The sequence below is a fragment of the Rhinolophus ferrumequinum genome, chromosome 6 (genome assembly GCF_004115265.2).
Source record: "Rhinolophus ferrumequinum isolate MPI-CBG mRhiFer1 chromosome 6, mRhiFer1_v1.p, whole genome shotgun sequence".
Classification (NCBI taxonomy): Eukaryota; Metazoa; Chordata; class Mammalia; order Chiroptera; family Rhinolophidae; genus Rhinolophus; species Rhinolophus ferrumequinum.
Genome location: NC_046289.1, coordinates 58,247,178 through 58,391,356, shown reverse-complemented (window position 1 = coordinate 58,391,356; position 144,179 = coordinate 58,247,178). Strand labels below are relative to the sequence as shown.

At 37.2% G+C, this 144,179-nt stretch overlaps 1 protein-coding gene and 1 pseudogene across 4 annotated transcripts; one reads left to right on the top strand and one right to left on the bottom strand.

Moving 5' to 3' along the window:
* Positions 1 to 61,099: 61,099 nt before the first annotated feature.
* Positions 61,100 to 143,602, bottom strand: CEP152 (centrosomal protein 152). Of its 4 annotated transcripts, none has more exons than XM_033106906.1 (27): positions 143,481 to 143,602; positions 138,280 to 138,373; positions 125,134 to 125,237; positions 124,830 to 124,902; positions 124,470 to 124,748; positions 123,224 to 123,389; positions 119,820 to 119,960; positions 118,627 to 118,766; positions 114,475 to 114,675; positions 108,283 to 108,430; positions 106,320 to 106,411; positions 105,389 to 105,552; positions 95,749 to 95,941; positions 92,817 to 92,945; positions 92,034 to 92,143; positions 91,154 to 91,282; positions 90,887 to 91,019; positions 86,454 to 86,735; positions 84,001 to 84,132; positions 79,315 to 79,965; positions 76,140 to 76,269; positions 72,124 to 72,291; positions 68,808 to 68,904; positions 67,178 to 67,281; positions 65,184 to 65,340; positions 64,832 to 64,935; positions 61,100 to 62,420 (listed from the first exon to the last, which is right to left on the bottom strand). In XM_033106906.1, exons 2-27 carry the CDS (start codon positions 138,364 to 138,366, stop codon positions 61,390 to 61,392), a joined length of 5,145 nt encoding a protein of 1,714 aa, XP_032962797.1. In that variant the 5' UTR covers positions 138,367 to 138,373; positions 143,481 to 143,602; the 3' UTR covers positions 61,100 to 61,389. The 4 variants fall into 4 exon arrangements, with proteins under 4 accessions (XP_032962797.1, XP_032962798.1, XP_032962800.1 ...); XM_033106907.1 differs by lacking the exon at positions 143,481 to 143,602 and adding an exon at positions 143,039 to 143,182; XM_033106909.1 differs by lacking the exon at positions 72,124 to 72,291.
* On the top strand, positions 112,359 to 112,877 carry LOC117022783 (60S ribosomal protein L21-like; annotated as a pseudogene).
* Positions 143,603 to 144,179: the final 577 nt, after the last annotated feature.

The following is a 144,179-nucleotide window of genomic DNA, read 5'->3' as shown; positions in this document are numbered from 1 at the left end:
ATTGACAAAATAAAACTTTATTTATGGACATTGGATTTGAATTTCCTGTAATTTCCATATGTAACAAACATTATTCTTCTTTTGAGTTTTTCCAACAATTTAAAAATGTTATAACCAATCTTAGACTGCAGGCTGTATAAAAACAGGCAATGGGGTCAAATTTGCCCCAGGGATTGTAGTTTGCCAATCCCTGATGAATAAGACAAAGGCAAGCACAGAAAATGGCTGAAGATTAGTCTCCAAAATGGGTGGCACCGAGACAGGAGTCCAGAGAGGAGAGAGGTGGGATGGGTGGTCCAGTTAGGAAGACTTAATGAAAGAAATGGAATTTCAGCAGAACCTTGAAGGGAGGGTAGGATTTGGCTGCATAAAACAGTCTGGGGAGAACATTCCAGGCGGAAGCGATGAGCATGAGGCAAAGGCACAGAGGGAGGAAGTGTCGTGGGCCAATGGACACAGATGAGCTATTTCACCATCCTTCACTATGAGATACTTCTAGCTCTCCGAGGTTTCTGGGACACGCCCTGGCCTGGGTGTTTATGAAGGGCAGGGGTATTATAGGCCTGTGGGAATAGGCCTTTAAATGACTAGGATTAATCATATTATATGAATACTTGTAACACATCACCCGCAACTTGTTGGAAACACTGAGATCCATCAGATATGTACTTTAAAACTGATGGAGGACGAACTAAGACTTTTTATTTTTCTTCATGAGAAGACTTCCCAGGTTTTAATGAGTCACCTATTTTAAGGAATTTTTGTGGAGAATGAACTTTTTCTCAGAATCTTAATAATATTCAAATCATACCGGAAGATACCACATGCCCTAACCCAAATTTTCATGGCCAATCTGAAAGTCTTAATCAGGTTAGGTGTGATAAGTAGTTTTGGTTAATGATATCTTTTCCTACATGTTTTTGTTTTCACTTTCAATCTGAATTTTCCCTAAGTAATTAATGGATACTAGTAATTAGTGGATACCGTAAACACTGTTCTTTCTGGCTAATAATCTCCTGCTTATAAAATGCTACTAACTCCCAGATTTGTATCTCTAGCTCACATATCTCCCCAGAGCTTCAAATGCAGATGTCCAAGTTCCTGCTGGCTGTCTCCTCCACCTAGTCCTGTCACAGTTGGCAGCCTCCAAGATGGCCCCCAATGATCAATGTCCCTACTTCTTAGTACTCACACCCTGGGGCAATCCCCTCCCCTTGCATATGGGCTGGACCTAATGACTCACTTCTAGCAGGTAGGGTCTGGCATTGGTGGTGGGATACCACTTCCGATGTCACATTACAAAAACTACATTTCCTTTTGCTTGCCCTTTCTTCTTCTCCTGCTTGCTCACACTGTTGGAAGCCAGCTGCCATGTTCTGAGCTGCCCTATGGAAAGGACCTGTGGCAATGAACTGAGAGAGGCCTCAGGCCGACAACCAGTGAGGTCCCAACAGCCTTGCGTGAACTAAATTCCACTAACAACCACGTGGGTAATCTTGGACGTCTTCAGCTGGGACTGCTGAAGCCAATACCTTGACGGTGTCTGTGAGAGATGCTGAGCCCAAGGCACCTCCCTGAACAATGCCCCATTGGTGACCCACCAACACTGTGAGGTATTAAATGTGTGAGATTTGAAGCCACTCAATTTTGAGGGCATTTGTTCCACAAAAATACGTGATTAATATATCAGCAAATTCCCTAAACCTGTTCCTTCCCCTCCATTCTCTATTTTGATTAGGACCACCATGCATCCACTCCCTATGCCAACAACAGGTTAGAGGTCCTGCATTTGCGTTTCTTACATCTACAAAAGCTCACGTGCTTTTATATCTTTCAATCACAATCGACATGACTTAGTAAGCTTACAATTTGCCCCCTGTGAGTTCCATCTGGAAATCAAGCCATTTGTGTAACATCACATGCTGCAGCTTGAACTTTCTCAATTGCTGCATGATTCGGCTAGCAACAATATTAATGACATCACCCTGGATATCTTTCCACAGATAATAAACCCCTGGGAAGTGTCCAAAGTGATAGAATGGGAGAAGGGAGAGTCTGGGAAACTAGAAAACTATGCCCGTAGCTTAAACATCAACCACATTTTACATGGGATGGAACAAACACGGGGTTAGAAGACAGAAGGTGTGGGTCCAGGTCTAGGCTTTGCTAATTGGCTGTGTCGCTGGAAAGTCATTTCACTTCTTCAAGAGTCACTTTCCTCTTCGAGAAACCAAAGGGTTTAGATCTCAATGTGCAGCAGAGCCATGGGTGTGTTACTTCAGGATGAACTAAGTAGCTTGTTAAACTTCAGATTCCTTTCTCTGACACGTACCCCATGCTGATTCAGTAGGTCTGAGATGGGACCTAGAAATCTGTATTTCTAAAGTGACTGGCTCCTTGAAGTTTTTCCAGGTATGGAAATACTGAACTAGATCCTCTCAAAGGATATTTAAATTCTAATACTGCAATTGCCAAGCAATTTCTATTACATGCCAATTCTACTTTGCATGTGTATTATAAAACATACAAAAATATAAAATGTTGAAGGGTGAATTTGTGTGTGTGTATGCATATAATTGTGCGGGGGTTTTTGATTTTGTGTTTCATTTTATTCTCTTCCCCAATCCTAATGGATTTCCTTGCATAGTCTCTGGGACACTAGCACCTCACTGGGAGACCCACTGGAGGTCATGACAGGTCTATTGGAATTGGGGGAAGAGGGACACAAATGTCCAGGAATACCAAAGACAAGCAGGTTAGGAGCAGAGCTTCTCATATTCACAGCACTGCTTGGCATTGCATGGGACACTGAGAAGGAAAAGATATTGTTCCAACGGAATTTACAGACTAGTGTGTGTGTGTGTGTATGTGTGTGTGTGTGTGTGTGTGTGTGTGTGTACAGCATTAGCCCTTCTTGTCCCCACCTGAAAACCTATCACAACACAGTGTCACATTGTATTAATCTGCTCATGCTGCCACAACAAAATGCCACTGACTGGGTGGCTTAAACAACAGACATTTATTTCTCACAGTTCTGGAGGCTGGGAAGAGTCCAAGATAAAGTGCTGGCTGATTCAGTTCCTGGCAAGGGACATCTTCCTGGTTTGCAGACAGAGGTCTCCTCTGTTTCCTTACAAAGCAGAGAGCCAGTGATCTCGCGCTCTTCCTCTTTTTGTAAAGCCGCAAATCACATCATGGGCACCCCACCCTCATGAACTCATCTAACTCTAATTACTTCCCAAGGACTACATCTCCAAATACCATCACATTGGGGGGGTTAGGGCTTTAACAGATGAAGTTAGGGGGTGGGGGGCGCAAACATTCAGTCCATAGCACACACAAAAAAAGAAACAGAATCTGACTTAATGTGAAGACATCTGACACAAGCCTCAGTGAAAACAAAATAAGTCTTTACTGAAGGCCTCTTGAGGAGGTGTAAAGGGAATTTGTGCCACATTGCACACCGCAAGACTTTCTCTATTGTAGAAACTCTCTCTTAAGCCCTATTTTTTCTCTCTCCAAATCTCACATCAACCACTTCACCTGCCCTCACTCTGGTTCTCTTTCTCTCCTCCCCTACGCTCTCTCCTAGGATTCTTCAGCCTACCCTCCCAACCCACAAGCCCTTTGTTAGGCAGAGTTATTACCCCTTCTCTCAGCTCTCCCATGTGTTCCACAAAAGAAAAGAATCAGCCTGGGATGCACTTTCTGTTGAAGGCTCATAGTTATGTCTAAAATAATAGTTTTAACCCTGCACTCGAAGAAAAGGGAACTAGCAATATAAGGCAATACATACTTAAATACTAAGTAGACAGAGAATTGGATTTCTAGATGATTGGAGGGAAGAAAGAGATCTCTATGCCAGAGAGGTCATAGAGAAAAGAGGAGATAAGGCAAGGGTTGAAAGCTTGGGAAAACCTTTTACACGTGAGCGGTAGAGCCCTCCTCTCCTATTGGACAAGAAAGTCTTGTACAAGGGAAGACCAAAAACAGGGAAGTATATAACCTGTTTAGAAGGTAGACAAAACCAGTGGGCTGTATAGAAGGAAAGAAGAGTAAGAGACAAGGTTAGAAAGTGGGTTGGGGCCAGAATATTGACGACTATAGGAAAATAAGCCTCATTAAAGAATTTAGAGCATGGCAATGACATGATTTCTAATTTTTTAGAAAGTTAATTTTCTAAAAAGTTTATTTCATGCTGGAGGGAATAAAGAACAGAAATCCTTCAAGAAAAGAGATCAGGGGTGGCCGGATGGCTCAGTTGGTTAGAGTGTGAGCTCTGAACAACAGGGTTGCCGGTTCGATTACGACGTGGGCCATTGAGCTGCACGCTTCACAAATAGATTGAAGACATCGAGCTGCTGCTGAGCTGCCAGAAGAGTGACCGGATGGCTCAGTTGGTTAAGAGTGCAAGCTCTTAACAACAAGGTTACCAGTTTAATTCCCACTGGGATGGTGGGCTGTGCCCCCTGCAACTAAAGTTGAAAATGGTGTCTGGACTTGGAGCGGAGCTGCGCCCTCCACAACTAGATTGAAGGACAATGACTTGGAGCTGATGGGCCCTGGAGAAACACATTGTTCCCCAATATTCCCCAATAAAATTTAAGAAAAAAAAAAAACATGAAGCATGTGCAGCCTCTGAGTCTTGGTGATGATGGTATGCTCCAGGGATGTAGCAGCACAGAAAAATTCCTGCGTGAGTTCATGGTAGAACAATCATGGCTGGGTAAATGGTTGGATATGAAAAGCTATAGAGAGGGGGAAGCCAAAAATGACACAGAGATTTGAAACTAGTTGGATGGGGTCTGAACAGAAATGAGAACAAAGGAGGAGAGAAGTTGGGAATGTGGAAGCGAAAAGATGTCATGTTTCCTGCTGCTTGTTATATGTGGCACTTCTGAAGGCAGCTCTGACAAGATGCAGTAAGAATAGGCTAAGAAGACGTGTGGGGGCTGCCTTGGAGAGACATGAGGTTTAGATTTGTGAGCATCTATAAGAAATTATATTCACCAGCTAATTAAAATTGCATTTCCTATAGTATAGAGTTTTGATTCCTAATAAACCTTCAAATTAACCTGGAAGGGATGGATAACCCTCTTGTTAACCTGCATTTATTCTTTGAGTTTTAGATATATATTTGGGGAAAGAGTCTGAAGGCAAGCAGCATAGAAATTTTGAGTAATTAAAGAGAAAAGGTGGGGCACCTTCTAATTACCAGAAATGGACTCTCCTTCTGACAAACACCGGGGGAAAAAACCCTACACATCTCCAGTGGGAATGGTGGTCAGACTTCTGGGGGATGATTAAGAAATGACATTCATTTATTGCATTCACTTTTGGATGATTTGTGAATGATAAATACAATTGCATGTGAATAATGAACTAAAGAAAGTTTTGAAAACTGTTTTTATTCTTTTGAGAGGAGAATACTTTGTTAAAAAACCTGTCCACAATACACATTAACAAATTTACATTTCCAGAGTTAAATGTGCAGCTCTGGACTTAAGATTTGAGAATACATTAGAATTACTCTCTTGGTCAAGAACCTAGAGGTATATTCCTATTGCTGATTTTAAACCAAAATGCTTTCACCTGAGGCTCCAGGCCAGTAACCTCCAACTTTTTACCACCAAAGTCTCCCTTTATTAATTTTTCACCAGAGACTCATGCTTTAATAGATTCTATTCTGTATTTATTGAGTAAAAGAATATCTACTTCAATTAGTCTAGGTGCTCATCAGCAGGAAATAACCAACATTAGAAAGTAAAGTTGATATAGTTAGTTGGGCAGACTTATCACTGTTTCTAGGATTGACATTATTGCTTTTTTACGCCCCTAGAAATCCAGGGAACCGAAGATAGTGGGCATTGTTTGGGGCCCTTCCCACATTTTCTTTTCTGCTCCTTGACCCTCACCAAGCCAAGTTCTATAATGTCTCTGCAAATGTCTTGCTATTTAACACCTTGCTTTTGCTCAAACTTTATCTCATACTCTTTTTTTCCACCTTTTAGAGACTTCCTATGCTCATGGCAGTGTTACATCCAGGATTTTCAGTTGTAAGGGCAAAGAGCTGGGAGGAATGGGGCTATACAATCTTTGATGAACCAGAAATTCTCCAAATAACTTTGAAACAGAAGTCTCAAAGTTAGAGGACATACACTATAATTAATCAAGACAGTAATCAAGACAGTGTAGTGCTGGTGAAAGGATATTCCATAGATCAATGGAATAAACAAGAGAGTCCAGAAGTAGACCCACATGTATACGAGCCACTGATTTGTTTATACAAGTGCCAACATAAGTCAATGAAGAAAGGATAGTCTTGTCAATAAATGATGCTGGACAATGATAGCTACGTGGATAAAAATAAGCCTTGACCTTTATCTCACACCACACAAAAAATTTAAATCAAAAAGGACCTATGTAGGGGCTGGCCCGGTGGCTCAGGCAGTTGGAGCTCCATGCTCGTAACTCCTAAGGCTGCCAGTTCGATTCCCACATGGGCCAGTGGGCTCTCAACCACAAGGTTGCCAGTTCAATTCCTCGAGTCCCACAAGGGATGGTGGGCAGTGCCCCCTGCAACTAAGATTGAACACGGCACCTTGAGCTGAGCTGCCGCTGAGCTCCCGGATAGCTCAGTTGGTTGGAACGCATCCTCTCAACCACAAGGTTGCCAGTTCGACTCCCACAAGGGATGGTGGGCTGCGCCCCCTGCAACTAGCAACAGCAACTGGACCTGGAAGCTGAGCTGTGCCCTCCACAACTAAGACTGAAAGGACAATAACTTGAAGCTGAATGGCACCCTCCACAACTAAGATTGAAAGGACAACAACTTGACTTGGAAAAAAGTCCTGGAAGTACACACTGTTCCCCAATAAAGTCCTGTTCCCCTTCCCCAATAAAAAAAAAAAAAAAATCTTAAAAAAAAAAGGACCTATGTAAAACAATAAAAATTTTAAACTTTTAGATAAAAATATAGGGGAATATCTTTGTGACCTTTGGGTAGGCAAGATTTTTTTAGACAGGGAAAACAAAAAACACTCATCATAAAAGGGAAAAAAAAATGATAAATTGAACTTCATCAAAATATAAAACTTTTGCCTATTAAAGATACTGTTAAGAAAATGCAAAGGCAAAAGGAGAAAAAATATATACACATAGGGTTTCCGGGCAGGAATTCCCGCCAGTTCTTGGGAATTTTTTTCGCTTTTCTGTTCCTGAATCCCATGAAAAGTTGCTCAGGAAATCGGGAAAATCGGCTCCTTGAACTCTGGTGGTCGTCACTTTGTGGAAACGATTCATTGTGGAGAACAGAAAACAGTTTATATCTCGGTATTTGGGAACGAGAAAGCAAGAAAAAATTCCTCAGAACGGGTAGGAATTCCTATCTGGAAACCCTACACACACACACACACACACACACACCTGACATAGAACTTATCAGAATATGTAATGAACTCCTACATCTCAATAATAAGAAAACTATCCATTTTTAACGTACAAAATATTTAAATTTTGCAAAAGAAGATATATAAAAAGCACATGAAAAGATGTTCAACATCATAAGTTATCAGGGAAATGCAAATTAAAACTACAATGAGATCACTACATACTGGAGGAACCAATTCATTTTATTAATAAAGTAGCCCCATGAGACAGGGCTGGTCCTGCAGCCAATACGGTACAGAGACTTAGATCTGGAATCTGAAGCTTCCAAGAGCAGCAAGGTCCTGAATTTCCAAGGATGCACCTCAGTCCCAGAGACCACATACTCCATTCTTAGGTCCCTCTCTATAAATTGTTAGCGATGAGATGTATGAAATCCAGCAGCTGAAAACAGACAAGAAATAAACTGTGCATTTTAGGATCTCCATATCCCATAGATACCAGAACGTAATGTTCTTTTCACATAACCTCAGCTCTGTTTGCTACGTCTGAGAAACAAGGAAGTAACTATACATGAAAAAGAAACTATTTCTCATGTATAGAAGTGTGAACCTCAAGAAAATAAAAAGACAAGTCATAGACTGGAAGAAAATATTTGCAAGAGACATATTTGATAAAGGATTGTTATCCAAAATATGCAAAGAACTCTTAAAATTCTACAGTAAGAAAAGGTACACCAGATTTAAATGGGCAAAAGTCTGGAATAGACATCTCGCCAAAGAAGCTATACAGATGGCTGATAAGCATATGAAAAGATGTTCCACATCATGTGACATTAGGGAATTGTAAGGTAGAACAACATACCTATTAGAATGGCCGAAATCTAAAATACTGACAGCGTCAAATGCTGTCAAAAATATGGAGCAACAGGAACTCTCACTCATTTCTCATGGGAATGCAAAATGGTACAGCCACTTTGGAAGACAGTTTGGCAGTTTCTTACAAAACTAAACATGTTCTTACCATACAATCCAACAATTACATTCTACTGGAAAAGTTATTCCACACAAAAACTGCATGGATGTTTATAGCAGCTTTATTCCCAATTGCCAAAACTTGGAAGCAACTAAATGTCCTTCAGTCGGTGAATGAATAAACTGTGGTACATCCAGCCAGTGGAGTATTATTCATCACTAAAAAGAAATGAGCTATCAAGCCATGAAAAAACATGGAGGTACCTTAAATGTTATAACCAAGAGAGAGTAGCCAACCTGAAAAGGCTACATACTACATGACTCCAACTATATGAAATTCTGGAAAAAACAAAACTATGGAGACAGTTTAAAGATCAGTGGTTGCCAGGGATTGAGAGAAGGGAGGGATAAACAGGAGGAACACAGAGAATGTGTAGGACAGTGAAACTATTCTGTGTGATATTATAATGGTGGGTACATGTCATTATACATTTGTACAAATGCATTGAATGTATAACACCAAGAGTGAACCCTAATATAAACTAGGGTTCAGATGTTTATGATGTGTCAGTGCAGGTTCATCAATTGCAACAAATGTCCCAATCTTGTTCAGGATGTTGATAGTGGAGGAGGCTGTGTGTGGGGATAATTAGGGGATATATGGAAACTCTCAATACTTTTCCTTCATTTTTGCTGTGAACCTAAAATTGCTCTTAAAAAATAGTCTATTTAAAAAAAATATATGTAAGCCTGAGCAAGTAGAATAACTATTCCTCATGTACTCTGCCTGGTGTACCCTGCTAGTCACTGCAAGGCATATTCCAACAACAGGAGAAGTAAGTGGAACTTATTTCTGCTCCAAGAGCCAAGAAAAGAAATTTTTCCACACTTCTTTCTCCATTCTTGTCCTCAATTCCCCAACCATCTACTGGGTAGTCCCAGCTTTTGGATCCCCAAATTCCACAATTAGAAATTCATTTATGTGTAATTTTTAGTGAGACATAATACCTTAAACATTAATAAATACTTGTCTGGTATGAGGGTATAGATTCAGCTCCTTTGCTGAGACCGAGTTTTGATAAGGAATCCTTGGTTGAAATATCACAGATATGCAGAGATGGAAAAAAAGAGAGAAGGAGAAAAAGACCACCAAAACAGAAGACTGGACATAGTGAAAAATTCTGAGGACTTCGTCAATAGTCAGTCCCAATTTAAATTTAAAAAACTTTCAAATATACCTGATTTCAAAACAGGGTAATTGTTAAAAATGAATAATTTCTGCATATAGGAGAATGTTATAAAGTTCTCTGCCATTCCCCCAGATTTCTGATCTTGGATAAATGCTTAAATTCTCTATGAACCAGTTTTTTTCCCAGCTGTGAAATAAAGACACTGCCAAGGCTATTTCTGGGAGAGGGTGCAACGTGGAGTAAATCATCATAGTGTGGTCCCACCCTAAATTCTGACGAATGAAGCCTAATTCAAATGAATATCAAGTGTACCCTTTGAATGAGGCAAGGAAACACAGAAAGGCAACCTGCAGCCTTAAGGGAACTCATCAGTTCATGGAATAGTCGGCTGGCAACTCTCATGGTGAAATCTCATGGGAAACGTAGGTTAGTCATAGTAAAGTTGTGCTTCTTATTAGACCAAGCTAGTAGTACCCCCTTCCCTCTCTGTACACTGTCCTCAAGTCATTGCCACTTGATTCTGCATTGGTTTGCCCCTCTCCTGAATTGTCCAGGGTTCTAGGCTTTTACCATAACCTCTATGTCTCAAAAATAGGCTCATCAAACAAACAAGGGGCAATGTAAAACTTACTTAGAAATATCTAAAGGTGTTTGATAAAAGGTATCTTTATCAATTATAAAAGCCAGTATCATTTGGAGCTGGTAATGAAAATAACTTAGTTGAAAACTGAATCAGAAATGTGAAAAACCAACTCAGAAACTAAAGGAATTTTTTTAAAAAAAAGAGAGAGAGATGAGAGAGAAGATAACAGGCTGGGAGAGCAGCAAACAGACATACATGCCAAAAACTTGTAAGCATTCTCAAGGGAGAAATGAGAAAACCTGGTACAGAAGCAACAGCCAAAAACACCACTGAGAAAAATTATCCTGAGCTGAGAAAAGAAGGTAGTGAGCAAATCGAAAAGATTTGCCTTATCCTAGGCTAAATAATAAATAAATAAAAAGAGGCTTGCATGTAACATAAAGAAAGAGCTAATGAACAAATAAATACCGGAGAACATGAAGAAAATATGTCTTCGCCAAGGTTTCCCAGAAAGCAGTGTGAGACAAAATCTTATATGTGGTCACTTTATTTATGATCCCAAGGAACAGAAGTAAGAGATTGGGGTGAAGTAGGGTGTAGGATGCATTTGTTATCTATTGCTGTGTTATAAATTCTGTATTATACCCCAGAATTTAGCTGTTTAAAATAACACATTTAATACCTCACAGTTTCTGTGTGTCAGGAATGCCTCTCTCAGGGTCCCTCACAAGGCTGCAGTCATCTCAAGGCTGGAGTGGGGGAGGAGCTGCTCTAGAGCTCACTCACACGGATGTCCATGTTCTCACTGGCTATTAGTGGATGACACCTGTTCTTGGCCACATGTGCCTCTCCACAGGGCTGCTCACAACATGACAGGTGGCTTTTACCAGAACCGGGGATCCAAGAAGGAGAGTTGAGAGCAAGAGAGGGCAAACAAGATGGAAGTCAGAGTCTTTTTATCTTTTTATCAGAAATGACATTCTACCACTGTTGCCATATTGTTTTTAGAGGAGTCACTAGATCTAGCCCACACTCAAGGAGAGGGGATTACCCAAGTGTGTGAATACCATGAGGCAGGACATCGAGGCCACTTAGAGGCTGCCTGTCACAGGAGGGGTGAGGGGTCTCAACATAGGGAAAGAGGGAGAGTTGGTACGAGATGTGTTAGCAAGTTGACGAAGAGCACTACAGAATGCTTCTCAGAACGGTATCCAGGAAAAGAAAGAAAGGAGCATTTATCCATGTTGGGAAAATTTCCCAAGGTGTATTGAAACCGACCTCCAAAGGAAGACGGGACCAAGAGATTGAAGAGAGAGGCTGACGACTCTAGAATTAAACAGTTTATTAAGGGAACGTACAGACTGAAGCAGAGTCTTTGGTGGAAGCAAGCAGGTAGATCTCCGCACCCAAAAGTGGACGGGGGATTGACATGCACCTATATGCTGGGGGAGCCAAAAAATATATACACATTTTAAGAGATATTTTCTATGCCCAAGCAGTAGTTCGCCGTAATCAGAAGTGTCTGGACGCTGATGGTAACCACTTTGAGCATCTCTTGTAATTGCAGAAGTCAAACGTGACTCGTATTCATCTTTTGTTATCTGTATACATTGAGTATTACAATTTTAATACAGTTTTCCTTTCTTAAAATGTGCATACATTTTTGGCACCCTGTGTGTGTGTGTGTGTGTGTGTGTCTCCAAAAGAAAATATGGGTGATCTTTCATTTTCTCATTTGCACTATATATAATTTACTACAAAGAATATGCTTTAGAAAGAAGTAAACATTATTTTAAAGGGCAGGAAAAGAACTATTTGTTGAAATTCATCTCTCCTAAGTATGATAGTTAAAGCCACAATTGAATTTCCTTCATTCTGGAACAATTTATTGACTACTTATTATTTGCAAAGTGCTGTTCCATAGTTATTCTCTGTGTCATTTACCAGGAAAAATAATTCACATTTCAGACTAGTAAAAAAGAAAGGATAAAAAAGTTGGAGAGAACAAAAAGAAAGAAATTTGGTGTTTAGGGAGATCAGAGTAACTTTCTAGAAAGGTAATGTGTTCAGTTTGGGAGAATTCAAGTTCAATAGCGTTAATAACAACTCTCCACCCATTTACTTTATTGCTGCTGCCTCAATATGATCTCAAACCCACAGGAAAAATACTTCACATGTCCCAATTCAATGAATTCTAACTTCATGTTGAAAACTAGGAGAAAAGTATTCCTCAATGACAGCTGCTACAAAAATGTGCCGGCATCACTTGCAAAACACTGCGAGTCAGAGATATACCCTTTTCTGGGAAAAACTGGGAAAATGAATAAACATTACAAGAATTTGTCATAAAAGCACTGAAATCACAATCCAAGCTGGCAAGATTTCTTAAGACTTTTCCTAGCCTTTGCGGTCTTTTGGGAAGGCTCACGGCTTCCTCCACCCTGAGATTGGGCATCTCTCTAGTAGGCCTGACCAGGACAAATATGGAGACAGCCGGCCACCTTTGTGCAAGATGGTTGGTGAACCCTGATACACAGCCACTAATTGCTGGATGGCAACACACATCTGAGTGAACATCTGGACTTCGGACTACTTAAATCCACAAGTTTTAACCGTTGTCCCGAGGATTTTGTTGCAAGAAGCACAAGGTCCTGCTTTTTAAAACAGGGAAGGGTGAGGGTCTCTAAGAAGTTAGTACTGCTTCTTGCTCTTCTTTTTGTATGAATGCAGCAAATTTTCTTCAGAGGAAGATTTTTCATTTCTTGCAAGGCAGGAAAGGGACACATAATCATTATTGACACAGGGTCTCCCCAACATGCGCGGCCCAGGCTACTCCGATGTTGTTCCAGACCCTGATACATATTTGGAAAGTAGAGGGTACAGAATGCATGTGTCAGAAGAGGAGGATGGATGTGGGGTAGAGGAATGTGTTTATAAGGCTTGTGCCCTGGGTGAGGAGAGGACATGCACATGGTCGTGGGCCACAGCTCATATTCTCTTTGGTCTCAGCTCTGTGGAAACAATCACCCTGCACTGAAAAGACAATGCAGGCCAAACCACGCCATGCACTTTCCTCTGTGTCCTCCAAGTTCTGGGTATTATCTTCCTCTGTGGTAGTGCAGATCCCAAATGGCTAGAAACCTCAATATGTCCATGAGACTTGTGAAGAAAATCAGCTCTCTTCTCTTCTACAGATTTTTCTATCACCTATGGACTCTCCTGAATTAAAAGGAAGACAACTTTTGCTCTGCAGTGAAGCAAGATAGAGCCTTTAGCTTTGGGAAAACCTACAGTGCGTTAAAATAGTGACAGACCCACACGCAATAATTCATAGTTCATGAGCCTAATCAATATGAAAATGAGTTTATGTTTGTGTCATGTTTTTAAATTGCTCCAAAGAGATGTGAAAAAAAAAAAGAAAGAAATCCACTTGAAAGAACCCCAGATTAAATGTACAGTTAACCAAAGAATAGCAAACTAAGATATTATGATTTACTACAATAGGGTATTCAAACATTTAGACTGACTTCTGATTTCTGATGTTTGTATGTTCTGAGACAAGAACTAGAAACAGTCTGTAAAATAAGTTAATTAGACTTGGATGGCTTTGATATCTAGTGGGACGTTCATGATGTATTTTATGTATCTTGCATGTGACACATGATGATTACAGCATATGAGGTAATGTTATACAATACATGGTGTGCATGAATTAAGAGAGAAATATTCAGCAACATAATCATTTGGTACACAGACTCTTGACAGTCAATTTATATTCTGAAAGGAACAGACTTTTAGCTTATTGAGTTTGAAGTTCCATATATTGCCAAAAATAAACAACCATATTCCTGTTTCTTCCTGGCAAATTAGTTTTCATGTTGACAGGTATAAAGTGACTTTTTCTTCTATGTAAATGATTGTAAAATCTTAGATCCTTAACAAAAAACACCTATCTCGAAGATGAGTAAACCTAATAGTCTTTTCAAGTTTTTTTTTTCCTTTGAGATCAGATGACTAGGGGATTAAAAAAAAAGAGTGAGGTGTTTAATTAATTAACTAATTTAATCAATGTTTCCCAATGAATACAAAATATGCAGCAAAGAACACCATAATAAACCCTTTGCTTGAAAATTTATAATGCGTCTGTGTGCATAAACAAGAATTCTCAAAGATAGGATAAACATGGCTGGTTATGTATAATAAAAATCAACTGCTATTTATGAGAGGACAATGATATACAATAGCATCCTATTTCCTGGGGAAAAGTTGGGTGGGGCTTATGCTCAAAAACTTAGGTACAAAATTGTATAGTATATACTGGAGTGTAATGTAGCATGATATAGTATAGTGCAATAGAGTATATATTTTACATTATAGTCTATAGTTCCCAGCCAATGAATTTTGATTCATTCGGGGAGATGTGATTAATATTGAAACAATGGACAAGCCATTAAAGATTAATGTAAATGATAGGCAAACTGTAGAACCTATGAAAGCTCACAGGAAGGAGATTCTTAGTTGGTCAACGATGGCTCCATGGAGGATATGACACTTGAGTTATACTCCAAAGGACAGGTGTGTGATCTATTTAGGCTAAAGGAAGAAAAGAAGACTGTCCAGACTGAGGAGAAAAAGCATGAACATAAATGGAATGAGCATTGCGCATTTGAGGGACATTAAGAGACCCACCTTACTATGAGCAGAGAGTACGTGTAGAGGAAAACGGACACAACTGTTGGATCCGTAGAGGGGAGTCAAACCATGAAGGTCCTCAGAAACCTGGCAAGGGATTTACGTTTGATAATAGGGAGTGGTGAGATGCAAGCAATGTTTAAGGAACATTTGTCTGGTGTCCATGTGCAAAATAGATTAGAGCAGTGGAGGCTGAAGTTAGGGAGTTTCCCTAGATGGCTGATGTACTGATCCAAGAATGAGCTGGAGAGGAGTGGAGGGGAGGCTGTGACGACAAGGACACAGAAACAGACACAAGGAACAAGATGAAAGAAGTCAGTAGATTAGCTGACTGAATATCAGAGATAGCTGCAGTAACTGAAGACGAAGTTTCAAGCCTAGAGAATTAGAGGGGGAAGAAAAAAGCTGGTGTTGATAACAGAGATAGCAAAACCATGATGGATAGCTGGTTGTAGAGAGACCGACCAGTTCACTTATAGACATCTTGAGTTTCCACATGGACATCCAAGAAGTATCTTTAAACTCTAGATATAAATCACGGGGTTAAAAAGCCTATCTTTGGCATTCAGAAATCTAGGGTGGGAGTTGAGGCTATGATAGTTAAACCTTGAGGCTCCCTAATGATTTTAGGATTGGAGGAAGAGTCGTAGAATCTTGGAAATCATATTTTTGCTTCTCACCGTCATTGTGTGTGTGAGGAGAAACATGAGTGAAGAAAAAGTGTGTTAGACTCTTAGTATCCCTTAAAATGCCATCAAAGAAACTGTCAGGTAGCTAAGAAGATAGTCATAGAACTTTAGAGCTTTTTAGGATCCATACAGAATAGCCACCTATTCTATAGATATAATGTAAGCATTATGTGCACAAGAATTTTCTTTCTTGATTTGCTCATTCATGTATCCTAAGCATTAGAATGATGTCCAGTACACAGTAGACACTCAATAAATATTTGTTGAATAAATGAGTACATGAATGAAGAGATCAGGAAGATGAGATAGGATGGAATTGATGTTTTGTCGCTCAAGCCATACGGGTCCTTTGGCAGAGCAAACCTTGCAGCAATTTGCATTTCTACTGCAGAAACACAGGAGGTAAATCCTGCCTGGATTGGAGGCCAGTGTTCTGTGGGCAGGGGTACAGCAGGGCTGGAGAAGGAACTTCACTCTGTGGGGCCAGGGAAACACTCCCTGGGATATTTAAAATCATTGCTTTTTCTGAGTCCCCTGTTATAGATAACAGGCTGTGTGAAGAAAGCCCAGCGCAGCCGGGGTGATCTCATACTTAGTAAAATTCCCTGAAGCATGCATAGTCATTGTTTCATTCGAGGCCAATATCTGCAGCCAACATCGCTCCTCCCAGCACTAAGCTTCAGATTGGATCCACGGGGATGCTGCCATCCCAAAAAACTCACAGTTCCAACCTCACATACTTCCTGCATGTGTGATGCAGGGGTCTCCCTGAAAGGGTGGAGTTTCAGCGACAAGGGGCCCTACATTCCTAAGCATATAGGGGTTAGCCCTGTTGATCTTGCTGGGTGGTTGTCTACAAGTTAAATTTAATAAGCTGAGGCTGCCTTTAGTCAGACTTTGGCCTCTCTGGTTTGAGATGACTAAACTTTTGTAACTTCTCACTCCTCTCTGATTTGATGGGTGGTATGTCTGCCAGAAAGGGACAAAGTCAGTCCAAAGGATTCTCTTTTCCCATCAGAAATCCTGTCTGCTGTCTAAAAATGTGAGAAGAGAAAACTAGGGGTGAGATACGTTCAAGGTTAGAAGGGTCTTAGAGATCCTCTGTTTCAAGGTCCTAAACTCACGCAAACAAGGGCCAAGGAGATGACAGAGAAGAAGGGGAGTGACAGGGTCTGTGTCAAACTGGAGACTTGATGACCCACCCCTCGGACTCACCCTGAAGGACTTTACAACCCCACGCTGGCCAGACAAAGCATATCTGTGTACTGCTTAGGCCCCTGAGCTGACTTAATCCCTTCATTTTATAAGTTATCGAAGGCCCAAAGAAGAACATTTTGTGATAGAACACTGTACTGGAAATCATGAAACCTGAGGCTCTAGACCTGACTGCAGACACCCAATGACCTAGAATTGAGATTGACCTCTTGGAATCTCATTTCCTTATTTGTAAAATGAAGAAATTCCCTAAGACCTTTTAGTGCTCTAAAATTCTAGAACTTCCCAAGTTCACCTGACTAGTTAGTGACAAATCTATACCTGGAGCTCAGGTCTCCTGGTGGAATGTTCTTTTTATTAAAGTGAACTGCCTGACAAGACAAGGCAGAAGGAGGAAACAGCAAAAATACCCGGAAGCAGATATTTGCATCTTATGACATTTGCTTATGTCTAGGGCAGGCTGTGAAAACCAAGAGGGAGGGAGACCCAAAAGCCCTTTGAGCCACATGTGTGTAGGACTTTCTTGTTCCTACTCAAGCATCTGCTGAGAGGCCACATGTCTAGGTGCAGGCTTTCTGAAGATGGGGTCTCAGAAGATCTGAGTGTGTCTACTCCCTCCCATTGAGGATGGTTCACCAACAGCAAAAAGATGGATCCACCTGGGAAGAGATGTGGCTCTTCTTTTTTTGTTTCCGTCTTTGGTTTTGTTTTGTTTTAGAGACTCTCCCTCCCTCTCCCCACCCAACCCTGGTCCCCTCTCCTCCCCATTGGAAGGTGGAGAAGCAAAGAACTACTCATGAGCCTCTGCTACATACAGCCCAAAACAAATCCTGATCTATGGGTCTCACTTCCACTGTCCTTGTTTCTTTCATTTTATTTGTGTGTGTGGGTAGTGGTCCTTATTAGGAGAAATTATCTTGTTTATCTATCTCCTTTTTATTGTCTGAATCATTCCCTTTAAATGTGAGTTGGATGAGAGCAGAGACCGTGTATGCCTTGTTCACCATCATATTCCCAGTGCACCTAGCAGTGCCTGGTCCATAGTGAGGGAGAACAGATATTTGACATGACTGCTCAAGGTTCCACAGCTAATTAGGGGAGAAGTTGGGTTTTGTGCCAAGGTTATTCAACTTTCAGTTTTTATCCCTAAACTATTAGGCCTCAGAGCAGTAACTTTGTCAGTGAATTGTCTGAGGAAGAGGGTGCTAGGTCTAGGTATCAGGATAGCCTGAGTTAGAAGAAATTGCCAGTTTATCCAAATTCTAGTCCAAGCTCTGCCAATCACTGGCATGAGAATTTGGCTAAATTATATAACACAATGTTAATTTTAGACAAGATCTTAGAAATCACATGATCCAAAGACTTTGAACGTGTTTATAGAATCAGAACTCTTTTATCAAATACAACCTTACACAGAACCCCAATATAGACATCATAGAAAACAGTGCCACTCTGGTAAAAGCAGAGGAGGGCCCGAGCCTGGCCTGTAGGCCTCTACTTCACCCCATTCAGGTCTTCTCTGAAGCAACTCTGTAAAACACAGTCTGAAAACCACTGTTAGTCCAATTGTCTGCCTTGTTCAAGAATCCTTAGAATCAGCGTACTCGCTCCATCAGGGCAGCCCATTCTATTGTTGCAACAATTATAAGGAAGCTCAGTCTCTTCCTGGCCCAAAATATCCATTTGACCAAAACATAAGATACCCTTCTCCAGTTCTACGCCAGCTGTCGAAAGACAATAAGATGTGGTCCTTGTGTTGAATGAGACACACCTGAGTTTGAAGACCAGCTATAAACAACTTATCTTCTCCAGCCTTAAATACGTCTTTTGTAGGATAGGGGTATGATAGCTCTTATCCCATAGAAAAGACTGCGGTAAACATTAAGGACAGTAATATGAAGGACTTTGTACAACGTCTGACACAAGGTAAGCACGCAGTAAATTTTAGCTATTGTTGTCAGGATCGCCATCTTTGTCATTACTTATTACCACCTCAGCCCCTTACTACCACCACCACACACACCACTATTACCTCTGCTCAAGAAACCTACAGGCTCTTCGAGGAAGCAGCTCGGGACTCGGTAAGATACAATTCATCGTGTTAAGTTCTATTATGGAGGTCTACACTAAATATTTGTTTAACTAACTTAGCAAATATATGATACCCATTTATTTCTTCACTATGCCTTGCAAGGTTCTGATTTTCCCTGAACACACCAGTTGGAATCATGCACGTCCTATAAGATCTCATCACACATAGCAGTATCAGTATCACCTGGAAACTTATCAGAAATGCAAAGTTTCATGTTCCAGTCTAGACCTACTGTAGCAGAATCTGCCTTTTAGCAGAAGCTCCAGTTGCTTCAGATGTGCGTTAAAATTTGAGAGGTATCACAGCTTCTTCATCTGCAAGAGGGACAGACAACTATTTGCTGTGCCTGCCTCACTAGGGTGCAAGAAAGAACTAAATGGGATGCATGAAATCACCTTAGAACAAATCAACTGTGAATTCCTCAGTGCCTACCAGATTCCTTTACACATAGAACTTGTCGAACACTGGTTGGCTTATGGAAGGACTACCCCAGCAGGCCATCAGATTTGACCTCTATATCAATTATTAAATATCTGGACCTGCATACTATCTTTTATCTTATAAACAACATATGTTCTCTGGGAATCTCAGAAAATTCCATTAAAATGATTTGTGCCTCAGAATATAGTCATGTTCTTGAGCCTTCCTGGTCCCTGTGTGGTCATCTTTCAGAATTCAATTTGACCTACAGTTATTACTCCCACTCTATTTTATGGAACACTTTCAGCCAACTACGTGATTTAATGGGTTTAGACACATCATTATTGCCATTATTTCATAGCTCATATGCCTAAAATAATACATGACACATTTTTAAATGCATCTGAAGACTTATTTAAAATTTTTATTATCTAGGAATTAATAAAAATCTACTTATTAAATCTTGCCACCCAGGATATCTAAGTCTTGGTTCTAGCTGGCAGTGGGGTGGTCAAAAGAACTTCAAGGGGGATATACTCTGAGGTATCATAAGAAGTTTGGAGCCAGACCCCACAGGGGAAAGTGAAAACTAAGATATCAGTATCGCCAAAGCCCTCTTAGGTGGCCCAAAATAAGACCAAACGGTTCAACAGTGCAAAGCCTCCAAATGAATTTAGAGGTCACCAATGCAGGCACTTAGTATAAAATGTTCCTCAAACTCTCTAGAGGGCCAGTTATGAGTCAGGTATTATTAGGGAAATGTGAGGAAGTGGGAAGAATCGAAGGCAAGGACTCACAAAGTCAGAAGAGGTCATCCTTGCAACCGCTTAGACTGGTACTCACCACCTCATTCAGGCTTCTCTTCATGATAAAGTGTTACAGAAAGAAAAGCAGTTAACATAAATACCAGAAAACCATGGAGGAAAGTCCCATATTAGGGACACCGCCATGGCCATCTTTCCATTGTCATGGGATCCTCTGTTCCATTACAACATTCCTCCATTGCTTCTGTTCACATCCTAGTGCGGCTCATTCCACATGTAGTTTCCCAGGTAGCCTTGTCCTACAGGTTCTTGACCACCCTATTTAAGTAATGTTGGGGGTGAAATTAGCAGCAACTTATCACTGTGGAGACACAGCAAATATTCTTGCTCTATTATGACAGGAAGTGGTGCCTAGCTCTTTGCGGCCTGGTACTCATGAGAGGGAAACCAAGACATGGACTGGGGTCCTGCTGGCCCAAAGCCTCCTCTCCTTGAGCGGTTCCATTTGTTATCTTATGGTCCCTGTAGCTGGATGGGATATAGAGTTTATTTATTTTAAACTCTCATTCGATAGATGTTACTCTTTGGGGTTCACAAAGGCACCAAGTCTATGATCTTGAGTCTCTGAACTCTACCTGCTTCGTACCTTCACAGAAAGCTCAGAATTCTCCTCATCATGAGCCATTATGCAGATTCTAAACAATCAAAGCAATCCTACCTTTACATAAAAGTTTCCTTTGCCTCTGGGTTTGCTGCTAACCCTATTTTAATTAGAACTTTTAACATTATTTTTAATATTATGGTTTATCAAGAAAACAATGATGTGATAAGAGTATAACACAAATTATCCAGTTAGATAGAGGATATGACAATGCTTTTGATGCAAATTTTAAATCCCATCCCTGCAGAAACCATAATAAAGGCTCTTCCCAACAGCTCGTCCCTTTCCCTCTGCCGTTTAAATGACCCTGGTGCTTCCCCACGTGTCCCCCCACCCACCCCTGCCATGGCTTGCCCCGTCCTCGTGGGAACTGTGAGTAATAAACTATCTTGTTAACGGCAATCACTTCCTGATATGTTGGTCCTTTTATATCCCCCAACTTTTCTATTAGTACACTATATTTTAAAGCATTGGTCAAATTTGAGCCCAAGTTTGATTGCCAATCAATGGACTTGCCTAAGAAAAGGACGTAGTTAGTCCTGCCTAAAGCTCTCCTGGCAGGGTGCTGAGAAAGGTGCAGACATGGAGAAGGTCCATATTGCCCACAGGCCACCTGCTGCTGTGCAGCCACGTCACTCCCTGCCTTGTGCCCACCCAGGCTCCAGGATCAGGGCTGCTGAAACATATGTTCCCTTCTGGACCCTGGCTGATTCATGCTCAAAAGTGAAACTCTGTGGCCACTCAGAGTGTAAGAAACTGAGCTATGTTTGGGTGGAAACCACCAAAGCCAGGAACCATTCCTAAAAGGAAAGAATGGCAGGAATGAGGGAGACTAGGAGGAAAAGTGAACACTGGGACTATGGTCCAGGCCACCCTCCTCCCCAAACTCTCTCTCTCTCTCTTCTCTCTCTCTCTCTCTCTCTCTCTCTCTCCTCTCTCTCTCTCTCTCTCTCTGTCTCTCCCCCCCCCACACACACACACACACACCCACAATTTTTCTCTTCCCTGTAAGAAAACTTCACTAGGGTTTGAAGTTGGATGGCAGATTCCCATTTGGCTTTCTCAGACATTTTAGTCAGTTATTACCTTCACAGAGTCAGAGTCTGGAAGCCTAGAGTATGTCCCCAAACTTGTTTGAAAACCAGAGATACAGTATGTCATTTTAGGCAAGTCATTTTTCTTTCTAGATTACTGATTCCGTCTCTACATATAACATAGTGCATCAGCTGAGTCAGAGCTAACAAAATCAAGTCAGGCAGTACTACCTCTTAGAGGTCTTCTGTGTGCAAACCAACAACCTCCCAACCAGCATGAGACATTTGGGGAGATTCTTATATGGAATTTGGAGCATCTGTTTTTATTTTTAACTTTTTATTTGGAAATACTTTTAAATGTTAAAAAAAAAAGTAAGAATAATACAAAGAACACCCATATACATTAGATTCACCAATTGTTAACATTTTGGCCTATTTACTTTATCATTCTCTTTCTCTTTCTATTTCTCTCTCACTCTTGCTCTACACACACACACACACACACACACACACACACACCAATATAAAGAGATCTATCAAAACAGAGTCTGCAGCAAAACCCAGAAGCAAAGGAAACTTTTATGTAAAGGTAGGATTGCTTTGATTGCTTAGAATCTGCATAATAGCTCATGATGAGGAGAATTCTGAGCTTTCTGTGAAGGTACAAAGCGGGGGTAGAGTTCAGAAGACTTAAGATCACAGACTTGATGCATTTGTGAACCCCAAAGAGTAAGATCTATATGAATGGGAGCTTGAACTAAATGAACTCTCTACCCCGTCCAGCTCCAGGGACCGTAAGAGAACAGATGGAACTGTGCAAGGAGAGGAGGCTTTGGGCCAGCAGGACCCCAGTCCATGTCTTGGTTTCCCTCTCATGAGTACTAGGACTCAAAGAGCTAGGTACCACTTCCGGTCATAACAGAGCCAGAATATTTGCTGTTGTCTCCACAACACGCATAGCCTCCCCCACTATTAACACCCTTCCCCAAGCAGTACATTTGTTACAATCGATTCACCTGCATTTGACACATCACAATTGTCCAAAGTCCATATTTACGTTAGAGTTCACTCTTGGGTTCTATGGTTTGGGAAATGTATAATGACATGTGACTATTGTTTGGTATCCCATAGAGTATTTTCACTGCCCTAAAAATTCTGTGTGCTCCACTTATTCATCCTCCGCCCCCAACCCTTGTCAACCATTGATATTTTAACTGTCTCCATAGTTTTCCCTTTTTCAGAATGTTATGGCAGGCTTTGTTTTTTTTAAACATATTGTTTCTTAGTCTCTAAAGTTTCTTACTTGAAATAACTTGTGGGCTTCTTGTTTTAATTTTAGTGAAAGCCGATTTAAAGATGTCTGGAGCTTTTTAAAAATACATTTATATATGAGGCTTCTATGTGCAAAATACTATTCTGGACATCTTAATATGTTCTGAAGAAGCAAACCTCGTCCCCGTTTTAGGAAGGCTAAGTAACTTGTCCCAGGTAATACTACTTTTACGAGCAACAGTTTTTAGAATTGGGAACCAGATATTTTTACTCCACAGCTCATTATTTTCTGCTTACATGCCCTTTAGCTTCCTTCTCAGGAGTGTAACCACTAGACAATGTCCATGTCTCCTGAGACAACGCAATTTGTCCCACGTGAACCTGCAGAAGTGCATCACAGCAGCTACTTGGGTTAGCACTGGCCATCTGGTTTTGGAAACATAATCCAGGAGAAATGCCCTTCTTCCCTATTCACCAGGTGCAAGCTCTCTCTGGCCACCTCCATCTTCTCAGCAAGGAGTCTGCACCAACTACCATGGCTGTGTCTCTTCCTCATCAGGCTGGGATAACAGGATTCCATAAATGCAACACCTGAGAAGGCTTCTTAATATTTTGGTTGCAAGCGTGGGATGCTACTGCTTCATTTCTGGATATTCTCTCTATAGATCCGGCTTCTCTGATCTTTTGTATACCTTCAGTGATGTCATTCTTTTCTTCTTTTCTTCCTTTCACAACCCCTTGGCATAATTCCAACTTCCAAATTCTTTATCAATGATCTCGCCTGCTCACCAGCCTCCTACGCTAAGTACTTGATCTGTCCTAAGAATCTCTTCATCTCTTCTAATAAGCCAAAATATTGGTTGTATCACAAACCTTATCATCTTATCTTCAAGCTCAATCCCTACATGATTAGCATTGTCTCATGTAAAAACGAACACAACGTAAACAAGGTTACTAAGGAAGATATTTTGTGTGTGTTAAGATTTCTTGAATTTAACATAATCATCATGGTTTCCCTGAGAATATCCTACTAAAATGAATAATAAAACTCCCTGTTTACTGCTAAGTTCATCATGTAGGAACTTCTAGAAAGTGTCCTATTAAACTATTAGCACATTAAAAATCTTTTAAGGCTATTTTAATACAATTTCTGAAAAATATTTCAGCAAGAAAACTTTTGTGGCAAGCTATTAACATCCATGGAACATCAACTTAGGAAATGTTAGTCTAATTGCATGAAAGCATCTGAGTACATTAAAATATGAGAAATATTTTAAATGTCCTCTTGGGAACTTGAAGCTGTGGTCATTTACAATAATAAACATTTGATGGACCTCTGAAGGCAAATAAACTGACCAGTATTTGTTGAATGGAAAATAAAGGCAGATCCTATTTTTCCTCTAACAGATATTCTTTGAGTCCCTAGGAAAAACTGAACAACAAAAACTGGATCGTTTGTCACTCGGGAATGTTATAAACCTAGGCAATCATCTTCCAGTCCTAGAAAACACACTTACTGTGATCAAGCTACATGTGAATTCTACATATGGCATGCAGAACAGACCCAATTCAGTGACAAATAAATATGACAGTGAATCACTTATATATTTTTTAATGTGACAAAATAAGCATATATTAATTTTACAGTAAAAACAAAGATGAAAATAGTATTTTAATAGAGGAAGATGAGCCGAAAGCCATCATGGGAAAGATATGTTTGAGGAGGAAAAGCGTGGAGAGCTTTCTGAAGGCCATGCACTGGCGAGAGCCCTTTTACTTCCTCTATATGAATCCCAAAATTTAACATTATGCCAATTGACTGTCTTTATCCAATGATTACTTATTAGATTAATATCGTCTTGAATCTTTATGGTATATGCCTTATAGCAGAGCTAACATTTCATAAACGTACATGGAAGTTGGACTACTCCAGTGAGGGAAGCAGGGAGCCAGAACTTGCTTGTTGTTCTCCTAAGTTGATTGCTGCCATGGAATTCCAGGATATAAAAGAGATGATTATTTCCCAAGGGTCTATTGTCATTTTAGCTTACATTAGCTTATTCAGAAATTCTGAGTGAGCCATCTTTGCTGAGGGCTCTATGGGGCAGAGAAATGAATAGAACAGTCATCACAGGCCCCCTCTGTGACGGGGTTTGGTCCGGGGGTTTCCTCTGGTCTAACATTTCATGGGTTCCATTCAAGTCAATTGCACAAAGGATGTGGCAAAGGAGAAAGAAGCCCAGGAGTAGGTAATAGAACCCAAACTGAGGGCACTGATGCTCCATGTACCACAAACACAGCAGGTGCCCTCACGGCTGACCTGTGTGGCACTGAGAGCTGGCTGGTAACTAAAACTCCATTAAAACAGTCAACGGTAGGCACAAGTCCCAACATTTTATTTTAACCAAAGATATAGAATATAAACTTATTTACCATATTAGTAACTGTTTTCTATTTATTGTATTTTGTTCTTTGTTCTTTTTTATGCCTTCTCTGGTATTAACTGGACATTTGATATAATTCCATTTTATCGCTTCTCTAACATATCAATTATATTTCTTTTAAAAGGAATTTTAATGATTTATCTAGAGTTTTAAATACACATTTATAATAATCTAAGTCTACCTTCAAATAACAATATTCCACGTCACATGTAGTGCCCCTTATAATGCCACTTCCTCCAGCCTGTCCCTTATGACATCGCGGTCCTCACTTCACTTATCCTTGTGATATAATCACTTAATGCATTGTTATTATCATTACAATGATAATAACAATGATAATAGCTATCTTTTGGATAAATTAAGAATAAGAAAAATATACGATTTTAATATACCCTGTTTTATTCCTTCTCTGATGCTTTTCCTTCCTTTCTGTAGATTTGAGTTTCTGACAATACCAATTTCTTTCTCCCTAAAGAACTTCCTTTAACATTTCTTGCAGGACAGGTCTATTGGCAATAAATTCCCTTAGTTTTGTTTTCGTGAGAAATAGAATTAAGATTGTGTTTTTTTCCTTCCTTTCATCACTTTAGTACTTCACTCTCTTCATATATGGTTTATGGTGAGATGTCTGTCGGAATTTTTATCCTTGTTCCTCTATAGTTAAGAGTTCTTCCTTTGGCTTCTTTTAAGGTTTTCTCTTTGCAGTTTTAAATATAATATGTGTAAGTTAGTCTTTGGTACTTATCCTAACTGTTGTTCTCTGGACTTCTTATTCTGTGTGTTTGGTGTCTGCAATTAATTTTGGAAAATTCTTGGCCATTATTTCTTCAATATGTCTTCATCCTTCTTCTGGTATTCCAGTTACACATATATGTTACACCTTTGAAACTATCCCAAAGGTTTTAGATGATCTGTTCTCATTGGGTCTTTTTTTTTTCATTCTTTTTTTTCTCTTTGCATTTCAGTTGAGAAATCTCTGTTGTCATCTCCTCAAGCTAATTGATTCTCTCCTTAGCTGTGTCTAGTCTACTGATGAATCCATTGAAGACATTCTTCTTTTTTTTTACGGTTGTTTTGACTTCTAGCATTTCTTTTTGATTCTTTCTTAGAGTTTCCATCTCTGCTTATCCATCTGTTCTTGCATGTTTTCTACTTTCACCATTGGAGTCCTTAACATATTAATCATAGTTATTTAAAATACGCTATCTGATCATTTCAACTCCATGTCATATCTGAATCTGGTTCTGATGCTTGCTTTGTCTCTTCATATAGTGTTGTTTTCTTGCCTTTAATCATGCATAATAATTTTTTGATGAAATCATACAGTATTGAGGAAATCATACAGGAATTGAGGTAAATAGGCCTTTAGTGTGAAGTTTTATGTTTATCAGGCCAGGAGTTGAGCTGTGTTTAATGTTTGCTGTAGCTCCAGAGCCAATGGCTTCAAATTCTCTAGTGTCCTTGTTTTACGCCTTCCTGTTATCTTTGTCTAAGAACTTCCATTCAGATAGAGTGTGAATCTTGCAGTTCTTTCAGCTGTAATCCATTGGAACCCCACTGTTGTGGTGGCCAGGTGATTAAATCTGTCTTTAAATGGGCTTGTGTCTCTGGGCTAGAACTTGCCCCAATGTTCGTTTCTTATCTCCCCCATTTCACTTAGGTGATACAGAAGGATAGATGAGGCTACTGTCAGAGACATGCTCTTCCTCCAGTTGGGTTAAGACTCTGGTAATGTTTTCCACCTGGAGAGTAGGCTTTTGTGATGGAGAATGCTTGGTCATATTTCATAACAGTTGCCTTTCCCTTCTCCTTGCAATAGCATTTCTAAGAGAATCTTTCTTGGCTCTTCTCCATGAGAATATGGTAAGGTCCCTGAAGTAAAGCCCACAAAATGTAGAGACTTCCCTCCAAGACCACACCTCCAGGAGGTTTCACTCTCAAGCTAGTTAGTGCACAATTAGCCTCCAGCTAATTCATCAAAATGACCACTTAAGTGTTCATACCAGTCTATGATCCCAGTGGTTCTCCAAGCAAGCAGATTTCAGCTATGACTCTCTGGATTTGCCTGTCTTTCCAGATTTCAGAGTAGTGACTTGTTCTGCAACCTCAGTTTTCAGGGGGTTCCAAAAAATGATGTTGATTTTCAGTTTGTTCAGCTTTTTCTTGTTGTAAAGGCAGGAGTGACAACTTCTAAGCTCTTTACAATCATAGCCAAAACTGGAAGTGAAGCAGCATTTTAATAAGTACACCAGAGGTCCAAAGGATTCCAACTGAAAAAATACCAGACTTTTTAAAGCACCCTTCCACACTTTGAAAACAATGAACAAACACTTGAAAAATTGATTATAAATAACTCATTTTGGTTGCTCAGTAAAGCAAAACCCCTAGGGAGCATTGCTAAGCAGCTTTGATTCAAAGCCTCTGAAACAAGTTTCTTAAAAATTCTGCAATTTAAACTTTCTACTCATTCAGAATTCTCTTTCCTACAATTTGTTTTCATTTAGTGATGACAGCGTAGATTTAATTGAAAAGATGTATGTGTATGATTATAGCTCTGCTAAAATTAATACATCTGGACAAATACTCGAAGGGAATTCAGAGAAATGAGACATTTAGTACTCCAGCAATTCTTTTTATAGTTAAAAAAATAGAAGCGTGTACAGCTGGTGCAGCAGAAATCATACACACACAGAGAAACACATGTGTGCGCGTGCACACACACAAAATTCAGACTTAGATTGTCAAATTAATCTAACCTCATTTTATAAAAAATTCAGTGTCTTATTGTAGATGGCTTTATTTGTCCACTAAGCCATAAGTGTTTCGCAAATTTGATTTCATTATTTGTCCACTAAGCATATGATGAGAAGAAATTTTCTGACATAGGTATATCCATTTCAATCAGTGCTTATAATATAGGAAAACATCAAACCAAACCACAAAGGCAGTAAAATTTTTACACCACATTTAAATCTAAAAGTACATAGGTAAGAGGAAGCTCAGTTTGGAAAATCGCATATTAGAATAAGGGACTCAGAAGAACTACTCAATATCTGCTTTAGATTGTACAAGAAAATAGGTAGAATTTTAACACTGATAAACAAAGTAGATGTTTGAATGAAGAGACCCCATGGTGGAGGCACAATCTTTCAGTAGATTTGACACACATTTCACATTTCCTGGGTGTAGAGAATATAGTTGAATGTTGAAAACATGCGCTTGGCTCTATGCCCCAAGAGATTAAGCAACAGAGAAATAAGAAACAAACCAGGCCATTAACGAAAAACTGGATCCTTATGACAACCCAATGAGAATGTTAAGACATTGTTAGATTTTCTTTAAATAGAAAATAAAACTATGGTTGGTTTTGATTAAATGTGGTTTTTAATGCTTGTTTCCAGAAAAGACAATGAGACAGATCTCTTAAAAGAGCCTGACTTGGAAATGACCTGGAAGCCAGCAATCACTGTTGGCAAGGATGCCAGTTGTACTCATATTTAGGAAATCCATCGGCAACACTGATCAGCTAACCTGATGCTAGGAATAAGATGTTTTTTTTAAAGAAGAAACATCGTTTTATGCGTAGAAAAGGAGTAAGAGGACTCCTTTCTTTAGATATACCTTTAATTTTAGTTGAAATCTACATTGCTTCATTATTTTTTCAGGCTACATGTGAAATAATAGAAATACTATAGATATGGCTAGAAGACTGGGAAAGCTTATGACTATTAAAAATCAGGTGAAATAGAGGCTAAGTAACTGTTCTAAGAATGTAAAGTTCGGTTACGTTTAGGCCTACGAGCCTAATCAAACTAGGATAACTTGGGATGAATTGTTCTGCTCAAGCTTAAAGAAAGAACCAAGTTATGGACAGACTATACCTATTACAAATATGGTTGCTACAACAGGTAGAATTTTTTAAATAGCAACTATTGTTTATCTTCTAATTTCAAGAGCAGTACATGCTCAATTAAAAACCTTGAAAAACAGAAGAAAATTACTTTCACAATGAGGAAATATACATCTACATTGCTACCAACCAAAATTAACTACTGCTATATTTTCATACAGTATTATTTATGCAAATAGACCTATATTGTTTACTTAAAAGGCCTCATAATATACCTACTGCTTGTCTCTCAGTAATGTGCGTGAATATATCCATGTCAAAATGTATTTTTTCATACCACATTTTAATATTTGCATAGTATTCTATTGTATTAAATATTCCATAATATATCTAATCAATACATGGGATTAAATATTTTTAAAAGCCCAATAGTCTTCTCCCCAAATTTTGCTATTATAATTAATTTTGTGGTAAACAGTATGAAACATACATCTTAGTACACACATCTCTAATTATCTTCTACGTAGATATGGAATTCCTGAGTCCAAAGGAAGTCTTCATATTTTCTTAATTATTTTAAGAAAAAAAATTGAAAAAGATTCAGTAATACAATCATATTAAGTTCATGCTCTTTTAACATATTTATTTTATAAAATAATAGTTTTATACAACAAATGGTAGGTTATTTGCAACCAAGAAATGCTTGACTATTTCCCACATTATGGAGCCATTGTTCAAGAACCACCAGGTTGCATTTAGACAAGTATAAATCATAACCAACAGCTGAGTCCTTTTATAATATTCTCAGTCTCCAGCATTCCATTCTCTGACCACTTCATTCCTGTGTCTCTAGCTGCCTCTCTCTAGCACCTTGACTCTCTTGGCTCTTCAACGCCACCAGCACATCCAACATATTGAGCCTGTCACCTTTTTACTGTCCCTCAATCCTATTGATTTTTATTTCCTTTCTTAACCAGCTTAGACATCATGAAAAAATCGTTATAACTAGTCTTTTATATTCACCCCATCTCCCTTTCCCTTCTGTCCTTCTGTAAGCTTTTCTGCCTGAAAAAACTTTCTGTGTTTACCTGGCTAATCACAACCCTGGCAAATCCAACTCCCCACATGTTTCCCCAGACATGCACCCAAGCAGCTGAGGATGGCTGGAGAAGTCACACCACCATATTGACTTCTCTGAGCTTGAATTCATGACCACAGACCGGGAGTGGGCCCTCAGTACTGTCTGGAACTCCTACATTTTCCTGTTTGGTTCAATTTCACACTTTCTCCATTCTTCTCAAACCTACAGCACTTTGCCCTCCTCTTTAACTTTTAATTGCTAAGCTTGGCTATTATTTTACTGAGAAAATAAAAGCAATCGGAAGGGTCAATCTACATGCCCCCACTTCACTAACTCTATCATTTACCTGCATTGATGACCCTGGACATAACCTTCCCTCCCATTTCAAAGGCAGGACAATCCAACTCCTATATCGAAGTCTAATTTTCTTCTCTCTACTAGATCATTCCCATTAACAAACAACCGTTTCTTCTATCTTTCAAAACTAATCTTAAAACGTTCATTATCAATATCTTTCTCCAGCTCATTTCTCTGCTAACCTCCCAGAAAGAACTACCTCTACCTGTTATCTCCACGCCCTCTTCTCTCATTCATTTAGTGCCACTACTCCCCTAAACGGCTCTTACCAAAATTGTCCACAATTTCCATATTGTCAAATCTAATGGTTAATCCTCAATCACCAATTCATCCTATTCAATCTCCAGCAGCATTGGATGTAGTCGATCTCTCACTCCTTCACAAAACACTTTCTTCACTTGGTTCTGGCCAAGACCAAAGCCCCACTTTTCGGTTTTCCCTGTCATCACTGTCCACTTCTCAGTTGTTTTGGCTGGCTCCACCTCATCTTTCCAACGTATAATCACTGTGGTATCTCAGAGTTCAATTCTAGGCTCTCTTCTTCCCTGTATCTACATTCCCTCTTCAGCTATCTCATTCAGTCCCAGCTCTATGCTGACAACTCCCCTGAAATATTTCAGTTCCGTCCACTCGCCTGAACTCTATATCCTATAAACTTATATTCAGACTATATCCAGGTTTCTACCTCTTTTCTCCAGTTCCACCCCTACCAGCTAATCCAGTTCATATCACACTGCCATAGCCTCCTCTTTGGTCTGGCTTCCATTTTTCCTCCCTTTATTATACCTTTCATCCAGCAACTGGAGTGATGCCGCTGATAAATAAGTCAGCTCATACTACTCCTTTGATGAATGCTCTATAATGGTTCACTTTGAATAAAGGTAAAATCCTTACTAGAGCCTAAAGACTCTATGAATCTTGCCCTTAGCTCTACCATTTCCCCCTTACTCACTTCACTTCACTTCCACTCACCTCCTTACTATTTCTCAAAAAAATCAAGTACGCTTCTACCCCAGGGCCTTTACAGCTGCTGGTCTTGGCCTGGAAAATGCTACCCCATGTATCCACAGGACTCTCTGTCATTTGTTCATGTCCTTGCTCAAATTGCCATATTCTCATGAAAGTCTTCCCTGACTACCCTAGGAAAATATATGACATAATCACACATACGTAGCTGTCAGTCTCTATCTCCCAATATTACTTTTATTATTGTGCTTACTACTGCTTTTCATATTATATGTCAAATGAAATTTAATTGTCTATCACTCCAATGAGAATGAAAACGCTACCCCCAAAATATTTTGAATAAATGAACAAGCGAAATAACTAGGAATATTTATGCATTCCAACCATAAAAGAGAGCTTAGAGAGTAAAGGCAAATGTTTCCAAGTGATTGCCATCTGAAGGGGAAGTTTTTCTTGGCCATCCACATAAGTTTTTGCAATTATAGTATATGAATGTGGAAACTTTTGTCATGGGCCACCAACCACACAAAAAATTAAAATAGAGCTCAGGCCACAAGGAAGCAGAAAGCATAATAAGGGCTAGGAACTTAGTAGACAATTAGTCACCACTTGCGTTGCCAGAGTGGTTGAGAATGTAGACTCAGGACTGAGACAAGTCTGGGTTTGAGTCCTCACCACATGCACTAGCTCTGCCACCCTGAGCAAGTTAGTTACTCTCTCAGAGTCTGGCTTTTCTGATCTGTAAAATTTGGCTTAAGTTTCCAGAATTGGTGCAAGAAGTATATGGCATGTTCTCAGCACAGTCCCTGGCATATAATAAGCATTTACTATATGCTGGTTTTATTCATTTATTATTTTTAATACATTATCATCCTACTATTCAATTGCATGTCCTGCAATAGAATTCTCTGAGGGGTAAGGGGACTGTTTACTGGCTGTACTCACAAGATTCTTTACTCTGTGTTTTGTAGGTGCATACGGCACAGAAATCTACATATGATACCATTAAGAAGTTCGTTAATTCACGCTTACTGAAAGCACATAAAGACTTGTTGAGAATAACTGAACCCTCACTTTGATGAGATCTCAATACAATGAACTATACGTACCTATTTGGAATGTGTTTTGTACATGCTTCCTATTCTGCTGTACTAAGGAGCTGCTGACAAATCTTTGCAGTAAGGCTAGGGGAGGAGTCTCTATGTTGATCTGGTCAGTTTCTCCTCTCTGTGTTCCATGATGCTCTTTCTCTGTATTACTGCTTGATCTGTGCTGGGATATCTTTTACTTTGCTTTAGTTCTCCTGTTATTAATCTTATTTCTATCTTAGGCACTTCTTCAAAGTCCTCTCTGAATCTTGGGTCTACTCATTAATCTTAGAAGTAGCTAAGTGATACAAAAGTCCAGAACAATCCCGTTCTCCTTTATTCATTCAACAGATGTGTAAAAAGCTACTATGAGAGCTACCAGACCTCATGCCAAGGTAACAGAAAGCAGGACGAGTACAGTATCTGACCTCTCCTCTTGGAAGCGAGTGTCTAATGAGGAACACAGATATTGAACGTGTGTGCGTGTGTGTAATAGGAACTATAAGGAGTGAATTACAGAGTTCTCTGCAATACACAGAAGTACCACAACCAGACTTATAATACTAGGGAATTGAGGGAGTTACATGTAAGGGAGTATTTTTCAAGCCTTTTGACTATGTCTCACACTAGGAAATACAATTTAGATTCAAACACAACACATACACACACAAAACCAAAACAGACATTTCATGAAACGACACTTATTTTTTCTGTCCTATTTTATTCTATTTCATTTATTCTTCTTTGTTTTCTTTGCTGGTAAATACCTGCTAGAGTAAGGACTGAGGATAGCAGACACATATTCCAGACAAAAACGAAAACAACCATAATGCACAAAGTCCTGAAGTGAATGCAGGCCAATTCATTCGTCTCACCCCTCATATTGTGATTATGATCAATTAATAGCCAGCTTCTGTTTCCACTTCCTTCTTCAGTACCATTCTGTACTACTAAGACTAGGAAGCAAAAACTATATTTCTCAGACACCCTTGCAGCTAAGTTCTACATCCGAAATAAGCTATGCAATTAGCTGCGGTATCATGATTAGGAAGTTGGAATTGAGTCAGACACCACCTTGCTCTAGATTTTATGTGAGCTCAGCTATAAGCAAGGTCTTAAAGACGTGCATCTCCATGACATGGGCCAGGTGCAGTGCTCTGCTGTCCAGTCACTAGCTTTGGCTGCTGAGAGGTCACTGTGCTCATGGTGGCTGCAGCTTCCGTGGATCGTCACTATGGCAGTATAGTCATATACTTAATGGTGGCCTTTGATTTTGCTCCCTTTCAATAATGTTGAAAGCACATAGTCAGTATTAAATCCCTTTCCCCTTAAAACACTTCAGCTATATCTTGGGCCAGATTTCTTTGAAGTCCTTATACGAGGACTTATATGCAAGTGATTTATTAAGGAAGTGCTTCCCAGAGAAACCATTAAGGCGGTGAGGGAAATGGAACTGAGAAAGGGAAGAAGCCAAGTAAGGGTGCAATTTTAGGCATAGTTCCAGCCTCATCCAGATCCCACAGAAGTGCTCTGGAGGGTAAATTACACCTCAGTGGTTGACCTAAGTTGAAGCAAGGGAACTGGGCTTTCAATCCCTCACACCATCTGCCACTGGCTGTGGGCCACACTATGGTGGCATGGAGGATGCCCTGTGCTTGTAGACAAAGTAGCTCCCAGGAACCCGAGGGCAGTCTACCAGAGAAGAGCAGATGGTTAAAAGCAAAGGCCTACAGAAATTGGGGGAAGGGCACACAGAAATATTAAAAGGAATCCAGGAATCCTCAGAGGAACAGGGAACACTGGGTCCTGTACAGGGTGATTTCTGTAACTTGCATCAAACCCTAACAGACACAATCAGCAAACAAATTCACAAGTTGTTGGTTACTCATACTCCTTGTCAGGTAGGTTATAATTACTCGCACTAAAAATGTTATTCAAGTTGAACCTTTAACTAAAATAGGTTTGCTTCCAGAATTGCCATCATATATATAATGGGTATTAAGCAAAGGCCTAGATTCAGCCCTTTAGACTTAGATATTCTACCTCAGATACAGGATTTTGTTGAAATGTGTTGGCTTTTTTTTTTTTTTTTTTTTTTTCATTTTCATAGGCAGCTGGCAAGAAAAAAGAAGCCGATAAAAAAACTGACATCTGCAGTTGTAAGGGACCTTGTCATCCAAGGATGCAGCCATATTAACCTCATCTCCAATTCACCAAGTCAGTGTACCACTAGGCCCCCTGGTGGTTTCCTCTGTGAATGTGGAAGGAAGGAAGGGAGGGAGGGAGGGAGGGAGGGAGGGAGGGAGGAAGGAAGGAAGGAAGGAAGGAAGGAAGGAAGGAAGGAAGGAAGGAAGGAAGGAAGGAAGGAAGGAAGGAAGGAAGGAAGGAAGGAAGGAAAGGGAGTGGAGGCAGGGAGGGAGTGGAGGAAGGGAGGGAGAGAGGGAGGAAGGGGAGGAGGCTGAATAATTTTACTTTCTGTTTACCTGTTTCAGAGCCTAGTGGGGATTTACTGTTGCACAATACTTATTTCTTCCAAAGTACTTTTCCTTCTTCAAATCATCAATTTGACAAGCATGCTTTGCTCCAGCTCATTAAAAAACCATTACTAATTCCTTTCTCTTCTCCTAATATTTAATTTTAAAACCTAGGAAAATTGGATAAAATATGTATGTTTTTAAATGTCAAAGTTAAAAAGAAGAAAGTAGTCATATAATTGATAGTGAAAAGAACTAAAATTCTTTTTTATTGTCTGATAAAATTTCACATCTAGTCTTTAGCTGACAAAGGTGTGAATAGCAGCAAAAATATCACCTGGGACTATATCAACATATATCAAGACTATAACCTGAATATAATGCAATAGTTTGAATTTAAGCGTGGATATCTTGTCTACTGTTGGTAATATCATTAGAAAGTGTTGTTGGGTTAATTATAGTTGGGCATCCTGGATCATTGGTGCCTGGCTGTTCTCATTCCAAACCATGACTTCCAAGTTAGCCACCCAATAGGGGAACCCCTTAGCTTTCTCCTGAGGTGACAGAACCCATATGCAGGTCCATGCATGACTATTATACTTATTGCTACCTGCTAGCAAAATTGCTGTCTTTCCTCAAATGACAAAAATCATATTTTCTATATTCCCCCAGGCTAGGGATGAGTGGAGATGGGGTTGGAACAACACTCAAGGTATATTTTGATTTACACAATCCCAAGTCTTTGCTCTCTGTGTAAAAGCCCACTCAGAGAAAAAGAATCTGCTCTCACTTTCTTCTTTATGCTATTACTTTCTTCTTTAACTAAATAAAAACATTAAGGCAACATTATCAACCAAGACTGAGGCTACCCAGGACTTCTTTTTCCTTCTGCTTATCCTGGCCAATTCCATCAGCATTTCTTATGCTCATTTTCCATTATTTCTTTCTTGTTTTATAATTCTCCTCTATAATACTATGTTAATTACTCAAAATACTACTGAAATGTGTTTAGGAAATGGTAAACATATCCAAACAAATTTAAACAAGTGTATTTACAACAGATATTTCAGGGGCTTTAATATACTAATATGTGTTTCCAAAACATATTTGACTGCAGAATTCCTTTTTAAAGAATGTCAAAAGGCATTTTGAAAAACACTACTATAAAGGCATTCTCTTTTCAATAAGGTATAAGGCAAGAATGAGTCTTGTTACCACTATGATTTAAAATTATTCTAGAAATGCTAGTCTATACAATCAGAGATGAAAACAAAACAAGGAATACATACTTTTAAATGGAAAAGACAAAATCATTATTATTTACTGCTGATGATTGCTATCTGAAAGACCAAGAAAGCAACTGTAAGACTGTTCAAACTAATAAAAAACAAGCCTTTTACTAATTAACATTAGGTTGGTGCAAAAGTAACCACAGTTTTTGTAGTTATTTTTAATCTTTTAAACTGCAATTACTTTTGCAACAACCTAATACTTAAAAATCAATAGGTTCCTTACATTCTAATTAGTCCATTAAAAATTACAATATATAATAACAAAAAATACAAAACATATAGAAATAAACTTAAGAAATATATAGGACCTATATAAAGAAAACAAAAGTAATACAAGAAAAATTTCCTGAAAAACATAAAAAATTAAAAGGACAGAGGTAGTATGTTTCAAATTGAAAAATTCAACACAGCAAAAATGTCATTTTTACCTAAATTAATCATAAATTCTACAGAATTCCAATGCCATCTAAAACAATTTAATCAAATGATTAAAATTTTATCTGGAAAAAAATCTGAAATAATAGCCAGGCACCAAAGGTAGAAACCATAAGAGAACATGTTGTCAAAAAAGATATTTGAAAGGTACACAACAAATTGAGGAAAATATTTGCAATATACATGACACAAGGATAATACCTGAGATATTGAAAAAAAAGTACAAATAAAATAATTCAAACCTTCATCTTAGGTAATGTTAAGAAATCCAATGTCCTGTTTGCTATTTCTTGGAATTTTTAGAAAAGACTTTCTCTTTTGTGTGGTTACCTACCAACTACACTCCAAACTCTCACTTGTGTTTTCTCCTAGGTGACTTCTCCTATTTCAGAACAACCATCTGATGTCCACATGTTTACAGAAAATTCCATCTTTTACATGCATTACCTCCTCTCTCAGCTTTACCCCACCCCAGGATAATAACCTCTAGGCCTCAATAATTTCAGGAAGTACTTTTCCCCCACACAGAACAATTGAGGAAAACAGTGCAGCACGGGTATCCTTGCTTCAAACCCCATCCCTTCCAGAGTTACACACCAATGTAAGTTGAAGATATATATGCTTCTTCCTCCGCATTCTTCCTGAAGCCCTCCAGTTTCGACTCACACAGAGACACAACTCTCCCAAGGATAAATAATTCTCATAGATTCCAACAGAAAAATGGTATATGTATGTTTGTGTATGTATGTGTGTGTATATATATGTGTGTGTGCAAATATATATATATACACATACATATATATGTATATATATATATACACACACACATGTATATATATACACACACACACATATATAATTATATATAATTTACAAAAATGTAAATTAAAAGTGCAGTAAGATAGTTTTTATTATACAATTGGCAAATATTAAATATAATGCCCAGAATTGGGAAGGATGTGAGGTAATGGATGCCCTGACACAATAATAGAGGGAATATTAAGTAGTTCTATTCTAGAGGGCTAATAGCCATTAGACATCAAAATGCATAAAATTATGAACACCCTTTGACTTGGAAAATTTATTTCTAGGAATTTATTCCAAAAAATAGACAAGTGTCTATGGATCAACAATGTTTATTACAATACTGTTTAAAATAGCAATAAAATATATGCACACATAATGGAATATTATATAGCCATTAAATATGACTTAGCTCTACATTAACTATCTGAGTATCAGAATCATCCTGGAAGCTTCCAAAAACATGTATTCTTGGACTTAATCTCCCAAGAGCTGATTTGGGAGGTCTGTAATATGTCTGGGGATCAAGAAATTTATTTAAAACTTTCTAGGTAATTCTGACAATTCTGACACAGAAGAATTACCCTATCAGATACAAAATTTATTTTAAAGTCATCTGAATTAGAATAGTTTGTGGTATTTTGGTACCAGAACTATGGACACTAATGGAACAGAATAAATTGTCAAGAAACACTTATGTTTAAAAAATTACTCTGGGAACCAACTGAGATTTTATACCTTTGAAGAAAGAATAGATTATTCAATATAAAGCATTGTGACCACTGCCTGATTACTTGGAAATATGTTAGACTGACTAAAAATTAAATGTAAAAATGAAACCTTAAGAGTGTGAAAGTGACACACACAAACATACATGCACACACAGTTACATACAAAAATAGTTACATAATCTTGGAGAAAGATCCCTGCTCAGGACCTTTTTCCCTAAAGAAAAATTCTTCCTTTGTACACCTGAATTCTCAGAGAATTTATATTCATAATTTTTAAACTTATGAAATATTATGTATAAAATATTTCACAATTTCTTCATCTGTTCCCTTTAAAATATCCAAATAACTTTCAAAATTTATTTATGAGTCAAAATGCGAATTTCCTTGGGTTACACAGGAAAAGCCTCCTGTTTCCAACTTAGAGTATTCCAACCTGAAAGATTACCATAGTAGATAATAATTTATAGCAGATGGGTATAGTAATATACCCTGCTGATTTACTTACTTTTTTGTACCCTCTGAGGGAAAGCAAGCTGATTAATTCCAAAGTAAGTCTGGCTGTTCAATATGCCTTCTTGAATTTCTTCACAATCATCACAAAGAAGCAGAAATTACCTAGGGGAAAAAATGGAAATAAACACTATTTAATGATAAAAATGTAAAAATGACTGACTATTAGTCTGATGAAGGAATACTTTTCAGGTTCCAAGAATGAAAACAGCTCTTTGTGCCCTTAATAAATAGTCTTTTATCTAGAGAACATATTTTTCATATATGGGTAAAAAGAAACCCGTATAGTCACCTCCATCCTTCTGAAGTTCAGTAGGAAAGTAAAAGGAGAAACCCTAGACAAACGGGGGCCCAAAGGTCACAGTTCCCAGCACTTCTTACAGAGTGGGTCATATGCTGATGGGAGATGCGGTGGTAGAGTTGATATTCTGTGGGTCTCCAAGGAAATCAATTCCCTCCAAGTTTGTCAGGGGTGTTAACAGGTTATAAAATGTGAAGTACTTAATACGTTCCTGACACATGCATAGAAATTGCTACGCACAGGTTAGCATCAGCAGGTGAAAGGAAGGTTCATGGACCAGGTTCATGTCTATGGCCTCCTCTATCTATTGGACCAGATGGACCCTCCTCAGGAGTAGCCAGGGTTCTAGAGTATTTATAGATGAAATACTAAAATGTCAGGAATTTGCTTTAATGCTCCAGAAAATAAAAGTGTGTATTGGGGAGGGAAAAATAGACAAAACAACCTACCAATATATAGTTACACACTAATCACACTTTCATATTTCAAACGTACTCAAAGTCAAACTAGTGTATTACAATCTAGTTGCATTAGCCAGCTTTAGATTTACAAACCAGAGGCCTCATTTAGCGAACAGGGTGATTACTAATTTCTCTTAGTAAAATACCAAGGCCCAAAAGGAGACTGACTGGGGTCCCCCACCAAAACACAGCTTAGAACTTGTGGTAAAGTTTAGCTTTGTGACTTATTTCCAGTCTCAGTTTAGGATTGTTCATATAGTGGGAGGTCTCTACAGATATACAGCCAGCTAACGATCCAGTAAACTCTGATCTTAGTCCCCTCAAACCCATCTAGAGTATCTTTCAATTTCAATGAATAAGCAATCCCTCTCAGCCTACTCTAAGAGGCAAATCCAATCACTTCTGCCTGTTTTCTATCAGCCAACACATTGATAAGAGTATTTAAATTGGGGGGACTTATCCCTTTTTTCTCCAAATAGCATATTTTCTAGCATTGCTAACCAACAAGTCATGAAACCACCTAATGGGGTTTTTGAGATTATTAAGGCCAAGTCATTACTATTATGAGAATTCCGTGAGTTTCATTTTCCAAGTCAGTGGCTATTAAGTGGAAAATACGCTAAGACCCAAAGTCCCCAAATTACTATCTTTATTTCCCCTTCACTCTAATTTTAACCAGAGGTCATTCTCATTAAAAGGCCTCTGGGGTCTTTGATAAATGTAAGTTTTATACTCGCTGAGAGATCCTTGGCCCTTTCCTGTGGCTGCACGCATGCCAGTCATCCAGCTGCTATCAATTAACATTCCATCAATTTCTTTGTCAGTTTGGGTTAGGCTTGATTGAGTCACAGGTACAGTCTACTTGGCAACATTTTTATCTCACAATGTGCTCACCATAGTAGAGTTAGAATCTTGAATGAAGTTTCATTCAAAAACAAAATCATTTGTTGAGCAATTATTATGTGAAAAGCACTATAAATTTGATCACATTCCAATGACATGGATTCATTGTTCTAATTAGTGATGGCTAAACTAATTTTCTAAAAATAGATTATTAAACTATTATTCTGGATTAGACCAAGAATACTTTTTTGGCCTTTGTTGAAAAATTACATGAATGATAGAAAGAAAAAGGAAAGGAAAGGAATGAACTGTCAAGAAAGAAAAGAAACATAAGAATACAGAGACAAGAAAATAAAAAAGATCAAGGACACGTGAGAAGAAAAACAGAATGACAAAAAAGAAAATGGAATAATGAAAAAGAATTTAAAAAAATAGAAAGAAAGGCAACAGAGAAGAAAGAGAGAGAGGGAGAGAGAGAGAAAAGTCAAAAAAGAAATCATGAATGAAAGGAAGCAAATTATTTCTATATCCTTCAATATGCTGAACTAAATGGCAAGAAGTTTTCTTCTGGTACAATATACTTTTAAATATCAGATAAAATACTTACATATATCCCACAAGTCACTAAATAAATAGTTGACATGACAAGAAAGTTAGAAAAATCATCAGAGCCCCAAATCACAAGAAAGCATGAATTGAGAGGGAGAGCCAGCACTGAAGTTAAAGGTTACATTACAAATATCTGTTAATCCCAGGCGGCCAATGGAAAAAGGGGCATAAGAGAAAAAAAAAGCACAGGGCCCATGCAAGGAGAGTCAGATCAAAGACCCCACATAAAGCAAGACCCCTGCAAGGTAACATTCTTAGTGGGCAAAATAGAAAACAAAGAAACAAAAGCCCCATAGAGGGAAATTACAAAGAAACTTGTCTATCTCAGACTTGCCTTAGGTAGAGGAAATAAAATTTCTCTCCTGAAATTTCTGAAAGTCATAGTATGTAGTTGAATTTCTATTTGGTGCAAAACAACGTTTTTTGTTTGTTTGTTTGTTTGTTTGTTTTAAAGGGTTCTTAGGCTGGAAAGGCCCCCAGACATGCTGCAGAAGCAAACACAGTTCTTTGCAGAGTAGCACAACTTAATTAAATCCAGGATTTAGTGAATTCTTAAGAATGAAGTTCCAAGTTATTTGCGTTCTCATTAAAAACATCACCTAATTTGATGAAAGAAGAAACTTCATAATTATACCTACAAAGATTGGTTATAATTATCAAAAACTATTATAAAATGACTTTGTTAAATATGCTTTAAAAATAAGGGCTATCAAAAATATGGCAAAGAATAAGATTTTATCAAAAACAGCAAGAAACTATTTTTGAAAACCAAATCAAATTTTTAGAAGCTAAAATTAGAAATTCAATGACAGGTTAAATAGCAGATTAGACACAGCTGAAAAGAGACTTCGTGAAGTGAATAACAGGGCTAAAGGAATTAACTAGAATGCACTTCAATAGATAGAGAAATAGAAAATATGAAATGGAAGTTTAGAGCCACAGAACATGGATTGAGAAGTTCAAACTACACCTATTCAGAGTTCCAGAAAGAGATAATAGGAGAAGCAATATTTTGAAGAGATTATAGCTGAAACTGTCCAGAATCCATTAAACTCACAAATTTTCAGACTCAGGAACCCCAATGAATTCCAAGCAGAATAAATACAAATAAATCTCCACCTAGATACATTGTGATAAGATTGTACATCAAATTAAAAAGCAGCCAGAGAGTAAAAAGAACAGATTACTTTCAAAGGAACAGCAATTAGACCAAAAGCTGATTTCTCTCCAAAAATAAAAGCAGGACAACGAAATAATATCTCAAAGCACAGAATGAAATTGTCAGTTTTATAAATCTATACCCAGCAAACTTCTATTTTAATATTGAAGTAAAATAAAAATTTTTTTATTATTTTTTCAAACTAAAGGAATTAACTTCCAATATACCTTTACCAAAGCAACTTCTAAAGGAAGTACATCAGGGAGACAAAATAATCTCAAATGGATAGTCTAAAATGCAAGAAGAAATACTAATGAGAAAAATAAGAATATGGATAAAGCTCAACAAACAATAACTGCATAAAAGAATAATAATATCTACTTTGTGGGATTACATTTTAAGTGAACTAAAATTCTGCACTATCAAAGCATAAAACATATAGGTTGAAAGTAGAAGGATGATAAATATACCATTCAATTACTAATGAAAAAATCTGGCATAGCTACTCATACATTAACTTTAAATGGAAGGGGAACACTGCTAAAAACAATGAAGGCCATTAAGTAGTTTTTAAAAATTTTAGGAAACTAAGAAGTAAGAATTCTAAATGTGCGTGAACACCATAAGGCAACTTCAAAATATATGAAGAAAAATTGAGACAACTACAAAGAGAAAGTAATGAAATCATGTCTTAGAGATTTCACATACCTCCTAAAATAACTGACAGGTTAAGTGAAGATGAAATTGTAAGGACATAGTAAATGTAACAAACACATTTGTCAAGCTTAATCAAATGATCACATAGAAGGCGTGGACCTCCAAAATAGATAGTATATTTTCTTTTAAAAAAACACAAGGAATATTTTAAAGGAAATGGGAAGATAGTGAATATAAATCAATGTTGATAGAAAAAGTAATTATTAACACCTTTTCCTAGGTTCTAATCTTTGCCCTAAATACTAACCAATAACCATTCTAAATAAGACTGAAACTCCACAGAATCTCAGGGAGGAGGGACCTCAGAGTTGTCTACTTCTATCCTATGCCTAATATAAAAGTCTCTACATTCCTGTAAAGCCTTAATCTAGCTTCTGTTTACATTTATCTATGAGGGAGAACTGTGGTGTTCTCTAGGCAGCCCACCATGTCCAGCACCTCCCAATATTTAACCAGTTAGCATGCCTGCAAACAAGTCATTCTTTCACAGCAGCAATTCAAGTGTACCTCTGAGATAACTAGTCATTATCTTAGAGTCTATGTATAGTGTCACAGGACGGATCCAGTGATGATGTAAGAAATTGCACCCAGAACCCAAATGTTATATCTAGGTGACAGGGCTTTTTAAAAGCAGTTTTATAACCATACAAAGCAACTGCCACATACAAAGCAATTATGTGGAGTTTCGGGACAATGTGGTTAGCCTTTGTATACAACACTCAGAGCTTCTAGCAAAGTACCTCAGTTTGGACTAGCAAAATACATACACATCTCCTACTAAGAGTTTTAAACACTTGTAATGAAAAAACATACGATGAAAAACAGGAAGATCCTACCCAGTCTTTTCCTATTCCCAATTCTTGTCCTCCAGGGACAACTTTCAGTTCCTTTAGCTGTGTCTTCTAGAATTTACCTCAAATTTCTTCAGAATGTGTTTATGTTAATTTTTCTTAATTTTTTAGTTTTATATTTTATCTATTCTCAACTATAGAAAACAAAAATTTTAACTCTTGTATACCTTGCCTGCCTCCCTGATAATCTTAATATCATTTTTACTCTTTTTGCTTAAATTGGTATATTTACATTATTATAATAAATATTATTTAGGCATAAGCCTATAGTATACAATAATAAGGTTTCTTTCCATGTGCAACTTTCTATTTTCTCTAGAGGAAATGTTGCCCTTTTTTCATTTCCTCAATTTTTTTATATACTTACCTCTCACTACTTCATCTACAATTCTTCAACAAACCTAAAAATTCTCTCTCAAGTTCAAACTCATCAGGTGTTCTATTACGTTTTATTTTCCTTTAAGAACTTGCTACCTTGGGTATCCCCACCCTTTTCCCTTATTCTAGACTGATTACCCTCTAGGCTTGCTATACCATTTCCCTTCACAATCATCCTGGGAGTTTCCTTTTTTTCTTGGAAATTTCTTTTCACCGTGTTACATTAGATCCTTGTTGCCTGGATCCTATACCTTCCACTTTATTTGTTTGTCACTTTGTTTTGCAAAGCACCTCCCATAATTATTTCCTAAAAAGAAGTAAGTTTTTAAAGGTATTGCATTATTCATCTTATTGACAGGTTGTTTTGAATTATGAATTGAAAATCTTCCATGAGAATTTTAAAGGTACTGTCTTCTATTTGTATTCATTGCAGTGGAGAAGTCTGATGCCCTTCTAATTCTTGATTCTTATTCTATGACCTCTTTTTCTGTGAGTATTTATGTGAAAATTCAAAAACAACTTACATGTCAAATGTTAAATATTTGTAACAATTTGTATGTCAAATAGGAAAATGATTCATTTAATTTTGGTATCTTCATATAATTTAGCCATGAAAAATCATATTTTAGAAAAATACTTAATGTCATAATAAAATCACCATGATGAATTAGACAATATATTAATGTTTTAAGATACTGAAAGATAATTCACCAAAATATGAAAAGTGGCACAATGTATGATGGACTTTGAGTTTCTGTTTTTAATAACTTCTTTTTATGGACTGAATGGCTGTATCCCCCAAAATTCTTATGTTGAAAACCTAATCCCCAATGTGATGGTATTTGTAGTTGGGGTCTTTGGGAAGTAATCAGATTTAGATAAAATCATGAGGGTGAGGTTCCCATAATGAGATTAGTGTCCTCATAAGAAGAGGTAAAGAGACTAGAGCTCTCTCTCTCTCTCTCTTTCTCTCTCTCTCTGCCATCTGCCATGTGGGAACATGGAAGAAGGCAGTTGTCTGTAAACCAGGAAAAGGGTTCTCACCAGGAAATAAATCTGCCAGCACCTTAATGCTGGATTTCCCAGTCTCCAGAACTGTGAGAAATAAATGTCTGTTGTTTAAGCCACCCGGCCTAAGGTATTTTGCTATAGCAGCTGAAGCTGATGAAGACACTATCATATTAAATAAATTTCTAGAACCTCTGTTTATTTTTACAGTTGAGTTTGAAAAACTGTCTTAGTGCCATGTTAAAAATCCTCTTTAAACCAGTAATAAATATCACCATTGCATAAGAAAAATCAATAATGAAGCATATTAATATTAATCTTTATAAAGATAATTTTATTTCCACATTTCCAACATTTTATTACAGACATACTTGTATTCAACATATAGCAAAGTAAAAAGAATTTTTCAGTGAACCACTATATGTCTACCACCTAGATTATATCAATAACATTTTGCTATCATTCCTTAGCCATATATTAATCTCTTATTTTTATATATTTCAAAATAAATAGCAGACATCAGTACAGTTCTCTTTAAATGTTTCAGCATGCATATTAACTTGAGTTCATTATTTTTTGTAGCAATTTTCTTTAGAGGTAATTTTTATATACAGTAAAATGTACAAATCTGAAATGTAAATTCACTGAGTTTTGACAAATGCATATATCTGTGTAACCCAAACTGCTATCAAGATATAATATCACTGTATCACTTCATGTAAAATATAAAACCCTTGCACCATATAGGTCCACTTATCAGCCACCTCCATCCCTTATGCTCTAATTGTCATATGTATCACATCTATATACATTATAAACATTATAAGCCCATGAGACAATATTGCAAGCATTCCTTAAAGCTGCCACATATTTTAAAGAAGTTAAGAGAAACAACATTTTATATATTTACCAATTCTGATGCTCTTCCTTCCTCCCTTTATCCTCCCACCATCCCCCTCCCCCCTTCCCTCCTTTCTTCCTTCTTTTTTCTTTCCTTCCTTCATTTCTAAAGAACCAGGTTTCCATTCAGTCTTATTTCCCTTCAGCCTGAAGAACTTCTTTAAGCATTTTTGCTAGTGTTCTGTTTTGCTATGTTCTGTTAACAAGTTATCTGAATTTCCTTAGTTTTCTTTTATCTGAAAATGTCTTTATTTGCCTTCATTTCTTGAAGAATATTTTTGTTGATATAGAATTTGTTAATATGGAATTTGAGGCTGACAAGTTTGTTTTCTTTTTTTCTTACAGTTCTTTAAAGATATTGGTTAATTGTCTTCTGCCTTCATTGTTTCTGAGACTTCAGCAGTCATTAAATAATTGTCTCCCTACCCTATTTTCCCGAAAATAAGACCTAGACGGACAGTCAGCTATACTGCATCTTTTGGAGCAAAAATTAATATAAGACCCGGTCTTATTCTTATATTAATTTTTGCTCCAAAAGATGCAGTAGAGCTGATTGTCCGACTAGGTCTTATTTTCAAGGAAACACAGTATATGTATTGTTTTTCTTTGGCTGCTTTCAAGATTTACTCTTTATCCTTAGTTTTAAGCAGTTTGTGCTCTGATTTTATAAACTGTAATTTTATAATTTACACAATATTGGGGATATTTGGGGCATTATTTCTCAAAATGTTTCTTTGTGTTGCATTTGCTTTTTCTTCTCTCTGCTGGGCCTCTGATTATACATATGTTAAACCTTTTGATATTGTACTGCAAATCCCTGAGGTTCCATTTCTTTGTTTTTAAATGTGGTTTTTGGGGGGGTTATTTTTGTTGTTTTTTTGTTTTTTTGAGCTCACTGTACTTCAGATTAGATAATTCTGTTGATTTATCTTCAAGCTCAGTGTTTCTTTCCTCTGTCATCTCCTTCCTGATGTTAAGCCCATCAAGTAAATTTTATATTTCAGGTAATTTAATTTTCAGTTCCAGAATTTGTTAGGTTCTTTCATGGTTTATTTCCTTGCTGAAATCTCCCATCTTTTCATTTACTGTAAGCATATTTTTTCATTATATCATTGTGCATAGTTATAGTAGCTGCTTTAAAATCCTTTGTCTGCTAATTACAAAAGCTAGATCATATCAGGTTTCATCTTTTTTATTGTCATTTTTTTTTCAAGAATTGATCATATTTTTTGTTTCTATTACACTGAGTAATTTTGGATTATATCATGAATATTGTGAACATCATCTAGGGAGACATTGGATTCTGTTACATTCCTCTGAAGAGTATTTCTTTTCTTTTTCTTTTTTTGGTTTAGCAAGTAAGTAACTTAGTTGGACCGAAATCGTATGTTTTTGTCTCTGGGGCACTAGCTCAAACCTCAGTTCAGTTATTTTATCCTTAGCTAAGCTACTTAGAATCTGGCCTACCATGCAGAGTTCAGGGATCAGCACAAATTTTAGAAAAGTTTTTACACAGAATTTTTGGTTCCTCTCTCTGGATTTCTCATTGCCAGGATTCCTCCCTCACTTTCCAGGCTATGGTTGCCTTAAGCTCTGTTTTCTGACTCTTCAGGTCAGGAAGACTATTCATTTACTACAGGCATTTTAGCTGCACCATGTAGCCAACTGTGGTCTGCCTGCACATTAAAAGCTATAAAAAGCAAAAGAAACTCACTCTTTGCCATTTCCTTCTTCCAAATGCCAGCCCTCTCCATAATCTGCTTAATTTTGTTTAGCTTCCATTACTTCCAGGTACTCTTTTGTTTGTTGGTTTGTTTGTTTCCCAGAGTTTATAGTTGTCATCTCTGGGAGGACCAATTTAGTGGAAGTTGAATCAGACATTCCTGAAGTGAGCCACCATTATGGGAGATTTTAATTTTCTTTTTACTATTTTATTTACATTGAACCAGACTTACTTTTATAAGCATGAAAAGTAGTTTTTATTGTATTAGTATTGTATCACAAATAAAACCTTTCCATACAAAAAAAGAAAGAAACTTCACATTTATATGGAGAGTAGGAGGAAGTAGAAATTCTCTAAAGAATGACAGTGAAAGTTTTAGGAGAATGAAGCAGAGCTGAAAATTACACAGCAAGAATTCAGACTATAAAATAAGAAAGTCTCTACGCCAAAGGACGCCTCTGAGCAGGTATTGTACCCATCATCAGTAGCCATGAGAAAGGCAAACCAGCGCTTCCCTGGTCATTATCTTCATCTCTAGGTATCCTTGTTAACACTTACACTTCCTTCCCTTCCTAGTGTAAACCCCTACCCTCCCAGGTACACAGAGCCCATAATACACTTACTGAATTTGATTTCCAGTTTCCTCCAAAACATAAGCGTCTCCTCAGTTGAGGAGTATCTGGCTGGACAGGTGTAAACTTTCTGATTCCACGGGAACCTCAGGTTTATACACTCGATGTCATCCTTAGTGATGAGAAGATCTACTTGAAGCCAACTGTGTGATCTTGAGTGAGTCATTTCCCCTTTCTAGGTCTTCATTTCTTTACCTGAAAAATGGGAAGAAAGAACTAACAGAACTTTAATTTTTTTGTCTTCTAAATTCTATAGAATTGGACAGAAATTCTATTGAACATGAACTTGCTTTAAATATATTTTAAAATTCTTTTTTCCTCTAAAATATGCTATCCTATAGCATACTCAGGGTATCCTATACCATACCCAGGGTATCATGTACTATATAAAAATCCACTAGAGGGGAGTAAAACATTAGATGAGAACATACCACAATTCAATTTGGATATCTTGTATAAATTATATTTGCAACTATTGCCTAATGTCTGTTGTTTCCAATCAATCCCGCTTAATTGCTTTAAAATCCAAAGATGTGAGAGAACTACCATTTCCATTTGGAAATCTTCCGCTTTGTGGAATAAAGCCCCAAGCTTGGGGCTAGGGAGACTTTGTACTCTTTAAAGTCACTTGCTAGGGGAACAAGATCAGTTCCTTAGGACAAGCATACCCATTCCATTTCTAGTTTTCTTATTTATAACTGAGTGAGAGTGACCAAAAAGATTCCCTAATCCTTAATTCAGAAGGGATGCTTCATCCTGACAACTAATTCTTACTGAAAGACAGAAGCAACCCCAGTGTTCCTGACCCTTGATTAGTTCCATGTTTAAAAAGACTTTAAAACCTTGTCTGCATTCCAAGTTCTTTGCACCAAAAGGCTGAAGGAAAGATTCCTTAGGTAAAATTCCCTGCACATTAAGATGATTAGAGACCCATGGCCCATTGATTTAATACTTTTTAAAAAATATAACTAATAGAATTCACTCGTCTTCTCCTTCAGAGTAATTTTAAAAGATCTGGGTCTCTGGTACTTATTCTCAGGGAACCACTTTCAAGGGAAGGGAAAAAGGAACAGAGGCAGGAGAAGCAAGGGAGTGCCTGGTGGGGGTCCCCTGGAGAATCACCTCAGAGGGCCAGGTATTAGGAGAATCCAGTTCGTTGTTCTTTGAGTTCTATTTCTGGGTAGCTGCAGAATGATAAAGTAGAGAGCATTAACTTTGGAATCAGTTGGACGAGTCCTAAATTGATGAATTGACCTCTGTGTGAGCTATTTATGTAACCTTTTCTGAGTCACAATACGTGACGTAGGACCCTTGGTTACAAAGGACAGAACTCCAATTCAGATTAGGTTAAGTATATAGTGTCATCAGGTCTACCTTTCCCTCTTCCTTTCCCTCCTCCCCTCCCATCTGTCTGTCTGTCTCTATCTTTTGATTCTAGAGCTCTTGAATTTCATTGTAATAACATACTGCTTCCTTCATTTGGCTAATGGAGGAGGATCTCAAAACTAATATCATCCCCCAAAAAAGTCTCTTTTTTTGACAGCTATACAAAACACCCAAGAGACAAATTCTGATTGCCCTAGCTTGAATCTTGTGCCCATCTCTAGCCTAAGTCATGTGTCTACCTTTGTGGCTATGGAGAGATCAACGACTAGCGTTGCCAGATAAAATACAGGATGTCATACTAAATCTGAATTTCAGATGAACAACAAATAATTTTTTAGTGTGAGCCCCATGTAATATTTCAGACATACTTATATTAAAAAGGTATTTGTTATTTATCTGAAATTCAAATTTAAATTCCAATCGTCCGTGTGATATTTGGGACATACTTATCTGACCTGCATGTGAGCAAATGTAGGGCAATCCAGAAACTCACATGCATGTCAGGTAAGTTTCTGTATGATGTTCTGAAGCCTACATGGTTTGTACCACATCCACTTAACGCTATAGCCATCACCAGCACCACCTCTGCAGGGAACCTACTACTGCATTTTTTTGCATATTTTGGAGAGTAGTTAAGTGTGCTGTCCTGTACTGCTGATTTTTTAAGAGGTTTTTGTGAACCAGTTTTCAGTGGTGACATATAACTGCACTGTCTCCACCAGAAAGCCACCCACCCCACTACCCCATACTTATAAGTCACTGGTCTTTTTTTTAATCCAATTTTCACTATTTTCATTATTTTTTAGCATTAAAAAAAGCATGACAATTTCGCGATATGCTTGCTTTAAATTTTTTTCATGTAGAAGTAAGTGGGTACCATATGCTACCACTTACACGTAAAATAAGGACTACTTATACACATGCTGTGTGCACAGACTCAGAGTGGCAGATTCTGCGATTCTGCTTCAAGGGTGGAGAACTAGGAAACAAGGATCAGAGCTGGGAAGAAGGCTTTTCACTAGGCATCTTTTTGTAATGTTTAACTTAAACCATTTGTAAGTTTAACTTACCATTAATGTTTAAATTACCATTAATAATTTTAAAAACAATACAAACTCACTTATGAATTCTCACCGTACTTATTGATCATCGTATCTGCTGTACCTGTAACACATCTTTGCGTAGTCAGCCAGTGCTATTCTTATCTCTTCTCTAAGCCTCTCCAAAGCTTAAACCATGATGACAGCGATGCAATACCCTCCATGAAGGTGTTGCCGCTTATAACTCTATCCCTCTTCAACAAACACGATTTGTGCCAGTTAACTTTATGGGCTGTAGCGATTATGCTCAGCATTGCCACAACCACCCATCCCATGTGCCTTGTGGGAAAAGGAAAAACCCCTAAGAACATATAGAGCCAAGCTCTCTGGACTAGCTTTAGTGAAAGCTCCAGAACAGCGATGGGTACATTTTGTACACATTTAAACGGAAACCAGGCATCCTGCATAGGATATGGATCTTGATTAAGAAAAAAAGCTGCACCCACTGTGGAGGAGACAGAATATATGAGATACAGCATATCTCATATATGCTGTACATATGAGTTTCTCTTTCTCTGGTTTTTCTCTAATAGAAACTCGCATTATAGGCTTGGCCTTAAACAATTATCTTTGGTCACTAGAATCATGGCAGCAGAGGGGAATGAGAACACATCAACTTGTTTTGTATTTTAAAAAATCCACAGAGAAGCTTTCTGTGATTATAAAGCCACAGACCCGAATGAGAGTGAGATTTGCCAGCTGGAATCATGGAGGAAACGACTCTGGGTGGTAAAACAACTATGTGTCTTGAGAAAACATCTAGTACGTATCACAGGCTCAATGGAATTTGCTTAATAAGTTGCACATTTGTCATTATAGGTCAGTTCTTTGGGTGCCAGAAGACATAACTTCTTCATTATATAACCAAATATTTGTCCTTGCTGGAAAAGGAGTGCTGAAAAACGTCAATCACGCTGCCATTTCCAAAAGCCTTTCTCTGGCCATCTGGGTGTACTACATTCAGCTCATCACAGGGAACATTCTGAAAGCTAAGTTTGGCTTTGGGCTTTGGTGCCTCTGTCACTTATCTTTGTATCTTCTCTGGAAGACGATGACCCGACCACTCTAAGCAAGCAGCAGTTTGCTCACCATCTTAGGCGGAGGTGGGAAGTCAGAGGATCCCGGATTTTTCAACCTGCCAGTTTCTATTTGGCCGTAGATTTTGTCAGCTACAGCAACATCTTAATTACTGAGGGACTTAGAGACAAAACATCATTTTTTGAGATCTTTTTTCATCTTTTGGTGCCCAATATGTATTTGGCTCTAAAAATCTTTGAAGACATCTTCCAAGAACAACGAAACTTTTCATTTTTCCTTAGGAAGTCTCTTGGGTTATAAAATCTTACATATTTTGATTTTTTATCAAGTTCAGAATTTCTTCTGGTGTTCGTTTTGCTTCAGAGTGGGCAAATACATGTAAATAATTTGATTTGCTCCAGGGAAAATATCTTTGAAAGTAAACTCCCTACAATATTTATTCAGGAGGTGACTTGAAGAAGATAATTTGCTTCCAATAGGTGAGATATGGAGAAAGTGGGTCTCACCACCAATCTAGAAGTTACACATTCGTCCTTGTAGGTCAGTTCTCCTTTCTAGTGTGGAAGGAGACACAAGTTAGGGACATTTTCCAGTAGCTTCCAGCCTTTCCCTTGTATCACATTGTCCAGAAAAATTGAGTCATGTTCCCACCTCAAACCAATCACTGGCAACCAGAACTGGGGCCATTGTGAATAGGTCATCCCAAAAAGGAGTCAGCTCTAGAGTTGGGACTGAGTCAGGAGGAGAAGAAACAGACACCCACCTCTTTGCTCTCCCAACAAGGAAGGAGGTAATAATGTTGGGTACACAACCCACAGTGTCAGCCACACATCCCCATTTTTCAGATGTGGAATCGAGGTTCACTGGTAAGTAATGGAATCAAGATTCGAACCATATTTAGCTCCAAAGTTCTGATCCTAATCACTACCTCCATCTTCTAACCTGAGAAAAGTCTGATTTGTACTAAATAGGTTTGAGCTATTCAACACATATGTAATCTGATTTTTAGGAAGGCATTTTTTCTTTTCCACGAGAGTGCAGCAACTCCTAACCCTTTTCAGTATGAAGGCCTCTTATTAACGATACAGTAATATCCACATATATTTGGGGGCGGGGCGGGGAAGCACTATCAATGTTAGAAATATACGGTTTTGGTTTATGGACAATTCATGGTGAGCATATGAGTTCATATCCACCTTCATATACATGGCCACTTTAAATACCTGTTCAGGCACTAATGCGAGTCCTTCTGTAAGTCTCTTCACCTCTTTCAATCCTTTCTCATCTATAAGCTGAGATTAAGAAGACCTACTTTGAAAGGATTAGGACAAAAGTGTACGTACAGAGTTTAATATGATAACTGGTCCTTTATAGAAACCCCAAAAGCATATGCTATTATTTTATATTTACATCTAGGCCAAACCTTAAGAAACCTAACAGGTAAGAATTTTGAAAAACTTTTAACCAATTAAAACAGAAATTTGAATTCATGGGAAGGTCAGAACCATTAATATATGAATACTTAAGCATCTAAGAATCAAAGTAACTTTAACAAATAATCAAAATCTTGAAGACTTTGCAGAATAGATTGTGAAATTGTAAATTTTTTAAAAAATCTCCAGAAAAACTCATTGGTGGCCAATGAAACTATTAACACCTACAGGGCCATTGTGATGCTGCATGAACTAGGTTCACCCTATGTTCTTATATAAATGAACTGCATCTCAAGGGTTCATAAGGCTGGGGAAGTATAGGAAGTAGATTTTGGTCCAGTATGTTATGTACACAACATGAATAATTGTGAAATCAAACTTGTTGTGAGGAAACAAAATTTTTAGACAAGGACTATGTCTGCACCCAAACCAAACAATTTTTAAAATCACATTTTTTTGTTGGTTCTACTCAATTTACTCATCAGACAACACTTTTAAGAGCACAAGATTTAATTAAATCTTAGAGTTTCCATATTATTGTTGAACTTTATGAAAGAGGCCATTCCGTTTATGTTACTTTTTAAAATAAAGTTTCTTTAATGACATTTATTATTTTGATTTCTAATTAATTTCCTGTTTTGGACCTTAAGGAAAATTGTTGTTATAATAATATCAAGACGTTTTAGAATGGCATATTTACTGCTAGGAAATTTCTAAATATCTCTTAAGTTTTCTTTTTAGATGAACCATTATTGGTTGAACTTTAAAATTGCAAAAGTATTGTAGTATAGGTTTTCCAGTTATGTTGGTAAATTCTTAGTTGTAACACAACCTCCATATAATGTCCTATTCCATAAACTTCCACTAAAGAGTAAGACCTGTGTGTTTTTTTCCCCTACATTCTGCTAAGAAAGCAAGTTAAACGAATTTCACACGTGGAGAAGCCTGCTGAACTCATTTTCCTTCTTGGGAGTATGGTGGAGAAGTGAAAGGAGAGGAAAAAGGAAAGAACTCCCTTTTAAAATGAATTCCAGCTCACCTATAAGCCAAGCCAAATAAAGACAGTATAGGGATTAAAATCATGAGCTCTGGAGTAAAAAAGGAAAGAGATGAAATTGGTTCCTTAGTTATGATAAATACCTCATAGTGATGTAAGATGTTCACAACAGAGGAGTGGGTGAGAGGTATATGGAGACTCTAATATTGTTGCACCTTTTTTTTATAAATCTAAAACTACTTTAAGTGAAACATTAAGAAAAAAAAAAAAAAGACCTGGGTGTGACTTCTGGCTCTGCCATGTGTTAGCTGTGTTAACTTTGAGCAAATTATTTAACCCCTTTAAGCCTCCATTTCATTCACCCCAAAAGTGCCTACTTCAAAGACAGTTGTGAGGATCGTATGAGCTAATGACGTGATCAGCACAACGCTCAGCATGCATTTCGTGTCCGTGAATTCGTCGTCACCATGAACGTGTGCCCACCCAGGGCCAGGCACTGCAGTGCCTTCAATGGAAGGCACAGCCACGTACATTCACCATGTCCTACGTTCTTCCTAATTTCTCAGTACTTGTTGATAGACAGACAATAATCCTCACGATCACCCAGACTCTTAAACCCCTTTTGGGGCTTCTCTTTCCCTTGACCTTCTATTCAGTCAGGCAGTGGATCTTGTTAAACCTACTGCTGTAATATTCTCCATCTGGTCACCTCTTCTTTCCTACAATTTCTCCCCTGGCTCTGGCTTTGTTCCTACCTCACTGTCCCAGGACGTTGTCCTCCTGGCTTCCCTGCCTTGTTTGCTCCTCTAACCCGTCCTACAGCACGGTCTCACTAATCCCCGAAATCATGCTACTCAACCTTCAACAACTCTCCATTTTCTGTGAACCCAATTCCCCATGTTTTTAGCTTTGGCATTCAGGACCTAGCTTCAACTTACCTTTCCAACTGCATTTCCCATTACTCCCCTTCATACACTTTTAGGTCTCCTTTCCATAAATCACTAGCTGGTTGTGAGATATGACTAACCTTAATAACAGCAGACACTGAGTTCCAAAGGCAGTAAGAAAATAGCCAAAGGCCACAGAGCTAATGGCAAAGCAAACTTAGGTCATTGTAATTTAATACTTGGGGAGTACCCGACATCTGCCAATATATAGCAATGATGGAGAAGAGAAAAAAAAAGAGGAAAAAAGACATTAAAAAAAACCAAGATAACTGAGGACTTGAAAAGTAAGGTACTACTCGCTCTGAATCCAAAAGCAGTAGAGGCCAGGAGTTCCTACAGAGTAGCAAGGACTAAAAGCATCCTACTTAAAGAGGACAAAGGATAAGCTAGCTGCTTAAATTAGTAACCCAGTTAGCGATCCCTTACCCCAGGGAGGTTGAAAAGCGCAATCACTGCCATAACTTATATAAAAGCTATGCACTAGACAGCCTAGAGGCTACGGGCAGTCTTACAGCCAGAACCTGGGCCAGGCTGTCTGCTGTCTCAGTGACTAGATTTAGGATAATGCTAATGGATCAGAAACCACCTATATAAGACCTGATCTTGGACTGGGGACCCAAGGGTCCAGGAGGAGGCAACCACAAAAATCTAGAGGGAGAGAACTCAGAAGGGGAAAAATAAAAGGTCCTCTTCACTGTTAGACTGCAAACTAAAATATACATGGGGGAAAGTAATGCTACAAAAGGCAATAAGAGCAACAATTGCATATGACTTCACTCCAAAGTGACACTATAATTACTCTAGAAGTAATTTTAAAATAAGCATTTTTAAGTCTTTAAGAAAATAAAGAAATAGAATGCATTTTTAAAAAAGGTTACTAAATAAAACAAGCAGAAATTATACAAAAATTATAGGTATAAACACACCAACTGGAAATCCTGGTCGTGGAATAAACAAAGATAGAATTAGCAAACTGGAAGATGGCCCTGAAGAATTCCACAAAGCAGCACAAAAAGAGATAAAAATATACAAAACAACAATTAAAATACACAGAGGATGGGATCATGTTTAATAAGAGTTCCAGAAGTAGAGAATATAAGAAATAGTGAAACTGTATTCACCTCCTTCAAATCTTTACCAAGATGTTCCCATCTCAGTGTGATCTACCTTCACTGCCCTATTGGAAACTCTGACCTCCCCTCCCTCCCACTTCTTCCCCTTTCTCCATAGCACTTACAGTTGTAACATTCTTCATCAATTATATCTACCTATTGTCTCCCGACTAGAAATGTGGGAGCTATGAGGGTAGAAACGTGTATCTGTTTTGATAGCGACTGTATCCCCCAGAACATTAACAAGTAATCACTACATGAATATTTGTTGAATGAATAATTAATTAATGGCCAGAACTTTTCATAATGGAAGAGCAATGAGACCTCAGTTTGAAGGTGAACGGCAAAGATCTGAAAAAAAAGTTATAACACATTATTGTGACAATTGGAACAATTTGAATAGACTGTGTATATTCATGAATATTCAGTCTCCTAAATATGACGATTGTATTTATGTAAGAAAATGTTTTTGTGTTTAGGAGATGTTTTTGTGTTTAGGAGATGCATGCTGAAGTATTTAAGGATGAATTCTCATGGTGTCTACAATTAACTTTCATGGTTAAGGAATGACTATTTATTATACATATGCATGTATACGTATCTTTACAAATAAATATAAAGCAAATGTGGAAATTTAACAGTTGGTAAATCTAAACAAAATATATATAGTTTTATATTTTCTATAGATTATGAAGTTTTTCAAGATAAAAATTTGGAGGAAAATAAGTTGGTACATAGAAAGGAGATTGAATCCCAGTACTAAGCAGAATAAATAAAAATATGGGAACTTCTGGTGAAGAGATTAGCAATTCCTCTCCTCTCCCCAAAATAACTATAAAACTGGGGGCTGGGGGGTTGGAATAGTCAAAAACAACCATTTCAGGGCTCTGGATATCAACCACAGGGAAATAACAAATTGAGAGGCTGCTGAACTTTGGAAAATCAGTGGGGCCCTAGGGCTCCCATTCTCCTTCGAGATTGATGGGTGAGGTAGTGCTAACAGGGCAAGGAGGGCAGTGAAAACTAATAGTTTCCCTGCCACAGCTGACTGGCTTGATCTGGGGTGGAAGGCATGGAGACCATGCCCAACTGTATTGTTAGGAAAAGCAGCAAAGTCAGAGAGGTAAATATGCAGTCTGACAATTAAGTTCGCAAACTCATCCTAGAAAAAGTGTTAAGTACCTCATTGCTGAATATCACTATGGTCATCTTAGAAGTAATCCCCTTGGGAAGCTATGCACCGATGCCAGTGCCTAGTCCACCCTTCAAACCAATTTTAGAACTCTTTTTCTGGAATGGCCATCAGAACTGTCATCGTTTTACCCTTGATGTCCTGAATATCATCAAAATGTCTTCCTTTCAGTATTTCCTTTATCTTTGGGTAAAGAAGGAAGTCATTGGGGGCCAGATCAGGTGAGTAGGGAGAGTGTTCCAATACAGTTATTTGTTTACTGGCTAAAAACTCCCTCACAGACAGTGCTGTGTGAGCTGACACATTGTCATGATGCACGAGCATGAATTGTTGGAGAAAAGTTCAGGTCGTCTACCTTTTTCACGCAGCCTTTTCAGCACTTCCAAATAGTAAACTTGGTTAACTGTTTGTCCAGTTGGTACAAAGTCATAATGAATAATCCCTCTGATATCAAAAAAGGTTAGCAACATCGTTGCAACAAGTTTGTGAGCTTAATTGTCGGACCTCATATATAATATAAAGGTATATATGCCTAAAAACAGAGTCCCAAAATACATAAAGCAAAAACTGACAGAATTGAAAGGAGAAACAGAATTGAAAGGAGACATTTTAACAATTGTATTTGGAAATTACAATATCACATTCTTAATAATTAACAGAACAAATAGACAGAAAATCAGCAAGGCTACTGTAGACCTGAGCAACATATCAACCAACTTGACCTAACTGACATTCTTTAATATTCCCTCAAATATTAAAGATACATAGAGGATACTCTATGTATTCTTTTCAGGTGTAACCATTCTCCAGGATAGACCATACACTAGGCTATAAAACAAGTCTCAAGAAATTGAAAAGGATTGAAATCATTCAAAGTACATTCTCCAACAAAAAAGAAAGTAAAAATAACAAAGAAATTTGAAAAATCCTTAATACTTGGAAATGAAGTAACATAATCCTAAATAACCCAGGGGTCAATAAAGAAATCACAAGGGAAATTCAAAAATATATTGAACTAAATGAAAACAAAAACACAACGTATCAAAATTTATGAGACATGATTCAAATAGTACTTAGAGGGAAATTCAGAGGTTTAAATAGCTATATTGGAAAAGAAGGGTTTCACATTAATAATCTAAGCTTCCACTTTAAGAATAAACAAAGAACAGTGAACTAACTCTAAAGCAAGTATTAGAAAGGAAATAAAGCCGGGGGTGGGGGGCAGAAAAATCAGTGAAACAGGAAACAGAAAAACAATAGAGAAAATCAAGGAAACCGAAAGATCTTTGGGGGAAAAAAATCAAAATTGATAAACCTTTAGATAGACTAAGAAAAAAAGAGAGACAACACAGAATACCAAAATCAGGGATGAAAGAGGGCGCATCACTACCAACTTTTCTGAAATTAAAAGGAGTGTTGAGAGTTAGGTCAACAAATTAGACAATTTAGATGATCAAATTTCTCAACCACCACAAACTACCAAGACTGACTAAAGAAATAGAAAGTCTGAATAGGTCTATAACAAGAAAATAAATTATTACTTAAAAATCTGCGAACACACACACACACAGGTTAGACTATTTCATCTGGTGAATGCTATCCATCATTTAAAAAATAAATAACACCAATCCTACACAAATTCTTTCAGAAAATAGAGGCAGAGGAATACTTTCCAACTCTTTCTATGAGACCAGTATTATTACCCGTTTATCAAAGCAAGCCGAATATATCACAAGAAAACTAGAGAGCAATATCCTTCATGAGCATACACACGAAAATCTGTTAACAGACTATTAGTAGCCAAAGCTTAGCAACATATAAAAAAGATTAAACACCATGAGGAAGTTAGATTTCTGTGGCCATGATGTCTGTGAGGCTCCTGCCTCTTCTCTCTTCTGACATCACCCTTCCGACCAGTGTAAATCATCACCACTGCTGGTTCGGTTGTGTAGTCCCTTCATTTACACAATTATCAATGTGGTTCTGGGTAGGATGTTTGAAATAAAAAGTAACTTAATCCTATTGATTAGGATGAAATTATAGATATCAAAACAATTAGGTTGAAATCATGGCATCAAAAGAGATTAAGGATACCATACTGGTAAAAAGAGCAGAAAGTAAGATTTCCAATGTCAAGCTTGATGCTGAGAATTCAAATACCTGACAAGGATTTAAAACAAATAAAAGATGAAAAGGTAGGTGAGCAATGAGCTAGATTCTCTCAGTTGAATTATACCTAAGGCCTAAAATGATCACCCACCAATCAGATACATAAATTCAGCTGGTTAACGGGTTTTCCTAGAAATTCTAGCTGAAATGTTGGGCAAGGCACATTGATTGTATATCCTCAGGAACAGAGTGAGACTTTGAAGAGATGGTGGGTTGTGAGTTCCTTTTTCTAACTGCATGGCAACCCAAGTACCGAAATCCAGTGCTAATTTTTAGACTTACCTACATCTGGTTACCAGTTTAGGTGACAAAGCTTTCCAAGCTCCAGGTTCACTTCTAGGTTCTTGCTTTTAAAGACACTTATCAGCATGAGGATGATGCATCTTGCCACCTCCCATCCCACCACCACCCCACATTAGCCTGGTTCTGGGTGGAAAAATATCATCCCACAAATACAGTCCATACATAGCATGGTTGAAGTGAGATAAGCACTTGCATACACCTAAAACTTTCATATGCAACTCTAGGAATCTAAAAAAGAACTCCTCTAAAAATGACAGTATTTAGGCAGTCATTCATTTCTGTATGGTTTAGAGTTACAACTTTCAAGCCATAGCATTAATAAATTGGCCAATTCTGCACTATAAATGAACAAAAAAATCTAAGTTTGAATTTTTTTACTATATGACAGGCTTATTATTCCATTTTTAAAAAGTAATATTTCAGATGAAAGCAGACCATGAGACCATAAAAAAGACAAAGAAAGCCTCTGGATGTCATAGGAGATTGGAAATAATGTGCGAGTCAACTCAAAAAAACACATCAGACTAATATTTTAAATAATGAAACCAGTACATAGCTATGAATTTTGTGGCAATCCTTGCAAAATGTCTTTTCTACTAATTGAAAGTAAGGATCAAAATTTTGAGTAGATATTTCCAGGAAAAGTATGTTTAGAGTAAGTACATAACCTCATTAAACATGCCAATTTCAAAAAAAAAAAATTAAATTTGGCTAATCATATATACAGATCATCAAAGTTTATACTTTTTCTACATTATTTCAAACACGTTAATATAACATTTCTATATTACAAATTAAACATGATTCAAAACAATTCTATATAGACCATACGCAAGTTTATTTAAATAATTTAACACTGCACAGAGAGCTAATGTAGAAGTATAAAAATAGATGGTTTAGTAACCAAATATAAGCACCACACAAAAGCAGATTACACATACATCATCAGCCTTTGGAAGATAAAGGTAACATTAATATCTCACGTAATTTTATGAGAACACTACTCATATAATAGTCAGATGTTATTGAAACATCTCAAAATAGGCAGAGCCCACAAAGTTTTCAGTATGAAATCTTCCCTTCCACTTTTCTTGTCAATATAGTCTTCTTAAATACTGTACAACAATCAGTCAAGATTGACAAAGGGGCTATCAAAGCCACTATCTTGTTGGCTAGACAGAGGAGAAATTAGTTTTCTCACAGGCTGCCGATGCACTGAAGATGGTTCTGGATTGCTCAGTTTTTTGAAATCTGACTTTAATACATCAGCTTTCTGACGAGGTGGATGCCCAGGAGTCATACTGATCTTCTCTGGCTGGAAATGCGTGGTCTCTTCTGACAGGTCTGGGTTGTGACCATTCTGACATTTCATCCGTTGGCAACTCATATGATTTTTCTCTGTATCTGAAAGACAACTGGCTGCTGAGAACTGCTTGAAATTACCAGACTCAGTTAGCATATCCAGAGTTTCTTGTGGCCTACCAAGTAAAAACGCCACTTCTTCACTGTTGCAGGGTAAAGTGGCACTGTTGGAATGCCATCCCACGGAAACACGAAGGTCTCCTCCATCCTTTACTGGAGCTTCCTGAACACCCAAACTTTCATGTTTCTCAGATGCAGCACTTTTACTTCCCATAAGTGGATTACACTTATATACTTTTAAACCAAGTCTTTCATTATGACCTCGAAAGGCTATGCATGGGGATCCGGATTCAGAAACAGTAGGGGCACTTCTCGGTGAGGATTTAGTTCCGAAGGTTCCTAGAAAGGGGTATTCGGCTGAATGCAGATGTGATTCAGGATCACTGAGGAAGTCTTTCTTCTTGTGCAAACCAAAGCCTCTTTCACCTTCACAAGGAACAAACTCAGGAGACACATTCCTTGGCAAAGTACCTACATGTTTGTGAGTGTTATCCCGGAACTGAAAGTCCGAATGTGACCCTTCGGGACCCACATGCTTTATGTCTTCGTGCTCTGTGTCCTCCAACCACCTTCGTAAGTCACACACAGCCTTCTTCTTAGGAACTTGGTTGCATATACCCCTGGGGATAGTTGTCACACTGTCTGATTTGCTTTCAATGTGACATGGTATATTCTGATTCACATCGTTTCTTTTTGATTTGTCAACACCAATTATCTCTGAAGTCAGAGGCAGTACTATAATATACAAGGGAACACAAAATTAGGGGAACATAAAATTAGGAGAAAATTAACACTGAAAGAGAAGAAAAAAATCTTATTATGTTTTTCTGTATTCCCAAAGAACGCATCTTTATTTTAAAATGAACAAAGGAAAGACATCAATGCTGAACATTTTAAAACAATCTTTTACATAGATCCATTAGATAAAGCTAGGTAATTTTGTTATTGAAAGCTGATTCATTATTATTGCTATCCACCTGATCTATTATTTTCTGCAACAGACGTTACAGCCTTTTAAGAGCCAACTGCAACATTTCCAATCCTGCTGATTGGAAGATGGAGTTTCAGATGAAGAAAATTTACTGGAAGAACCCCACTGTCCAACACCTATGCCTGTACCCACATAAATACCCACAGTACAAACTAATCAGAGTCTGATTTAATTAGCTAAGACATTAAATCTGATCAGACACAAATCAGCCACAGAGCATAGACTCAGAAGCATCGTACCTCAGAATAGTGGACCTTGGTCCCTAGAGTTCATGAAAGGATTTGCTTCTACTGGGGACATTATTTGCACACTATTGCCTCTAATCTAGAAAACTCTTTTCTTGTTATATGCCACTGCCTTTTATACCAAGGTTCACATCACCATTACAGACTTACGCAAATAATCTTTGTGTTTCTGTTTGAAGAATGTTTACCAATGTCAGACTCGGAGTCCTGAATAATCTCTGCCTGAAGATTTTCAGAAGTCCAAAAATCCCATTTCCCCACAGATATGTTCAAAATCCCCCAGTATGAGTGGGAATTTACCAGTGTTTTCAAGTATGTTCATCAGCTTTTGCTTTACATATTCTAAAGCTTTCTTTCTCTTTTCTTTTTTTTTTTTGTAGAGAAAGAAACCATTTATATAGTTTCTTGGGAAGCTGTTTCTTTATCATGAACTTCGGTCCCTTTTAATGCTAACTCTAATTTACCTAATACTGTGTTTAACGCTACACTTTATCTAATATCAACACTGTATTTGCTTAGTATGTCACTCTCCATCCCTTTATTTCAAATTATAGATGTTCTTCTTATAACAATAATATAATTTCAAAGTCGGTGTTTTTGAAAGTTGTGGTCTCTTAATCAGTGAGTTTAACCTATTCGTACTAGTGTGACTGCTGATATTTCAACCAACTATTATTTTCTACTTACCCACGCTTTCTAGTTATATTTTTTCTCTTTTTTTATTCTGTTAGATTGAAAACACTTTCTTCCAAGTTTTTCCCCTACCAGTTTGAAAGGTATATACTCTATTTCTATTTCTCTATTGGTTATTCTTAAACTTCAACACACATACATAAACACATACTTAAACCCCATTGCATTTCTCTAGCAATGGCTACAGTTATCAGTATCCATATCCTCTCCTTTAAAATAGCAAAAATCTTAGCATATTGTTCATTTTTTCAACAATATACGCTTCCATCTTTCTGAGGGTACTACACTTTTCTAACATTTTCAGGTCCTGTTGTTTGTTCTGTGAATTCCATATTCCTTAGGTATAAGTTCCATAGGGTTTTTTGGTTTTGTTTTGAGTTTGGTGTCTTTTTTCACGGTGCTGGCTTTCTATCAATATATAATGATTCTTGGTTAAATCCTTATCTTTTAGCATTGTGGTATCTGTGCCGCTTGTTTAAAGGAGTTGGGAGTAGAGTGGGAAGGAACAAGATGCAGGGTAGGAAGCCCTACGAGCTGGTCCTCTGGGCGTACAGGCCCTCATTTCCTTCTGGGTGTGGCTGGCTACACCTGGAGCTCTGCCCTGCTTTCAGGCCCTTTGCTCCTATTATGCTTACCCAGCCCAATATTGGGGTTGGGAAAGGAAGAAGAGAAAGAGAAATAAAGAGGGTGACCCCAGTTGATTACCGCTGATCTACACCACCAACTATTTATCCCACCACTGGTATCCCCCAGGCTTACCACTGTTCCTGGAACAAACCACCTTCATATGTGGAACAGTTTTGATGTTGCTACTTGTAGCTGTCATCTTCGTGCAGTTTTTAACCGAGGTTCCCATCCTTGAATCTTATACTGTTTTCTTTCTTTCAGGGATCTCTCATAGCTTCAGGTCTATCAATTGACACTTTTCTAAGCCCGTGTTATAATTTCTTCTTTTTCCCCTTTTAAATTTATTGTTTAAAATCTTTTCTATCATTTCTAGGGAAGAAAGCAGCAATAGGAAGCTGAGGGGTACACTCAGTCTGCCTACTTGAACCGGAAACTCTACAATCTTTTTAAGTTTAAGTAAAACACACACACACATAGCTTTATAAATTACCTCTCCCTCCTTACATTTCCTCCTCTTTGTCATTCTAAAAATAATAAATATCGAAAAAGAAGAGAGAGAAAAACCCTTCAAGTGACTCATTTTGACATACCTGCCTCTGTAGTTTTGCTCTGGGATCTGTAAGAAACAGGCGTTTCCAGCAATTTTGCCATTGCAGCAAGTTTGCTAGCAGCATTCATAATCTTTTTCTCAGCTCTGTGGGAATTCCAGAATATTAAATGAATATAGTTTAAAGGAAAAAATGAGTTTCCTTAGCCCTAGGATTTCTGTTTTCCTATTAGCTCTGCCAACATTTAAGGTAGCAAAGCCATTAATCCTCTCTTAACCCCCAATGGCTGATCATGTAGAAACAGTTAATACTGCGGTTAAGGAAAATGCTTAGAAAATGACAACATGTCGTCTTGGTACTCTAAGAACACAATGTTTATTTAGACTGAACTTACCCTTCCTCTTTTCCATTATCCTGCAAAATCTGCTGGAGGCAAGTCAAATAATATTTGCGCATCTTTCGGGCGGTTTCTTGCCGTTCTCGCAATACCTCTGCTTTTACCATTTCCGCAGCTCTTTCCTTACTCTCCTGAATATAACGAAGCATGTCACCTGGCGGGTGAGGGGGTGAGGAGGGGATGGTGGAGAAATCCCCACAGAGTGCATGTTTATTACCAGTTTTTCAGAAACAGGAGAGGCAGACTTCAGACCCATTTTCTGGGAGATGACGTGATTTGGAGGTATAGTATAAACATCAGACTCTTCTACAATCATTAAAATGGAATATTTCAGATCACTGTTTTGGTAGACTCAAAGGAGAAGGAATCTAAAAGTCCTTTTAGAATGATGACAGCCACATATGGTAAGGAAATTCCCTAGGGAAATTTTCTCATATTCTCAAACACTGAGGCAAGAAAAAAATCATAAATATGAAGCACAGAAATGTATGCATTTCAGTTATATATTATGTCCAGTTACAGAAAGAGAAAAAAGAAATATACAGAAAAGGGAGAGCCAGAGAGAAAAAGTGAAGCAAACAGAAAGACAGAAGGAGGCAACATGAGCTGGAGAGACTCATATTCTTCTGTTTACTTGTGCTTCAAAAATCCATATTGCGTCATTTATTCAATTCTTTCAGCACCACTGATGAGTATCCAAATAAATCTAACCTTACAATCCATGAGAAAGATGTACAAGATGCTATTTCAGGGAGAGGAATGAGACTTATGTTGCTTTCTGAAATTTACATTTAAAAATAGTTCACAGAAAAAAACAAAATAGTTCACAGGTTTCAAGATCTCTTTTTACCTTCAACTCAGCATGATTTGATTGGAACTACCATTAGTTAAGGTTAGCATTTTTACCAAATCCAGGGCTACATTCTACATCTAGAATATCAAATCCCTGTTATATTAAAGATTCCAATTCATAGAGAAAACCCTCTCTTAATATCAGTAAGCTTTTCCTGAAAATCAGAGGTTCTCTGCAAAAAGACTAACTGGGACACTATTTTTCATTATTTGAAGTGGGAAAAATTAAAATGAAGTACATGTCAACACAAAATCTCCAATCAACTTCTAAAATATAAAACAACACACACACACACGTCACATTAGGATACAAAATGCTTAAAATTTCACTTCCCAATTAATATGATTGCTAACAAAAAGTTTCTTTGTTTGTAGTAATATGGCCTCTGTTAGCACCAGCAACAACTGAGAAGCAAATTCTTTATTTATACTAACTGTATTTTTCAAAACATCTACATATGATTCTGTTGATTTACCAATTATATTTGGAACTTGAGAACTTTTCCACTTGTTTTGTTAAAAATGAACACAATTTTAGGAGGGAAATATACATTTCTCCTATATAAACACTGATTATTGTTCTGGGATATACATACATTCTATGCAATATTATAATTAAAAACCAGGAGGTATTCTACATAAACCAAAGAAAAGCTCTGCAGGATATAGAGCAGCACCTAGTATTGCAAAGGACTTGATAAAGAAATTTACATCTATGATTTAATCCTTTATCAAATTAATGAGAAACAACAGAACAACTCCTAACTAAGATCCATTTTCCATGGTCCTTAAAAATTTTTGGTAGGAAAAAAAAATTGCTAATTTAAAACTCATACATTTTCTTTGCTACCAATTATTTAAGTTGTAAGATCATGAAATTTTTAGTTTAATATTAATGTCCTAAAAAAGAAACAGGATAATCAAGAACATAAAAATAACTATCCTCATGTAACTTCCAAAGACATTACTTGGGCAAAATGATCCATTATTGTATAATCAGGAGAGGTATCAATGATCTCTTCTATCAGCAGGTAAGATTCTAGAACAAGGTAGTTTTGAAAATTCCCGAAAATTACTACTGCTAGTAACAAAAAAGGCCCAAACCACCTTAAATCTTGGGAATTTCTTCAGGGACTTACGCTTGATTTTTTTTACAGCTTTAATGTACTGCCCACGAAGTTCTTCCAAGGCCCCCTGACGGCACGGCAGGCAAGCATTTTCAATGGCCCCTTCGGACAATGACCTAAAAAACAAACCAAAGATTGCAAAAGCATAGATTGCAAGTGAAAAACTTCATTTAATTAAAAAAAAAAAAAATCTATGTAGTCCAATAAAACAAACTGAGATGTGCTAAAAAAAATTCATATATAAGGATCTTTATTATATAGTTATTTAAAATAGGAGAAAAATGGAAGCAATTTAAATAAATCACGGTAAATCCATATGATGAAAAGCAATGCAGCTATTACAAGCATATTATAGGAGAATATCTAATGATGTGGGGAAATGTTTATCTTATAATGTTATTAATAAAAGGTTACAAAATAGCTTATACAATATTCTCAATTTTTTAAACACGTGCACGTGGTGTGTGTGTATCAAGGGGGCTTAAATGATATAAAACAATAGGCTAACAGACGGTATCACCTGGGGATAGAGTTTTGGAATACTTTTTTATACTTTTTATACTTTTTGCTGTACGATGAGTCACACATGCCACTTAATGATTGGGATGCATTCTGATAAATGCATCATCAGGCGATTTTGTCATTGTAAAAATATCATAGAGTGCACTTCCACAAACCTGGATGGTACAGCCTACTACACACATAGACTGTGTGATATAGCCTCTTGCCTCTAGGTTATAAACCTAGAGGCAAAAATTTGTATTGAGGTGCTTTTTCAATTATCATTTATGACCACATAAATGATTATTGAACAAGCACCTCAATACAAATTTTTTTTTGAAAAATTAAGCTGAAGTAGGTGACATTTTCAGAATGTTACTGTACAAAACAACACAAGATTAAATCAAGCACAAGAGAAAATGATGCAATTGAGAGACCGGATGAACAAGAGATGTCTGAGGAGTAACACAGCAAACTTTTTTTTTTTTTTAAATTTATTGGGGTGACAATTGTTAGTAAAATTACATAGATTTCAGGTGTGCAATTCTGTATCACATCATCTATAAATTACATTATGTGTTCACCATCCAGAGTCAGTTCTCCTTCCATCACCACATATTTGATCCCCCTTACCCTCATCTCCCACCCCACAATCCCCTTACCCTCTGGTAACCACTGAATTACGTTCCCCAGATTAATAGCAAACTTTCTTTTTATAAGTAGAAAGAGTAAACTCTAAAATAAGAATAAAAAGTATAGTATAATAAATACATAAACCAGTAACATCCATTACCATTATCAAGTATTATATTCTGTACATAATTGCATGTGTTATACTTGTATATGACTGGCAGCGTAGGTTTCTTTACAGCAGCTTCCCCACAAACACATAATGCCTTGAGCTAAGATGTTACGACAGCTATGAAGTCATTAGCAATAGGAAGTTCTCAGCTCCATTATACTGATATAGGACCACCATCATATATGTGATCCATCGCTAACCAAAATGCTATTTGGCACATGACTATATAACAATACAGATAACTTAATATTTTTGGTATAATACAATGGATATGACTGACATAAAAAAAATTAAAGATACTTAGAAATAAGCAATTTCTTTAAAATAGTAAGAGCATACCTTGGTGGTACTTTACAAAGAGTTCTCAGTTCTTCCAATTTATTCTTCATGTCATTATTTTCTTCTAGTAATTCTTCCACAACTTTACTATTCTCTTCTAAAAAAGACATTTACAGTATATTTGTCAATTAATCTCTTTTTTTGTCAGCCTTCCTTTCCCTTAAGTTCCCAATGCAAATGTTTATAGAGGAAACTTTGAATTTCCAATTGCTCCCCATGTCATTCGTTCCCTGATGAACCCTAATCTGACTACTCCCTGTTCTGTTTTCTCAGTACTTAAAATCTGTATTCTATCTTCATCTTGCTTTGGGTTACATTGTCCTGGAATAGGTTTCCAATTGTTTCATATGCATGTGTTTTGTTTTCCAGCTAGACTGATGCTCTGTAGAAACATACTAGATTTTCTAATTCCCTGTTCCCCATGGACCCTGATATATAGTCTATGACCACATAAATGATTATTGAACAAGCACCTCAATACAAATTTTTTTTAAAAAAATTAAGTTTAAGTAGGTGCCATTTTCAGACTTAAGGTCAGATTTTTGATTCTTTCTACTTTTAAAAAGATGAGGAGACTTATGGAGTCCATGTGGTACAGAGGAGAAAGCATGAATTTCAAAGTCAGAGAGACACACGGGTTTAAACGCTAGCTCTGCTTCTTACCAGTTGGATGAGCTTACACAAATTACTTAAGTTTTGTGAACCTGAGCTTTTTTATATGAAAAATGTTGATATCATTACCTACTTTGAAGATAAGAACAGAAATAAAACAATGTATGTGCAGCACCTTCCGTATATAAAGCCTGGCAATACCAATATTCAATAAGTATGAACATGGCACCTCATGTATTCTACTTTCAACCCTCTAAACACACCCCATAAATTGGGGAACGAAGCACTCTATTCCCCCTAGTGATTTTTAAACCCCTCACTCTTACTCTATCAATTTCAAGTAAATGCTACCAAAGCAGTGGAAATGGAATTTAAGAAACAAAAAAGAGGCAACCACAACAGCAAAAATTATTATCAACTAACAGACTTACATTAAAACAAACACTGAAATCAAACTATCAAATGACTTAAATTCTGACCCTGACACCTTTTTTTGAGCTAAGTACCAACTTTCTTAGATTTTTAAATCTACAAATTATAGAAGATATCAGCCTTAAAAAGCACTATGTAGAATAATGATTTTATGATCACAATGTATGGCGCTAAATATTACTTATACACAATCATCATATCCAACTGCCCTTGTCATTTTATTATGTGAAACAGATTTTGGGGGTTTTCATAAAATTTTACAATAGCTACACTGTATCTACATCTACAGTTGGACAAATATCTTACTCTCCTGGCGTCTACTAAAGAATTAAGCAATCACAATAAGAACTGTAGGTGTTAAAATTTTTATCGCAAAATTCTTAAAACTGATTTTTGCCATAAGGTAATAATTATCTATCTCTAACAGACTTAGTAAGCAGTAGGTGGAAGGCAGCAGCTTCTGGTAGTCAAGAGGATTTACAGAACCTGCTATGATGTCAGATACTGTGCAAATGCTGGGACAGGAGCTGGTCCCTGTCACCATCAAGTCTAGCTCCAAGGGGGAATACAGTCAATAACTGCAAAGATGATGAATGTTATAAGAATTACAGGCAGTGTGGGGAATGTCTAACAAGAACCTACCCAAGTCTGGGGTGGTGTAAAAAGCCTCCTGGGAAGTAACGCACTGAGGGATAGATGAGGAGGTAGCCAGGCAACGCGATCAAGATGGGAGGACAGAGATTTGGGTAAAGGGAGAGAATGCAAAGAGAACCAGGGAAAAGAGAGAATGAAACCCAGGCTACAGCTCTATGAAAGAGTAAGAGGGCTGGGGGAAGACGAGCAGGAGGGGCTGGCAGACGCTGGATCACGAAGGGCTTCTGTAGACTGTTAAATTAGGTATTTGTATTTCATACTGAAGACCACATGCAGTCACTGAAGAGCTTTAAACAAGCGAGTGTCATGATCCAATTTACTTTTTTAAATGGTCATTTGCTAAAAGGTGGCTCTAGCCGCCCGATGGAGAATGGATGAGAGGGGCAACACTGGAAGCAGAAACACTCTGGAAGTGACTGTTGTTGCCCAGGCAACTGACAGAGGTGAATGTAGGAAAAAAATAAACCTATCACCTGGTCTTTTCTGGATGATGTGATTATTTGGGACCATCAGATTCAGTCCTTCATTCATTCAAACATTTACTATTGGCTGGTAAATAGTGGGCACCATGACTAAAAGGGTGAACAAGACAAAACATTCCTTATCCTCAGGGAATTTACAGGCTGGAAAGGGTATCAGGCAAGCAGCAGAAATCAAATACAGAATGCTAATAGGAGTCAAGTGCTATGGGGCCACACAGGAGAGTCCCACCTAACCCAGATGGGGAAAATCAAGGAGGGTTCTGTAGATAAGGCATCTTCTCAGGTGAGTCCAGCAGGATGAGGAAGAGTTTGGCCAAAAAGAGAATGAGAGGGTAATGTGCAGGGACAGTGACATCATATATGAGATCCAGCAGTAAAAGAAAATTCCTGACCAGTTCAGGAATCTGAAATATTTCAAATGTGAAGAGGACAGAGCACAGGATCTAAGTGAATAGTGAAAGGGAAGAGGGAGCAGCCTTCTAAGCCCACTAGCTTCCCTTCTTAGAAGGGCGATAGAAAATGGCAGAAGATACCCATTTAAATAATTCCTCTTGAAACACTGACGAATGGACTGGAAGGAGGCCATATCAGTCCCATAAGGTTTTGTTCATATCTTTTGCCTCTGCCTAGGATGCTGTTCTCTTTGGCAAAGACCTTCATCTTTCAAGGCTTAGTCAAGCCTTCCTTAACTTTAATAGGAGGAAGAGATAATTGACACCTTTTCTTCCATGTTTACGTGAACATACTGCCAGTAGCACTCAACGCTGCAATTACTTATTCATCTGTTTTTAGTTCTCCTCACTTGATGATAAACCTCTTAAAAAAAGAAAACACTGGAATTTTGTCTGATGTGTTTACTGCTGTGTCTCCAGGGCCTAGAACACTGCTTGACACATATTAGGCACTCAATATCTGTTCACTCAAAAAAGGAAGAAAGGAATATGACCTTCTCATCAGAGCTCTGATTTTCCTCTTTTGAGTTCAGTAGTAACTTGGTTAGTAAAAATGAGGGCCAAATTAGTTTACATTAATTGCCCAAAGAGAAGCAGTGCCTGCATTAACTGAAATGTCGCACTTGAACGTTTCAACAAGGATTAGAGGTTTATAATGGTAGCAGTGCTACCTTAAATGCTAACCTCCGAGTTTTTCCACTACCGCTTTGTGCTTCCTTTCTAAATGCTGAAGATGTCTACAGCATTTCTCCAGTTTTCTTTTCAGATCTTGACATTCCTGCTTTTCCTTTTCAAGTTCTTGGAAGCAGTGTCCACCGCATGAATCTTTAATTTCAAGGGTCTTTTTCTTATCTGCAAAAATTAAATGATAGCAAACTTTTATATCGATTTAGACTAAGAACAGGAAGGAAAGAAGGAAGGAAGGAAACCCGATGGCATGACTAAAGGCTACAGTGTAAGTGAAAAAAAGCATGACACTTAAGAGAGAAAGACCTGGGTTTAAATTCTGTTTCCACTATTTACTGGCTGTGTGACTCAGCGTGCATTACTTAACCTTTCTGAGACTTAGTGTTTTAATATGTAAAATTGAATAATACCATAAATTTTTTAAATGTCTATGAAACATAATGCTTGACCTTAGTATAGAATACCATTCCCCACTAAAAAAAAATGGCTGATTTCGGTACTAAGACAGGGTACATACAAGATGAGGTTAGGGTATTTGCTATGACAGCAAGTAAGACATTATTAAAAACTTCAGGCATGTCACGAGGACACAGGAGCCAATTTGAAAGGGCTCCACTAACTGAATCTGGGACACTTGGAACAGTAATTAAGTATCATAATGACTTACAAAATATTTTAAAAATAGGAATTCATGAGTCATACCAATAATAGGATGGATGGACAGATAGGTAGGTAAGTAAATGAATAGATGGACAGATAAATAGATAAATAAATAAATAGATAGATAACCACACAGACAAACTAGAGGAGAGGATTCTCGATTATAACAACATTCCAAGTACCAACTGGTAAAAGTGGAGAGAGGTCTGGAGTTGGAAAAATGGTAATTTTGCAACCACCATAGCAAAGACTGGATCAGATAAGCATCATCAATAATTGCTAAATATAAGGGAAAGTTTTAATGAGAAGAATATTTTCATCATCTTAAAAGTATCTCCCCACAGACAGCTTATTAGTTGCGAGGGGAGAAATTCTAGTCATTATACAGTGAAGACAATTGCACAACACCTTGACCAGGTTCTTAAATGACCCTCACCAGTAAAAGACATTATGCACATCCAGATGTGACAACACATCACCTATGCACAACCTGATTAGATTAGTAGTAATGTAATTATGAAGAAACATCAGACAACCCCAAATGAGGAAAGTTCTATTAAAAGCAGGTCTGGGGAGGAGGGCTGTGGGTAGAGGAGAACAGACAACATGTCTCTCAAGAATGTCAATATCATAAAAGGCAAAGAGAGACTGTGGAAATAGTCTAATATTCTAGATTAAAGGAGACAGAGAGACATGCTGTCAAAATGTAATGCCTGACCCGGGACGTGTTCCTGTAATGAAGGAGGATATGCTATAAAAGACATTATTGGGTCAACTGACAAAACTGGAATACAAACAATAGATTGATACAGTATTTTCATCTACTGTTAAATTTACTGTACTAAGGTTATACAAGAAAAATTTCTATTTTGGGAAAATATACACCAAATTACTTAGGAATAAAAGGGCACTAGGTATATAACTTACCTTCCAACAGTTCAGGAAAAAGTGAAATATTGACATACACATCCACACAGAAGAGCACAGAACGGGGTAAAATGTTATCAATAGTTATATCTAGTTAAAGGATATATGAGTGCTCTTTGCAACTATTTTTATTTTTGCAACTTTTCTGCAAGTTTGAAATTATCTCTAAATGAAAGATTTAAAACTGTGAGGAGGTATAAATGCATAAAAATTGCTTGGCACAGTACCTGGCATAGAGCATATATACAATAAATAATACCTATTGCTACTAGTAATATATGGAACTTATAAAATTTACATAATATACAAATATGATTTTAAAAGATTATTCCTATTAATATAATTGATATAATAAAGTAGGAACACAAACTGGCACAGACTTAGAAGCCAATATCCAAAATGAAGATGTAAAAATCACAAGTCCAGCAAAGGTATTCTTAGCTCTCTTCTGACATTTTAGTTTCATTTCGATGCTGCCACTCATACTAAAGGATTAATGAAGCATCACATTGGTACCATACACTGCATTTGTATTTTTCATTTAAGATGTTGTTGTAAAACTAAAGGCCAGGCAAATGCCCATTCACAAGAGAATAAATAAATAATAGTATATTCACACAATGGAATATAATACAGCAATGAAAATGCATGAACTAGAGTTATATGCATTAACACTGACAAATCTTAGAAGCCTGATATCAAGTGAAAAAGCCAGTGACAGAGACTATCAGGAGTATTAAAGCATTTTTACAACGTTAAAAAACAGACACAATAAAGCAACAGCTTTTTGAGGATACTTACACTTGAGCGAAACAAAGAAAAGCAAGAGAATCATTTTTAAAAATCAGAATTATTTGTTACGTCATGTTGTGGGGGAGTTACAGGAATGAACTGTGGTGAAACACACAGCAGTCTTTAACGGTGCAGGCAATGTTCTATGTCTTATGTCTAATAGAGGGCTCCTGGTTGTGAACCTTCAGAACTTATATATGTGCATTATATAGATATTTTGCATGTGTCAAGTATTTCATAATTAATGTTCAAATTATTTTTTTAAATGATGAAATATCAGGAGGACAGAACCAAACAGTCAATAGGGGCACTCTCTTGTGGTAGGATTATAAAGGACTTTATTACTTACTATATGTTTTAGGTTATTTAATCTTTTCTAATGAATTGGTTAATGTGGTTGTTTTTAGGGAAACAAGACTAAAGAAAGAAAAATAAATTCTTTTACTGTCTAACTTGTCTTAGGTCAAAACTAATTTCTTTCGTATTCACAGGACTTCCCAAAGCAAAATAATATCTAAAACTACCGATTTCACAAAATATAATTCTCAGGCTATTCCAACTATAACAACAGAAATAAAATGACATTGAAAAGTAAGAAACAAGACACAAATTAAGGTAGTATTACCATGTACCTAGTTAGCAATAAGATATTCTCAACCATTTAGAAACTTGAAGGGAAAAGGATCTAAGAATGATGAGAAAAATAACTGTCAACTGACTTCTTAGGAAAGGGAGAGGTGCTCTAAGATTCTGGAAATATTGCCTACTGAATTAGAAATGTGTGGAGACTAAGGTTATTGGCGTAGTACATCTGACTTGCCCTGGCAATTGTTAGTTCTTTTCCAGGTTCCAAATTGAAAGAGTATGTGTGTGTTTGTATATGGGGAGAAGGAGGAGGCCACAAGAGGTCAGTATCCTGAAAAGGATGGGAGCTAATAAAGGATATGCCCACTCCTAGCTCAAAGATCTCAGTGAACAGGCAACATAAGCCCTACAGTCCTCAGTGAGCTCGGAACACCTCAAAGGGCTGTCGTACAGTCCATTGATTCTTTTTCAAAACGACAACTCTAGGTCACGAAGGAAAAGTTAAATTATTAATTCACCAATATTCAAGGAACACAAAGTATGCGCCATTTACTCTGCCATGTGTTGGGGAGGCAGAGATAAGGACACTATCCCTGCTGTCAAGAAACTCACAAATAAATCAGAAAACACCTTATATACTTCAGAAAGGTTTCCACTAAAAAAAATGGTTGAATTAACTTCAGTAATTTGAATGAAAACGTCTCAGGTATTTGGCAACTCTCTTTATGTGAAACCCTGGATTTCTCAATAAAGCCAGGGAATAAAAACATGACTGCTCTATTAAAATTCTCATTACTCTCCTTCTAATAAAAATCACTTTGAATGGAGGAAAGACCATGGAAAGACTGAAGTAAGAGGGCCTACAGTACCCCTGGCTTCTAAATGCAAAATGAAATCTAAGGAGAGAACACACATTGAATAGGGGTAATAGTACATATTTGTCCACTCAAAAACTATACACATCTTTGATTTCCTTTTATCCTCAAAGCAACCCTCCGGAACTGTGAGTATGGATGTTCCAAAGACAGGAAGGAATAAAATCCGATTACCAGCTTCTGTTTCTGTTTCTTGCAAAGTGTGGTGTCCAGACGTGGGTGCAGGAAGGACGGCCAGGACTCCAGGGTCTCCTCTGCCAGCGACCCCTGTGACAGGATCCTTACAGACCTTCGCCATATTTCTCTGAAACAGATCATCTTCACAGTTAATGCCTAATAAAAATCTTCACACAATTCTCTGTTTAAAATGCTAAAATAAAAAGTTAAAAAAAAAAGAAAAAAACCCACTGCCTGAAAAAATTCTTGCCTACACTATTTTCAATATTTTTCTTATGGCCTTATGTGAATATTGTCATTACTATGAACTAGTCTCTTATGACCATATTTTCCAAATTAGAACCTATGTGACAGAGGACTGGTGGGCCAGCTATAAGACAGACAGGAGATATATATGAATTTAAGATATTTTAATGGTGTACGTGATCAAACCACAGGACTATGTGAAATCAGAATTGTTCTTGGAAATCCAGAACATTTGCACTGCAGCAGGGATCAGATTCACTAGAAACTGTAATATCATCCTTTTGCCTTCTATGAATTCAAAATAACAACAGTGAAAAAAAAAATTAACTTACATAGTATATATTCCTAAAACTTTAACATACTGTGTCATTTTGAAAGGAAGGCCAGTTGAATTCTAATGCTAAAGAGAGAAACTGAGGCTCACCTAAGTGACATCTTGCACAAGACCATTTCTTCACTAACAGGTATTGAACACTGTCTTTGTTCAGGAATTACAGGGAATGCAGCTAGTAAATTCAATAAGGAGACATTCATTTAAGGCAATAGTTTCAGATTTTGGACACCTACTAAATCCCAAAGGATAATATGGAGAAGGCTGTCTTGTTGAATGACTTAAGACACACTATTTATGCTTGATCCTAGAAGCCTTGATTTCGATTATGAGAAACTCATTTAACTGACTGTCGGGAAACTTACCTACAATGTCCAACAGACGCGAGAGGTCAGGCGTTAGAGAGAAAAGGTAAACTCCAAGCTTGCAAGAGCATAGAGAGCGTTGAGAACAAAAGGAGTAATAAAAGCTGAACCCAAAGGTAGTCAATGTTTCCAGTTTCTACTCAAAACTGAAGAAAAGCTAAGATGACAAAAAAGGTAGAAAACAGAAACCTTTTCGTCTTAGCTTTACCTTGACTTTGGTGGTAAGAAAGAATGCACATCCTTAAGTTTGAAAATTTTATTTCAATTAGTGTTTCTCTTTCTTTTTTAATCCATTATGAACTATTGTATTAACATATTTTGACAAGGCATTCATTTCCTTGGAAACTTCATTTTTAATTCATTGATTGCATCCTTTCCATTTAAAAAAACTTTTGGTCATGTATCTTATTTTAATGAGGACTTCTTTTATCTATATATACTGATGATTTCTTTCCTGCTTTAATTTTCATAAACAGTTCTAAAGACTAAATTTAATGTATTATAAATCATAGTCCTTTGCATTCATGACACATATACTGCAAATTTATAATCATTGCTGGATCTCAAGGCTCTGAACTGAGTTAGCTTTAAAACGGCAGAAGTATTACTCTATGACGAATGCCAGATTAGGCATTTCAAAGCCACCCTTTTCTCAGGAATGGAATCTGCTCCCACCCAACAAAAGCCGCAAAAGTCTAAGTTCTTAGCCAAATTACGTGATTCTGTCTCCATAGACATGTGAGCCACGTTAACTCATACAAATGATCTTCTACTGTTTGCACAATTATAAGCTCTAGAAAGAGACCCAGGGTTGACTATACAGCAATAGTAATGGTAGGAAAAAAAGGTGTTGTATTTTCTTGATGTTTATAGCAGAAATGGAATTTACGGAAAAGCAAACTTAAAAGCATAAAACATAATTTTCCCATCACTTCACATCCTTAAAACTTGCTATAGACGATTCTTATTTCAATTATCTATTTTTCCCCAAAAATTCTCAAGAAAGTATTCTAAGCAGTATTCATGAGAAATAATCTCACTCGGTTATTCTTACATTGAAAGGAACTACTAAGTTGTCACATCTTTGTGAAATCGAGAACAAAAATGTCAGTTGTGGGGAACTGGAATGGGGTGGACTGACCTTTCAGGTCCCTTTGGCTCTAAAGTCCTGGGATGCAGAAAGGCCAAGCATCACATGCATCCTACCAAAACCCAAAGGATAAGACAGGCCAGGGATTTGCACTTTCTTTTTCCGATGAATTTACAATGAGCAATTATATTATATGATTACCCAAGGTAATAAGTTAGTTATCCCCAAATATGGGACTTTAACTGAGATTTTCTTCCTAGCTTATGACTCTTTCCAGTAGGTATTAATACCAAATGCCCAATCCTGGCCTTGAAAACCTCTAATCACAGTATCTTAATGAAACTCTTATGTCTCAATTCTTCTATCAGACAAATCTGTAATATTAGCATATTTTTCCTATCTCTAATCCCACATGCTGAAATTGGCTGATCACAATGCCTAAGGTATCATTCTGGATTTTTCACACATACCTAATTTCTTTAATCACAAAGGAGCAGGACTTTGGTATTATCAGCACTTCCACACAAACTAAAAGCTGGTGTCAGAGAGTATTTATACAACTAGAAGAATATAACTAACTAATTATACATGAACATATATAGTACACCAACAAAACTGGGCCTCAAAGTTTTGTGCGAGTGAGCCATACCTCAATTTCCTTGTTTCTACATCAATATTCTTTGTATTTAATTGGCATTTCTTGCCTACATGAGATATAAATTCCTTGAGAGCAAGGACTAGGTTTCCAAACTGTTTAAAAGCTCTCAAGAAAACCTAGTTTAATATGATGCATATTTCTTGAAATGGTCAGGCACAAAAAACAAAATAGGAATAAGAGTTATTCAGTTTCTGAAATCTCAGGCCCTTACAAAGAATAGCATATACTTTGTTTTAGGAATAGCATATACTTTGTTTTAGCTAAAAGCTCTGCCTCATATTTATGAAACTACGAAGAAGTAAAGTTTTCTTGGCAAAAAAAAAAAACACAAAAAAACACAATCCCTTTGGATTTGCTACAAAACATTTTTGAAACCACTGTTGAAAACACAACTGCAAAGTGAAGAAAGGAAAAAATACCATATGCAACTTCTACAATCATCCTTGACATTTAACAGCTCTTTTTACAGCTCAGAAACATACCTTTTCCCATTCTGAATCGGCATTTTCTACAAGTAGGGGGAGGATATCTTGAAATGCTTGCTGAATGCAGGCCTTTAGTTTTTCAAAATATTGCACAGACACCCATTTTGAAGACCAAGTCGACACTCGTTCCGAAAGTTGCTTGTTCTCTGAACCACTGACATGCTCCTTGAGGGTATCCTTTAAGAGAGATTCAAGCACACTTAGAATGTCTTCCTCATACTGATAGATCTCCAGTTGGATCCGCCTGGCTTCCTGCATAGTCCACTCTCTCCGACTCTGGTCTAGACATGCTTGTAATTCTGTCTCCTTCTGAAGAAGCAGTTCAGTTTTTTGTTTCACAAAGTCGTCTTTAGCTGCAGCAAGCACCTCATTAATTTTATTTCGATGATCATCTAAAAATTGCCGGTAATCTTGCTCATTTTGTTCTTGAATTCTGTGGATTTCTTCTTGCTTTTCTTTGTTCCATTCACTCCGGGCCTTAGCCAATTCGGCCCTGACAACCACAGGGACTTCCTCATTCTTTAATTCTAGTTCTCTCTGAAGAGATTGAATCTTCTCTTCCAATTCCTTCCCAGGTGTTACATTTTTCTTCAAATTTTCAAGCTCGCTTTTCCATTTCTCTTTGGCTTCAGAAACAGCAAACAATATCTAAAGGACATAACAATGTACATTAAAAGTCTTTAAGATTCTTCTCATTAATAAAAAAACCATGCTGCACTCTGATCTTATACTTCCAGCCTCCAGAAACTGTGAGAAATACAATTTCTACTGTTTATAAGTTAAAAATAAATAAAAAATAAAACATTTTTTAATTAAACTACAGTAACTATTTGGGTTAACCTCTGAACTTAAAAGGAAATTTAAAATCAAAATTAAGGGGAAACAGTCGATTTAAATAAGACATTATTCCTAAAACATTCTTACCCTATCCTTAAGGATCTTTTCCTTCATTTTCAATCACTTAATATTTTATGTATTACGTTATTTAAAAAACAAAATATCAGTTTCTTAATGAAGAACTAGAAGTTTAAACGGACAAAAAAAATATATATGTAATTATATAATTATCTAAAACTAACTTTAGGACAAAAATCCATATCAGGTTTATTATACAAATGTAGTCTCAAATTTTACCTAAGCCCTGAACAAATTAAGTATCTTTTACATGACGCAAAAGCAGCCTCATAAGGAAATCTTACTATTATTTAGGAATATAATATACACCTGCACAATTACTTGCTGACAATCATAATTATATTTTAATACAATTCTAGTGGTTAGAATAGTTCATTAAATAATAACAACATACAGGAAAAGTCATGTTTTTTCTTAATCTAATTTTCTTTTATAACAGAAGAGAAATAGTAGATCATAGAAAATAATAGCACACAACCAAAAAGTCATAAGGAATTAAAACGCTTGGGCTCTAGCTCCAACACTGCCATTGACTGCAGAGTACAGTGTGTGCTTAACAGCAGTCTCTGGAGACAAACTGCTGGAATTAATACCTGTGGGGCCTCAGGCTCATTCCTTAACTACTTTGAGCCTCAGTTTCCTCATCCATAAAATGAAGATAATTACAATGCCCACCTGACAGTTATTTTAGGATTAAATGACAAAAGGAGATAATCCATTTAAAGTACTTAGCTTAGAGCCTGGCAGATAATGAGGATTCAATGTTAGCAGTATGTAGTTATTATTGCTTTGGGCTATTTGGCCTTGGAAAAATCAATCTCTCTTAGAGTCTCTCTCTAAAATCAATCTCTGTAGCACTTAGAGTCTCTCTCTCTCTCTCTCTCTCTCTCTCTCTCTCTCTCTCTATATATATATATATATATATATATATATATATACACACATACACACATATATATAATGAGCAGATTGGATAATGACCTAGAGTCCCTTTTACTTCTAACATTCCCTGACTAAATCCAAAGAAGGCATAAGAATACAACAGTGTTAAAAGAACACTTGGGTATCTCCAAAGGCTTGGCTATTAATCAATACTATACATATGCTCTGAATGTTTAAATAGGGTGTCTGCTTACTAAATTTTCTGCTATTATATAATTATAGCAAATATCTTCACCTATATAGACTTATAAACACACATTACACACCTTTATCCAATAGCATGTGCTCTTGAATAGTTGTACATAATTCAAAAATTTTGAAGTAATTGTATTTTAGTTTACTAAAGGAACCCACTATCTAAGATATGCTTTACAAAAGAATTCACAGTCAAATTCTTTTGCTACCAACAGAATAATTCAGTAGTGAGATGAAACACGTTTAAAGACTGCTTTTAGAGAAAACAGGTCATGTCGCAATGGATGCCTGGACATCATGACCAGGTGACTTGGGTGTAGATAGTGGGTCCCATGGAACTTGGACGACTGGACCATTCTCACCCAAAGTGCATATCCTCTCACATGAAGTTTTACAAAGAGAACTTGACAGCATTTATTGACTCAGTGGTTTCCAAGGTCATTGCATTTTAGAATCACTTGAGGAGCTTTTAAAAATCCTGATACCCAGGCCACACCCCATAGCAATTAAAACATAAAGCCTGGGAGGGGGAGCCAGGCAACAGTATTTTTTTTTTTTTTTAAGACCCAAGTTTCCAATGTGTAGCAAAGTTTGGGAACCACCAAGCCAACTTGACTACTTTTGGACTCTTGAAATTGGCCCTAAATTCCCACAGATCTTGTTGATCATCTAATCCTGCAAGAACTGTCTGGCCGATGCTATGACTTGGCCCTTGCCAATTCCCTTTGGTTTGAGGATGATACACCGCATATTAACACCACATTTTGTGGCAGAATAATTACCGAGAATAGTGCTACTCCCGCCCATGTGTGGTCCGAGGACCACTAATGTCACACCACCTGAGAGCCTGTTAGAAATGCAAATTCTCAGGACTCACTCCAGACCAACTAAATCAGGATCTCTAGGAGTAAAGCCCAGGAATCTGCTTTAACAAACCCCACAGCTGATGCTCAAGCCAACTCAAGTTTGAGAAACACTTGGTCCTCTCATTTCTATATTTTTGTATTTACATATATTTAGGACTTCTATGTTCTTAAGATCTCTTGACTCTTTTATTTTCTATATTCTACCCAACTTTATTATTATTCTTGACGTCTGAGCTCTGAGACACCATCAAATTGTTTCCTCTTTTTCTTTCCTTCTTAAATTTCCTTTTGAAATATTTCAACATACTAAAAAGTATAGAGAATAATATAATAAACACCCAGGTACTGCCACATAACTTAAGAAAAATATTAAAATAGATTTTTATTTATGTTATTTCCTTAAGTAATTTGTGGAATAACATTATGAATACAGCGTATGAATTATTTACAAGGTCTATTATGCATATTATTTTTCAAAACGATTGTAATATTGGAAGAGTAGTGCACGCTTGACACTGCAATCTATTATATTTTGTGTATTACAATTAAGAAGAGAGAATTTATACATATGACATTAAATGGCACCTTAAGTTTGTTTGGGTTTGCATGTCGCCAATCTGGTAGGTATGAACATTATGCCATTGGTTTTTCACTATTTGGACTTCGCATGAAGATTATTTGTTAATATCCTTGGCACGTATTCATAGATTCTTGTTTTTCTTATCATATATTAATGTCAATGTTTCTCATATTTGATTCATTTATTTTCCTTATTTTTATTGTCCTCTTTTGTTATTTTGTATTACAAAAGTTTTAAATGTTTTTACATATTTTATCCTATTACTTTATCTTTGCTACTGTGTCTGTTGCCTCAAAATTTATTATGCTACAAATCTAAAATATTCAATTTCATTAAAAAAAATTAACTTCTTAATCAACTTAGATTTTATTGTGATGCAGGGGTTGGGTAAACAACTTTTCCAAAGGATTATATGGCTATTATAAGACTATTTATTATAAGAGTATTTGTCATTCTGCTGTTTTGAAACAATTTATTAAGTTTTTATTCATAGCCTAACTCTGAAGTCTGTATTCTAATGAATGAAAAAGAATTCTATATTTATGACTCAATACTGTCTGAATTGTTGCTTTCCAATACATTCTGTGTTAGGGCTGGACTACTACTACTTTTCTAGAACAGTAAATAAAAACCTTCATTCATTTCAGTTTTCCAAATAAATTTTAGAATTGTTGTGTCAAATCTCAAAACTGTGTTCAGTTGGCATTTTGATTAGAATTAATTTACATTAGCAAAGTAATTTGGGAGAATACAAATGATTATATCTGATGTTTCTAGTCAAGGAACAGGGCATCTCAGAAAAGGAGAGTGGCTATTTACCAGACATCTGGCACAGCACAAAAAACAATCTTTAAGCATATGAAAGGATATTGTATAGTTAATAATAAACAGATAAATGCCTGTTCTCAATTTCTCCTACAGATATGGCAAGACAGAATTTAGTTTCACAGTTAAGGTTATTTCCCTGATTCTGAGAGTTTCGAAACCCTAAAACGCATTCTCTGTCCCTGAACGACTTGATGATGATGAGAATGGATACCACTAACCAAGCCCTGAACTACTGCTTAACATGCCTTAGCATATTTAATCCTTCAACAACCCTGGGAGGGGGCATCAATTCCCAGAATTGAGATAAGAGGTCAGGCGAGAGGCCCTCCTGAAGCTTCTTTCCAGCAAAGTTCTTACCCTTTTGGCCACAGACATCTCTTGTTCTTCTTCCCACTTTTTCTGTTCTGCTCTTACACGTGCTTTATATTCTGCCAGCTCAGGCAGTTCTTCCAGCCATCGATGACGAGCATTTTGCACAGCCGTTTCTACCTGTAGGATGTTGCAAGAGAAAGAGGTAAAAAGAGGTATAAGATGTCAAAAGGATCTCATTTGTAACTAGCAATTATGATTTCATGTGTATTTGACATTGCATTGCACTACATTACAGTTATAACTGACTTCAAGTACCCCACCTTATTCCAAACAGTAGATTTTAATCCTTCTGTTCTAAACTACCCATACTGTCCCAGGCAAATGCCACAGCAGGAAGTGGGAATGTATAAATGTTTGATGGCTGGTACTATTTTAGAAAGCTTTATACAAAGTACCAATAGCCATTTCCCCATTTACCTTGGGAAAAAGACAAGGCATACAGGAGGGCTGCTGTTCAATCAGTACTCCCACCACCGACCTCCTCAGTCCTCACACCCTACACACACACACACACACACACACACACACACACACACACACTCTCACACACACACACACACACACACACTCTCACACTTACACACGCACACACACACACACTCTCACACACACACACACACACACTCTCTCTCTCTCACACTTACACACACACACACACTCTCTCTCTCTCTCTCACACATACCCTCACACACATGCATGCATGCACACATGCAAGCAAGCACCAACATAGTTAGGGCTTTACACCTGGCAAATCTTCCTGCTGTCCAGAATGAGTTTGTGACTAAAGAATGGGGGTGATACATCAGTTCAGGCAAAAATTTAAGACTTATGAGGGTAAAATTTTAAATTATGAGGGTAATCTGGTTGAAAATCTGTTACAAGTTTCCACAAGATCATTCTTAAATAATCTTTGCTTATTTTCATTTTGAAACATACATATATCCAAACATACACACAAAAGCAGACTTGATATAAGAGGCTGTATTTCTCACTAAAATGCTAAGTACATGTACGGGTAAATTCCAGGTAGTTAAAAATATGAGGAAAAGATAAAGCTCCTATAGAAATGTATATTCCTTAAAGGTTATTATAAATATTTCCTTCCTACTATACTTATTTTTCTTCACAAGATCTATAATTTTATAAACACCAAAAGCAGAACCCTTAAACATGTCTCTTTGTTTATAGAACATTTTCTTAAATCTGTTCAAATCTCAACAGTGAACATTTCAGAAAATTATTTTTTAACTGATGAAAGATGTTCTTGATACCATTACAAATATTTGCCTATGTTTCCAGACTTCAAGGATGCCCTATAAAATCATGTAGAACAATTTAACAAACAAGCAGAATTTCAAGTATTTATCAAAAACTGAGTATATTTTATAAAACATTACTTCAGGCTATTATCTTAAGATGTTTAATAAGTAATAGTTCTAAATAATAATTACACAATAAATAATATTACATTGAGGCCCCAGGGACTTCTGAGGACTAGAAACCCTATCAGATGGTCTGTGAGGTCAAAACTATTTTCAAAATAATATTCAGACATGACCCGTCTTTTTTTCTCCCATTCTCTCATGAGTAAATAGTAGTTCTCCAGAGGAGACGTGGTACGTGATGGTGTGTCATTGCTCTGACAGCCAATGGAAGGTGTGCTAGAGTACTCTTGTTTTCTAAAAATTTCTTAGATTTATTCTCCAATACAGTAAATACACATAATCCACACAAACAAGAGCTCTTTAGGGTCTTCATTTTTAAAAGTGTACAGATAACCTGAGACCAAAAAATTCAATAGTCACGGTAATTGACAATACAGATAAAAGAAATAATAGCTCATCTTTATTCTGTTAATACAGAGCTATATTTTTCTCAGTACGATATTTCTTGGAAACCAAGTAACAAGCCCAGTTAAAAGTGAGCTAGCTTTTTGAGGGCTTTCAGGGGGAGGCAATGTCACTGATTTTTGGCAGAAAATGGGATTTACAAAGTCCCACTTAAGGGGCCTGCAGATTCAACTCTGCAAATCTCAATGCAAATATTGTCAAGCACCTTATTTGCTTTAAGTTTACTTATCTATAACTACTTCAGTGGAGTATTTTCTATAAAGTTAGATATGAAAAATTCATAATCAAATTGTGCTTCATTCAGCTGTAAAAACATCCTTAATCTTAGGCATCTGAAGGCTTAGACTAACTTCCAAGGAACAAACATTTTGTAAACTGAAAGAATATATAGAAAAACCGAGGGACAACAGCTTTATAACAGAAATATAATGAAAGAAAATTTATGGACTGCATAAGAAGTTCTCTATCCTAGAAAGCACAAAATTTTAAAGTATTATGTTATGAACAAGTTCAATGGTAGCATTTTACAGGCTTTTATTAATCAACACACCACTCCAATAATGTTACTAAAATAAACCTGCCCATTACCTGTTTGGCAATGTTTTCACAATATTTGAGTTCCAATTCAACCTCGAGTTTCTTCAAGCTCTCCTTGATAGCTATTTCCTTCTCTTGCTCTAAATCTTGCTGGGTCTTGCGCTTCTGATCTTCTATCAGAATTGCCATCTCTTTCTTGGAAATCATATCAATGTTGGTTACTTGGTCAGTTTGGCTGTAACAATCTAAGGTCTTCTTTTTCATTGCCTTTAGAGTTTGATCCAGTTTAGATTGCCACTCCTTTTCAAGCTGTTGAACAAGTTCTTGTTTCATCTGTTTTTGGAGGAAAAATCATATGAGAGGAAAATATTCAAAATTATTAGCAAGAACTACAATATCTAGGCAAAAAAAAAAAAAAAAAACAACCACAGCTGTGTTTGAAAACCATCGAGACATTATTTTAGTAATTACATGAGATTTAGAAATTTAGTTAATGAAAATATATTCTCAAGTCAATCGTGAAAATTACTCTTTGACCTTATCTATGTGACATAAATCAAATAGAAGATTTAAACATGTTGTGTAAGGTCATGCTATCTTGCTCTCAAGATGCAACCTTTTGGAAGTTTTGACATTGCCACTACAAAGATGGCATGACTTCAAAGAGAGGAAAGAGGGTTGGGAGGAGAGAAGCAGAGGGGATGGCAGGGGAGGACGGGGGCGGAGGGGGGGATAGGGGAGAGGAAGGAATGGGAAGGGAGGCAAGGCAAGGAAGAAAGAAAACTTTTGCAATTAATATGTGTTTTTCCATCAACACAAGGCTTTCCACAAATCAGACGCTCAGTAAGGCTAATTAGTGAACCTAATTTTACTCAGTTGAACACATTAGAATCTTATGTGTTATGATATTAAATTCTACTGAATAGACTGTGCATTCAAGAGGGGGGCAATCTTCCATCTTACGATTCTTTTCAGTTTCAACAGAGTAGTGGGATGGATCCAAACACAATCAGTCTTAGGCAAAACTATGAAATAGCAAACTCTGCTTTTCCCTTTCCTCTTTCTCACCTCCTAGGATCCAGTGGTCTCAAACTGCTTCCCTGGCTACCAGAGCCCTGGCTGGGTTGCATCACTTGAAGTGGCCACCTTGTATAGCAGTTTATGCTTTCCTGACATACTCAAAAAAACATTAGCTGTTTATCTCATCCCCCTGGTAAATAACTGGTTAGTAAATCCAACTAAAGACAATTTGCAACAATGCAAAAATAGAGGATTTATTTTGTGCCATCGAGATTTTAAATATGTTGTGGAAGCTCAGGAGATATATTCCAGAACATATATTCTTATATTTAAAAAAAATGACTAGTAGAAAGAATTTCAGGTGCCAGAACTAGATTAATGAAATGCTATTTGGGGGAAGGGATGGCAATGAGGAATAGGGAGGCCAAAAGATAGGACAGTGGTTTACTCTTCCATCTTGAGGCATCCCCAACACCAATTCATAGCAATCTTGTGGATTGGAGAATCTACTTTAAATAAGCTTGAGAATGTATTTCGTGTCCAACTCCGTTTTTAAGATCAAAGTTTGGTTCTTAATGATCTAGGAAACTATTAACATTCCCTAATCTCATTTGCTACTTAGGTAATAGAAGTAATGTTTGGTACTTCTGAGCCTACCTAATCATTACTTCTTTTTTCTAATCCATAATACAGGTTATTTATTTCTTAGTTATACATTTGTCTAGAATTATCAGAATCATTTCACAATATGAAATTAGGTCATGGTTTTATTTTAAAGAATCAAAAATGTGCCCTAAAAACCTATTACATCCTGAATCGGGTTGAAAGAGGGCAGAAATTTTTAAAAATAAAATTAGTGTAAGCTGCTAAAGAGCCCAATTCTGAGACGTATAATGAGTGAGGATGTACTTGGCAGTCAAACATTATATGTCTATTTAGGAAGAACTGTCTCTCGACAGTTAATACTACATCGTTTAAACATGGTGACTAGAAAGAAACATTAACCCACACCTCTTTCTTCTCCTTATCCCGGTGAGCTTTGGCTAACGTCACTTCACTGTCACCCTGCTGTTTAATATCAGTTTCTTGTTCTTTCAGCCCCTTGTTATTCATCCTAAGGGCTTCTCGGTCCTTTTCTTCAAGCCCCACCTGAAGTTTGCTTACGTATTCTTCTCTTTCCTTCAATAGCTGTCTCTTTAAACAAAATCCAAGTGAGTATCTCAACATTAATATTCTCCAAGTCCAATTTTTAAAATAATGGTCATATGCATGTAATAGAGAGAGTAGCAACAGAGACAAATGATCTTCCTAAAGGCTAACCCAATCCATTGAGTAAGTTTCTTGTAAAGACCTGCTTACATCTCAAATATGTGGATAAACAATTTATAGATGGCTACATTAAAAAGCAAAGTCATCTAATGCAATAAACACATTCCCATAAGACCAAATACTCTTTTTAAAAAAGTGAAACTGACATTTATGTTTACACCCTACCCATCAGGGGACACATTAGGTATCACAGCCCAGAAAGAGCACATATGAAACCAGAAAATGAAACCTTCGACTCCTGCTACTGCCTGTCTTATAAATTCTGTATCCAGACTAAGTTCCTGACCTGAAGGTCTGCATAAGGAAAATGGCTTATGTCCTTCAGAGAAGGGCTACCCCCAAAATTCCCTAGTTTGCTCCAGAGTTTAATAAGATTTTTCCATTGTGTAGGTGTTAAATATGAGTATATTACAGAAGAATAGATTGGTGTATTTTTTACCTACCTCTGGAGGATATGAAAAGATTAAAGTCTCTTAAATTTAAAGTTCTGTTGTGAATGGCTTATAAAGCCAACTAAGCCTTACAAAGGGCATATATAAATCTAAATAAAAAAACTAAAGAATTCTCAGAGAAGGAAGGAAGTAAACTTCTCATGCTTTAAGTACACTGGCCCTTTAAGTCAGGGGCGGGTGTAACTACAAAGGGATAGCACAAGGGAGTTTTTAAGGTGAAGAAACTGTTATGTATCCTGATCAATCTATGCATGTGTTAAAAATGTATAGAATTGTACACCAAATGAAAAAAGAGTCAATTTTACTGTATGACAATTTTTTAATTTTAAAGAAAAAAATTTAACCTGTAAGTGTTTTTGGAAGCCAAATAGCAGCTTCGACTTTCCTTCTTGCCCCAGTGCACAAGCACTTATGAACCAAAATATCAGTCAGTAGCAGCTATTAATGACAATTGACTCATTAAATGTGATCCAATTTTACAGCCACATTGATTCTTTTACAAGTACCAGAAAATACGTTCCTGAAAATACGTTCATGACCTCTTTGAGAGAATTACTATTCTGTTCTTGCCAATTTATATAATTTTTTAAAAAAGAAAGAATCACACCAAAGATCTTCTCCCTATTTTAATTTTTCAAACATTACTGAAAGCTAAGTCCTTAATTTCTAGGTAATTTAAGATCCCTCCTAACTTTTATACTGCCAACACTAATTAAAACAGCTCCCTTTAGAAGTTCTTTTCCCACTGCATGATATGTATACATGGCATGTTTTTTTTACAATATTTATCTATTCAGAAATAATCAAACAAAATATTAAATGAACCAAATTCCTCACCTGCTCTTTACTATTCTTTTTATGTCTGTGGTACTGGTAGCTTGCTTTAATGCAACTTATTCAGAAACCTCTGTATAGAACATTTACTCAAGCCTTTAAAAATATTTTCTAATCTTGACGCAGGTGGCTTTCCAATTGTGGTCTGCTGGCTGGTCCAAAGTAGACGGGGGAGAGTCAGATGTGTGTCTGGAGGAAGCTCCAGCCAGAACAGGGAAGAAAAGAGGAGGCGCGACTGTTTACATGTGATTGTACTCCTGGACACTCACCAATGGCAACTTGGCAGGTTCAGGCAGGAGGAGAGCGTGTACTGCAGCCCCTCCATCTTCTCCGAAAGAGGTCACGCTACCACTGTGACCTTCCCTCGCCACAGCCTCCATATCACCACCTTCCCTGTCATGAAACCCAAGTTCAAACGCCTGCTCCTCTCCCCAGAAGAATTCAATGATGCTTAGGTACTGTCAGAGGAAAACGTCTGTGAAGGAAGACTCTGTGCATTGCTCACAGGACTATGGAGTGTCGCCCGAGCAGCCAACAAGCAAATGCAAAATGAGGATCCCTGCGTTTCAGACCCAAAGTGACTCGGTCCACTCTTTTTTGCCTCTTAAAATAAATCTATGAGAAAGAATGATTTTCTCCTATATGTAGGCCACTTTCTACTTAGGTTTTAATACTCGTCTCAACACTTAACTGTATTTTGTGAGCTATATTAATGTGATACAGCCAAAAGGAGAGACTGCTACGTATGCCTTCCCCATTGCACAAGAGAACAAGTGTATTGGTTTCAATGACAATGGTGAGGTCAGAGAAACGAAGTAAACACAACATGAACTTGAATTTGTATAGTACCTTCTCCTGAGCTTGTTGCTCCTTTTCAATGGTCTTCGTGAGAGTCGATTCTAGATTATCTTTCTCTCTGCACACTTCCAGGTAACATTCCTGCACAGCAGTCATCTCCTTATTCATCTTATCTAATTCAGACCTTGGATACACAAAACCAGCAACTAAATGAGAACAAAAAAATACAAGGGCTGCACCACAATTTTCCTCTAAACTATGGAATAAGGGAATATTGCCTCTACAGCTTCCAGGGCAGCTAAACTCTTTTATTCTCACCTAAGTTGCAAGCGAGTCCCCTCATAAATCTCAAAGAGCTGCTGTTTCTCCAAAGCATGCTTTGCTAACAGGCTTTCACGTATTTGGGCTTTCATGGCTTCATGGTGCTGCTGATAAGTCCTCTCACACCTAGAAACAGTGGACAGTGGAATCTAAGGCAGTGCCCAACATTACTAGAAACACCAAAATGAACTGGTTTCCCTTCCTTCCTTCCCCCCCCCCAATGCAAATTATAATTAAGGTCAGATTGGTTTTCCCTAACCAAAAACGGTAATAATTAATTTTCAGTAGATGATCTTATTATGAGAAACTTCACATTTTTTCTTCAAACGTTTCTGGAAAAAAATTAGAAACTTGGATGTGAGGATGCGCCAGTCTTCCAGAGATAATAGTCTATGTTGAGGATTTGTTTATAAAACAATGAATTGAAATAATCAAGGGTGTGGTTCCAAAACTCCAAGTCACGTATATGAAACAGAAATATTAGCAATACTCAACTCACATGTAAGTTATGTTCCAAAAGTCTGTTTCCAACTTTACAATTTGGTATTTGGAAGACATATTCCCTCCCACAGATTTCTTCCTTACAAAGAATAGTTTCCCAGACTATCCTTTAAACACCATTAAGCTATATCACCATTTCATTGAAGTACCACTTTGATGGTGTTATAGAACCCAACCCCCTACATGACATCATTTCTATGGAAAATGGGTTCCAAATTCTAATTTGAGAAGCTGAAGACTCATCCTCTCCAATCCAAGATCTCAATAGGGAGGGTTTACTCCATCATTTCTCTTGAATCTTTTTTTTTTGGTGGGGAGAGGAAGAAGGAAGGAGGGAGCCCAAGGGGCAGGCATTAGGCCTCTATGTAGACCTTACCTAACCATAGCTTCTTGTTTATCACGGTCAAAATCTTGTACCATTTGTCTCATTTGATTACATAACTCCTGATTTGTATTTCTCAGTTTTTCTTCAGTTTCTTTAAGTTCCTAGAGACAAAAGAATAAAGTACTTAGAGGAAATAACATTATTTTCATTGATTAGTCTAATCTTGTTTTTTTAACATCCTCTGTCCTTTATCTCTACCCTATAACATTATCTGACATAATATCATTTCCATAATTCTACAGGTATCTTCATGCCTTGATAAGAGTATAGATCATTTACTTAATAAGCAGCTTTCTATTAGGTGTAAAAATTAAATTTTTGTATTTCATTGGAAATATATGAAATGAAAATACTTAACCAGAGAAGTATTGGCTAACTGGTGCCTTACAATAAATATTAGAATTCAATAATCTTCAGTAACCATCTAAATAAGCAAAGTTTTACTTTTGGTCAAGGGCTGGCTCAGGAGGAAAACATACCTGTTAGCCATGCTACTGTATAGACTGGCAACTGGATTTACACTAACTTCTTTTTTTTTTTTTTTAATTTATTGGGTGACAATTGTTAGTAAAATTACATAGATACACTAACTTACTTCTAATGAAACTACTACCCAGGACCAATACTACAGGTAAATACCTGGAATTCTTAATCGCCTACTAATATACTTGTCTGCTAAATCATACTGACTATATTTTTTTAAATTCTATTATAGCTTTTGAATTTAGTGAGGCCATGAAAATTCTCATAAAATATAGAAAAATTTTTAATTACCTGATTTTGTTGTTGTAAAACTTGAATTTCATTTTTAAGTTGCAGAATATCATCTTTGACAGTCATATCAGAAGTAGAAGAATCAGGCCATAATTGATTTGTTGGTTTTTCTGAGGTATCTGTTCTAGTCTAAATGTTTTTAAAAAGTCAAAAGATTTTCAAGTTTTTAACAAAGTCTAAGTACTCACTTTGAAGTAATTTCGTACTTATAGAGAAATTGCAAAAACAGTATAAATAATTTCCATATATCCTTTACCATCGTCCTCTATAGAAGCAAAGGGAAAGGCTTAAAAAAAAATTTAAAAAAATAAGGCACAGCCACCATTGTTGCCACGCATGTGAAAGTGTATCGGTATGACAAATGCCATTAGTGATTTCAATATATGAAGGTCTGACAATTAAGTTCGCAAACTCATCCTAGAAAAAGTGCTACATACATCATTGCTGAATATCACTACGATCACAAAGTATTCCCCTGGGGAAGCTACACATCAATGCTAGCGCCTAGTCCACCGTTTTCCAATATTCCAAAGCAATTTTGGAACTCTTTTTCTGGAATGGCCATCAGAGCTGTCATCATATTACCCTTGATGTCCTGAATGTCATCAAAATGTCTTCCTTTCAATATTTCCTTTATCTTTGGGTAAAGAAAGAAGTCATTGAGGGGCAGATCAGCTGAGTAGGGAGGGTGTTCCAATACAGTTATTTGTTTATTGGCTAAAAACTACCTCACAGACAGTGCCGTGTGAGCTGGTGCATTGTCGTAATGCAAGAGCCATGAATTGTTGGCGAAAAGTTCAGGTAATTTTCGTCTAACTTTTTCACGCAGCCTTTTCAGCATTTCCAAATAGTAAACTTAGTTAACTATTTGTCCAGTTGGTACAAATTCATAATGAATAATCCCTCTGATATCAAAAAAGGTTAGCAACATCATTTGGACTCTTGGTTTGAACTTTTTCGGTTGTGGAGAATTGGCTGACTTCCATTGTGCACTTCGACTCTTTGTTTCAGGGTCATATTGGTACACCCATGTTTCATCACCAGTGATAACACGGCTCAAAACATCGTCTTGCCTCTCCAAAAGGTCTTGGCAAACTTCGACTCTCCTTTGCTTTTGTTCATCGGTGAGCTCCTTTAGGACCATTTTTGCACACACCTTTCTCATGCCAAGATTTTAAGTTAAGATTTTCCTAACTATTTCTCTAACAGTTTGCTTGGTCTGTTATGCTTCTCACAATCAGCTGATGATTGTGATGCACAAATTGATGAATTTTTGCAATGTTTTCATCAGTTCTGCTTGTTACTGGCTGCCCTGACCTCTCTTCATCAGTGACACATTCTCACCCCTCAGAAAAACATTTAATCCATTTGTACACTGTCGTTTTCTTCATGGCATTATCCCCATGAACTTGGACTAACATGTCCATGATTTCACTTTCACTCTTACCAAGTTTAACAAGAAACTTAATGTCTGTTTGTTTGAGCTCTAATTCAAGCTCAGACATTCTCGCGATGGCACACAAAAAACATGCAACAATAATGAACGCCACTCAGCAAGACACCACAACACAGCTGTGAGACATTGATATGCCAAGGTTATGAAAACTTCCTTAGCTGTTTGTATAGTGCTGCCAATGTAAGTGCACAGTGGCAAGTTTATGAACTTAATTGTCAGACCTTGTAAAACAAGCACCAATATACCGGAACTTAGGTTCCTACTCTCCTAAATCTTAGCCTACTCATCAAAATACTTAAACAAATCAACTCTGATCTAACACAAATTGAGACACAAGCTTTCATTCTCATCCTTTTCAAGAAACATATGGGAACAGTTAAAAGAGCTTGATTTAGACGTCAGATGTGCTTGGGGGGATGGGAGATGTTTCTCATTTGATTGTTAATATTGAAATCAATATTGAACTCATCAAATATAATTACTCAGAAGTGGGAACCAGACTGGGCAGGACTTTAACAGTAAAAACACACTATTATTTCTGGAAAATTAATTAGACACAATTAAAATTCTATAATAAGCATTGTTGAACATCTTGCATCCTTTGCTTTAATAGGACTGTTTTAATGAACACAACTCCTAGTTTAAAGGATCAGGAGAAAAGGATCAGTACTAAAATAGGAAGTAAAAAATTATTTCCATCCAGGAGGAAAAAGAATACACTATCTACATGAATTTCCCCCCTTCCTTTTCCTTTTAGTTACTAGGTCTTCTACGCACTATTTTTTATTGGGAATACAGATGGGTTGAAATTTGTGAAATATGGAAGGGTCAAAAAGACAGCTGTTTAAAGGAGGGCAACCCTAAAGATCTCTGTGATAGTACAACCTTGATTTACTTATTAGTCAAGTGTTTTGGTTTTAATTTGCCGAAAAATTGACTCTGTAACCTCTGAAGGGTCACAAAGTCCTCCAGCATCATTTTCCTCAGCTATAAAGGAGACTGACTAAAGGATACAAAGGTGGATTTCAATGACTCTGATATAACCTGGTTCTGTGCCTCTCCCACCTGTAACAGCAACACTATACAATGAATTCCCTTACATAGAATGACTCTCATTATATGAATATGGACCAGAGAAACCTCACGGATAACATGCTAAAGGATTTCATAGTGGAGAATTTAACTAGATGTTAGAGTACTGTTGGCACACGCCAATCTTGAGGAAATGCAGATACTTTATTATGTAGAATGATTCCTTGGATTTGTGGTAAAGGAATTTTATCTAATTGGTATCCCATTTACTAAGTGTCAAGAGCAACCAGAAAATATATTCTTCTAAATGGCATTTCCTTCTTTAAATTTTACTTCTAAAAAAGTCAAATGAACCCCGGAAAGATAAAGGGTTTCATTTAAATGTAAAATTGTAAGCGTTTCCTTTATTAAGCTTTTTAAAAATAGCATTTAAACTCTACGAACCTCAACCTCATCCTTCCCCACTTGTTGGAGATCTTCAATTTTCCTATGACAGCCTTTGAGATCATTTTGTAACTGAGACACCAGACGACGCTTCACTGAGTTGCTACCCAGCAAACGCTGCACTTCTGCTTTCAAATTCAGAATGATCTCATCTTTGGATAGTTCTTCATTTGGGTCTTCTTGCTGCACAATGCTAATGGAGAAATTATCATAATTAAAATTAAATCAAGTAACAAATCACGCATGGTTACTCCTTAAAAGCTACTAACTACAATGGTGATCGTGTTTTGTGACAACATGTTTTAGTGTTTCAAAAACAATTTTAAGCTTCATCATATACAAGGATATCACTTTAGCTATGTTCCCATACACAGAAATACATTTATTCATAGGAAGACCACTGTTAAGCTAAGTCCTGCTACCTCATTGAAAGTTTAGCCATGTGAACTTCAATATGGCATGCACTTTTGTTTTTGGTAAACTACATGATGTATATGCTTGTCCTTTATGACTCTAAGAGAAACAACACAAAAGGAAAGGAGGAAAAAAATAGTAACTACTAGCCATCCTAGCCAACAATTTCTGTATCTCTTGTACTAAAATACAAGTTTGAGTGGATATCTGAGCAACGGGAAAAAAAATTAAATGAAAGCAATTTAATCCCCACTTTAGTTTCAACAAATTTCAAAATTGGAATGAGAATTTCTGCTCCTTCCCATAACGAATTAAAACACCCCAACTTATCTTCCTGCCTTAAACAATGAGAAAACCAAACAAAATATATGAAAGGATGATTTTGAATCATCAGATAACAGGCGGCAAAGCACAGTGATCCCTGAGAAAAGAAAAATAAACAAGGCGAGCTCTACGATGCTATAGCTTCCCACCTTGAGAGCTGCCACGCTGTAGCACAGGGAGAGGAAACCCAAACAGAGCCCAGCAATCTCACTGAATTGCAAAGAGTTCAGTTTAGGGAGGACAAAATGGCTAGAATTTGAGGAGGGAAATACTGTGGAAAAGGATGCTAAGCAGGAAGAGAGCTCTAGAGATCAGTCTATGAATGAGAGGAAATTACCTCAAGGTCAGGGAAAGAACCACAGGAAACGAATAGGGATGGGAATATTTTGTGTTCCATGAGCCACAGTGGAAAGACAGCCTAATTCACAGAGCATCAAATACTGCCTTAGTAATGGGGCCAAATTAGCCCCAGGTTAAAGTTTGCTCTAAACCTAATCTAACAAAGCCTATATATAATAAAGGCTTCAAAGGATAAAATGGATTTTAGGTAACTAAAGTGTGTTACAGAAAAAGAATAACTATTCTTTTTGAAATACAGTAAATCCAACATCTAAAACATAAAACTTAAAATGTCCAGCATCCAATCAAAACTTACCAGGTATGCAAATAAGCAGGAAAGAAAATATAAACCGTAATAAGGAGAAAAATCAATCAATAGCAAATGACCCAGCAATGACACAGACAACAGAATTAAATATATTCCATATGTTCAAGAAGATAGGGAAAAAAAAGCATATACACAATGAGGAGAGAAATGAAGACATAAAAAAGACCCCAAATTGGACTTACTGAAACAAAAAAATTCCAAAATCAAAAATGAAAAATATACTGGATGAGATTAACAGCACATTTAACACTACATAAGATCAGTAGACACAAAGACATGGCAATAAAACTACAAAATTAAACAGACATAAAGAAGACTAAAACATAAATACATACAGTATGTTAAGTTTTCTAACCTAACTGTAACTAAAGTCCCAGAAAAGGAGAGGAGAGAGGAACAGAAAAAATATTTGAAAAATGACCAAAATTTTCCTATTTGATGAAAACTAAAACGCCATAAAACCTAAAAGCTCAATGAATCTCAAGCAGAAAAAAAAAAATGAAGAAAACCAGCATAATCACATCAACATCAAATTGCTGAAAACCAGCAATAAAGAAAGTGCAGGAAGACTCCTGGAGAGAAAAGAACCAGAGAAAGAAATCCTGAATTCTGTGTTTAAAGTTGCACAAACTTCAGTCTAAATCCTGAACTACGTATGCCCAGAAGAGAATACACCCAACAGAAATGTATGCATGTTGTACCAGGAAATAACTTTAAGAATCTATGGACAGTATAAAGGACAATAAATCGTAAAATATTCATTTGAAGATCTTTCTCTCACACACACACACATACGTACATGCTACAACATGAGTTTCACAAACAAAATGTTGGGTGAAGAAAATCTAAAGAACACCCATATCTATGAAAACTCCACCACTAACGGTCATACTTAATAGAGAATGACTGAATACTTCTTCCTAAGATCAGGAGCAAGACAAAGATGTCTGCTCTTGCCACTTACATTCAACCGCATCCTAGAGATTCTAGCTGGAGCAATTAGTCAAGAAAAAGAAATAAAAGGCATCCAGATTGGAAAGAAACAAAGAAACTATCTCTATTTTCAGATGACATGATCTTAAATATGAAAAATCCTAAGGAGTCCACTAAAAACTTTTTGAGCCAATAAATAAGTTCAGCTCAGCAATGTGGCAGGATTCAAGATCAATATACAACATCAATTGTATTTTTTATGTACTAATAATGAACCACCTGAAAAGAAAATTAAAAAAACAACCCAGTAAAGAGAACAAAATACGTAGGAATAAATTTAACAGAAGATTTATATGACTAAGACACTAAAAACCACAAAATACAAAAGTAGATGACTGGTACAGAAATTGAAGAAGATCTAAATAAATGGAAAGACATCCCATATTCAGTGATCAAAAGACACTATTGTTAAGATGGCAACATTCCCAAATTTGATGTACAGCCTCAATGCAACCCACATCAAAATCCGGCCAGTTTCTTTATAGAAATTGACGAACTGGTCCTAAAATTCATATGGAAATACAAGAGACTCAGAATAGCCAAAATAATCTTGAAAAAGAACAGAGTTGGAGAACCCAGATTCTCCAATTTCAAAGCTTACTACAATGCTACAGCAATCAAGATGGTAGTATTGGTATAAGGACAGACATATAGATCAATTGGAATATTGATCTCAGTGAGAGCCCAGAAATAAACAAGAGTGCCAAAACAATTTAGTGGGAGTAGTCTTTTCAACAAATGGTACTGGGACAATTGGATATCCACATGCCAAAGAATGACATTAGACCCCTTACCTCACGTCATATGCAAAAAATAACACAAAATGGATCCAAGACCTAATGTATGAGATAAAACTCTTAGAAGAAACCATAGGTATAAATTTTCAGGACCATGAAGTACAGAATGGTTTCTTAGATACCCAAAGCATAAGCAACCAAAGAAAAAGATAAGTTGAACTTTCTAAAATTAAAAGACCTTTGTGCTTCAAAGGATACTATCAAGAAAGTAAAAAGGCAACCCACAGAATAAAAGACAATATTTACAAATAATTTGTTTGACAAGGGACTTGTATTCAGAATATGTAAAAAAAAAACTCTTCAAACTAAACAATGAAAAGAAAATTCAATTTTAAAATGAGACAAAGGTTTGAATAGACATTTCTCCAAAGAAGATATACAAATGGTCAATCAACACATGAAAAGATGTTCAACCATGAAATCAAAACCATATCATTCAAATCAAAAACACAATGAGAAACCATTCCACATCCACTAGGAGGACTATAATAAACAAAGTAGAAAATTACAAAAGTAGGGGAAATGGGAATCCTCATACATTGCTGGTGAGAATGTAAAATGGTTCAATCACTTTGGAAAAGAGTTGGACTATTCCTCAAAACGCAATTCCATTCCTACGTATATCTCTAAGAGAAATGAAAACATATGTCCACACAAAAATTTGTACACAAATGTTCATGGCAGCATTATTCATAATAGCCAAAAAGGGAGAAATAATCCAAATAAATGTTCATCAGCTGACGAATAGACAAAATATGGTATATTTATACAGTGAAATGTTATTTGGCTATAAAATGAAATGTACTGATACTAAGTGCTGATATAAGACACTAAGGGAAGTAAGCCATTCACAAAAGACCACATATTATATCATTCCATTTATGTGAAATGTACAGAATAGGCAAAGCGATGGAGACAGAAAGTAGATTAGTGGTTGCCTGGAGCTGTGAGGGCAGGAAGGGGTCATGGGGAATGACTGGTAATTGGTATGGGGTTTCTTTTGTGGGATACTGAAATGTTCTAAAATTTGGTTGTGGTGATGATTGCACAAATCTAGACTATACTAAAAAACAATGACCTGTATACTTCAATGGGTGAATTTTATGGTTCGTGAAATATATCTCAATCAAGCTGCAGAAGAAAATAAGAAAAATGTGCTCACTTCAGCAGCACATATACTAAAAGAAAATAAGAAAAACAAGCACCAACACCTAATGTATGAGTTCCCTTTATATGAATGTAAACCTAACCTATAGCATTTAGGTATGAATACTTAGGTCTTAGAAGGATAACAACAACAAAACCAAAATGGCTGCCATAACAGTTAAGACAGCAGTTAACCTCAAGGTTAAGACTGGAAAGATGAATTTAGGCAATTGCTGGAAATGTTTATTTCATGACCTGGGTGGTGGTTCCACGGCTACTCACTTTAAAATCACTCATTACGCTTATGTTTCATGCACTTTATGTTTATATTTAACAATTTTAAAAGGTTTAAAAAAAGTAAAATAAAATGATAAAAAGTACTAGAAAAATACCATCAAGAAATAAAGGGAAAGAATGATGGATCTAACCACATAAAACTTTTAAACAGAAAAAGTACTAACTCTCAACACTGGCTAGGTACAGAGAAATAGATGCTGTCACCATGTGGGTAATAACATAAACTAAAGGCTGCTTGGCAACATGTATCAAAAGCTTCACATATGTGCATAAGTTTTAGCAAGAATATTCATCCACATCTTAAGGAAATAATCAAAGACATGAATAACGACCTGGCTACAATGTAATAATAATATTGCAATATTTATAATTTAAAAGTATTTAAACAGTGTATTACTAACTAAAATATAATTCATTCATCCACATACCCATGAGTAAATATATATTTACTTGACATCTAAAGTTTTCAGGATGTATTAAGTCAAAAGACACATTATAAAACAGTATATTCTATATTATTTTTTTCTTTTAGAAACATCAAAACAGATAATGTGGAAGTTATATACCAAAATGTTAATAGTGGTTTTCTTCATGGGAGGTGAAGTTAGATTTTGGGTGCTTTTGATTGTCTTCTGTTTTTCTTAATCTGTATTTTCTCTTTTCCATAATAAAGGAGAAAGTGACTTTTCAAAAGAATAAATATCGATGGTATTATATGTACCCTTAATATGATGTGATGAAAATGGAACCTCCTGTCTATGGTCTTCCTCCACAAAACCCACGAAAAAAACATAATCATGAGAAAAATGCAAACATGAGAGAAAACGTAATCATGAGAAAAACATCAAATTCCAATAGAGGGGCTTCCTATACAATAATTGACCACTACAGTATTTCTTAAAACTGCCCTGGTCATCAAAAACAAGGAAATTCAAGAGGAACTCTAAGGAAATATGACTCTCCTAAATGGAATGTGGTATCCTGGACATGATCCTGGAACAGAAAAAGGACATCAAGAAAAAACTAAAGACATCTAAATAAACTATGGATATTAGTTAATGATAATGTATCAACATTAGTTCATAAACTGTAACAAATGTACCATGCTGATGTGGGATGTCAATAGGGGAAAATGGGTGCAGAATATATGGGAACTCTCTGTGCTGTATTAATTTTTCTGTAAATCCAAAACTGTTCTAAAAAATGAATGTCTATTTCTTAAAAAAGGAAGTAAATAATAGTATCTCAGTTAAAATTTTTAATGCTTTTCAGTTTCAGATGATTCCAAATGAAGTATTAGAATATACATATAGAATATGTGTATGTATGTATACACTCATGTACAGAGAGAATGAAGAAAACATTAGTTTTTTTAACGTTCTAAAAAAAACTTGTAATATGCTACATATTTATCAATATACACTTTTGTGTTATATATATAGTATAAATATGTCTATATATATAAATCTCACCTATTTAAACCACTTCTATTTATAAATAGAAATTGAATACATACATATAAGAAATGTATGTATTATGCATAATTATTAGTATAATTATGTAAGAAATGTAAAATACATTACAATGCATCTTCCTGTGCTGTAAGACATGATGAACTAACTTGAAGCAGAATACTTATTTTGCTCGGTTAACAAATTATGCATCCCTGATTTCTTTCTTTACTCAATGCTGACCACTGAAATAGCACATCATGTACTCCTAGAGAGAGCCAAGACAGAGAGCAAAGAAAGTGCTTAATAAAATAACTGTCTTCTTTCCCAAAAAGGAAAAAGTCAGCGGTGGTGATCAGTCCTGCATAAGGCTCACTACTGAGCCCTGTGGAAGCTGGTTCCCCTGAATCCAAATAAACTGTACAATCTCATGAAGCCTGCTGAGAAGACCAAAGGGAAACGGCATTCCACTTGTTAAATGTTTATTATTTGAGCTTCGCAGCCAACTATAATAAGGGAGAGGGGAAACTGTCTGTAAGCTACATGCAGATTTAGCTACTCAAATTCCATGAATGTGAAATAGAAGAACACTGAGGCTAAAGCCTTCAAATTTACTAGGCGGTAGCTTGAGGGAGGTAGTAGTTGGGAATCAAAGCTTGGAGTCACTAATTGCGTCAGTGATTTGAAAGCAGCTCAAGTCAAGAAAGAACTAAAAGTTTCGACACTGGGAAAACTGCGGCTTCCTTTTGTTCTAAGAATCACAGTCCCGCAGAAGAAAGGTACAAATCTCTTCTCTCCTATATCTCCTCTCACTTTGATCTAAGAATAAATATTTTTACTTTTTCTTCAGAATGGAATTCTTCTCTATTACACTGCTGGTGGGTGGGATGGCTATCAGCTAAACCTTTCTTCCGTATCTTGCGTTTTATAGAAATTGTTCTCACTGAGCCTCTCAATGACTACCCCTTCTGTATTTCAGTTATTCTCCACTTTCCCAGTTGAATGTGGCATGCATTCCTTTTATTAGAATAATGATGTGATGTCTCAGGTTTATTATGGGAATGTGCTTTAAATTACTGTAGGATTTTGGCTATGAGTACTAATTAAATAGGAAGGGCAAAAATAGAATACATTTTAGTAGACATCATGATGAAGTCAGTCAACTTGAAAAGTACATATATATGATTATTGAGCCAATTCCCAGGCTAATTATGGCACAAATTAAAGTCACAGCGTATTGGAAAGAAATCTTTTTTGGCATAAACTAAATCTTTAACCTTCTAAAATACAAAACATAAAGAAGAATGAAGTTGAAGGCCAAAAGCTTTGACTGTCATGTAGATATGAACCAACAGACTTTTTTTTACTGCATGACAGTAAAGTTTTGGGTTCAAGTACTGATTCTGCTGCCCAGGGTCTGTCTTCTTGGGCAGAAGAGTGAAGTTCTTTGAGCTCCAGTTTTCCCAACTTTAAAATGATAAGAATGGATCCGTTGTTTTTCCAAGGTTGAGATAAGGATCAAGAATTTTTATAAAGTATGAGCTGAAGTAAACATGGATTAATGTAAAATCTGATCAATGGTATATTTTAACCAATCATTTATTACATATTAATAATAGTACTAGCTATGATTGGTTAAGTGCCCAGTATGTGCCAGAACATATTACAGGAGGCCCCTTACATTATCTATTTTAATGCTCACTTTAACTCCCAAGGGATATGCTCTAATCCACTTAATAGAAAAAGCCTGAGAAGACAGGCTCAAAAAAGTCAAGAAACTTGCCCAACGTCATAAAGCTGGTAGTAATAAATGGCAAAACTATCATTCAAAACAAAATCTGGATCTAAAGACCATGTTCTTTCCACTAGCCCCTTAGAATTAATTTGGCATTAACAGGAAATGAGGCATTCACAAGAGTAAATTTTCCAGGTGACTACATTTTAACTTTAAAAAATTTTGTGTAAATCTGTCTGGAAAAATATAATTCTTACATCCTCTTTCACTTTAATTAACTAACCAAACTGAAGGCTTCTTTGGACAACTTGGGGTCAGGATTGGGGTTCCAATGTGGATCAGCAGCCCCAGCCCTTTGTGTTCCCGTAGTTCTCTCTGGGCTAAGGCTGAGCTGTCTGGCTTAAAGCCCAGCAATACCTCTCCCAACCCCCTGCCCCAGCTCCTCTTCCATCAGTTAGGAAATCAGATAACTCGTGGGGTGCAAATAAATCTAAGTCAATGTGGCACTGGGATAGGAGCCTGATGGTGGCTCCTACTAAATACATCACGTAATCTGGATGCTGCTGTTTGCTTCTTTGCTTCCTTCTGGATTGTAGCTGTGATCTTTGGAGATGACAGTCCCTAAAGACTGACCTCCGCATAAATGGAGCCTTACCACACTACAGTAACATCTTGTTTCATAATCCCGCCCCATTACTGGAGTTTTCAATTGACTGAATCTCATCTTACAGTTCTGAACATGGAATTACAGTACGAAGACACCTAAATCCTAAAACCTATTGTAGAGCAAACCCTTCAGAAGATTTACATACTTGTGTTTAGTTGCATGACACCTGAAACACAACGGGCAGGAAACACTCTCACTAAACAATAATGATGGTAGGATGAGTCTTCAGCTATGAACAGGATGGTGGTAGTATGGGCCAAATGCATTTGAGAAAGGTTTTCCTTAGCCTGAATGCAATCCCTTCCAAAACGCCATCTCTCTCATCTTATCCCACACCAGTAGAGAAAAGGATAAATACCTCTTTGTCCATCAAGCATAACATTTAGCACATAGCAATTAGTTGCTTACAAGTAGTATGTCTCCCTCTCCCCGAGCTTGCAATAAAATGTCAGCTCCCTGAGGGAACGGGGCGTTTTTATCTCATCTTTTGCACTCTACTCCCAGAGCCTTGCATCACACCTTCCAAACAGCATGTGCTTCAAAAACGTACATCCTCTCCTCCATTCATCTTTTAAGTGTTTAATGAAATCTAACTGCTCCCTCCTCTACCATCACCACTTCCCTCCCCATCACTCCCTGGGAGGGACAATAAAGTAATCCCTTCCACAAGATTGCTAAAATATCTGTTAAGCAGTGACATAAAAGACAAAATCCCTGTTTTAAAAGTAAGGTCACAGTAAGGTTCCTAGGGAAAATTAATGCACATTTTCTCACATACCATTGATAAATGCCAGGCATTTGCTTTCAACACAGAGTGCTATCGTAATAAAAATACGCTTTGCCTTAATAGGAAAACAGATACATAATCTCAGTTGCAGAACTTTGTATATTTTAACTAAATTAATCATTTTTTACCTTACTGAAACTGATGTGCCTATTGGAGCTGAAGACAGCACAGTACCAATTCCTGAGGTTTCTGTTCATTTTGATTTCAGACATTTACACTTCATTAGGTATTACTAGAACATACTGTCCCACATTCCAGAACCCTTTGTCAGCTCATCATTTCATGCCTGGTGCTACTTGTTTACCATTCATCATCTGTAATATTATCGTCAGTTCTTCTACAGTAAACTATTTTCTCAATACCTCTTAACTTTGGATTTTTTCCAGTTGACTTTTTTAATACCCAAATCCACATATGATTCAGTGAGCTCTGTATTTAATTCTCCTGCTGAGTCACTTGGAAGGATTCCTAGTTTTGCCGCAGATTCATAGAGAGAAATTTCATCTTTTAGTTCTGCTAATTCTTCCTAAAACACAAAATTATTGAAAGTCATTTTCATTATTTTTCCTATGAGAAGGAATCAGTCATTCTATCTATGGCTCAAAATTCATTTTAATGACCAACAGAAGGCAGAAACGCTTCTTCAAATAGATTTTCACACACATTTAAAATAACTTTATAGAGGGCAGCACATATCAGGTTTCCCAGTAAACTGAACGAAGAAATGAAGAAATGAATGAAAAGGCAAATGCAGGTAGTTTCTCTCACACCTCCCTTGCTTACATTTTGTCCTTCATGAAAAGTGTCCTTGAGCTGAGAAGCCGGTGGCAGCACTTTTTGACCTACTAGGGTAGAGGACAGAGTAGTCTGCCTTGCTAAGAACGTGTTTTAGTCTGCCAGTGGGTGAAAAGGCAAAATACCTCTTTCCAGTGGAGGTAGCACTGGACCTCTTCCTCTGGCATATTCCTCTCCCTCCAGTGGTATATGTGAGTAGTGCTGGAGAAGGATGTGAGAGAATTGCAGCTAAACTGTAGGTTTCTCAAACTTGTAGACAACCTTATCTTTGGGACACACCCATAGATGAAAGGACCTGCCATGTGGAGGAGGTAGCAGAGCCCTGGCTCTGCAGTTAGTCAGACCTGGGCTTGACTACCCAACTGTGAGGGTGAACTTTGAACAACTCTCATGGCTGGTGTGGAGATGGTCCAGCCACCTTTTATATAAAGAAATCCAAGGTTCAGAAAAGCAACATGATTCAGTTACCCAGAGTCTCCTCCAAGGGGCAACACTCACTTGCAAAGCCTTGTTCATGTTTTCACTCATAGCATGTGCCTTTTGTGCTTGCTGCAGCTGGAGCCGTAGCTGAGCCACCTCCTGTACTGAGCCTATGGGGGAAAGAATCACAGAACACACCAAACGTCAAGGGCCAAAGCACCTATGATGGATAGAAGAATGTGAATTCACTGAGGCTGCGAAGGGGGAGTTCTGCTTTATTATCTTTTTATTATCTTTTCAGGAACCCAAAGGTATAGCCAGTGGAACCCAAAAGGCATAGGCTTGGTCCAGACATTTGCAAGATTTAGTAACGGCTGTGACCTTGCTATGAATCAACTCAGCCATGTCTACAGACCTTAACACTCCAGAAGTCCTTTAGTAGGAGCACAATATTCCAACTCACGGAAATCCAAAGCATAAATTCTTTGGAACCCATTTCTGCCCTCTAATAATAAAACTACATCATGCTGCTTTTAGCTTTTTCCTAAATGCTTTTATTCCACCACCATGATGTGAAAGAAGCCTAGTAGGATTCTGCTTCTGAAACTTTAGTATCTTAATATTTTAAATGCACTAGAAGAGGTTCCCATTTAAAAGGGACTTTATTGGGTTTTCTCAAAAGAAAATGAGCATCTGGGAAATGGTTAAGCAAAGTAACGATGGCATATTATGCAACTAAAGAAAATCATATTTTTAAAGCCTTTAATGGCGAGGAGAAAGGCTCACTAAGTAGTGTCATGTGAAACAAAGGGACACAAAACTAAACAGGGAGGAGGGACCCAAACAGAGCATGATCCAAATTTTGCCCCCACCAAAACACATACACACATATATTTAGACAGTCTTTGACTTTAGAACTTTCCACTTTTGAATAACCCACTCTTACACACATTGTACCAACAGTCAGAATTGACTTTATATACCAAAATGTGATTTTCATATATCAGTTAATAAAAAACCATTGAGCTATTTTCACAGTGTGAGTTACTCACTCACAAACAAGGCAATTTTGTCTGTATGGTAGTGTTTGTATAAACATTTGATCATTTTATTGCCTTTTACTCTACTGCTATTTTATAAAAATTAATAGGAAATAAAAGTACTGCTGAAACTAATGATAGGAAGTATGTTCTCAACTTTAATACCATGGAGACCAAACGAGAAATCTTAAGCATGACACAAATGTCACTCACTGGCTTCAACTGACCAGGTAAAGGGCTATTCATTGTGAAAGGAAAAAGAAAATTAAATAAGTTACACAAAATGTCAGAACTACATGATCAAAGATCAAGTCTAAAAAGCAAAATATAATAGGATTTCGTAATCATTTTGAGTTTTAGGAGCTAGAACCTACCATATACCATGTATTTTATTGTTCAATTTTTAAACATTCGGCTTTGGTATATTTTTCGAAAATGTACTATGTCCAGAAACAAGGGATTGTCTATGCATGTGTGTATTCATTTCACTTGAAGGAAATACATTCAAATGTTAACAAGAGTTATCCCTGTGTAATAGGATTATTCGTTATTTTTATTTTCTACTCTGTAGTTGTCTGTGTTTTCCAAATTATCTAATGAAAATGAACTACACATTTATACATCCTGGGGGTGACAAAAAAATGTATGCAAGTGGACACTTTGGTCAACATTACTCAAGCCATTATTCGCCGTAATCAGAAGTGCCTGGACGCTGATGGTAACGACTTTGAGCACCTCTTGTAATTGCAGAAGTCAAACGTGACTTGTATTCATCTTTTGTTATCGGAATATATTAAGTATTACAATTTTAATAGTCCTTTCCTTTCTTAAAATGTGTACTTTTTTTTGCACCTTCTGTATATAATAACAATGTTAAAAAAGTTGTCACCAATGATCTTTTCTATCTTTTCTGGATTTTTGTAATTCACGGATACTACTATGTTCTCTCTGCATATTAGACTAGACTTCTGGGGGACACAATAGCCCAAACAGACACCCACCTGAGTGCAACAAGTTGGCACACTGCTTTTGACTGTCCTCTAGACTTCTTGTCAATCTGTTAATGATCTCAGTTTTTTCTAATTTGCTTGTTTCTTGATTTCTTTCCAGTTGCTTCACCTGATCTTTCAAATGACAGCAAATGTCTTCCTAAACAGAAAAAAATGTTCAAGAAGTCATTTTTATGATAGTTATTAAATATTAAACTAACAATTACAATACATAATTGGATTGTAAGTCAAATATAAAATCATCACATGGCACCATCACTTCTTTTACAAGTTTAAGCGCAAGGGACTCGGAGTCAGGAGAACAAAGTCACATGATATTGGACGAGTCAACTTCTCAATCTGTTTTTTTCTTTTGCAATTATGCTAATAAAGGTTGAATTTGATGATTTCTAAAGTCCCTTTCTGTTCTTTCTACATTCACAAGACATTTATTCTAAAATTAGATTTTATTCAAGCCAAAGGAGATGTGCTACATTCTTATTTGCATTTTACACTGTTAGTATAAGTGTACGTATACATATTTAGGCAGACCACTCTGAACCACGGAGTTTGTATCCCAGGACAGTAAAGATACAGATAAATACATGGAAATTCACTCTAAACAGCCAAAAGCTGATTCTATTCTGAGCAGCCCAAAATAATCTCTCCCTCTTCTGAATTTGTTCTCTCATGTTTTTCTTTCTACCTTTTACATGTCTTATTTCTCTTAATAGTCTCCTTGGAGGTGCCTATGCAGTGCCTTACACATAGTATGTGCTACAAAACAAAACTTAAAAACAAATGATAAAGGGGCGGCCGGTTAGCTCAGTTGGTTATAGCATGGTGCTCTTAACAACAAGGTTGCCAATTCGATCCCCGCATGGGCCACTGTGAGCTGCACCCTCCACAACTAGACTGACACAACTACTTGACTTGCAGCTGATGAGTCCTGGAAAACCACAGTTAAATAAATAAAAGTTAAAAAAGAAAAAAAATGAGATCAGGTAAAATTTAAAAATAAATGAATAAAAATAAATGGCAAAGAAAAACAAAACAGGATAAATGTGTGTGTGTGTGTGTGTGTGTGTGTGTGTGTGTAATTGTATGGGGATATATAGAAAACATGGAGCATGTGTATCCTGTATTCAAGTTTCTTCAAAAGGTGTTTGGGAGTAATGAGCAATGGAATCCTGAGCCCGGGTAGAAGAAATCACCCCCTCTCATTCAAAAAAGTCTACTCAGGCTAAATTCCAGGTAAATATAGAGCATGAAAGAGGCAGAGAAGTAAATTAAGGTAACTAGTTAAAGTTACCTGAAAATGCCTGAAGAAATAAGTAAGAGGAATAAATAAATAAATAAATAAATAAATAAATAAATAAATAAATAAGAGGAATATCAAGAAAAGGCTTTGAAGCAGAGAGAAGGCATTTGGGGCCTGAGCCAGAGATTAACCTAAAGTCCAATAATGCCTCACGGACACCTCAGAAGGATACGGACAATATCCTTAAACCGAGGAAAGGGGTTCTGAAGTCTCCCATTTTTACTTAAAAATTCATGTGAATTTTGTATTCTATTTCATATTGCAGCCATGTTTGCTTTAAATTTTTTCTACCAAATTTTGGAGCAAAATGAAGCTCTTGGAAACTGGTCCATGTTTATCCAGCACTGCAAACCTCTTGCAAACCGCTGCTGATTCCCAGGCCAGCTTGAAAAGCATGGTGCTCAAGCCCCAAGTAACATGGCAAACACGATGAACAAGCTACTATTAGTAATAGTGTGGAGATGTACGCAAGAAGGGACGTGGGACAACTAACAGCTGTGTGCTGGGGAGATCGTAATAGATCTTACAAGAGACCGAGAACTGGTAAAAGTTCAAGAAAAGGTAGATATGAAAAACATCATAAACACAAGGCAGACTGGCAATAATTTTACTATATGCAAACAATCAATTAAACCATGTTGTTTCCTGTTGACAAGTTCAGGATATACTCATAAAACTGTGCAGTTTAAACACCAAAAAACAAAACCGAAAGAATGGTTCCGTCTTTTCTATGATTCGCTTGAGTGAGAACACTCAGTTCAAGACTGACAAAAGCAGACATCTTTTACGATGGAGTGAGAACAACTGTGGTGATAAAGAGAGAACAGCTGAATCCACGGGAGCAAGTAGATGTGATTTCTAGTGCACAGAAAAATGAGGATTAGGCCACACACATACACAGAGGTTTGTGAAAGTCCCTTAAAGTCCCTTAAAAGCCGAGCCCTTAAACATCAAATTAAAGAAAAGATAGGAAACAGATCAGGTGAAAGTCATGACGTTGAAACCAAAGTCCATGACTTCATCAAAAGTAGAAGATTTCGGGCCAACCCGGTGGCTCAGGTGGTTGGAGCTCCCTGCTCCTAACTCCGAAGGCTGCCGGTTCGATTCCCACATGGGCCAGTGGGCTCTCAACCACAAGGTTGCCAGTTCGATTCCTCGAATCCCGCAAGGGATGGTGGGCAGCGCCCCATGCAACTAATGATTGAACACGGCACCTTGAGCTGAGCTGCCACTGAGCTCCCAGATGGCTCAGTTGGTTGGAGCACGTCCTCTCAACCACAAGGTTGCCGGTTCGCCCCTTGCAACTAGCAACGGCAACTGGACCTGGAGTTGAGCTGCACCCTCCACAACTAAGACTGAAAAGACAACAACTTGACTTGGAAAAAAAAAAGTCCTAGAAGAACACACTGTTCCCCAATAAAGTCCTGTTCTCCTTTCCCAATAAAATCTTTAAAAAAAAAAAAAAAAAGGAAGATTTCAAGAATGAAGACTAGAATGAAGAAAGGTTTACACCATCAAGGAGATAATCGGAGATCTTCACATGCTACTTCTATGAATGGGAGAGAGAGAAGGCAGTATAGAAGAAAGAGTCTAGGAGATACTTTGCAATTAGAGAGTTCTGTCACTCTAGGAACACAATGAGCTCCAAGAAGCTCATTTCGTCTCATCTTCTCTGACACACTAAAAAACCCAAGAGGAACTCAGCCAAAGTAAAAAGAACTGTTATAATATGTTGTGAATGTATACAACCCTTTCTACCCAGAAAAGCTATTGGCTTAAGGAAAACATTAAATTAATAATGTAATTTCATAAGCCATATATTTCTCAAAATATACTAATTACACAGACATTAAAAAAAACCAACTATATCATGGATTACTAAATCAGACAGTCCCCATGTTGAATTTTGTCCTTTGAAATATAGTTAAATAAACATAAAGCCTGTTTACATCCTGATGTTTATTAGCTATTGTTCAATAAAAGTTTGCTGACCAGATGAAATAATATAATTAGTCTACAGGTGTAGTTCTTTTCCATTAAGAATGTGTTTTTCATAAAGCAGTGATTTTCAACCTGATGCAAGGGAAAATCTGAACCTCTTGGAAAATCTGAATAAGCTCATGGGTCTTCTCAAAAGGAGACCCAAGAGGAAATCATACCCACAATTTCAGAGGATTCACCACCTTCCTGGAGCCCAGCGACCAGATGCCTAAGGAGATGCCAGGTTAAGAAAGTCTGTAATTAGCCAAACTCACTATGTATGAATACCTACTCCATTATCATTGTGTACATACAATACATAGTACATAGATACACAGTTGTGTGTGACTACACGAGAGCCACTCAGAACCGAGACAATGGCAAACTTATTCAAGTTCATCTGCTAAATGATCCAGTTATCTGTACTTTGCTACTATTTTTCAAAAACTGTTTTACTTTGTAACCTGCTGAATAGAGTGTAGTGGGGAAAGGTTTAACTGAAAGGGAAATATTTTATATTTCCTCTTCAAAAACTTTTATAAAGAAAAAGGGGGGCAGGAGGCAGAGAGTAGTATGTGTTTTGTATGGTTACCAGTTATATAAGAAAACCTTCTCTGTGTAGAACACACTCATGCATTTTTCTGATTATAGGCAGGCATCTCCCTAGCTCCTGGTTTATTTTCACAGCACCTCTTGAATCAAGAACTTCAGTTTGGATTCCGAAATAATATGGATTGACCTTTCATTAAAAATACAACTGAGGGCCGGGACCGCCATCTTCCAGTAATTCGTCAAAACGACCAACACAAAGGGAAAGAGGAGAGGCACCCGCTATATGTTCTCTAGGCCTTTTAGAAAACATGGAGTTGTTCCTTTGGCCACATACATGCGAATCTACAAGAAAGGTGATATTGTAGACATCAAGGGAATGGGCACTGTTCAAAAAGGAATGCCCCACAAATGGCAAAACGGAAAGGGTCTACAATGTTACTCAGCATGCGGTTGGCATTGTTGTAAACAAACAAGTCAAGGGCAAGATTCTTGCCAAGAGAATTAATGTTTGTATTGAGCATATTAAGCACTCTAAGAGCTGAGATAGCTTCCTGAAACGGGTGAAGGAAAATGATCAGAAAAAGAAGGAAGCCAAAGAGAAAGGTACCTGGGTTCAACTGAAACGCCAGCCTGCCCCACCCAGAGAAGCACACTTTGTGAGAACCAATGGAAAGGAGCCTCAGCTGCTGGAGCCCATTCCCTATGAATTCATGGCATAAGTGTAAAAAAATAAAAGACCTCTGTAAAAAAAAAACAACAACTGACAGCAAATTGACAACACAAAAGGGACACTGTAAGAAATATTCCCAGAAAGAAAAAACTGTAAGCACTTTGGAGTCAGCACTTTGCAAAGCAGTTATGCAATTATATGCAAAGGCTAACATCAGTGCTATGCTCTGTTAAAAAAAAAAAAAAACAATAGTCACAGAATGTAACAGTGGAAAAGACTTTAATCAACACTTCAATTTATAGCTCAGGAGTCTGAAGCCCAGTCAGCACAAAATCAAGACTTTGTTCTGTGTTTCCATCTAGTGTTCTTCTATTAAAGGGGGCAAAGTGGGGTTGGTGAGAACAGAGTGAGCACAGGGGTTAAACACACTAGTTATTCCTTCCAGCCCTCTCCTACATAATTGTGTCTAAGTCAGCAGAGACTGGAGAGATCCTCAAATCATCCAGGGTGGAAAAGCCACCAGACTCCCTTCCTCTCATGATCCAAGGAGGACAACTCTCCGAGTCCAACTAACTTTAATGCTGCTACCCAAACACAGCCAAAGATAATAAAACTATATCTCAAATTCCATTAATTTAAATATTGTATAAAGTAAATTTTCAATAATTTGGGATAGCCTTTGTCTTTCTCCACCCCTATATATCCTCCACACTGATTAAATTAACAATATTTTTATATATTAAAAAATACACATTTAGGAAAATAAATCTAATAAAAACTCATATAAACACAGAAAAATAAAATGATATATAAGCAATTATTATTGCCAGTTATTATTGCCAATAATGCAATCTTATATAGCTCTACCTAAATCATGGAAAAATTTAGAGTCAGCTATATAAATAAGAAATAACGACCCAAATCAGGATGAATTTAACATGTAGTGAAATTTTCCATAGCCTCACATCTTATTTTTCTTCTTCTCTTCCTTTGGGTTAAATTAATTCTGAAATTACATTAAGAAAAATGTACTCTGACATTTTATTCATTCAAATGATTATCTGGGGTTTTGGAGCGCAAGCAGACCCACCGCCTGACTCACCATCAACTTACAACATTTTATTCCCTTTGGGACAAAAATAATAAAAATTGTGACATATGTTCAACTTTCAAATCTCGATGATTTTAGATCAGATTTTGCCTATTTTATTTATTTTATTATTATCAAAATTAACTCTTTTACCAAGAACCATTTCTAGACAATCTTAATGATGGATTTGTTACCAAATGCTAGGAGACCCAAGAAAGGTTTTCTACTGGTTAAGCTTCCAGGACAACCTCTCAAATTCAGGCAAGCACCAAGAACACTCTTTCCTTTCAGTCTGGATTCATTCTAGGACAATATGTACAATATGCATAAATAGTCTACAAGTAAAGGACTAGTGAGTGATGTGAGAAATGAAAAAGCACTCAACACATCCTACAAGAGGAAGGATTTCCAAAATCATGCCTTCAGGGCACATTCATAAATCAAACACTTTGCCTTTAAAGTTTTACTCACAATCAGAAACATACTGCAAACATCCAAAATTTCTGTATGAAGAACCACAAAGTGTCACTTACAAAAAAAAAAACCAGCTTTACTTATTGATAATAGGTGCTCATTTGAAATCATCCCAACCTGTTCGTTAAATGCAGTGAGTGTAGCATCCAGTTTCTTTTGTAAGGACAACACTTGCTCTTCATACTTCTTGGTGAGGCCCATCACAATGCTTTCATGCTGCTCTCGGGTGCGCTGAAGGGATTCTGAGTGATGAAGGTCCAGCAGCTGCTGCTTCAGGCTCTCCAGAGCCATTTCCGTGGTTCTAGACTTCTTCATCATCTAGTAAATAGACACAGATACCCATGTTTATAGGACTTTTGACTGTGCTCTTTCTTAGGAACTTTAACTCTAAAACTCAACCATGCTTCAATGACAGTAGAGAAGAAAAGGTCTCCCCAGGGTGGCTCTAGTTCCTTAAGACTTCCCTTCGCTGGGGTCCTCCAGGCCCGTGGTTGCTGCAAACATTCTTCACTGGGAGAAAAGCAATCTGTAGTTACCGGAGAAGAGTGAAAGATGATGCTGTCACGCATGACGGCAATGTGGGAACACGGGGAGGAGCCTGTTGCTACTACACCAGTCCCAGCCTGTTCGCTCTGCTCTGTAAGCCGCGCGGCAGGGGGTGGGGGTGGGGGGCAATCCAATTGTTAGGTCATAGGAAAATGACAACTGTTTCTGGAAAGCCTGATAAAAACTGTCACTGGTCATTTACTACAGTTTTGAAAGTTGTACAGCTGCAAAACAGTGGTGCAGGAAGCTAAATAATGGTTCCCAAAGTTGTCTATGTCCTACTCCCTGAAACTTGTGACTGTGTTGTGTTACATGGCGAGAGAAAACTACCGTGGCAGACCGAATTCAAGGTGGTAATCAGACGGCCTTAAAATAAGGAGATTGTCCTGGATTGTCCATATGAGCTCAATGTATCCACAAGGGTCCTTACATGAGGAACACTGAGGCAAAAAAGTCAGAACCAGTGTCTTCTGGCTCTGAAGATGGAAGTGGGACATAAACCAAGGAACGCAGGTAGCCAGTCTCTTGAAGCTGGAAAAGGCAAGAAAATGGATTCTCTCATAGAGCCTTCAAAAAGCAACACCACCCTGGTAACACCCTGATTTTATCCAAGTGAGATCCACATCAGAATTCTGACATCCAGAAAGATAATAAAATTTGTGTTGTTCTAAGCCACTAAAGTTGTGCCAATCTGTTATAGCAGCAATAAGAAACCAACATACTTGGTGATTCTGTCACTTTTATTTTTTTATTTATGCTACTCGTGTTTTGACATGCAATTTCTAACTTAAAATAAGATTACGAACTTATAACCTTTTAATACATAAAAGTAATTCAACTGTTTAATAACTTCATCAGTTTTCAAAAATTTTTAAATACTAATAATCTACAGTGATATTGTGATTTATAATAAATACATATTTGGTCATGCAGATGACCAAATATATATTGCTCATATATATTTGGTCTTCATCCAGTTCCTAGCTCACAGTTTCCAAAACTCATGAAGTTTGAAAGTGTTGAGAGTAATAAAATGTGATATGTTAAATGAGGTGACTTTTCACCTAAGGATGGGGCTGGTACCAAATAGAGCCAGCCAGATGATTAGAGAGTTGGAATTTTTCAGGCCCACCCCCGACTGCCCTCTAGGAAAGGGAGAGGAGCTGGAGGTTCAATTAATTGCCAATGGCCAATGATTTAATCAACCACGACTATACAATGATGCCTCCATCAAAACCCAAAAGGACAGCTTTCAGAGAGTATCCTGGCTGGTGAACACGTGGAGATTTAGGGAGAGTGGCATACCTGGAGAGGGCATGGGAGCTCCGTACCCTTTTCCCATACTCTGTCCTGTGCATCTCTTCCATCTGCCTGTTCCTGAGTTATATCCTTTTATAACTGGTGATCTAGTAAGTAAAATGTTTCTCTGACTTCTATGAGTGGCTCTAACAAATTAATGGTACGCAAAGGAGTTGTGGGAACCTGTGATTTACAGGTCAGAAGTACAGGTAACAACCTAGGATTGCAACTGGTATCTGAATTTGGTATAAATAGTGTCAGAATTGGTGATTCCTAGACACACTGTGGTGTCTGAGAATTGCTTGGTATTATGTGGGAAGCCCCAACCCCCAGCCCAGCACTCTGCTGACTAGAATTTGAGTCTCATATTACTAAAAGATCTAGATTACACACAAAACTTAAAACTTCTAATGAGGCTTATTCTTCATTCTAATCCAGAGATTGCCATTTTATTCTAATACTATTTTAATTGCTTAAGACATTTATTCATTTGCTCAACAAATAATGTGGATCCTTTGTGCCAGGCAGTGTTCTAAGCACTTAAGGACATGATGGCAAGACAGGCAAGGTCAAAACTCTTACTACTTTCTGGTGGGAAGAGAGAGACAATAACAAGTAATAAAATGAGATAATTTCAGATAGTTTAAAATAGAGTAACAGAATATGGTATAATGAAGAGGAGTGGGAATATTGTGTTATGGGCTACTTTAGATAGAGGTGAATGGGAAATCCTCTCCGAAAAGTTAAGGCCTGAAGAATGAGAAGAGCCAGACATGAGACAACACTGTTTAAACTTTTCCATGGAAACATATTCAGAACCAGCCCCAAATCTCATCCAAAACCAAGGTCCCTATTTTATAGTCACTTTCGTTTTTAACTACCCTACTTCCCGCCTCCAAAATGGTATTACTTTCATAAATCACCTACCAACAGGCTTGGCTACCAATGATTGGCGACAATTTCCAATAGTCAAATGGCTACCTCATTAATCAAAGAATGTGAGATAGCTAATCAAAGAATAGACTTGCTTTAAAGCAGGGGTGTCCCAACATTTTTCAACGTATTTCACCAAGGACCATATGCGGTAAAATACACAAACAGCCGGGCCACTCACTCGAGGTGAAGTACGTATTGCCTCACCTGGTTTATTTAAGTAAACTAAATATATTTTTGGAATTTGCTGAGGGCCAATTAAAAATGGATTGCGGGCCGTAGTTGGCCCGCGGGCCGCAGTTTGGACACCCCCGCTTTAAGGGCAAGTCTATTGGGGTCAGAAAATTTAGGTTCTGGTGCTTTGTCAATAACTGGCTTTGTAACATTGGGCCAGTAATTTAACCTCTCCAAGACCTAGTTAATTCGTCTATAAAATGGTAAACACAATGCCTCACTAATCATAATCCCAACAAGATTTTTTTTACAAAACATGAGAAGTTGATTTATAAGATTTAGAAGAGAAAATGTAAAAAAGAGCTAAAAAAATTTTAATATTAAGGATAGCCCTTGTTTACCAAATTTCAAAATACACCATAAAGCTATAGTCATGATAGTGTCAGAACAGGTGTGGGGAAATATATATGAGAAAGAAATATGTACAGGTTAGGTCATTTTAAACAATAATGTTCACTCAACATATACTGACTGCCTATTATGTGCCAGGCACTGGGCTTAACTAAGTGGTGGGGCAACAAAGATGAGGGCAGCTCATTCCTCCTGTCAAAATATTCTAGGTCTATTATAATAGATGTGATCATTTTGCTTGAGGAAGAAAACAGGGGAGACTTGGGAAAAGAAAACCCGTGAACGGGGGGGGGGGGCCACTTAATCAAATAACAGGGTGTCGGAAAGAGCATTCCAAAGAAAAGAGATGGCACATACAAGTACACAGAAACAATAAACAGACTGTTGAGTTTGAGGAGGGTAAGAGAAAAGATAAGCAAGGATCAGATGGTTATCTTGATGCCATACTTTGTCCCACAGGTAAAGTGGGATCATTGAAAGGCTTTACATAACGGAAAGATATAATCAGAACTGTATTTTACAAAGATTATGCAGATGGCCATAAGAGAGAATTTGGAGAAGGAATAAAAGACTAGAGACTAGTTCAGAGACTTTTGAAATAGATGGTAAAATCCCAAGTTAGGAACACGTGGATAGAAACAAGGAGACTCAACAGAACGTTAACTGACAAGATGAAGGGGAACTGAGGAGCTGAGGTCTTCTCCAGATTTCTGGTGTATCAATGACTAGATGGATGGAAGCACCATTCCTCCAAGGTAAGGAAAAGAATAGCAGGTTTAGGGTAGAAGAAGGTATAAACTTCAAAGGTCTTCTGAATTTAGTCTTACCAGACCAGAAGTTAAGTAACTAAACTTTTCATGGTAATAAATAACTTTTTATCATAAATAACCAAGATAAAATATTTACCTGTTCTTCATTGACTTTTAATGCTTGTATTTGAGTCTCTAGTGCTTTTATTTGTGCTTCAAGCTCTATCTCTCTTTCTTTTCCATTCTGTAAGAGTTTCTGTGATTCTCGAAGGCTGAGGGTCAAACCATCCTTTTCATCTAGAACATTAAAAATGTTTATGTAAATGATATGTACTGTAGAGGGACCCCAATTGCCACAATGTCTATCAAATATCAGACCTATACCACATATAAATGTTGTTACAATCAATTCAATTCAGATGTTGAACTTCAGTTGATTTAGAGAAGACTAGAAAAGTTCCAAAGAAGAATGCCTGCGTAACACCAAAAAAACTTTACAGAACCAGAACCACACTTCCTTCAAAAATCTTATTGTATCCATTTGGGTACCAAAAGATTTCCTAACAATGATTTCAGCATCTGTTTACTTGACAAACTCCTGCTAATCAAAAAAGGAATCTGAGGACTAATTATTTTTTATACATAGTTGAAATGAACTCTTAAATTCACCTAATCTTAAATTCTTCCCACGTACTTTACTATAATCACTCACAAGTTCTTCCCTCAAGATAAATTTTATGAGCATTACAGAAAGAGACCTTTTTTCACTATCAATTAAGTTTGAAATGAGCTGGAGTTCAATCACAGTACTCTATAAATGAAAGTTCAACATTGACCAAAACTACAGAAAGCACAAAGAGTAAGCAATTATGATTTGAATTTGTATTTGCTCTCTGTGCTTCTCCCAGATATGGCTCCATTTTCTCTTGGCACATCTAAAGGAGTTCAGGATCATTAATTCTCACTTGGATTAAAACATTATGCTAATTTGTAGGTTCAGAAAATGTACTGTGAATACAAGTCTCTCTGGGAATTTTAATACTTCATCCAAAGTAAACTATATAAGGAATCAACAACTTTTTAGGACAGAATGCGATCAGCATAGTTAAATAATGTTCACTGATGCTAACAGCCTAATAGAAAAGGAGGGAGAAAAGGAAGACTCCAAAAATAGTATGTTCTGGGGAGAAGTAATCCGAGGAAAGCTGTCAAAAGTCCTGGGTTTTGTTTCCTTCTGCCAGAGTCACTATGGGCCCTCTGACCAAGTGCATCAACGGTCTAAGCTTCATACTTAAAATGGAAACAAGATTTTGGATCTAGCGTACCTCATAAATACAGCAGTTACCTTACCTTTGATTACCAGAAGCTGGTGATTCAGATATCTGATTTGACGCTCACTTTCATTTAACTTTTCAACTAAATTGTCTAGTTGTCTTTCTTTTGCTTTGTTAAGAACCTGAAGTTGAATAATCTGCATATTTTCTGCAGAGTCTGATTTGGAATTAAAAACAATTGATTAGATAAAGGCATACCAAAATATAAATTTGGGTTCGTTTAGGGCCGTATTTTCTTTTCCCCCTTCCACCACCCCCTCCACCTCCGGTTCAAGCTGTTCTTTCTCAGTCTAGCTGCATAGGACATAGCTCCCTGGCCCATGCTGGTATTATAAGCCTTGCGCGGCTGAGGCACTCAGTAGCCAGCCTTCAGTCGGTGGCTCACAGCATCTCTCAGCTGCTCTCGATGGCCCCTGGCGGCCCAGCCTTTGTTCACAGTCTTAGCTGTAGAGGGCACAGCATCACTGGGCCATGTGGGAATCTAATCGCGATTTCAGAGTTAGGAGCACAACGTTCCAACCACCTGAGCCACCGGGCCGCCCCTAGGGCAGTATTTTTAAAACTATGGATATAATTCATTAGGGTATTATAAAAAAAAAAAAATTCAGTGGATTATGACTAGCATGTCTTTAAAAAAAAAAAACATAGAATATAACAGAATATATCAGAGTGCATCATGTAGCGCAAATAAATATTATTTTGAAACTTCTGTTTCAGTTATACATACTTATTTATATAGATAAGTATTGTAGACCACATCAAAATGTAAAATACGTACTTCTTACTGTGGTCACTGCCAGAAAAGTTTGAAAAGCCATCGGTTTAGTGTATGACACTAAATAACTATCATTTTTGGCTAATTAAAAATAAATAGGTAGCAATGTGAACAAAAAAGGACTTTGTAATAAACCTGATAAGCTTGGGGGAAGGGGGACACATGGCAGACCTAACAAGCTCAGTGACAAAAAGTAACCGTACAGGATGGTCTGATCAGATTCCTAACTGGGAAGGTCATAGCAGGTAGTCGCATCCCAAACCTATAGCTTCTTCAGCAAAGGTCAATCTTTACCTTAAGTGAGCTCGGTCCATTGTTCATATGCATCTAGGACAACATACCTTTGAAATGTCCGAGTAATTTTCTTTTCCAACCCCTGGAAGGCACAACAGCGGGCCCCAGAGCACAAGACCACAGAACCCCTCATTACTATCTTATTCCCCACAGACCATCTCTATGTGCTGTGAGTATTAATTAGTGATTACCCTGTACCCACTAATGTAAGAGAAGTTTGTGTTTCTCCATTTCACCTTTCATCCAATCACAGAGATTCCCTCCACCATTTTGCTCCCCCCGCCTTCAATCTACCACCAATGGATTACGTGCATCTTCCTTACATCTTCTTTGATTCTAAAGTATAAAATAAGTTACAAAACTGCCATTCTCCAGAGTATTTGAAATCTGGCTCCCCAGAATATGTTGTCACTTTGGCTCAAACAAACTCATAAAAATTCTCTGTAGGTTTGGATGTTGCTTACATCAACACCAACTACAATGGAACAGAATTTTATGCTCTCATAAAATGGAAAAATAAGTACATCAATTTCTGCAAAACCATTTTTAAAGAAAATTTCTCGCTATCCTTCTCAAAATATTTTATTTTAAGTAGGAGTGGGAATTATATTGTATTCATATTTATGCTGGCACATAACTGAATAGATTAATACAGAATTTTGAGGTCTTCTTTCAGAAAAAACTAAAGTCATTTTAGGGACCATTTAAAAATGATTGGGGGAAAAAAGTGATTCGCAGGAGAAGGATAATGCTTCAACTACACAATCACAAATGTTCTTCATTTTCTACTAGAATGCTCCTACTTGCTAGCAAACAAAGCAGTCCTCTTTTTCAAATAGAGATAAAGTTAAAACACACACACAAAAAACTGAAGACTGAAAACTTTGTTAGAAGTCTAACTCCTCTCCAGCCTTAGAACAGGGCTAGCCCAGGAATAAACACAGTGTACAAGGCCTCCCCTCAACGCCATATTTTTAAACTATTGCTAAGAAGTTGTAATCACTAAATTTAGCACTATCATTATTTTAATTAACTTCCAAATGTCAAATTCAGGCCAGTGTGTAACTGTCCAACAAAAATAAATCCACTTGATCAAATGCAGATTGTTAAAAAAGTGATTAAGAGGTTATACACCGCATGTAGAAAGACCAGGAGATATAAATGCCACTGAACAGGGGAAATGAAGAGTAAACACAAGACTGCAGGCCCCTGTTGGGATGCTTATTTAAGCAGCCTAAAATCAGTTCTGCCACACGCCCTGAACTCTTCCTCATCTCTTCATTCCACAAAAACTTAGAAACAAAGGAAGGCCACCCCCACATTTGCTCTGACTCCTTTGACAGCAAGCGAGTTCTGGTCTCCCCCATAGCTGCTGTACAGCCAGAGTGTAGGATAAAGGCAGTGCTATGAAGTTAGAGCACGAAGTCGAGTTTTCTCTTTGGTGTAGCCTAGGAAAACTCAGAACAACCAATATGACTTTCCCTCCAGCTTCTTAAACGTAAAACAAACAAAACACTTGCTGTCACATGCTAGAATCATACCGGTTCTTCAACATGCACAATTAGAAGTTATTTCACATGCCAGAGAGTATGACAATAAAAGTTGGATGTATGAAAACACTAATTCAGGTTAGTCACAGTACAAGTTTTGATTTTTGGTTTTGGATGCTTCAGCTCCTCAAAATTCTCTAGTAGCACTTTTCTCATGCTCATATTTATACACATACAATCCAAAAAAACTCTTTTGACTAAACCTGACATGTCAGTCTACTTTAAATTCTGAATATAAAGTAATTTATATCAGAGTTGCCTATTACACTAAAAGTCTAAAAAGCAAAACAAAAAATGAAGATGATAATGGCTGATTACTAAATTACATTTCTACATAATGAAAAATCTAAGAAGGAAGGGAAAACTGTATTCCATTTTCCAAATTAGACTTCATTAAGAAAAATATGAAATTAATGAAAAGTCTTAACCAATTTCAATGACTGAAATCTACAGTTGAGGAAAACTTATTTTAGTTTTTATTATGTAAAATTTCAAATATATATGAAGGTAGAGAAAAAAGCACAATGAATCCCATGAACCCATCACTCAGATTCAACAATTATGAACTCACAACCAGTCTTGCATTTTAACATTACCCCTAACAGCTTATTAAGTAAATCCTAGACTTCAGATCAGTGTATTCATAAACACTTCAGATATATCTCCAACAATAAGAATTCTTTTAAAAAACCAACCACAATTCCATTATCATTCTTTAAAAATAATAATTCTTGAACATGCTTACAGTGTTTAAAATTCTCAATTATGTTATTAAGAAATAAATATAAATTCGATACGCACCTTCATTAGCTCCTAAAAATTGCTGTTGTAGGCCTTCGAATGTGTCACTTCCTGCTATCTCTTGGGTTGGTGAGCCGTTATCCTGAGCAGAAGACTGATAAGGTTTATATGTCACTGTATATGGTTCCAACACTTGACAACTGGGAGCTTGTGATGTACCAAATTGCTATTATAAGATGATAAATGAAATTGACAATTAAGATTTGACCTTCTCTTCAAAAATTATCTGAATTAGATATCTTAATTTTGTTACAGAACTTAATTGTGGTACAATTACACATTTTATATATAATCTTTGCTGAAAAATAAGTTATTGTTATTTAACACTGCTAATTGAAAGTATAATATATAATTTCACACATCTTAACTGTACTTTGAACATGTAATGAGCCAATTCCATAAATAACACTCAAGAATTCAAAAAGGACTGTATATAAATATGTAAGAATGATTTAGATGATGCCAACAACTTGGGAACACAAAATACATATATTCAATAATAAGAACATGTGATACAATGCTTCATATGTAACAAATAGTCAATAACTTTTGTGCAATGAATAGCATTCTATAGAAAATAGAGAAGACCACCTAAAAAGGAAAAAAAAAAATTCTCCTTTCATTGGGTGACACAAAAGAGCTGTTGGCAAAATGAGGCATTCATTGTCATTGAGAACGTCTGAAAAATAGCTAATTGTATCCTAAGGTTCATTAAACTCTGCCAGGGTAAAATTAAAAGAAAAAAATTGTTTCTTTCCTTAACATTCATCCTGTCTACTGCTAAATCATCACAAAACAGACAGCAGCTTTGCAGTGTTTGACCTAAAATTTGTTATAAGGGTAGTGAGCTAGAAAATCAAGGTAATTGCATGGCATCTTCTACATAGATTTACTGCTTTAAAACTGTATCAAGATACCTGAATGTAGCTTCTCACTGAAACATAGTGAAGTGGTAGAAGCCAGAAGCAGCAGTAAATCAGGAGGGTTATTCTTTGACAGACTTAACTTTTAATGTTTAATTAACTGTCTCCATAAAGCCTCTATTTTAAAATTCTGACTTAATTAGATTGAAAACAGAAAACAACATGACTAATTCAGCATGAGCTTGAATAAACACACTCTCAGAAGTTTCTGTACTTAAAATAAATCTTATCCTTGCACTTACACACATTTCTTAAATACACACATATAAGCAAATGCATGAGCACATGTACACAAAATCTAGAAAGTCAAGTTCTTACAATACCTGAAAATGATTCCTTTGAGGATCTGAAAATTTAATTACATTGGTTGGTTGGCTATTAAATTCCTGCTTCTGACCATTGGTATATGGCCTGAAGTTTTCAGGAAGGTGATATAAATCCGTCTGCTCGTATTTACTTGGAGGACTATAACCACTTCCGCCTTCATCTCCAGCTTCTTCGGGATGGTACCCAGGATGTTGGTGTTCAGTCTTACTTTGATTCTCTTCCCAACCATTGCCGATTTTCTTTCCAATATATACATCCCGAATCTCATTATAGTCCTATTAGATAACAAGGGTAAGACGAAAACACTAAGAACTAGACCCACCCTCATCAAAGTCATTTTCGCACCAGATACTTACATTTACACTTTTAGATTTAGGCAGCACTTGATGCTCTTTCCAGTTCATCTCTGATTTCTCAGAACGATGAGGTCTTAAGAAAAATCAATACTTTATTTAGATTTAGAGCCTATCATTTATTTGGACTTAAATATCACAAAGTACCCCAAGATTTTAACACATTTTCCCTCCAACCTTCACCTTCAAGTTTAAGAATTAGTCCACAATTTTATAATTATATACATTATTTTTACCTGCAGAGAATCAAAAGAAAGAGGCTTATAGAATTGTAATAACACAAGTGAAAGTGATTTCAAGTCCTTACTCTTCCTCTGTGCCATTCTCACTGCAGTCCGAATAGTGGAGCTCGGGGGAGGACAGATCGTCATCCAGCATATCATGAGGAAGGTCTGTGAGTAATTGCTGCAACTGAGACAGGAAAATCAGCATCAACATCACATTGACTTAAACACAAGATGCCGAACCAAAAGCTGCCTTAGAACAAGTGATTTTGACTGTAGAAGTCGAAGAAGTTCCTAATTTCCACATTTATTAAATGTCTTAAATTCCACACAAATTATGTTCATCATTTCAGTTGAATAGATAATTTCAGGGGAATAGATAATTTCATGATTTCTATCTTTTTTCTACAGAGGTCATGGATTTAAATATATACACATTACAACAGAATTTGAAAATTTCTGTATAGAAACACAGAAAGTCATAATAATGGTACAATCACTGTATTATGTTCTCACAGGGCGGACCCGAGTCCCAGAATCCTGTTCTACCAGTAACCAGACCTTGGGGACGTGACAATCCGACTTCCCCCAGGGAATCTGAATAGCCAGATGCACTTTGCCCAGGTGGTGAGAATAGCAGACGCAGCAGCAGGTGGCCTAGAAGCCCTTGAAAGCTCTAATAAGGTGACAGAAAGCTCTTGGGGAGTGACTCATTAATATAGCCTTCCCATTCCAATGATGAACAGATATACAATACTCGGCTCTTATAAAACAGTTGAGTAAAAAGAGAGCACTAAGCTTCAGTTTTCTACAGAGAACATTCTCAAAAGCAAAACTCTAAAACTGACATAAAAGCATTTGACTCCACTCCAATGTTTTTCTAGAAGACTCACATCTTTAGCATTCTGCCTATAAAAACTAGAGATAATAAATTCAGTCAAGTTTCAAGACAAACTAATAAAGAGATGAATGAATGGTCTAATTTGTTGAATTTCAATATCTATCTGCAAATGTCTTTCTTCAAATCCCAATATAATATCAAATCCCAATATAACAATCAGAAGATTCAAATATTGTTATTAAATAGTAGGAAGACTGTTCATAATGACTTCTCTTTCAAATTAAGCATCAGTTAAATTAACAAGCTGAGTCCCTCCACAGTACAAAAGTCAATCCCATAAAATTATGCAATGCGTGAATTTTAAAGATATTAAATACTGTGTAAAAACCATGGAGGAAGAAAATTAGATATTCCTTAGTCTATGACAGATTTTTCCCCCATTTTGTCATTGTAATAAAAAAAATGAAATGTAGCTCTGAGTATTACATTTATAATCAAAAAACTTTCATAAACAAAATACATATGGAAAAAGTTAAATAAAACAGTCAAAGAAAGGTCTGAAAGGTGTGTTCCAATTGTTAACTTAGTTTTTTTGGTGAAGTCAAATTTGGGAGTGGAAATGGGGTACGTGAGGTGGGGAGGGGGATACTTCCTCACTCCCATACATATTTCTAATATTCACCAGATCATTTTTTTTACAAAAAACGGTTTATCTCAATCCATTTTGTTCTTTACAAATGAAACAAGAGAAAAATATTCTATTCCAATGAAAAGTTATCTTCATCTCCAAATTTATGTGATACTAATATTGACAATTCACATCTTGATTTATTGGCGACCTGCTCATGCCAATAAATTGAAAAATCGTTTTGAGAGTTAGCCCCATCAGAGCTGACCCAAAGATATAAAGAATAAGAAATATAAAAGAAACACTAGGGGCCGGCCTGGTGGCTCAGGCGGTTGGAGCTCTGTGCTCCTAACTCCGAAGGCTGCCGGTTCGATTCCCACATGGGCCAGTGGGCTCTCAACCACAAGGTTGCCAGTTCAACTCCTCGAGTCCCGCAAGGGATGGTGGGCTGCGCCCCCTGCAACTAACAATGGCAACTGGACCTGGAGCTGAGCTGCGCCCTCTACAACTAAGATTGAAAGGACAACAACTTGACTTGGAAAAAAAGTCCTGGATGTATACAGTGTTCCCCAATAAAGTCCTGTTCCCCTTCCCCAATAAAATCTTAAAAAAAAAAAAAAAAAAAAGAAACACTAAAAACAAAACAGAGCATATCAACATATTAGTATAGTACTTGTGTGTCTCAGGTAAAAGACAACAAAGTGATTTTACAAAGACAAAATTCATCAAGGAAAAAACACATATAAGGTCTTTTAAAATAGTCCAACCTATTTTGTCTTAGATTATGCATCACTGCTTTAAGGAAAAAGATTACTCCCACACATTAAGGAAAAAATATAACAAAATAAATCTTTTATACTTACATCAAGTAAGGACTCCTGTATGGAAAGAATATTTTCTTCTAAATTTTCTGTGAGGTTCAAGTACATAGCCTTAAAATTCAGGGGAACCACGACAGGGGCATCTGAACAGTACATTTTTCCCCCTAACAAAGATAGAAAAAGCTACACACTAATTAAGTAGTTTTTGTAGATTTCTCTGTGACACCACAAAGGTGTAATTGAAAAATTGACATCTATGGAAGAAAATTAATTTGAGCATAAACAATACTGTGTTTCTCCAAAAATAAGACCTAGCCGGACAATCAATTCTAATATGTTATTTGGAGAAAAGATTAATAGAAGACCCAATCATATTTTACTATAAGACCGGGTCTTATATAATCTAGTATAAGACTGGCTCTTCAATTAATTTTTGCTCCAAAAGATGCATTAAAGCTGATTGTCTGGCTAGGTCTTATTTTCGGGGAAACACAGTAAGCCCTTCTGAATGTTTCTGGCTCCATAAGTAAACTTATCAAGCAGCAATATCATCCCTATAGTATTTAGTGCCGTATAAAATACTACACACACACACACACACACACACACACACACACACACAGTGCCAGAAAAATGTATACACATTTTAAGAAAGGAAAACATTATATTAAAATTGCAATATTTAATACATACCAATAACAAAACATAAATACAAGTCATGTTTAACTTCTGCAATTACAAGAGGTGCTCAAAGTGGTTACCATCAGCATAGTTTAATACAGCTTTTCCTTATACAAAATGTGTATATATTTTTTGGCACCCTCTGTACACACACACACACACACACACACACACACACACACACAAACATTTTTAAATAGTTGTATACACCTTCAAAAACTCCGTCAAATTTTCCATCAAGTTCTTTGGTATAGCTGAGCCATATTACTTGGCTTCCATAACTTTCAGGGAAGAAAGAAACTAAATCAGGGAGTCCTCCTAATAAGGCATTCAGGAACAAAATCCCACCCCCAAGTCTTCCATTTCCCAGGATCAAAGTGTGCCCTCCTCCTTACCAGGTGGCCCCACTGGCAACAGGCAGTGCCTGACCTTGGCCTGCACCAGAGCCCCTCCTTACAGCCCCGAACCAACACACCTGGTGGCTGGCTCTAGACCACACCAGAGTACCACCCATTTAGGCACAAATGACATACTCAAAGGGTGAACCTGGCAGGCACCAGAGCCCCATTGAAGCAATTCTTGCTCTATGGGATAAGCCCCCACATAACAGCTTGTTCACTGTAGTCACCCACAGATCAATCAGAGTCAATCAGCCTGAGGGTCAATCCCACCTACTGACATGCAAACAGCAAACAAAACTCAACTACAATAGGAGGGCCCACACAGCCCACACAAGGGACACCCCTGGAGCACCCAGTTCAGGTGAACAGGGAGACTGCACCACTGGGCCCCACAACACACCTACTACATAAGGACACTATCCCAAGACCAGGAGATGTAGCAGATCTATCTAATATATAGAAACAAACAGAGAGAGTCAGACAAAATGAAGAAACAAAGAAACATCCCAAATGCAAGAAGAGGACAAAACTCCAGAAAAAAGAACTAAACATAATAGAGGCAAATAATCTACCAGATGCAGAGTTCAAAACATTGGTTATAAGGGTGCTCAATGAATTTAAAGGAAGAACAGATAATCTCAGTGAAAACTTCAACAAAAAGATAGGAAATATAAAAAAGGATATAAAACACAAAAAAGAACCAGTCAGAAATGAAGAATACAATAACTGAACTGTAGAATACATTAGACAGAATCAACAGAAGATTAGATGAAGCAGAGGATCAAATCAGCAATTTGGAAGACAAGGTAGCAGAAAACACCCCATCAGAACAGCAAAAAGAAAAAAGAATTTTAAAAAATGAAAAGAGTTTAAGGAACCTCTAGGTCAACATCAAGCATTCACATCATAGGGGTACCAGAAGGAGAAGAGAGAGAGCTAGGGATTGAAAACCTGTTTGAAGAAATAATGATTTAAAAACTTCCCTAACCTGGTGAAGGAAACAGACATACAAGCCAGTTCCAAACAAGACGAACCGAGAGGCCCACGCCAAGACACATCACAAGTAAAATGCCAAAGGTTAAAGACAAAGAGAGAATCTTAAAAGCAGCAAGAGAAAAGCAGTTAGTTACCTACAAGGGAGCTCCCAAAGACTACCAGCTGATTTCCCAACAGAAACTTTGCAGACCAGAAAAGACTGGCACAAGATATTCAAAGTGATAAAAAGCAAGGACCTACAACCAAGATTACTCTACCCAGCAGGGTTATCATTTAGAATCGATGGAGAGATAAGGAGCTTCCCAAGACAAGAAAAACCTGAAGGAATTCATCACCACCAAACCAGTATTACAAGAAATGTTAAAGGGAATTTTTTAAGAAGAGGAAGAAAAAAAATTAAACATATGAATAAGAAAATATTGCAAAGAAAAAAGTTCTCACTGACAAAGGCAAACACATAATAAAAGCAGTGTATCAACCAACATTAAAGCTAATAGAAAGTTGTTAAAAGGCAAAAATAGAAAGATTATGTGTAATTACAACAGTAAATTAAGGGATGTACACACACACTCACACAAGAAATAAAAAATAATAACAAAAACATAAATGTGGAGGTGAGTAAAAATGGTAGTGATTTTAGAATGTATTCCAACTTAAGCAACCATAACTTAAAATAAACTGCTATAAACATAGCTTGGTATATATGAAGCACATGGTAACCACAAACCAAAACTCTACAAGAGATATACAAGAAATAAAGAAAAAGAAACCCAAACACAATACTACAAAAAGTCATCAACATACAAGAGAAGAGAGCAAGAGAATAAGAAACAGAGAACTACAAAAACAATAAAATGGCAATAACTACATAATGTAAATGGATTAAATAATCCTATCAAAAGACAATGGATAAAGATGTGGTACATATATACAATGAAATATTCTTCGGCCATAAAAAAGAATGAAATCTTACCATATGTGACAACATGGATGAACCTAGAGAGTATTATACTAAATGAAATAAGTCAGATAAAGACAAATACCACGTGATTTCACTTATATGTGGAATCTAAATAACAAAATAAACAAAATAGAAACAAACTCAGAGATACAGAGAACAAACTGATGGTTGACAGACTGGATGAGGGCAGGGGGCTGGGTGAAAAAGATGAAGGGATTAAGAAGTATAAATTGGCAGTTACAAAATAGTCAAGGGATGTAAAGTACATCTTAGAGAATATAGTCAATAATACTGTAACAACTATATATGGTGTCAGGTAGGTGCAAGACTTATCAGCGGGATCACTTTGTAAGTTATATAAATGTCTAACCACTATGTTGTACACCTGAAATTAATAAATACTGAATTTCAACTGTAATTGAAAATAAATTTTTGACTTTTTATTGTCACTGTCCTCATAGTCACTGTCAAATGGATATTGCTTTTGGTCATGGAAGCTTGTGCCAGAAAATACAGAATTACCAAATCAACTTATGCATGTTACCAAATAGAAAATTTTAAAAACTATAAATTTTCCTCATTAAACATCCACTCAACTACCAAATAGATTCAAGGGCAAAGATAACAATCCTTATAAATGACAAGATTTAAGTCCACTCATCACATTCAAATTCATCAGACTGCTTTCTGGTTGCAAATGCAATCTTCTCATTGGGATATGACTGTATCAACTGAGTTTAATAATTAAAGAGATACCATCCCTAGAAAAAAGATAATTTGTCATTGCTAAGGCTTCTATTGAAATGCATTCTAAACTATTCTATAAACCCTTGTCCCTTCACCACTTCACATGGCTCTTCCTTAAAAAGAAAGGAAAAAATGAGAGCATTTTACTTCAGGAACAAAACACTTCAAAACAGCCCATGTGGAACATCCAAAAAGCCTATGTGTAAGGGGAATGTAAAACAGAGAACACATAAACTTTTTGTTAAGATTTTCAACCTAAATTAACTAAGCAGACTGTCGTCAGAGACTGTAATCCTCGACATTCATGAAAGCAATACTTCTCCGATTACAAACTGTACATCTTCTCCCAAGAGAAAAGCAGCAAATGGACTAGCCAACACTCACGTGCCTTTGAACAGGTTGCCTTATAAGTATACTGAAAAGATTCCGATATTTTAAAATATAAATTGTTAAATAATGCTTTCATGGATACGAACTACACAGAATCTTCTATTTAACCTAAGAGCCAAGTTAAAAACATCCTTGAAAAGACCCAATATGGGATTGATAAAGGGCCAAATAACTTGGCAGCTAGAGCTTTAGTTGCTGAATTATATTCTGCGCAGAATTAAAAAAAAAAAAAAAATCCAATCCATTAGTTAAACTAAATTTTATAATGTTAGTGGGGAAGGCTGACTAGGTTGTCATATACCTGAAAGAGAAATACAGCAGCATTAGACAAATATCCACAGCACTACAGATAACACATAAATAGAACATTAGGCCTGAAAGAACACTGGTGCTCTTCCCAGCCAAACCACTCCTACTCAAGGTCAGCAAACCAAGGCCCAAAGAAGGTACCTGTAAAGGGCCCATGAAAAGTGACAGTTACAGTCCCAGGACCTGAATCTCTCCATTCCCACTTCTATTTTCTCCAACGTGACATTTAGTCAGTCACTGGAATACACTTAATTTCCACCTGTTTGTATATAATCACACTTCTGTCTGCCAGAGTTCGGTTTTTGTTCCCATTGTCACAGTCCCTGAAAAATATCTGTACATTATGGGAAAGATTAAAAGGTACAATCTAGATAAAGTGTAAGAAATTGCTAAAGAAAAACATCAGAAAAAAATATAATATGAATATTCAACCATTTGTTTCTTTGATTTTCTTGGGTGATGACAAGAAAATTCCACAAAATAAGTCAAATAATATAAAATGTAAACAAGTAGTAGCTTTACAACTCCCTCTAGTGGGGACAAAAATACCAAAATGTTTCCATAATTACATCAAGCAAAGCAGTTAAAAAAAGTGGAAGGCTGGAAAACAGTATGGAGGCTCCTCAAAAAATTAAGAATAGAATTACCATACAACCCAGCAATTCCTCTTCTGGCTATCTATCCAAAATATCTGAAAACATTTATCTGTAAAATATATATGTACCCCTATGTTCATCGCAGCATTCTTCACGGTGGCCAAGACATGGAAACAACCAAAGCATCCTTTGATAGATGATTGGATAAAGAAGATGTGGTACATATATACAATGGAATATTACTTGGCATAAGAAAAGATGAAATACTGTCATTTGCAACAACATGGATAGATCCTGAGATTATCATGCTAAATGAAATAAGTCAGATAGAAAAAGTCAAGAATCATATGACTTCATTCATGTGGGATAGATATAAAACTGAAAGCAACAAACGAACAAACAAACAAAAACTCATAGACAAAGACAAGTTAGTGGTTACCAGAGGGTAAGGGGGTGGAGAGTGGCAGAAAAGAGTAAAGGGGATCAAATATATGGTGATAGAAGGAGAACTGACTCTGGGTGGTGAGCAGATGTCGTATTATAGAAATTCACACTTGAAAACTATATAATTTTACTAACCATTGTCACCTCAATAATTGAATAAAGATTTTTTAAAAAGTGGAAGGCTAAGCAATGGGATCTTTACCTCTAAAATACACAATTCCAAGCTCAGTTTAGCTTTATTATTGTATTAGAGGAGTACCAATATAAAAACTAAGAGGGACTCAAATCAGTACTACCAGATGCAAGTTTCTGTCCATCATCTGCTACTTAAATCACCTACCTTTCTACTCAAGATCATTTTCCAGGTTTCAAATATATCATCACTAAGTGAACCATCATCAGCTAGTATTGTCTCGATAGCCTGTATTACTAAGTACTTCTGACCCAAACCACCAGCTCCAAAATACTTACATACCTAATGTTGTTATCAAGAACCAAGCAATGATCACAGAGCTACTTCTGGTGACAGCAGAGCGCACGGGTACTTCCACAAACTGGAGGTCCCAAATGACAATCTACCTTAAGCTATGGCTTTATCAATAACCTTGAAGCTTATAACAACCATTCCTGTCACAGTACCACTATATTTCTATAATATCTGAAAAAGGATGTTTGAATTCCTCTTCTCTCGGCCAGCTTTACAAGTAAAAGTTTGCCCGAAATACTGTGGAGGGCATCTACTAAGTAGCCATGAGGACAACTACATCAGTAGTTCTCAAGTGACACAGCAGGAAAGTAACGTGCTCCAATAAGATGTGACATGGATATTAACTGGCATGATACCATATCCCCACGATCATCACCCTCGCTTACGTGCACCCTGATCTCTTCTGTCTACTGGGTGGGAGACGGAGTCGCAGGTGAAACACTAGGTTAGACACTTCCCCGCCATGCCTTGACCCACAGTGGCCAAACTTTTACCAACATACCATTTAGAATTGTAACAACTAGAAACGATTACACATGCCTTGGAGTTTTTTTCAAAATGTGGGTCTACTCATGGTGGGCCGTGGCTTGAGATTCCACTGATTTAAATGTCCTCTGAATATTGAATCACTTTACTAAACCTTCTTTTTCTGAAGATTAAACACATTTTCTCCATTTGCTCTGAAGTGCAAACAATGGACTGAATAGAAATGGAAAAGACAAGATCGTAACTGTAGAGCTGATAAATAGGATGCCATGGAGGTTGGACTTTGTCTATGGCTTAGTCACTGACATATGGGAAAGTGTGGACAAAATCCCAACTGACTCCAAAGCAACAAGATTAAAATTCAGCTAGGTAAAGTGTGTTCATATTAGCCATGAACACACTAGCCATTCATACCAAAGGTCAAAATCAGGATTATTCTGCCATGTACAGAAAGAGGATCTCAAAATCCTTAGTAGCACAGACTGTACGTCAGATATGGCACGGCTGACAAGACCTACAGCACATCCTCAGGGATACGGGTATTCCTCCCAATACGCGGTCTGACATTTAAGTTTGCGAACTTGCCACACTGTGCGCTTACGTTGGCAGCACTGTACAAACAACTCGGTAAGGTTTCATAACCTCACAGCTGTGTTCGTGTGGACGTGTGGTGGTGTCTTGCTGAGTGGCATTCATTATTGTTGTTGCGTGTTTTTGTGTGCCGCCATGAGAATGTCTGAGCTTGAATTAGAGCAATGAACATTAAATTTCTTGTTAAACTTGGCAAGACTAGAGGTGAAATCAGGGACATGTTAGTCCAAGTTTATGGGGATAATGCCACGAAGAAAACAAATGAATTAAACACTTTTCTGAGAGGAAAGAATGCATCACTGATGAAGAGAGGTCAGGGCGGCCGGTAACAAGCAGAACTGATGAAAACATTGCAAAAATTCATCAAATGATGCATCAAAATCGTTGGCTGACAGTGAGAAGCACAGCAGACCAAGTAAACTTTGATAAATAGTTAGAAAAATCTTAACTGAAAATCTTGGCATGAGAAGGGTGTGTGCAAAAATGGTCCCAAAGGAGCTCACCAATGAACAAAAGCAAAGGAGAGTCAAAGTTTGCCAAGACCTTTTGGAGAGGCAACACGATGTTTTGAGCCGTGTTATCACTGGTGATGAAACATGGGTATACCAATATGATCCTGAAACAAAGCGTCAAAGTGCACAATGGAAGTCAGCCAATTCTCCACTACCAAAACAGTTCATCAGTCCAAATCGAGAGTCCAAATGATGTTGCTAACCTTTTTTGATATCAGAGGGATTATTCATCATGAATTTGTACCAACTGGACAAACAGTTAACCAAGTGTACTATTTGGAAACGCTGAAAAGGCTGCCTGAAAAAGTTAAGATGAAAATGACTTGAACTTTTCGCCAACAATTCATGGTTCTTGCATCACGACCATGCACCAGCTCACACGGCACTGTCTGTGAGGGAGTTTTTAGCCAGTAAACAAACAACTGTATTGGAACACCCTCCCTACTCACCTGATCTGGCCCCCAATGACTTCTTTCTTTACCCGAAGATAAAGGAAATATTGAAAGGAAGACATTTGGATGACATTCAGGACATCAAGGGTAATCAGACGACAGCTCTGATGGCCATTTCAGAAAAAGAGTTCCAAAATTGCTTTGAAGTGTGGACTAGGCACTGGTATCCATGCATAGCTTCCCAAGGGGAGCACTTCAAAGGTGACCGTGGTGATATTTGGCAATGAGGTCTGTAGCAGTTTTTCTAGGGTGAGTTCGCGAACTTAATTGTCTGACCTCATAAGTGACCCGAATACGAAGTGATTCACTAAGTAGAGAAAGCCATATGCATTCCCTACTGCTAACACTTATAACCCAACTGACAATCCCAAAGATGCCAACTAGAAAGGCAAGAAAAGATCACTCTTTCCTTTTCTAGAAAGGCAAGAAAAGACCTCTCATGGCTATGAACTGCTCTGCTATCATAGGATCAGGGAGACTGAGGAGGTTTGAAAAAGCTTGTGGATATGCAAAAAACTTAGGTTTGATCAGCCAATTTGTTATTTTAACTTGCAATGACAAAATATATATATAGCTGGATTTTTATGAATTCTGAATTTTGTTGCTAAAAATCTGAAACTCTCCAGCCTCTGACTTCACTTCTTCCCTGGAAGCAATTTTTTAAAACTATGTAAAAACACTTTTCATTAACATAAACAGTAATCACCATGTTAGAGTCAAGTTAGCTATGTGTTCTTTTCTTCCACTCTGCTTGAAACACTCATTCTTAGATACTTCACCTCTTAAAAGCTCTTTTGCCTCTGGAAATTCCCTACTCAGCACACAATCTGTCAAAACATGATTCCAATGGCTCTATTCTATATTATCTAGAATTAACTGCTCCTTAACTAATGCCCCCTTTATAACTTTCAACACACCATACACTTAGCAGTAAGTTCTCTCTAATACCCCGTCACTCTAATACCTTTTCCAATGAAAAAATCACCTATCAGATTATTTTTTCTTTAAAGTCGACTGTAGTAATTACTGAAACTTATCCTCTCAAAAATCCCAGTAGCTAAATTCCAGCAAACCATCCAAAGCCAGTGGGGTCATGAACACCTCATGCTGTGAGTTCACAGAGTAACAGAAAATCCTCATCTCCATCTTTGCCACAATTGTTGTAAAGGACCCTGTCAAAATCTGGACACCCTGGCCAGGGTCACAAAATCCAAGGTCCTCAGAGACCTGGCAGAGAATTTACAAGAGTGAAGCTTGCGCGTCCAAATGCATAAGCCCGTGTCTGTGTGAGAGGTGGGACAGTGGCCAGCTGGGAAAGGAGAGCCACTGCTCAGCTCCAGCCTGCCTGCTGCCATGTGCGGACACAGGCCACGCGTGGCCAGGGCGTAGGCTGTCTCAAGAGAAGATGGAAGCTCTGGACTGTTACATGAAATTTTCCAGTCTTTAAATATAGATTCGACTTTTTAAAAACAATGTGCAACCAAACAACACACGTCTATGGACAAAACCACTGAGCTGCCCCTACCTTGGCTCTACTGCCAGTGACATAAGAAATGGACCCTATCCCTTGCTTCCTATTGATACTAATGGTCCACAGTAACTATTAAAAAGGATTTTTTTACATATTAGAAAATGGGTCATATCAAGCATAGTCTTAGTCCAAAAGAAGCCTGTTACCATAATCAAGAAATTTGACTCAAGGTAAAAACAATCCTAACAAGTAAATTGACTTCCACTAATGGCTACTATTCCTGTTGCCACTGGTACTGAATAGTTACTATGTGCCAAGAATTCTGTTAAACACTATATATAAATATAATCTCCTCTTACTCCTTTTTTCCATTAGTCTACTCACCACACAGCATTCAGAAAGGTCTTTCAAAAATATGATCAGATATCACTTCCTTGCTTAAAATTCTCCACTGGCTTCCCATTGCTCTTAGAATAAACTACAAACGTCTTACCATGACATACCACAATCTGGCCCAGCCCACCTCTTTGCCCCATCTCCACCACTTACCCCTTTCTCACACAATCCCAACAACACCGCCTTCCGGCTATTCTGCAGATACACAGAGTCTCTTCCCAACTTCCGGGTTTTACACTCATTGGTGTCTTGGTCTAAATATTCTTCCTCCGGCATCTGCATGGCTTTTCTTTCTCATAAGTCTTAACTTAAACGTTTCCTCCTTGAAGAGAACTTCCGTCACCAGTTCCCTACCAGTTGCTTTAACATCACCCAATTTGTCTCCTTATCATTGATCAGTGCTGAATTATCACTCATTTAAATTACTTTATTCACATGTTTACTTGTTTATGATCTGCTTCCACTAGGATATAAGCTACCCAAAGCAAAGAACCTTGCCAGACTTGGTCAAGCCATATGCATTCCCTTACTGCTAACACTTATAACCCAGCTGACAATCCCAAAGATACCAACTAGAAAGGCAAGAAAAGACCTCTCATGGCTATGAACTGCTCTGCTATCATAAGGTCAGGGAGACTGAGGAGGTTTGAAAAAGCTTGTGGATATGCAAAAAACTTAGGTTTGATCAGCCAATTTGTTATTTTAACTTGCAATGACAAAATATATAGATTGCTTGGCATCTAGAACCCTGTGCCTCCAAAGCCAGTTACTACCTCCTAAATGAAAAGAATCTAACCATTTATCTGATGGCATCATTCACAGTTGTGTTTTATTCTTGTCTCAAAAAAGGAAGCATTCCACTCATCCACCTTTTAAAAGTCCAAATGCTGATCAGGTTTTAGGGGTGAAAAAAAATTGCAAATTCCTTCAAAATGACACAAGAAGACATAATTTTGATCAGGAGATAAAATTGTTTAAGATTGGGTTTGGAGTTGTTTGTTTTTTTCTCAGCAACTTACCTCTATTTCCCTTTCATAGTCTTCTTTGTCATATTCTTCCTCTTCGTTTTGTGTCTGAAGGGCCACACTGCCGAAGTCTAATGACATGGTCTTCCTGCAGGAAGAGAAAGATGTTTGGTTTTCGACATATCCCCCAAATCTCGCAAGACCAAACTATACAATAGATGTCATACACAAAAAAGACAACAGCAGCCAGGAAGAAGACACACACAACTTATGTACGACAAATAGGTAGGACTCCACATATAAAGAGAGTTCTGTCAAACTAACTGTGATTCACAGAAAACAGACATATGACAGCAATTCACGGGGCAAAAAATGCAAAAAGCTAATCGACTTACAACTAGACCTTTCTAGTGGTCTGGAAAACATAACTAAAAACAATAAGATTTTTGTCCACACAAAAAAATAAGATAATAATCAACTAGAAATGTGCCAAAACATGAAAATGTTAAGACTATGCTCAAAGTTTCTAACTTGATGTATTCAATATGGCACAGCTATTATCCTCCACAATTTGCTTCATCCATTGAATGTCACAAATCCAAATTTCATGTTTTACAAAAAGAGAGCTACTAAATCCTGAGTTAATGATTGCCACCCAAAAACCATTTAGAATCTGGTAAACTCCAGATAGCTTGATAAAATCAGGTTCTGGCAAAAAAAAAAAAAAAAAAAAACCCTCAGGAAAAACAGAAGTGAAGGCTGTGAAGCTGTACCACTGTGGAGGTCCAAAAGCAACAGCACGAGTTCCCTGGAGAATGGTAACTGCTGTGGCAGAAGCAACAGCAGGAAATGGGTTTTCAAGTGCTTACAGTCAAAAGGCTGCTGATGATTTGAATTATACTTAGGGATCATGACACTACACAGACACTACTCAGAATTTCAAAGCTCTGACAAAAAAAAAAGTAGGCAGGCGTCATCAATTACCCAGCCTGATACTGCCCTCCGTTCAGTCCCCTCGTCTGCAAGCCAGTGAAATGCACTTTGATGTGAGCCTGAGCCACAGCTCATATCGCTACACTTTTCAGGCTCTGAAATGTCATTAAATTTGGACGTAAAATAAGAAGCATAGACCCAGCCATTCAAAGGCATTTTACCATAAAGGACTCAACTCCCTCATGTTAACGTTTGAGAACTATGATCATACACGTTGAAGCAAGCCAGTAGCTCTATAGCAAAAGATATTCCACTTCGTCAGATCTAAGGCACCCTTGATTATATGCCACAGTTCCATTTGTACCACTAAGAAAAGATGTGGCCAGTTAAATTATGACACGGCATTAATGTTAAAATGCAGCCTGCCTTGGTGGACGTTAAAATGTGAAAAGAAAATGTGCACGTTAGAATAGGTGAAATACGGTATTACAGATGAACACAAATGTGACTTCGAAGGATGAAATCCCCGTTATGTCCAGTTTTTATTTTTCAAGGACTGAAGTACATTTCTTGGCCAAACTCTAATTTGCAGCCCACCTTTTTTATCCCTTGCTCTCTGGTCCCTACACCTAACTCATCCCTTTCAACTCTATCAACTCAGACTCCTTGCATCAACAGTAAACCCTTCTGGCCTCTGCTTCTTGAACCAGAACTGCTCCTTGCTGTTTCTGTGCCAGGGCTACAAAGAGGAAGGGATGTGTGCACTTTTTCACTGAAAGGGAAAATATATAAGCTTGGGGAAATCTGAACCTTTTCTCCATCCAGCAGCTACAAGAACCCTCTTGTATACCAGCATAAGATGGAGATCTGAATATGATAAAGAACCTATAATATAGCTGAAAAGATGAGGGAAACATACACGAGCTCATGTCCCTGGGGTTTTTTCACTAATGGAAGTGAACATCAAGTCTATGGAACCTATAGATAATGAAAACACTAGTCCATTTAAATCCTGGCTCCCTAAAAAAAATGAGATTAAGCTGGACCTTAAAGATACCCCTGGATTCTCTAGGCATGAATAGTCTTTCCTGCCTCTGAGTCTTATAGTATTCTCCACCTCTTCTGGCATTTTACAGTTAAAGCCAGAAGATGGAATTTGGGTTAATTTCTCCTTTATGAGGTAAAGGAAGGGAGGGGGTTTATTTCAGTCTTTCACTAACCTGCCACCAATTTCTGTTGAATATTGAAAAAGAACACTAAGATAGAGAATAATGAATTCTACAAGGTATTTTCATTTTTAAGCGAAGAGAATGTAAAAGACCAAAGTGTATCTCTCCTTGAATGGCATTTTAAATTCAAACGATGTCATTAAAGAAGAAATCTGAAAATATCTGCAGGCCAAAATTTCTCTCCACTGAGGAAGAAAAGATACAAACAGGTTTTCCTTCTGAAAAGTACAAACTACCAGAGACCTTAAGAAACTATTTTAGGCATAACGGGAAATTTGATAAACTTACTGTGGTTTTAAAAAAAAAAAGGACTAAAAAGGTAATTAATATTTTAACTATAATTTAAAATAAAAGCTAATGCTTTTCTTCAACCTATTAATCACTACTAATTACACTGCTGTCAGAGACTTTACTATTCAGAACAATAAGAGATTTCAAAAAAAAAAAAAAAAAAAAGCAACACAGTAAACTCAGAAGCCATAAAGGAAAACCTCGACAGAAACTTAACCATGATAAAATAAAGTTTGTATATGGCAAAAGACAACATTAATAAGTTAAATGTTCTGTATGGAAAAATACATCACTAACAAAGTCAAAAGATAAAATAATGAGAAATAATGAGAAAAATATTTGCAAAACATGCGACAAAGTACTAACACACTATACAATTCTCACAAAGAAATAATAAGAAAAAAAACCCAATTTAAAAATGGGCAACTGACATGACAATTCATTAAAAGAAAGATATGTAAATGCCCAAACTAACTTGAAAAGATGCTTATGCTCATCCAGAATTCAAAGTTCCATTTAAACAATGAAATATGATTTTCAACCAGTAAATTAAAAACAAAAACAAAAACAAAACTTAGTAACACCTAGTGGTGCCCCTTTTATAGGAAACAGGCATCCTCATGAGTTGCTGGAGAAAGCATGAACTATCAATATTAATATGCTGAAAAAACATTTGCCCTATTTAAAGTACCTTCGAATACATTTAACAATATGATGCCACTAATAAAAATAATTAAATATTTGTATATTTATTGACTGACCATTAAAAAAATCAAGACACAGAATAAGTGTACAATAGGCTTATTTTAATAGCAAGCTAGTTAATACTTTCTTGACAGAGACCTTTTTCTGAACCTATTAACAAGACTATGTTCTGTCCTTTACACTCAGATCGAAAGGGCTCAGCCTCAGCAATCATGTTGTTCCTGGTTATGCTGTCTTTGCCCTCCTTGCAATGAGAAGACCAGTGGGTGTTTAGTTTGACAAAACATTCAAAATCAAAAGTAGCATTGTTTTTGTTTCCTCTAGTAGCCTGTAGGCACTCTGAAGGCAGAAATTAAATGTCTCCCCTACCCTTTGCACATGGTAGGCACCCAACAAATTTGGTGAATGAATATAATACATTTGTGATGTCCTATATGTATTCATTATTTCAATAAAATTTTACTGGGCACCTACTGTATGCCAGGTTATACCGTAGATGTATCTAAGATATGGTACCAGCCATGGGGAGCTAACAGTCCCTTAGGGAAACAATGATATAAATTAATAGTTACAATGATACATTGTAATAAATTCTGTGATAGAGAAAAGTCCCATAGCAAATATTAACTTTGCCTAAAAGGAAAGGAAGGTTCAGAGAAGTTTCACAGAAAGACTTAATTAGAAATAGATCCTAAAGGATACAATACAGCCTGTAAGTAGTTAAGAATGAGGGCACTCATTCAGACAACCTGGGCGCAATTCTGGCTCTTCCATTTATCAGCTGTGCAACTTTGAGCAAATTGTTTCCATTTCTTCGTTAATAAAATGAGGGTAAAAACAATAACTACCTCAAAGACTGACTAGGAGGATTCATAAGATAAAGCATATAAAGTGCTTAGCACTGTACACCAACCAATTTTTTTTTAGTTTAGTTATTATTATGACATTATTACTGATGAATGGGAATCTGCCAACTACAAAACAGGTTAAAGGAACAAAGAGCATTCAGTATATCTTAGAAAAAGTAAATGTGCAGCCTGTGGGAAACCTTATTTCAAATAATGCCACCCCCTTCAAGGTGACCTCCCAATCTTGTTCCCCCATGGAATTAATAACTCTTTTGCACTTTTGGTCTATATATCGTACACTTTTCTTATGATTTCAATTTCAGCCTCTCATTTAGTTGAACGCATTCACATATCTAGGGAGTGCATATAAATTGTCATGCATTGTGAAGGATATGGCGCAATTCAGCTTAAATTACACTCAAATCCATGACTACGACTGAAAAGGTTAAGTGCCACAAAAAAGGTTTATAATTGCCCTGAGAGTTAGTAAATTCTACTTACTTGCCTACATGCTAGCTTCTTTTCTAGAATGGAAATAGTCTGAGCACACCAGCCTGTTTTAGACTTGCAATACCAAGCCTAGGAAGCCTATTCATTCATTCAACAATTATTTACCAAGCACTGTTCAAGATTAACAAAGATTAACAGGGCTTGGTGGAGGGAAAGAAAATAAACATAAACAAATGATGACAATAATCTGTGGTAAGTGCTAACGACAGCAGCTTGGACAAATCGATTCAGGATGCCCAGAGGATGCCGCGAGTGGGCACCCACAGGCTGAACGAATGAATAAATCAAGGGCCTTACCAAGGAACTCCATTTGGCGTCAACTACTGCACAACAAATAAGTACCGGGAAGCCAAAGCTGCACAGAGCCCAGGATGCCCGGGGCTGCTGGCTTTGGCTGCCAGCGTCACAGGCACTCGTTCAACACACGTGTACAGAGAACCCACTGTGAGCCAGGCGAAGCGCAAGGGTGACCACGGGGGTGTCCCAAGGGTAGCGTCTCAGGGCTACCCCAGAAGCCTTGAAGAGGCGAAAAGGGCCTCTCAGATGTCACTGCTAAGTAGGATCTTGGGGTCTCGATGACACTTCAAAGTCAAAGACTGAGTCCTGCAACCCTCGAGCCGTCTACCAGCGGGATTTGGGGAGGGGGTGATCAGCCCTCCCGGAAGCCTCAGCCAGAATCCCGAGGACCCCGCATCCCCTGTAACTCCACCCCCAAGCCCAGCCGCGAAGCGAAACTCACCAGAGGCTGCGGATGCTGTCACCGTGGGGAAACCCTAGCCCCGATCGAGGACCAACTTCTAGCAAACCCCCTCACCCTAGCTCTAATCGGCTAGCTCCTTCCTAGTCACAACCGAACTTCGGAGCCCTGAAGTCATTGAGGAGCAGCTGTCTCCTTCAATCGCCGACCAGAGGCTCTTCTAGTGGGCGGGGCCGTGCAGGGGCGGGGCGGGGTGTGGAGGCGAAAGTCTCCGCCTTGCCCGAGCTTGGTTGAGAAGTCCTCTTGCACTTACAAATGTACGGCTGTTTGAAAGCAGGCGCCAGAGGCGGCGGGAAGATCCTCCTGTGCGCCCATTGGTGGATTCGTAAGCCAATTACAAGAGAGTTGACTCTGGGGAGGGCGGGTTTATCCGTTGCCTAGAGAAGCCCAAGCGCTTTGCCTACTGCCTTTGGCGACGATGAACTGGCCTTGCCCGAGCCTCTTGCCCCTTCCCTCACCACCTGGTGCTGGAGACTGGGGCGGTGACTCGTGCCGCCTGTGCTGGCAACTTCTAAACCCCAGCACAGAGAATCCTTCACTTCCCCATCGAACTCTTACGTTGGAAGTTTTTGCATTTGCCCTTCTGATCCTCTAAGGTGCCTGCCTCTCCATCACCTAAACAGCTTAGGTGTTGTTTTACTTTGTCTTCTTAATTACTTGGTCCCGCCTCGTTTGAATTTG

What these genes read in the sequence shown, in the direction of transcription:
- CEP152 (XM_033106906.1), bottom strand. Translation starts at nt 138,366, where the DNA reads ATGTCATTAGACTTCGGCAGTGTGGCCCTTCAGACACAAAACGAAGAG. An exon ending in TGCCAACTTGTTGCACTCAG is followed by an intron (nt 106,412 to 108,282) that starts GTGGGTGTCTGT and finishes TTTCCCCCATAG; the next exon opens with GCTCAGTACAGGAGGTGGCT. An exon ending in TTTTACAACAACAAAATCAG is followed by an intron (nt 92,144 to 92,816) that starts GTAATTAAAAAT and finishes TTTTGTCTCTAG; the next exon opens with GAACTTAAAGAAACTGAAGA.